This window comes from Lissotriton vulgaris, chromosome 2_1 (genome assembly GCF_964263255.1).
Source record: "Lissotriton vulgaris chromosome 2_1, aLisVul1.2, whole genome shotgun sequence".
NCBI lineage: Eukaryota > Metazoa > Chordata > Amphibia > Caudata > Salamandridae > Lissotriton > Lissotriton vulgaris.
In genome coordinates this window covers 219,928,334-220,072,512 of record NC_141687.1, presented here as the reverse complement: position 1 = coordinate 220,072,512, position 144,179 = coordinate 219,928,334, and the positions used below count along the sequence as shown (strand labels likewise).

General features: G+C 45.1%; 1 protein-coding gene across 1 annotated transcript; it reads right to left on the bottom strand.

Moving 5' to 3' along the window:
- Positions 1-50,810: 50,810 nt before the first annotated feature.
- LOC147729872 (uroplakin-3b-like) lies at positions 50,811-104,226 on the bottom strand. Its single transcript, XM_086958515.1, has 5 exons — positions 104,074-104,226; positions 93,187-93,418; positions 76,141-76,220; positions 60,982-61,111; positions 50,811-51,343 (listed from the first exon to the last, which is right to left on the bottom strand). Exons 1-5 carry the CDS (start codon positions 104,219-104,221, stop codon positions 51,181-51,183), a joined length of 753 nt encoding a protein of 250 aa, XP_086814641.1. The 5' UTR covers positions 104,222-104,226; the 3' UTR covers positions 50,811-51,180.
- Between the last annotated feature and the right edge of the window lie 39,953 nt (positions 104,227-144,179).

Below are 144,179 nucleotides of genomic sequence, written 5' to 3'. Positions count from 1 at the left end.
TCTATGGTTTGTTATAGGCATAATTGTTTTTACCTTCTGTAAGTCATATTTTGATTATTGTATGTTGGATTTTTGTCATTTTGGTCTTGTTTAGTTTAGATAAAGATTACTTATTTTTCTAAACTGGTGTGGTGTCCGGTGGTAGTGTTTTCACTGTATTACTGTATGTATGCACAAATGCTTTACATACTGCCTTAGGAGGCCGGTACTGTTGCATTTCTTGTCATACTGCCTGTCTAGTTTTGTTTTGCTGCCCTGTGTATTTTGATATTTGTCTCCCTCGTTTTTCCTCCGCTACCCCTGTACACCCTGTTTGCCTTCTGTAACCCCTGCCTCACCCGTTTTCCTGCCGCTGTGTCCTCTGCCGCCCGCCCCCTACTCACCCATTCGCCGCCACACTCCCGCCTCCCAGCTGCTCCTCCCGCCCACCTCCCTTTATATGGTGGCCCCTGAGGGGTGAAGAGAGCGACCCTTGACCCTGACTTCAGGCAGGTCGCTCCCAAACACCGCACAGCTCCACCAGCGGGACAGTATGTCCCTGCTGCTAATCAACGCTGCTGCTTCGAGGCCCCTCTGCCTCTGGAGGCCGGTGATCTTGTATTTCTTGTCATACTGACTGTGTAGTTTTGTTTTGCTGCCCTGTGTATTTTGATATTTGTCTCCCTCATTTTTCCTCCACTAACCCTGTGCCCCTGTTTGCCTTCTTTAACAGCTGCCTCACCCGTTTTCCCGCTGCTGAGTACCCTGTGGCCCTGCTCCTTACTCACCCATTTGCCACCTTGCCTCCCAGCTGCTCCTCCCTTCCACCCCCCTTTATATGGCGGCCGCTGCGCATCCGCGTGCCAAAGGTGCGCCTAAGGCAAGCCCTTCTGCGCCTGGACAGCACCAAGCGCCAGACCCCCTGGCCCCAGCGAACCCCATGACAACCGATGCAGCTACGACACCAACACCCTCGACGCACTCAACACCAGACGAGCGCACAACTGCTTCCTGGCCGCCCGAACCACACCAAAGGAGCCTTCTCCTGCCAGGGCTGCAGCTTCACTAGGCTCCGAGCCGCCAAACCACTCGCGTGAAAGGACGCAAAGACCTCAGATGCATACTACTGAACACCCACTCGCAAACACGCCGTCAAACTCTGGGACCTGCTCGACACATCCTACCCGGACGTCGCCTTCCTGACAGACACCTGGATGAATGCCTCCTCAGCACCAGACATTGCCAGAGCCATCCCGGACGGCTACAAGATCAACCACAGGGACCGCACTAATGGAGTAGGAGGTGGAAATCTCCATCATCCACAAGAACACCCTCAGGGTCATGACCTGCACCGACGACACCCTCAGCACCGCCAAACACCTACACTTCCATATCCACACTGATCCCAACACCACTCTCAGAAGGACCCTCATCTACAGACCCCCGGACCCCTGCCTCAGTTCAGCAACTCCATCGCTGACTTCGTCAGCACACACGCCCTTGCCTCCACAGACTACATCCTTCTCGGGGACCTGAACTTTAACCTTGAGAACAACAACAACACAAATTCCACCACCCTGATTGCCAACCTCGCCAACCTCAGACTCGTCACAGCACCCACCCACTCCGCCAGCCACACGCTTGACCCCATCTTCTCCTCTGGCTCCCACCTCACCTTCAACCACACCACCGAACTCCATTGGACTGACCATCGCTGCATCCGCTTCACCCTCCAGAAAACCCACCACGGACCACTGCACTCAACAGATCTCCCACCGCAGCTGGAGCAAAATCACTGAAGACCAGCTAAACACCATTTCCGCCCCAAACCCACCCGCCGACCCCACTGACACCAACACCACTGACACCAACACCACTGCCCACAACGTTGGATTGATGACTGCGCCAACACTCTCGCCCTGATCAAGAAACCCTCCAACGGACGCACCAACAAGAAAGCCAGCTTGTTCACCACGGGCCTCCAGGCCTCCAAGCAAACCTGTCGAAAGCTAGAGAAGAAATGGCACCACGAACAGACACCGGACAGCCATGCAGCCCACAAGTACGCCATCCACCGACACCATCACCTCATCAGATCCACCAAAAGGGCCTCCTTCAAGAACCACCTTGATAACAACGCACACAACAGCAAGAAGCTCTTCAACATCGTGAAGAAACTCTCCAACCCTAGCTCTAACACCAACGACATCCCACCATCACAAGACCTGTGCGACTCCTTTGCCACCTTCTTCCATCGCAAGATTGCAGACATCCACGACAGCTTCAACAACCAGACCGCCCTGACAGCCACCAACACCCCTGACCACAAGGACAACACCCACATCAACCCCCTGCTCACTTGGACCAACATAAAAAACGGCGACACCATCAAAATCATGAACACCATCCACTCCGGCTCCCCATCAGACCCATGCCCATACCACATCTTCAACAAAGCTAGCACCACCATTGCACCCCATCTCCGCAAGGTCATCAACATCTCCTTCGAGACAGCAAACTTCCCGGAGAGCTGGAAGCACACTGAGATCAACGCTTTACTCAAGAAACCCAAGGCGGATCTGATGGATCTCAAGTACTTCCGGCCCATCACCCTGCTCCCGTTTCCTGCAAAGGTCATCGAGAAAACCGTCAACAGACAGCTGACCCTCTACCTCGAGGAGAATAACATCCTGGACCCATCCAAGTCCGGGTTTCACAGCAACCACAGCACCAAAACAGCCCTCATCGCCGCCACCGATAACATCAGGGCCCTGCTGGACAACGGTAAAACTGTGGCCCTCATCCTCCTGCACCTATCAGCCGCATTCAACACTGTCTGCCACCGCACACTACGCACACGCCTCCACAACACAGGGATCCAAGACAAGGCTCTGGAATGGACCACCTCCTTCCTCTCCGGCAGAACCCAGAGCGTATGCCTCCCCCTTTCCGCTCCGAAGCCTCCGAGATCATCTGCGGCTGACAGTGTGAATGTAACTGATCATGCAGGGCCTAATCGGACCCTGCTTTCCCAGTCACTGTGGGATGCTGTTCTTCTCCATAACTTGACAGCCTTAGCTCTGTGCAAGTGAGCCACTTTTGAGTAGTTCAGCAGCGGATCAGGACGTAGTTACACAGGCTCAGAGGCTCCACTCATGACAGATGTTACCCTGGGGAACTGATACTGAAGGTTTTGGTATCCCTCCTGCCCCCTGAGTGGTCCCCAATCCACCACGATGACACCACCGCCATGTACCCCACAGCTTCCCTCTGCACACGTGAAGGGCCTTCCCCCCACTTACATCACACAAGCGCTGTTTCTTGTGCAAATGCAAATCACCAACACATCCACTTACCGCCATGCTCCCCCAACGCCTCCCTTCTATATATCTATTCATAATCCCTGTGTTGCCCCGCCCACGACCGGGATGGGATTCACGCAATGCATCCCTGCTCATTCACTCACACGACGCCACATAATACGTTGAGGCCCTCACACGGTGTGGCTCCGTAGCTAATGTTTAATTGTATTGCCGCCATCTCAAATGTCGATGTTATGTTGCATAATGGAACCTGAATTGTCTGACTTGGTCGGAATGTTAAATGAAAATAAAATTGATTTATAAAAAGAAATCTCTAGAGAAAATTCCTCCAAAGACATTTTGTGGTGAAAGACAGAGAGGGAAGGTTCAATGCTGTGGCTCCAGATATGAAACTGCAACACACTTTATCCAGAGATCCCAGAAAAGCTCCAAAGGACTTGTTGGTCAGTCACGTAAAAGTGAATATTTTGTTCATTGGCAGCTAGTTTACCATGGAGTTCTTTCTATTTGCAATGTTTTCAGAGAGGTGACAAATTCAAAATGAATGGACCATTGTGAATCTGTACCTCACAATGAACTTGTTTGAAAGAGTGGGGAACATTTTAACAAACAAGTTGACAGCCTTCTTCATTTCATGCAGCAGAAAAGAAACCCCTTTGAAATGACTGAGCCTGTGCGACTACATGTCTTTGTGACCAAACAATAGGTGCATATAGACACGTCTACTGGATTTCCTAGTACATGGATCTAAACTATACGCAGAACTGTAACAGAGGAGATTTATATTGAGAAAAAGTTGTTTGGCATAATTGCTAATGCTAATCTTTCACACTTTACTTGCCAGAGTAAGGGTTTCCTCCAACCAGCCACTGCAAAACAGGTTACAAAAAACAACTTTTGCAAGCACATAGAGAGATCGATGTAGCCAAAAAAGGGGTGAATTTTTCAAGGATATTATTTCGCATGATCTTCTTCCAGCAAACACATTATTTGATGGATATGCTGCAAGCAAACAAGTGAAGCACAAACTTATACAAGAGCTCGAAAATAAACTTTCACATGAAGAATTTCAATTTAAAAAGGTGTCTTCCTTACAACCTGCTGTTGTTGTAGACACATATTCTTAGGTGTGATGACACTCTTAGCACAACTGGAACAAAACTTGGAGCTTTAACTGTTGAACCGGTGAAGGATTTGCTGAGACAGTAGGAGGATGTAGGTAGGAAAATACCTTATGTTTTGGGTGAAAAATTAGTTCTTACTGTCACTCATTTGACAATCTTCGGTACGGTAAGTTCAAGAGATCAGTCCTGCCAAGTGACCTTCCAATGGCGTCCTATTCTGTGCTTGGACACATTAAAAGAGCGTTCTACTTGATCAGCAGATGTGTACATGTTTTGGATCATGTATATGTAGAGAAAGAGCCACGTGAACTTGGTTGGGAAAATATTGATGAGGTGCTAAAGTCTACGAAATTTCTAAAGCCTCTACCCACAGACCTTACACACATGTACTTGCAAAACATGTGCTACAAAGATATGTCCTTGTCGATCTGCTCTTCTCAAATGTCCAACATTCTGCAAATGTATCACAATCGATAAATAACACCTGTTATGAGTTTGTGTGAAATAACTTGCAGATTTTGGTGTTTAACGCACTAAAATCCGCATGGTACTTTAATTAACGTATGACTTTCCCACATTAAATTGTGGCAGGTTTGGCCTGTTCAAATTGAACCAAAGTTGAGGTATTTCATACACCTGAGAAATATCAGATACATTTTATATAGCCAAACTCGTAACTCCAATCGGCGCATAAACAGGGGTTTTCGCACGGATTGGAATTACCCAGCCCACTAGATATCATGCCTTTATAGGGAACACAGAACAACTGACTTGCCTCTTAGTTCACTGATAGCATTGTCGTCAAAGCAGGGTCAGGCATGCTTCCCAGTTCATGTTTGACTTTTAATACATACTATTCAACGCAGAGATAATTCTGGTATTCTAATGTGAAACGCTTCAGAGTGTTAAAGAAATACACTTTTTAAAAAACATTTTGTAGACACCTTATCATATTCTACCATAATATTTGTTCCATGATTTAAATGTGAAAAATTATCTTATTATCAAAGCTCTGCTTGTGCACAGGCTTTCAGAGCCAAAGCTGACTCTCGGCTTTGGTTCGTCTCTTGCTCAGCTCTCCCTGTTAATTTGTTGACTCGAACACCTCTAGTTTTGGTAAATAAACATTAGCTATTGCAGTCCACTTGCTAACTCTTGTGTGTATGCCACAAGTAACATCTTTTCACTTCACAACAGTTAAACCATTTGCAACAGAAATTCTTGTTGTTTTTTCACCTCTCCAAGGCCTGAATATTAGGTAGGGCCTGCGATCACTAAACATGTAGGCCCAAGGTCTGCCTATTTATGCAGATTCTAGAATCTGCTCTCCTGTGCTGTATCTGGATTTTAATTGTTTCCTTTCAATGTTTGCAAACATTGGGATGTGGGGTGTGTAAGGAATGCAATCACACTGGACATTCATCTTTAGCACATTACCTCCAAAAAGTTTGAACCGAGAAACAGCAAACCAAGACAAGGCACTGAATGGAGCCAAACACACCGTACTTCAAAATGTTATGTACTTTGGTTGAAGGTGTCTGTGCTTAGCTTATAAAATTCCATATTATTTGCAAACCTGGCAGGATTGGGGGCACCCTTACAACGTTTGACATCTTTGACTAACCTGTACTTATTTTGGCACATTAATGCGTTGATTTTTGAATGCGATTTTCAAATTGTGAAAGAGTGCCAAGGTTATAAAACATGTAAATAATGGCTTTCTTGTGGAGTGAAGCCTTAGACTAAACTACTGATGTAGCGCAAAAATCAATTTTTCATTGTAGGGGAGAATTATATAATCACATGTGTAGACTACATCCGCATATAATCTTTTGTTGTGTTAACCTAAGTGTTAGAATCCTGTAATGTGATAACATAACGTAATGTGTTTAGGCCAAAAAGCAGAACATGTGAAAAAAATAACATGGAATATGAATGTAACTAACAAATAATATTAACTGAACGCATGTGTTGTGCCATAGACAAATATGTCATTATTGAAAGTGCTTATTATTCGTGTCATTTTATATGTAGGTGAAATTATTAACTGTACATGATTCAATTTCTCAAAGCAAGAGTGTTCCCGTAAGAAGCCGATGACATCTGCCATGCGGGGCTGGTGCGGTGTCACGGATGCAGGTCAGTGTATAATTCCAAGCAAATACACCTCCCCAGAATCAAGGAAGCGTGAGACCGCACTCAATGTTTCATAGTCAAGTGAATTTATTGCAGCAACGCTTTCTGACCTGAAAATGTCTTTGTCACAACCCAATTTCTATATAACTTTGTAAAGTTCATGTTCCATTTCTCTTATGTTATTCTATAGGCCTGAAATGCATTTTCCCAGGAAGCTCTCTCATTAGAATTAATATTTGAATTTCATGTCCACGTTGGATTATGTTCTTTCTCATGGTACTGTTGTAGGTGGTAGAATCATCCTTGTTAGTTAGAATAAAGTCTTTATTTTAGGAGTTAGGCAAAGAGAGAAGGGGATACATTGAGCGTTGATACCGATAATGGAGAACTGTTGTACTATCTCACTGGAGAGAGAGCCTGGGAATCAAGGTCATCTCACCACCACTCAGGAGCATAGATGCCCAATGCAAAAGTACCTATGAGGATGTGGCTTGACCAGATGGTGTGACCCGTGAAGGATCCTGGGAAGTCTCCTGTAAGATTGATGTATCTTAACTAGGGAAAGAGCTCCCGGCACTTCTTCTCTGCCTCAAGAGAGAGAGCATCTTAGAACGAGCCCTATACCTTCATGCTACTTGACCCAACTGATGTAGGGAGACTTCTAAGGAAGGCCTCACACGCTGACACCTTAACTGATCCTGCCCAACAAAATGCTTATTTAGGGATGTCATGTTAGTGCTAGTGCATGGACAGATTAATGCTTTATTCCCACAAACCTTCAATGTGGGGGAACTTGAACGTTTGCTCCTTAATCTTTTGTATCCTAAACTGTTTTTATTTGCAACAAAATTGCATCGGTACATAGCATTATATGATCCTATTGATATATCCAAAACAAAACATTGGCATCATCCCATTCCATACATTGAACAGAGAATACATCAACTAGCTGCCCCTGGAAAATGCCCACTCCTCTACAGGATACCTAACTGAACCAGAGTAAGCAATATAATGACATGATAAAATGGCATGGCCAAACAGGCACATTTGTTCTAGCTTGCCAGTGGGGAGGAGCCGACAGCAGCTGTTAACTGGGCCATCAGTGTTTGTCGCTCATGCCGCAATTCCACGTAGGGGAAATACAGATGTCACCTCTGTATTTGTTCCACTTCCCCCATTTATGGTCCCATACTCGTCCCTTGAGTACCATTTTTTGGTCAATCATTGCGCTATCCATGTCCTTAGCCCAGTCACTCACCAATAGGATCGCGGCCATCCCCCATTCCTGTGCAATGTTGCGCTTTGCGATAATCCATCCCATCGAGGCACACGTCTGCTCTGCCCGTGAGAGGTCAGTGGCCTGCCAAATATTAAGGAGGAAAAGTCTGGGAGAGGATCTCAGGGGTTTGTCACATGTCCTGGCTATTTGTCGGGTCACCTTTTCCCAATAGTGCTGTATGTGTGGGCATTACCAGGGTATGTGTGTAAAGGTGCTGGTTTGGTTGCAGTGTCGGAGACAGAGTGGATCTGGTCTTCTACCCAATCGCAAACAATAATTTGGCATCAAAGTAAACCCTGTGGAGGATTTTAAGTTGTACAAGTCGGAGTCTCATGGGGATTGCTACTTCTTTGAGAGAGGCCAATGCGTCCCTCCAGTCCTCGTCATCTATATCTCCCAGATCAGCCTCCCATCACAAACGTAATTTCTGCATCGGATCAATCCGATTATTCACCAGTTTCTTATAGGTGAGGGAGATGGCCTTGCGGTCCATTCGATCTAGTGACAGCCAGTCCTCTAGGGGGGGAAGAGTTAGGGAGAGGGATACCCTTTGGCAGAGCAGTAGAAATAGCATGGCTGATCTGGAGATATCGAAAAGTCTCCAATGGTGCAAGTTGGTACTTAGTCTGGAGGTCAGCAAAAGTGGCCAATTTCCCCTTCACCCACATGTCCCCAACTGTGGAGATCCTGATAGTGTCCCATTTATCAAAACCTTGGTATTTGCTGAGTCGACCCAGTATGTCAGGTTCCCAAAGGGGAGTTGCTTTAGTTAGTCGGTTGTGCCACCCCAGTTTCTACTGACTCCATGCCACACCTCAATCGTGGCTGTGGGGCCAGTCAAGTTAAGTTTACAATGATTGGTGTATAGCGCCCTATTATAGCCACCCTGCCCCATGAGCCAGTGGTCGGTGCGAAAGTTGGGATCGTCATGTGGGCCGAACACCCATCTATTGATAGCAGTCAGTTATGAAGCCTGATAGTAGAGTCGTATGTCCGGCAATCCTATACCCCCATCATACCATCCCATAGTGAGTTTGTTTATCGCATTTCGTGATGGGCTGTCCTCCCATAGTAATCCCCTCACCACGCCTTCAATGTGGGAAAAATATGAATCTGGGACTGGGTTAGGAGCATTTTGCAATACATAGAGGAAACGTGGAAGGGCGAGCATCTTAAAAGGGACGCGCGTCCCAGGAGGGTGAGGGTCAGAGAATGCCAGTGTTGCGCATCCGATTTTAAGCGTTAAAGGGGCACCAGCAGATTTTGCTTGAAGAAAAGATTAACATCGGAAGTGACAAAAACACCCAGGTATCGAAAACCTTGGGTTGCAACTGGTATGTTATGTTATGTTATGTTAAATAAATTTATTGAGCGCAACTAACACCATTAGGTTTCTTGGCGCTTTACTGAGGGAGCAGGGAAGAGAAACGTGAGATAGCAGCTAATTGTAAGACTCAGTGAAGAGGAAGGTTTTAAGGGAGGATCTGAACCTGGAGTAAGGAGAAGACAACCTAAGAGGGAGGGGTAGGGAATTCCAAAAGGACAGGGCTAAAAAAGAAAACCTAAGGCCGCCATGTTTCTTCCTCTTGAATCTGGGAACTGATAACAAGGCCATCTGAGATGACCGAAGGGTACGAGGAGGAACATACGGGTGAAGAAGGGAAGAAATAAAAAGGGGGCTATGACCTGCAAGAGATTTGGAGATAATGCAGCCAAGCTTGAATTTGCAGCGGGCAGATACCGGAAGCCAATGGAGACTTTTTAAAAGGGGGCGAACATGTTGATCTCTGGGTTGGTGATAAATCAGGCGGGCGGCCTGATTTTGGATCAGCTGAAGTCTCCTGAGTTGATAAGCAGGAATGCCTACATATAGTGCATTTGCGTAGTCAAGCCTAGACATGACTAACGCAAGCAGGGCCAAAATGAGGGCCTCGGTAGTGAGTAGGCGAGAGATTTTACGTATTTTCCTGAGTTGGAAGTGGCTTGAGGATACTACAGCGCTTATCTGGGGCGTCATAGAGAGGTCACTGCTAATGACGACTCCCAGACTTTTGGCTGAATTAACAGGACAGGGAGGAATGCCTAGGCTTGCAGGCCAGAAAGAGAGGTGCCAGGGGTTGGAGGGTCCCCCGACAAGAACCAGCTCGGTCTTGTAGGGGTTGAGCTTCAGGTGGTTTGAGCTCATCCAATTACTGATGAAGCAGAGCGTGTTTTGGAAAGTGGTGATAGATTCATCAGAGGAGTCGATAGTAAAAACCAGTTGGATGTCATCCGCGTAATTGAACGCAGTGACATTAAACCTACGGAGGGAATGTATTAACGGGGCCAGATACAAATTAAAAAGGAGGGGGGATAAGGAAGAGCCCTGTGGGACACCGCAGGTCAGCTCGACCTGAGTAGCGGAGAACTGGGACAGCCTGACTGCTTGATGGCGTTGAGTCAAGAAAGACCGAACCCAGTCCAGGGCGGTGCCCTGGATGCCAGCCTCTCTGACACGGTCGACCAAGATATCATGGTCGACCGTGTCAAAGGCGGCCGACAGGTCCAGGAGGACCAGGGCCTGACAGGTGTTAGCGTCGGCCCCCCTGCGCAATTCCTCCATCACAGAAAGGATAACTGCTTCTGTGGAGTGCGCAGGTCTAAACCCAGCCTGCTGGGGGTCCAAGACACACGAGTCTTCCACAAAGGTGCTGAGAATTTGAGTGACATGCGACTCCAAAACTTTACTGAGGAAAGGGAGGAGGGAAATTGGGCGATAGTTGCTCATGACGGAGGGGTCTGCCGAAGGTTTTTTCAAAATCTCATAGCCCCGTGGATTAGATGGGGACTTGCCCAATAATACCTACATCTGGGATGTGGACTAGTTATTCCGATACCCCGAGTTTGCACCGAATATGTGGAATATATGAAGTACCCTCCGCAACGAGCATGCTGGAGAGGCCACATAAAGCAGTATGTCATCCGCATATAGCGAAATGTGGTCCTCATGGTCATCTGTCCATTTAAGTCCCGCAGACCTGGTTCTCCCCAGATCCTAATGGCAAGCAACTCCAACACCAGAGCGAAAAGGAGCGGGGACAACGGGCAACCTGCCCTGTGCCCCGCCGAAGGGGGAAAGAGGCAGATCGATGATTGTTCACGGTGACGTGCGCTGTGGGTTGTGTGTACAGTAGTCTGATCCATCTAACCAACTTGGGTCCGAACCCTATGCGAGCCAATATGGCAAAGAGAAACTCCCATTCGATGGTGTCAAATGCCATGGTGGCATCTAGGGACAGTAGGATTGCTTCCTCCTCAATGGTTCTAAGTCTACCCAAAGCTCTGTGCACCCGTTGCAGGTTCCTGGTCGTATTTCTACCCGGTATGAAGCCAGACTGATCCGGATGGGTCAGTGTGGTGACATAGGGAAGGAGTCAATTGGCCAGGAGCTTGGCAAGGATTTTAGCTTCTACTCTAAGTAGGGAGATAGGGCGATATGATTTGCAGTCTTCTGCCAGCTTGTCAGGCTTGTGAATGGCAACAATAGTGGTGGTGCGGATATCAGCGGGGAGGAGTCCCGACTCGTAGCATTCCCTATACAGGTTCAACAAATGGGGAGCTAGTTTAGTTGCCATGGGTTTGAAAAGTTCAATGGGAAGTCCGTTTGGACCCATCGCTTTGCCGGAGCGGACATCTTGTATGGCTTTTTTAATCTCTTCCTCAGTAATGTCCACTTCCACGGCATCCCGATCTCGTGGGAAAATGCACACCATGTTTATGGAGGCTAGGAGATCCGCCGACATTGAGGCCTGAGAGGTCTTTGGGACCTTATAAACCTCCTCAAAGTGAGATGCGAAGGTATCCTCAATTTTCTGGGGGTCTGTTATAAGTGCGCCGACAGGGCCTGCTATTGCACGTACCTATCGTGCTGACTGCTCCTTACGTTCCAGCCACGCCAGGAGTTTGCCAGTATGCACGCCCTGTTCATAGATTCTATGGCGGGTAGAGAGGGAGCGCATCATGGCCTCCTCCGCAAGGAGTTGTCTATAATCCTGTAGTTTAATTTTAAGGTTGTGTTGGAGATCGGGTCAGGGGCCTGGGACGTGGCCCCCTCCATTGCCAATATGTCTGCCTCCATTTCAACCACCCTTCTGGATCGCTCGGTCCTATGTCCCACCATTAACGACAGCACCCAACCCTTTATAACCACACCAAATGCTCCCCAGAGTGTCACAGCTAAGGCGACCAACCCCACATTTTTTCAGCAAAATAGTATTCAGTATCCTGCAAGAGATGTTCTTTGATGTGGAGTATCATTAGCGCCCATGGTTGTATCATTATTGAGCTGGGACATCTGTTGCATTGTATGCCGAAAGTCGTCAGACATTGAGAGTTAGTGAAAGCGTGTATATCTTGAGCGTGAGTAAACAGGTAGTCAATATGAGATTGACTGCCGTGTACTCCAGATTGAAATGTGAAGTGAGTGTGTAGGGGGTTTAGTCACCGCCATATATCAACCACCCCCAGGGCATTAGCAAATTCTTGGAGTCGCGACCCTTGTGTCAGGTCTCCTCGGGGTGGAAATCGGCCCCATAAGCCATCCATCTTTAAGTTAAAGTTGTCCCCAATATCAACACTCTCACAGGTAGGCCCAGTAACAATGCCCCCACGTTGCACAGTGTCAGTCGTTGTAACCCGGGGGGGGGGGGGGGCATACACGGAGACTATGTTGAGGACACGTCCTTCCCAGGTGCCCGTGACTGCCGAATATCTGCCCTGAGCGTCTGTCCAGGTGTTGTGTACCATATAAGGGCAGCCTTTTTGGAGGAGAACCCCCAACCCCCTTGAACCCGTGGTAAATCCAAAGTGCACTATCATTCAATATCCCTTTCTGTTGAGGTCCATGCATGAATTGCCTACTAAATGTGTCTCTTGAAGCATTACAATGTCGAGTTCTTGTTGTTTGACATAGTGTAAGACAATACCCCTCTTGATCTTGTCTCCCAGGCCATTGACATTCCAAGTGGACTCTTAAAGACCTTTACCAGGCGCCATCTGAGCCTTTTGACAGGAAAATTAACTCATCAGATGGGCCTTCCCTTGGGGTTTTTACGGAGTCTCCCCACATAGCAAAACATACATCGATAAATTGCCAGAGACAGCTAAGATAAACTTCATAAATACAGAAGACATTGGGATCAAACGTGTTACCTGTATTTCAAGCTTTACAATGCACGGATGCAAAAAAAAAAATAAGCCATACATAACCAACCCCACCCCCTCACTCTAACTGAATTCCCCCTCACCCTACTGCCCTGCACAACTGATCTAGAACCGCCGCCACCCCCAACATGCAGAGTGCCTGTAGCCCACCCTTAGTAACTACGGAAACGTGAGCAACCACACTCCTTGAAACAAACTTATAGAATTCTCATAATCCGCCCTGGCTACTGTGTCCCTCAGAGCGAAACTTAAATGGTTGAACATATAGGCTATACATAACAATTAGAGAGCCAGAACCTTCAATTTGCTCAATTATCAGCCAATCAAGCAAGGAGAACATTGAAGTCATTAGGCAGTACTCAAAAGAGGAGAAGTGCAGTCGGCCTATCACTATCATACCCAGTTAAGTACATAAGGCCAGAGGGTTACAAACCAGACCCCTTCCATAGAGCAGTGTTCATAGTCAACCTGTGGGGCTTTGAGAGTGTGAGTCTGAGTGTGGAGGGGAGTGTCTCTGTTGGCGCCAGTCGTCGGCTCCGTCAGCCGCAGATGCAGCCTTAAGCGATTTCTTATCAACTGTGCGCCATCCATCAAGCCACTCCCAATCATCTTCAGGCCTAGTGAAGAACCACAGCTTGCCGTTCAATTCCACCCCGAGTTTTGCTGGGAACAACGCAGCGTATTTGATCTCCTGGTTTCTGAGTGCCCGTTTTACTTCCAGGAAACTGCAACTTTGTTTCTGGACCCTCAGAGTGAAATCTAGTAAGAACGTGACCCTGCTATTTTTGAATGTCAGCAGGGGGTGGGGGGGCACTTGCGCCGTCTGTAGGATCACGTCACGGTCACGAAAATTGAACACCCGGGCCAGGAGCGGTCTGGGGGGGCACCCGGTTTCGGCCTACCCCCAGGCAGGCGCGGTTTCTCCTTGAGGGCGTTGGGGCTCCGCCCCCTTTACTTTAGCTGGCACAGTGGCACTGGTCAAAAAAAGCAAAGTGTTGAGTTTCACTGTTTTGTGTTACAGACACAGTGAACACAAACAGCCTAAACATGCAGCACTCGTTTTCGTTTCTTCCTTTTGTTTTCAGGGTCTGGGGTGCGCACACACTCCCTGCGATGATTCATTCTGCAGCGCCAGCAAGCTGACGCTGAGTGACAAAGTCTACAGCTTTTGCCGGGCTGACGATCTCACAGCCCTGGGGCTTGTGATGTCATCAGCTCGGCTCACACTGGCCTTTTCTGTAATGGCCCGGCTTTAGCACTCAGTAATTACATATTGCTGTGGGTGCCAGAGGGTGTCCTGGTTAGCACACCTATATCATGGGCCATGGAACACTCGTGTAAAATCACAGCAGCTCACTGATGGACTACTGACTGTTTGTGAACTCCCTGACATATTTTCTCAATCTTTGACAAGCAGTAGGTGTAACAGTTCAATCCCTTTGTCGTTTGGTTCTTTCTACATTCAATTGGATGCAATAATAATACTTCCCTAGTGATTTCCTTGGTTTTCTCGCCAATGATGAAATTAGCATTTGAATTTTCTAATTTCTACTCCCCTTATTTAATTTGGTTCATTAACATGGCTTCCACTGTGCACCACAGCGTGCAAACAGCACTTCACCCTCTGTGTTTATGTATGCATGTACTTTGCATTTCAATAGGAAAAAGCCAATACCCTGACTGTTTTTCATTATTATTAGAGCTTTCTTTCAATTTAACTGTGAACTTAAACGAATAACCAGTGATATGGCTGCTGTGGAATGCCTTCAGTGGTGTAGTTGTCGGCAAGGACTTTTTGGAAAACTCTTGGAAGCCCTTGTGTCACTTGTGATATTTTAAGGAGAGGGGATCAAGCTTTACTTGCTAGGTGAAGTTTCAGAGGAATTACGTAACCACTAGAGTACAATTTTGTCTGTGCCAAAAGTGGTCACTGGGACATTAGAATATTTTTTTTTAAGCTACTGTATCGAATACATTAAGCATGTCTACGAGGATCCTTACTCTGGTCTTTGTGGAAAGCAGTTGTTATTTGATGCTTAGTAATGTATTTTCCGTACCGCTACACAGTCTGAACCTTGACTGAAAGTCTCTGCAGAGGTTATTTGTTTCCAAATAATTTGATAATTGTGAGATAACAGCAGTTCTGAGGATTTTAGTGCTAGGTGGTAAAGGGACATCGGTCTGTAGTTGGGTAAAGTTTGATTCATGGGCAGTCAGTTTCTGAAGATGCTGAGTAAATATGACATCAAGCGTTTGAGGCACAATCCCCAGTAACGTGTGTAGATCAGTTTGATAACAGACTAGAACAGTTTGATGTTTTTTCGGCATAGGGATCTGTGGTTGAGGCAACAGTTTGAGATTATTCAAGGTCTTGTTGAGTGCATCTCCAGAAACAGCTGCAGACATATTCATGGTTGGTTACTGATTATCTAAGACCTTCCAGGGATTTGTGAGTTAGACCTAGATTAACCTGAGCATTGGTGTCTTGCTGCTGAAGATCGGCATCCGGCCAGCATAACTCTTTGGTGGGAGTTGCACATGTGTATAAGTGTGAGTCTTAAACTTTTTTTATAAATTTGAAATAGCTGTATAAAAAAAACATTAACTTTTCACTTCAAATTTGGGAGTAAGCCCTTTTAGCTGTATATAACTGATTTGTAGGCTTACTCATTGTTCTAACACGCAGTTTCACAGGCAGGGAGGTACAATATTTACCTGCAACTTCCTCTTTAATTCAAGACTCAAAAGACTTCTGGGAATCATTTGTTGTGCCGTGCTTGGGATGCTTTAGGGTTCTAAAACTGTGTGCACAAGCTGGCTGCAAGCACCGTGATAACGCTGCAAAGAGAGAGACTGAATAGTGTATCAAACAGCATTTCTTCACTAAGATATGCGATTTACGAATAATAAAAATATACTCACTGATTGTTAGGGGCCACTACTAGGTGTCATTGAGCCGAGCAAAGGAACAGAAAAGGATCACAGGAATACTGTTTCATTTCGAGATGTTTACTTATGTTCCTTTATTTTCCCAGTAACAGCTTTTTTCAGACACAAAGAAAGAGACAGGAGAGGGGGAGTCAAAGTAAGGGAGGGGCGGATAAAGATGGGGAAAGACTGAGAGAGGAAAAGATAAAGACTTTAACAGCCAGTGTGACACCAAGACAGACACTGAAAGAAAGAGGAAGACATAAGACAGGGACTCTGAGACAGCAAAACTGAGGCAGAAAATACAAAGGCACTCATAGCCTGGGTGAATCCCAGACAGGAACAGAGAGAGCAGTAGGACATGCAAAGAGAGGAAGAGAGAAAGTGGAATATCAGATAGGGAGAGAGGCAGAGAAAGGGAGAGACAGAATAAATACAATGATGCGGAGAGACATAATTCGGGATTAAATTGGGAAAGACACAGTTTGAAAGAGAGAAAGATTTAGTGACAGCAAGAAAAAAGAAAAAGCCGGAGACAAGAAGGCGAGAAAGCCAGAGAACAGGAGAAATGAATGGGGAGTGTGAAAGAGACAGAAGAAAAGATGGAGAGAAAGAAGAGAAATATAAAATGAGGAGAGAATAGGGAAATAGGGAAAGAGAGAGAGACAGCACAAGACAAACAGACAGCTGAAAAAAGGGAGAGAAAGAAACTTGAAGGAAAAAACAGAGGACGATGAAGCGACAGGGAGGGAGAGGCAGGGAGGCTTCAAACAATGAGGGAAAAAGTGAAATAAGGAGGGAAAAAGGAAACTAAACACATTTCAGATTTGTAGAATTTGTGCCTTTCCACATATGCCTTAAGATTTGTTGCAGATGACAGTGAAGTTTTTTGATCGTTGTCTCTGTAGTACTTGCTAGATTTGTTGGCCTTGGCAGAACTTTTTTCTTCCCTGAGTTGGTGTGCCTTAACCCTAGATTTTGAGGCACTCCTTTCCGAGCACTGCAGCACTGCCGCTCCAAGCCTTCCTCCAGGACTAATATTGCAGCCAAAACCCACCTGTCTACATATATGGTTCTGGTCTGGCGGCCCTCTTCTGATCGTATGGCGAACTGTGGACATCCACAAACAACTGCCCCTGCACACCCCAACTTACTGCACCCGCTGCCGCTGTTTCTTCTAGGCCTGCCTTTCCAGAACCAACACACAGTGCACTAATGGCTTATCTCTGGAGGCTCTATACAGCACTACTTGTAAGGCTGCGCCTCTTGTTTCACACCTTTACGTTGCACATTGTCCTTATTTTTACAGTATTGTTGTTGCTAACTGAGCACTGCTCAATCCCCCCACCTTTCCATTCCCCTTTGGGGAAGCCAGATGACAACAGAGGGCAGATGGGAGGGCATGGGAGAGCAAAACGAAAACAGGGGGAAAGCAATCATGAGATGGTGCCCAATAAGGAATGAAAAGATACATTTTGCCCCAAACGTTTGGTCCTTGTTTTTTCAGTGGAAAAGCCTTAATGTAAGATTCCAAGTGAAGGCAGGGTGAAGAAGCAGTCGTAAGCATGTAGAATGCCTTAGAAGAGCCCCAGTCACCAGCTAAGGGCGTCAGGCACCTCGGGCTCCCACTGGTTAATTACTGACAAGAAGAGCCAAGGCTAGGCAGCATAGATCACAGCCCATATCAAGTTCCTAAAGGTGTTGTTGCACCAAGGATATTGTTAATGTTTTTCCTAGAGAGAGATCAGAGTTTTGTCTAATGGAAGTTTTAACTCATGGAAAGGTAGCACAGAAGGTTAATGTGCCTGCTGCAAAGAACATGTACCTGATGCATATCACAAAATGCACATGATGTAAATAGGTCAGTGAGTCACTGCTTTTGTCAGAGAGATCCTTTTGTTACTTGCAGTTTGTAAGTTAAAATCCTAACATACAAATGCGAGCTAATAACGGTCATCTAAGAGCTGCATGCAAACTGCAAGGATAAAATTTGAGTGGTATGTATGAAGCTCTGTGGTTATACTGAATAAGCAGCTACCTATGTTATGACATCTATTAATGTAAGAACTGCACTTTCACAATTGCTTTATTAACCTTCCTGCTTTCTCAAATTTGCTTGAAAATGCCACATTTGTCCACGCTTTTTTCCAAATTTGCTCGGGGGGTTCGGGCTCGCTCGCTGCGCTCGCTCGCTACGGTGCAGTATGATTATCATTTTACGCCCCACCACTTACAAAAGTCACCAGCCGCCACTGCCCCCAGGTACCCGATGAGCTCGTTCAATGGAAAAACATTTTGAAAGGCCTTGTGGCTAAAAGTGTTTTAGATTTAGCTCTTCAACGAACAGTTAAGCGGCTTGCCCCTCAGCTCGCTCCGGAACGCCAAGAATGCACATGTTGTTTCTCTGCATCCTTCCTTCGTATTCATCCAGTTGTAGAGCTTTTGCTTCGTGAGAGGTGCGCAGTTCGGTTAACTGTTTTTTAAGGAGGGTGGTATCAGTGACAAGGTGTTCTCAACTGTGCTCACGTGATCAGCCATTTTCTTCATATCCTCCCGAATTAAGGCGACCTCCGTTGCGACCGTATAAATCCGGGTTTCAAGAGAGGTCCGTACTGTTGTGTGATAGCCTCAAGGATGTCTTTGTTCGTGGGCTCAGAGGTCTCGCCCTGGGCTGCAGCCACCCCCGGTCCTCTCCCTGGTGCTTTTGCCATGCAAAATTTTTCAAATTTGGCCTGCGTTGCGGTCCGTCCTCTGTGTCCTGTCGCAATGTTCCCTCCGTTCAAGGGGCCACGATGAAGGGTCGGGATGCAACCGTTACTCACCGCCACCTGCAGTGGGAACTCCCACCCGGCCTATCGGCTTTGGCGAGTGGCACCCCAAACCGCGAATCAATGTGCACCAGTAGGCGCCCCACAGAACCCCATGATGTCCACCACTGCGCAGCGTTTGAAGGACTTTGTCCGGAGCAGTGCGATCTGGGCCGGATAGTACCGCCAGTTTTTTCTGATTTGAGGAAGTTCCTAAGTAATCTGGCCCCTGGTTCAGGCTCCGACCAGGGCCCCACTCAGTAGCGTGAGGGTCAGGCGTTATCGTAGGCTATAGGTACCAGTGAGTATTGTCCCCTTCTGGACAGTCCTGCCAAGTCCCTGTTAAAGCAGCCCCTGGGCTGATCTTCATCCAGAGCACCCAGCAGGCCCCACCAAATGAGAAGCAGCAATGCCTGCCCGCCAACATTTTTTTTCTGCACGTAGAGAGGGCTCCTAGTGCCTCCTGGACTTGCTGGTTCTTCACTCAAAGAGGGGTGAAGCAGTGCTTGCCTCGTGGCCCCCACCAGCATCTGTATGCGTTGCTGTGGCTCCTGCTCTTCTGCGCTGAACTCTCTCCGCTGGGGCTCCCACACGGGTGGAGTGCTGGCAGTGCCGCTGAAATCAAGGCCCGCTCGCGAAATTAGAGGGGCAGGTGAGGTAAGGTGAGGTAAGGCTCACCATAGGGTCAGGGGCCTCAGTATAATGTATGCCCCACAGAGTCAAGTATCCAATTTCTGTTGGCTGGCAGGACTGTAGAGGAAAGCAAGACAACCAGAGACTCAAGAGGAGAATCTAAATGTAAGAATAGAGGGTCTTGTTCAGAAGGTCCATATTTTTTCTGTAACCTGGATGGCGCAGCATTTCCTGGTGCATGCATTATGGGAGCTGGTAAAGGAATGTTCAGATTAGTAGCTCCCTGAATAAGCACTTCTTCAAATGCGTTAATGCCACTGATTGGTGAAACTCTGGTTGGAGAGTGAGTCAAAAAAGAGAAAACCTCCTTGTGCCTGAGGACGTCTTTCTGGAGTAAGAACATGTCCTGGAACTGTACCTGTGTCAACACCTTGGTGACTACCTTGAAGAAGATGTTTGTCTAAAATGTCATGAGCAATGTATTAATCAGTGTGTTGATCTTAATCTGTGACAAGATCTGGTCTCGGTGGTGGAGACTTATAGCTACTTGATGCTATAGGTGGTCTTGTTGGAGAGTGAGACTTCAAAGGTACTTTTAGAATGAATAGGACGAGGTGGAGGCAAAGTTTGGCGGAAATGGTACTAGAGGAAGTGGATTTGGCAATGGTGAGTTGTGAAGAAGTATGGTCTACAGGAGAATCAAGAATGACTACCGATGAAGATGGTCTGGATGGCAAATATGGTCTTCTTGAGGAATATAAGTGTTTACATTACATGCGTTGACAACGCATGCGATTACAACGCGGTCGTTACATCGCAGAACCACTACAAAGCAAGTCGTTACAACAACTTGATGTAGGGGGCGCTCTGGACTTTGGACTAGTATAATTTACTATTCCAACTCCAGTGTGTGCAACAGTAGGGAAGGTGTTAGAATAGTAAATTATACTATTCCTTAGTTTAGAGCGCCCCTTACAGCAAGTCGTAGAAACCCCTTGCATTGTAATGGTACTGCGATGTAACAACGTGGTTGTTGTAACGACTGCGATGTAATCGCATACGTTGTAACACATGGAATGTGATCGCTGCTTCCCCTTCTTGAGTATTCCGAATTCGAAATTCTTAGAAGTCTTCTTGTCTACATTTTTCTGACCCAATCTGCAGTTGCTTTTTGATGGAGAATGAAGATCCTCTGTGTCTCGATGTCAAATGACCCTAGGATATTGAATGTTTTTTATGTCTCAACATCATAATTTCTCTTGGCATTGAAAGTCTGTGCCTCGACCTCGAATGACATCTCTTCTTTGACATCAACCCAGTCCTTGGCAATGAGCAGGTTGCCACTCTGTCTCACCTTGACATTGAAGTTATCCACAATAAATGGGAACATCGTCTTTTTCCTAAATGTTGCCTCTTTTTGGAAGTCTCTCTCGTGTATTCCTCACATAATGGAGGCAAAGGTCTAGTAGAAGACAGATTCTCTACTCGCGTATGCGATGTGCCACACTTGGATAGTGCCTGGTGCTGTCTGCATAGCTCCTCTTTTCCATGAATGGACATTTTCTCCCTTCCCCTCAGGGTACGTTGATTTTGATTGAATTTTTTAACATGGTTGGAAGCTGTATTGAATGGTGTAACACATATGTTCCTGTCCTCTCTCTCTCGTACATGTGTTTCCAGTAGAGTATCACTATGGTTGTTTTTATCCCTGTTCCAGGCTCGTTTCACTACATGTTGTGGGTATTGCCATTCTAGCAGTTTGTTACTGAGTCTTTCTGCTTCTTTTTTAAAAGCCCAACTCTGAGCCATTTCTCCGCAACCGTAGGAATCGCCCATAGATTCTCTCTCAGAGATTTAGGAGGAAAGCTCTGGAAGGAGAGTAAGTTGTTTCTGTCCATAGGCTTATGGTATAGTTCACTCACCAATTTTCTGTTCTTTGCTGTTGTGGTCAGGTTCAGGAAGGGGAGGGATTCAGTTGTCATCGTTGATGTAAAAAATAGATAGGGATTTCTATTATTCAGCCATGTCATAATTTCTTCCGCTGGGGTCCTATCTCAATCAATCAATCAATCATCGCATTTATATAGCGCACTACTTACCCAGAGGATCTCAAGGCGCTGGGGGAGGGGGATCTGCTACTGCTCGAACAACCAGGTCTTGAGTTGCTTCCTGAAGGCGAGGTGGTCCTGGGTCAGGCGGAGGTGGGTGGGGAGGGAGTTCCATGTCTTGGCGGCGAGGTAGGAGAAGGACCGTCCCCCTGTGGTGGCTCTACGGATGCTGGGGACGGTGGCGAGGGCGTGGCTGGTCGATCGAAGCTGGCGTTTGGGAGCGTAGAAGTTGAGGCGGCTGTGGAGGTATCCTGGGCCTTGGCTGTGTAGGGCTTTGTGTGCGTGGGTGAGGAGACGGAAGGTGATTCTTTTGTTGACCGGGAGCCAGTGCAGGTCTCTTAGGTGTCCGGAGATGTGGCTGCGTGCTGAGGCGTTCTGGATCCGCTGGAGTCTCTTCTGGAGTTTGGCGGTGGTTCCGGCGTAGAGGGTGTTGCCGTAGTCCAGACGGCTGGTGACGAGGGCCTGGGTGACCGTCTTCCTGGTCTCGGTGGGGATCCATCGGAAGATCTTTCGTAGCATGCGCAGGATGTTGAAGCACGACGAGGAAACGGCGTTGACTTGTCTGGTCATGGAGAAGGAGGAGTCCAGGATGAAGCCTAGGTTTCGTGCGTGGTCTGTTGGTTTGGGTGCGCTGCCTAGGGCGGGGGGCCACCAGGAGTTGTCCCAAGCGGCGGGTGAGGATCCCAGGATGAGGACTTCCGTCTTATCTGAGTTCAGTTTCAGGCGGCTGTTCTTCATCCATTCGGCTACCTCTTTCATCCCTTCGTGAAGGTTGGCTCTGGCGGTGGCGGGGTCGTTGGTAAGGGAGAGGATCAGCTGGGTATCGTCGGCGTAGGAGATGATGTTGAGGTTGTGCTGGCGTGCGATGTCTGCGAGGGGGCTCATGTAGATGTTGAAGAGGGTTGGACTGAGCGAGGAGCCTTGAGGGACGCTGCAGATGACTTCGGTGGCTTCAGATCTGAACGGAGGGAGGCAGACTCTCTGTGTCCTTCCGGCGAGGAAGGAGATGATCCACTCCAGTGCCTTCTCCTGGACTCCGACGTTGCTGAGGCGTTGTACTAGGGTACGATGGCAGACAGTGTCGAAGCCCGCGGAGAGGTCGAGGAGGATGAGGGCCGCTGTTTCTCCGTTGTCGAGCAGTGCTCGGATGTCATCGGTGACTGCGATCAGGGCGGTCTCGGTGCTGTGGTTGGCCCGGAAGCCAGACTGCGAGGGGTCGAGGGATCCGTTCGTCTCGAGGAAGGCGGCCAGCTGCTTGTTGACGGTCTTCTCGATGACTTTTGCAGGAAACGGGAGCAGCGAGATGGGGCGGTAGTTTTTGAGGTCGGTGGGGTCAGCCGATGGCTTCTTGAGTAGAGCGCTGAGTTCGGCGTGCTTCCAGCTCTCCGGGAAGGTAGCGGTGTCGAAGGAGGTGTTGATGATGTCCCGCAGGTGGGGTGCGTCGGCCTTGTTGAAGACGTGGTGAGGGCAGGGGTCGGTCGGAGATCCGGAGTGGATGGAGTTCATCGTGCGGACGGTGTCTTCGGTGCTGATCGGAGTCCAGGCGCGGAGGGTGGTGGTGGGGGGCGGTGGTTCGGTCGTGGTGTTCGTTGGTTGAGTGCTGAAGCTGTTGTGTATGTCCGCGATCTTGTTGTGGAAGTAGGAGGCGAGGGAGTTGCAGAGGTCTTGCGAAGGGGTGATGTCGTTGTTTCCGGCGTTGGGGTTGGAGAGCTCTTTGACGATGTTGAAGAGTTCTTTGCTGTTGTGTGCGTTGTTGTCCAGTCGTTCCTTGAATGCAGTTTTTTTGGTGGCGCGGATGAGTTGGTGGTGTTTTCGGGTGGCGAGCTTGAGGGCAGTCATGTTGTCCGGTGTTGGGTCTCTGCGCCAGGTTCTCTCGAGGGCTCGGCAGTTCTTCTTGGAGCTCTTGAGTTCGTCGGTGAACCATGGGGCTTTCTTGCTACCAGGTCTGCTGGGCGGGGTCCTCAGGGGGGCGAGCTCGTCTGCGCAGTCGCTGATCCACTTCGTGAGGTTGGTGGCCGCCTGGCTAGGGTTCGTTGTGCTGGTGGGAGGGTTCATGCTCAGGGAGGACGCGAGCTGGTCGGCTGTGATCTTGTTCCAGCTCCTGCGTGCAGCCTGTTGCTGGTGGTGGTGGATCGTGGTCCTTGTGAAGCTGAAGTGGACGCAGCTGTGGGCCGTCCAGTGGAGTCCGGTGGCGTGGCTGAAGGCGATGTCCTTGCTGGATGAGAAGACGGGGTCGAGTGTGTGTCCGGCGTAGTGGGTGGGGGTGGTCACCAGTTGCTTGAGTCCCAGGTTGGCAAGGTTGTCCAGCAGGGTGGTGGTGTTGCGGTCGTTGTTGTTCTCCATGTGGAAGTTGAGGTCCCCGAGGAGGATGTAGTCAGCGGAGCAGAGGACGTGCGGGCTGATGAAGTCGGCGATGTCTTCGCTGAATTGTGTGCGTTGTCCCGGGGGTCTGTAGATGAGGGTGCCTTTGAGGGTGGTCTTGGGGTTGATGTGGACCTGAAAGTGCAGGTGCTCGGCGGTTGCGAGGGTGTCGTCGGTGTTGGTCGTGATGCGGATGGTGTTCCTGTGGACGATGGCGATGCCTCCTCCGGTGTGGTTGATGCGGTCCCTCCGGATGATCTTGTAGCCGTCTGGGATGGCGATGGCGATGTCGGGCGCTGAAGAGGCGTTCATCCAGGTTTCTGTGAGGAAGGCAACGTCTGGGGCTGTGGTGTCGAGCAGGTTCCAGAGCTCGACGGCGTGTCTGTGGACGGAGCGGGTGTTGAGCAGGATTCACTTTAGGTGGTTGCTGCTGTTGCTCGTCGAGGTCTTGAGCACTGCTGGAGTGGTGCAGGTCCGGATGCAGGTGAACTTGCAGGCTTTGCAGCAGAAGGGTCCGTGGGTGCGTCTCGGGTTGGCTCGGTAACAGCCCGGGAGTCGGCCGGCGTTGAGTTCGGTGGCGTCGTAGGTCCGGCGGGTGGGCTGGTGACGGCGGGGGCCAGGGGTCCTGGCACTGGGCGCGGTCCAGGCGCGGACGGGCGCAGACGGGCTTACCTTTGGCGCACCTTCGGCGCGCTTGGGGCGCGCCGGCTGCGCGTCAACGCTGCACGTTTGCCACTCTGCCATATGTGGAGAGTGGGGGGGGCGGAGCGAGGGCGGGTCAGCTGGGAGGCGGGAGCGGGGTGGCGAATGGGGAGGGCGAGCGAGGGAAGGGGGTGGGGCCACAGGGGGGCAGCGGCGGGGAGGTGGCGGGAAATGCGGCAGGGGCTGGGCGTCCAATGAGGGGGACCAGCGGCCGAGGGAAACACAGGGGGCTAGAGAAAAAACGGCGAAAAAGCGCTGCACACAATAGGGGAGAGCAAGCAGGTACAAGGAGGCAAAGCAGGTAACAAGAGCCAAAAAAGCGGCGAAAGCAGGGGAGAGCAAGCTGGTAACAGGAGTCACAGGAGAACCGCAATCCAAGAGGTTCCGGCGGTCGGGGGCACAGCTGAGAGCAGAGGTGGCACTTGGGAACGGGCTCACTCACGGGGAGTGTGCACGGTGGGGTGACCTGCCCAGAGGGACAGAGGTCTCCCTTCCAGATGAGTAGGACGTCATCAATATATCATTTCCAGACCCGGTTGTAGTATCGAAATGGATTGGCCTGCAAATATATGTTCTCATTCTCATAGTGTGACACATAAAGGCATACTAGGCTGGGAGAGAAAGAGCTTCCCATGGAAGTACCATGAATTTTTAAATACAAGGTATCATTAAATACTCAACACTTACTTTCAACCCAGTCAAGTGGGACCACTAATGAATAAGTATATAGGTACCCACTTAGGCAGTTTTATTAACATTTCTTTGTGCATTAGGGATCTCCCATCTGGAGAACTTTCACCTTTCTCTTCTCTTCTTTCTAAAAACAATTGGTGCATCCTCAACTCCAATGGATTAAATTTGAAGAGCCCTCCTTTATCTTTTAAGAAGAGTGCAAGTATCAGAAACATGTTGCTACACACCAGACTAGTAACAACCAGACCCAGAGGAAGGATGAATCTTACACCCTGGGGTTTGCCACCAATCACCGGGCGTTTTGCATGTGGTTACTGCAAAGCTTGCCCACTGCCAACAAAAAGCAAAACGGTGGATGTAGGTTTACCATATCTGTGGTAATTGCATAACCACACCACATGCAACTCAAAATTTTTTATCTACCTCATAAAGTGCCCATGCGGGTACCTATATGTAAGTATGACAACTAGACGAGTGAAAATCAGGATCCTAGAGCACATGAGCAATATAAGATGTGGGAGAGTCACAACCAAACTGACCGCACATTTCAAAGAAATGCAACACTTGGAGAAAGATCTCAGATGGACAGTAATAGATAAACCATACCTTCCCCCAACAACAAGGGATCTTACCAATCTGCTTTGTCAAGGAGAACAGAGGTTTGTTCACAGGTTAAGAAGCAGTGACCATGGACTGAATGATTCGATCCCATGATACCATCTGAATGCCATGGGCTAGGAGGTACTAGAAGCTGATATACGGCCTGGAAATGTAATAGAATGAGTTGAGCAAATAAGTTGGTACATAGCCCCACTCACGAGGAAAGTGATGTTCATCCAATGAATTTATATGTAGGTTTAAGATAAAAGCCAGAGGAAGCACCGGGCACATTTTCTACGGTGCAATTAAGCATACACCACATGAAATAATGACCGAACTATGAGGGTAAAATAATCGTCTAATTCTCTGGTGAAGAAGCACGCAAGTGCTCCAATCTGACCGGAGTCATTCCACAAAGGTATAATTGAGACATGATCCAGCTCAACAACATCTGAAAAAAGAATGAGGGTCTTTCAGAATTATGACAGGATTGAGAGGCACCCCCGCGCCTAGGGGAGGGGAGCCTTTAGTGGGATTCTAGTGCCGAGGGAACGGTTTCGTTTCCCTGAAAGTGGGCAAGGAGAGGGACGCAGGAAATGTGATTAAAGAGGGAGGTGCATTGGCGGTCCCTCCCCTTAGGTGATAAAGTAGCTGGAATCAAGGGAGTAGCCCTCTTTGTCCTCTCGCCTCGTGGAGTAGCCGGAAAGGCGCAGCAGAAACAGTTGGCTTTAGGGGCTACCTGGGCCCTGCGGCGTTGGCGACTCGCAAAGGTGAGGGGGCCTCACGCGTAGTTTAGGAATCGTATGCTTACTAGGTTGGGAAACTGTTTGAACTCTTTGTCATTTCGATAACATTTTCAAACGGAGTCTCTGATGTAGCACATCACTGCAAGCGCGGCATGAACGGCGAAATGTATTGTGCTTAGTAGGCGAAAAGTATTGTGCTTAGCGGGAAGCCCGGCTGGGGCATTATGCTGTAATTGTACCTATAGTTACTTTTGGCTCATGCGACTTAACGTTTGCTTTGTACCCTCTTTAACTCGTTAATCATCACGGTGCCATTTGTGAGGCGCGCTGACACTTTCAGGTAAAAGCGGCGCTATCTGAATCGAATGCAGAGACACCTAGGTGCAACCCACTGCGCTTCCTACGTTATGGCTATTAGGACACGCTCTGACACCTTTAGGTAAAGTCCGCACTATATAAAAGAGTTAGCGCCACTTCCGTGCCCGGGCCACGCTTCCCTTGCCGCACCTATTCTAAAGCGTTCCGACACATTTGTGCAAATTCAGCGCCATTAGAAATCGAAGGCAGGCATCCACAGCTGTTCTATTGTAACGCGCTTGGACACCTTCGGTTAACGTCCGCGCTATAAAACACAAAAGACGGCGCCCATTCCCCCGTGCCCGGGCCCACAGCTGTGCATATTATGAAGCACTCTGACACCATATGGTGAAGCGCCTCGTCACCTTCGGGAAAATCCGCGCTATATTTAAAACGCAAAAATGAAAAACATATTCTGGGAAGCAATCAGCCTAAGAGGACATTTTGGACACACTCTAGGGTGGTAGTGGCGCGAAGCGCACGTTTTTTAGCAGTCGAATAGAAGCGGGGAGCAAAGGCAAATATCTAAGGCGTGACGTGCCTGTGAAAAAATAAAGGCAGGAATGTGAGGAGCGCGGGGGCGGCAGGCAGGGCTGTGAACGTTCCTGTGGTGGGGTCGGGGACCTTGGATGCCCGGTACAGTTCACGTTCATTTTATTCACATAAACAGAAATAAACCTGGATCAGTTGACAAATACTCCAGTCATGTATCACACAATTTTGAGAGCAGATGCCCCCGTTTAATATTGTTAATCCACTCGTACCCATTTTAGGGTTTTCCAGGGAACACGTCCTCGGTAATGAGTTTCTTCATGGCGTCTGTGCTGGGGCAGTGTTTTCCATGCATCGGAACGGAAAGGTTATAAAGACAGGGCAATTTTCTTACAGGGCAATTTTGCTTTAACACGTCCCACGCTTCAAACTATTTACGAGTATGCACAAATTACGTTGTTGAGGAGAACGTGCACAGATAGGTACTTTAAATTAAAGGATATTTCTTTATAAGAATTTTAGAGGTGACCTAAAGGCTGGCTGGAATGGTCGAATTCGATGCTGGGGAACCAGGCTAGTGTTTGGCAGGGATCCAAAACATCCAGTGATTCTGGGTAATTCACTTAATCTCCCAATGCCTAACAAAACAGAACGGGTCTGGTGCTCAGGTAAAGTGCTCTGATGCTTTCTGGGCGAGTTTGCGCTACATAATAATTAATAAATAAATAAACCGTTCCCAAATTCTGAAAGCCTGATTGATAACTGGTTTGCGGTCCTTTATTCAATTTTGACGGGCAAAGAAACTCTTTTGGGCTTTAGCATAGGTGATTTAGTACATATTCAGACAGTTGTTAGCAATGGACCACGTTACCAGTAAGGCGGAATTTTGGCAGTGGACTGGGAATGGCGTCACTGTTCGACAGGGACAGGATTAGGAAGGTAATAACATTAATAGAGCCTTAACTGGGTGTGTTGTCATATACATTTTAAGGGAGGCATGTTACGCATAAATCCGGTTTAAAAAAAAAAAAAAAAGTTTCTCCAAACCCCCATATTACACTGTGGTACAAGTTTGGACCGAACTTGTAGATGTGACAACAGGTGTCACAGGTGGTAAACTAGCTTAAAGGTGGCCGGCTTGGGGGCGGTCCAAAAAATTGGTGCCAGATGGTCTCACATTTAATGAACAGGGTGGGAATGAGTTACCGCAGTCACGTGGTTTAGGTCTCCGACTCTCACTCCAAAGATTTATGCTTTCAAATAAGGTCCTTTTAAGTTCACATCTGCGGTATGTCTTTAATACGGGGCTACAGGTGGCAATTTAGGAACACGTAAGTTTCCGAAAGAATGGGGTAGTGGGCTAAGGTTTTGGGGGTGCATAGTTTGATACAGATCGGTATGTGCTTGGCGGCAGATTCCAGATGCCTTATGAGATCTGCGGCACTTCCCGGTTGTCTCAATTGATTGGTCGGGAGATCATTTTGGGTTAGCAAGATCCTTTATAACTGCCACCAGTGGTAAGGGAGTTGAAAGGTTGACTGTTTGGGGGCAGTCGTAGTGGGGTGGCAGATGAGGAAAAAAAAAAAAAAAAAAAAAAAAATTAATGAACAGTGGTTAAAGGACTCAGTGGCCTAGGCCTCGAGGTTAAGGTACCGTATTCCTACTCCAAAAAATTATGTGTTCCAATCCTGTCATTTTGAGGTACCACTGTCAATATTACGTCAAAAAGGGGTTGCGGGTACAATGTTATGTACAAATAAAATTCTGTAAGGACGGTGCAGCAGACAGAGGTTCGGGGATGCGTAGTTATGCACACATAGGCATGGCAATAATTGTAAGACCTATCACATTACGAATGCCATTTAGAATCTGCTGCACGCATCAGTGGTTGCAATGGAATGGTTTGGCTGTTATTTTGGGATAGCATGACAGCTTATCGCGGCCTTTGGAAACGGAGTTGGGGGGTTCTGCTAATAACTGTCAAAAAATGAGTCTGCACGATTTACGGGTGTATCTTGCGGTACAATTGACACCCAGACTGGAGAATTTTAGGTTCTAGACTGGAGAGTTTTAGGTTCTATTATTCGAGGTGAAGAACAGGGCTGGCCACAAACAGCACACGGGTCAGTATTTGCATGTGGAGTACAGTGGTACTACGTGTTGCTCCATAGATAATTGGGTTCAGTGTATAAGACAACGTAGGACATTTGTGAAAGGGGCACTGTTCCAGTATCTGGGGCGTCAAGAAATAGTTGGGATTGCTTTGCTCTCGGGTTTTTGAGATGAACTGTCTGCACCACACATTTGAGCACCTTCAAAGAGGAAGACCATCTAAAATTAACTGCTTGTTTTCTTTTCCTTTACATGCTGGCGGGGGCGTACTATGCCAAGAAAGGCGGTAACATGGTCGCCGGACGGCAACTGGCAGGAACTTAAGGATGGCCGTCATCTCGGTGCCAGCACATATGGGAAGGAGTTCAGGTTCTCTATGGTAACAGTATGGTTTTGCCAAAGGATAGGCCATGGTGGTGGAATGGGAACCTGAACTGCACGGAGGGAAGCGAGTTCGCGTATCAGTGCATGTCTCTCATTATTGACAAGTCTTTCATCATCAATTACTTTGACCTTTCTGGGGTTAATTTCGGTTAATTTAATAACGCCTAATTTATTTCATGCACAATTTTAGCAGGTTTCTGACACACTGGAGTTGGTTTCACTTGACTTTATTAATGCTAGCAGGCCTAATTTATTCCTGCACAATTTCATCACGTATCTGACACCATTTAATCTGGTAACTGCAAGGAACTGTTGGATCGTGGCTAAGTGGGGACAGCAGTAGGGGGATTTGGGCCTGCAGAAAATTAGCAGATCAGCTCATGTGGTGCTTGTTAGGACCTAACATCGACTTTTCAAATCCCTTTGCAGTAGTGATTAAGGGCACGCGAGGTTACCTTGCGCCAGTTACCGGGGCAAGCGTTGGTGGGGCAACTCAATTTTGCTTTATGAATTATGCCCATGGCCAGGGTCTTCTCCAGGAATGTTGACAGGGCAATGTCAGGTTTAAGGAAAACCACTACCACACTTGGCTAACGGTGGGGGTATAGGATGATTTGGTCACGAGGCAACACCCAGCACAGGCGAATGGTGAGTTAGAGGGTTACACAGATGCGACAGGCAATGTGGGATTCGGTGCAGTGCTAGATCAAAGTGACTAGAGAAGAAGCGCATTGTGTTTTGGTCAGGCAGCATGTGAGTACTCCTGGCAATGAACAGTCAAAGGGCACGTGGGTACTTCGCTGGTTTCAAGAGATGGTGCGGGGTTGCCTCAGGGGTAATGTATATTTTACTGCCAAACATGTACCGGGTGTGGATAATGCAGTGGCTGAGGCTCTGTCTCTTTAAGTTGATAGAATTCAGAGCGCGGTGGGCGTTCAGATGTCGGTCTTCACGGAAATGCCTATGGAGGTTTGGAGCCCCATTGCTCCCGAACTTATAGTGGCGTCGATGGCGCGCAAGTCTAAGTGAATGTATGAGAAGGCATGACAGGTATACATAGAAGTGGTGGGGAAAGATGGGAGCACAGTGAAATTCACAACACAGGGGGTGCTACGGTTCATAATTCATCAGAAAGAGAAGGGGCAGTCGTTGACCATTGTTAGGAGGCAGTTGTCGGCAATTGCCTTCTCTTGCTGGATTAAAGGAGGTAGCGGATCATACCAAGTATGTTACAGTTAGGCGGGCTCTACCAAGCGGGACGGATCACAGGAGGCCCTGGTAAATATCCTGAGCAAGCTAGCTCAGGTGAGTTGGTCATCATACGCAGTACAGCTGCTGAGATTTGTGTATTCCTTTGCCTTTTTTAGGGCCTTAAGGATATCGGAGCACCCAGGTCGGAGTAAGGAGTTCAAAACGGACCGTTAAGGAAAGCTGCTTGGGTTCAGCTAGGATCAAGCTCTGTCAGACTACAGATGGTGTAGGTAGGAATCAGGGGTTTGAGCGGTTTGATAATTATGCCCTCTTCTGTCTTTGGTCTGGGGGTTTATATGCAGTGGTGTCAAGTAAGGAGTTGCAAGCATGCTGGTGCGGTGATTCGGTTATACACAGAGCCTGGAGAATTGGGAATGCAAAGGGCCATGGGAGGAAACCATAATTGGTTAGGTAGTGATGGGCATCATGTGGAGGACGTTGCAGGCCATTTGCAGAGGGCGCTGGACGATGGTATGCCCATTCCAGATGTGTTGGTTATTCACTCGGGGTGAAAATGTGGTTCCGTGTGGCAGGAGGGGATGAGGAAGGCCCTGTTCTGTACCTTCTCATGGGTAAAGAGAGTATTGCCAGACACCATTATCTTTGGTCAGGGGTGTTCGCTAGTAGAGGTGGTTAAACTATAGCGGGGGTTTCCAAATTCATCCCAGTAGGCATATTATGTTGCAGGCATTGAACTTGAATGTGTATTGGGCAGAGGGATTGCAGCTGTCCAGGGTAGGATTGGAGCTGTTTGTCCAAATTATACTGGGGGGCTATGGAGTTGCATTCAAAAGTATAGCCCAGAGCATCACAAATGGAAGGAGGAGCAGCTTGGGGGGGAGGGCAAGAGCGCCAGTTGGCTACTTGCCCTGTGGCGGGGTCCCGGACAAGAGGAAAAGGCCCGGGGACTTATTTATGCGGAAACTGCCTGGCCTTGCAACAGGGAGGCAGTCATTGGGGCTCTGGGCTGGCGGGAGAGGGGGCCGTCCTGCTGGTGGTCCTGGACTCTCCGGCTCTACCCTAGTAGCCGGTGCTTGGATGAAGCAACATGGTATCGCATATGGACGAAGTGGTAAGGGGTTGGGTTGTGTCCTGCTGGTACAACACGCCTCGAGTGAATCTAGAACTGATGAATTGTAAATGCATGGTAACCTGTGGCGCAGATGGATACTGCGCCTCCTTATGTTCAATAATGGTATTAAGTGGTAAGGGGTTGGGTTGTGTCCTGCTGGTACAACACGCCTCGAGTGGATCTAGAGCTGACGAATTGTAAATACATGGTAACCTGTGGCGCAGATGGATACTGCGCCTCCTTATGTTCAGTAATGGTATTTTGATAGTTAATAAATTGGTCAAAAGTTGGCGGTTTAATAACAAATAAAGATGGTGTTATTGTCAAGTAATAAAAGCTACGCAGTGAACACCAAGTTCGTGTAAAGTGTCTTTGTGGGGGGGTGTGTGTGGTGGACGAATGGCACGGATATCCCCACTATGAGAGGCACCCCCCGCGCCTAGGGGAGGGGAGCCTTTAGTGGGATTCTAGTGCCGAGGGAACGGTTTCGTTTCCCTGAAAGTGGGCAAGGAGAGGGACGCAGGAAATGTGATTAAAGAGCGAGGTGCATTGGCGGTCCCTCCCCTTAGGTGATAAAGTAGCTGGAATCAAGGGAGTAGCCCTCTTTGTCCTCTCGCCTCGTGGAGTAGCCGGAAAGGCGCAGCAGAAACAGTTGCCCACCCACCCATCCCTAAGTTTTAAGTAGAGTTGGCGGGGTCCCGGACAAGAGGAAAAGGCCCGGGGACTTATTTATGCGGAAACTGCCTGACCTTGCAACAGGGAGGCAGTCATTGGGGCTCTGGGCTGGCGGGAGAGGGGGCCGTCCTGCTGGTGGTCCTGGACTCTCCGGCTCTACCCTAGTAGCCGGTGCTTGGATGAAGCAACATGGTATCGCATATGGACGAAGTGGTAAGGGGTTGGGTTGTGTCCTGCTGGTACAACACGCCTCGAGTGAATCTAGAACTGATGAATTGTAAATGCATGGTAACCTGTGGCGCAGATGGATACTGCGCCTCCTTATGTTCAATAATGGTATTAAGTGGTAAGGGGTTGGGTTGTGTCCTGCTGGTACAACACGCCTCGAGTGGATCTAGAGCTGACGAATTGTAAATACATGGTAACCTGTGGCGCAGATGGATACTGCGCCTCCTTATGTTCAGTAATGGTATTTTGATAGTTAATAAATTGGTCAAAAGTTGGCGGTTTAATAACAAATAAAGATGGTGTTATTGTCAAGTAATAAAAGCTACGCAGTGAACACCAAGTTCGTGTAAAGTGTCTTTGTGGGGGGGTGTGTGTGGTGACGAATGGCACGGATATCCCCACTATGAGAAAGCCTTATAAGAACAGTGGCACATACCATACATTAGAATAAATCTACTATTTTAGTTGGGTAGACAATAAGAGAGTGAATGTCTTTGAATTACTACATGAACAAGCATGCCTTAGGAATTCAATGACAGACGCTATACATTGTAAATTATGTATTGTTTTGTCTAGAGAGTTTTAAATCCTAGGAGGCGCGCACGCAACCATTCTATGATGGCGGCAGCTAGTATAAACAGAAAGAATGATTCTTGAAATGACATACAACGCATGATTAATGAAAGGACTAGATGAAGGCAGGGTACTCAACCACTCCAATATGGCCGCAGTTAACATACATAGAAAGATTTAAGCCCCATTCTAGCTCGAAAAGGATCTTGAGGCCGGAAATTCTGCTCAACAGGACAATTGGTGGATCTATATTAAGATCCTGCGCCAACTAACCTTCGTCGTCGGAGGGCGCAAAGTGGTAAGGTTGGAGACACCGACCCTTGATGAAGTAAGTTACTGGAAGGATAGGGGCATGATCGCACAGATCACACAAAGATGAGCATTTAATTAAAAGGGTTGGACGAGGCAATCTAGCCTGTCCGTCCGACCGGATAAGAATGCGACACTCCAAATAGAGACATTTGGTCATACCTCCCATAAAGAAATGAACAGTGGGATGGAAAACCATAAGAATTTCTTTAGATTTATGTAACAATATCATACGGGTCGATCAACCCCTTTGAACGCATTAGCGGCATGTCATTCTCTGTGTTTTTCATACACTGCAGAAGACAGTTTAAAATATTATATACGTGGGGTAGAGTATTGAGGACATTTGAAATGAGACACAACATACGGTTTATGAAAGGTCTACATGAATATATGCAGTCCACTTTGTAAAAATATGTTCATTTACAGTGTTTGACTGCAGGGCGGTGTTCCCACTTTGGCCCTGAGTTGTGAGAAAAAACAATGCAACTCGGGTAAGAGTGAACATCGAAGATCTCATCTGCCTAATATGGGTGCTTGAGTTTTAACATGAGAGTTCCACTGTCCATATGGTGCTGGGTGTGTGTTTTTTAATGGTAAACTTTGGAATGCTGACAGTTTTTACCCCACACAGTTGTGCATAGAAGTGATAATGCAAGGGAACAGAAGTTTGTGTGAGGGAGAAATAACCTATGCTAATAACAAGAGGGAGTATTTTACTATGTTACCATGTCTCTTTATAGGCACCAAAGTAAGGCCTATAATTTTACTATTGGTAATAATTGTAACCAATAAGATTTTGAATATGCGCGAGGGATAAGTACCCTGAGGAAGGCCAGTGACTGAAAAGAGTTGTTGAGATTGTCTGAAACATGTCGGTAGAAGCAGATGGAGTAATGGAGATGTAATTCTCCTATGTACCCAACATTTACTTTTAACCCTGTCAAGTGGGACCACTAATAAATGAGTATAAAGATACCCACTTAGGCAATTTTAATAAAATGTCTTTCTGCATTAGGGATCCCTCATCTGGAGAACTTTCTCCTTTTCTCTTTTCTTCTTTCTAAAAAAGACAGCACTCCACTTTGAGTGTTGGACTGCACCAGGGTGTTGGTATCGGCCCTATGATGAAGCATGCCACTACATAGTGAGTGAGGGTAGTCTTAAGAAACACATAGGGCTTTCTCTTAAGGTTTTGGTATTTACAAGTATTTGCTTTCCTTTGTGTTACCTCTCTATGATGCACACCTTGTGTATGTATTTATTTGGACAGTATCCTTTCTCCAGCTGCTTTTCATATACAGCTGTTCTCTGTCCTTTTCTACAGTCTGAGTTAGGAGAGGTAGGAAAGGCTCACTTCTTGTCTCTTATCTTGTGTGAATACATTTGGCAAATAGAGCAGGAACTCTTTTTGCTTTAAATCAATTTTTTCTTTACCATGCAACAGAAATTCACTTTATATGTCAAAAGATGAGAAGAGAAGCTGGTTTTTTTATTTTATGTTTTTGGAAGATTTTATCCCAATTCAGTGGATATAGCAAACATGGCGTAATGCAAGGCTGACATTGGAATTTTCTGGTCGCATGCAATAAAAATGCATTGAGCAACGATATCAAAAGCATTGGTACATATAGGTCCACCAATATAGAAAGAAAAATACACACAAACAAAGAGAACAGCAGGTAGCATCGGCATGTACATAAAACATTCGCGTACTTGGTTCAGTTAGCAACATCGGTTAAAGGCAGGTGTTGCAGTAGCTTAGTAGTATTGCGGCTGTATTTGCAGAGCAATATTGATAGCCGACATGCATTTGGATAGAAGATAGCTTAATGAGGTGCGACAGGCATGTCATCATCTATGCTCCCAGCAGTCGCCTGGTTATGCTCATATTGCTCTGCTGGGGACTAGATATCCTTTTAGTCATGATTGATTAGGCATACGTTCCCAGAACAGAGTGAGCTGTTCCTGACAATAAGCGGCATCCACGTCCCCTCTTGATTGCCACTCTGCTCTTAGCTAATGAAAGGGGAAGTGCAGTCAGTGTACGTCTGTCCGGTGGTACCTCCTGTACAAACCCTAACAGTGCCACCTGGGGGGGGAGAGCTCAAGTTGGCATACCAGGATGTTATCAAGCGTGATGGAGATCTCCCAGTACGCAAAGATGCCCGGGCACGACCAGGAAAGGTGCAAGTCAGCGTCTGGCAGATGACACCTGCTACAACTGGAGCCCGTGCCCAGTCCCATTCTTACCATTCTCACTGGGGGTGATACATTCTATGTATGAATTTACAACGAATGAGGTGAAGGCGAAGGCTAGCGGACAGAGCATGCACCTGTGAGCAGCAGTATTGTCACTGAGCATCAGCCAGTGGTGATGTAATATCAGTGGCCCGTGCCGCCTTACTGCTCGGGGGCATATTGGCGCCGATGTTTGCATGCCGGCATATAGGTTTGTACCGAGTCTTTGAGGTGAGGGGGACGTGAGAAATGTTGCTAGTACTTGAAATATCGGTGGGGCATCGGGAAACTACATATAGCGGCACGCAATTGGTATATGTACATGTATCTGGGAGCGTGACAGTGTCGACCTGCAAGGACTTCTGTGGCGCTATCAATGTGTTATAGGATATATTGCTCCCATGGAGGTGAAGCCAAGCCTGCGAAATCTGGAGAAAGCACCTAGATCACTCCTGATGGACAGTAAAGTATGTCCGATGAGTGACACCGACGGGGCAAAAAAATGTTCAACATGGGCCCTGCATCGCAATTCATCCCACGCCCATACCGTGCAAGCCACAGTGTCATGTGGGCGTGTCAGAGCCTAGAACAATGCCATCCGCAAGTGACAAGGAGCCACAAAGTTACATTCAAGGGCCATGTGTGCCACGAATGCTATCGGAAACAGCTAGTAGTGTGTGAATTGAATGTGAGCGCAAAAATTAATAAAGGTGCGGATCTGGGGCGCAAACCGGCGGAAATAGAGAGGCAGGGGGAGTGGCAGTTTTATAAATACGTAGAGGAACTTAAGAAGGATTCTAATTTTGCTATGGCCAGGCTTCCCGTCAATGATAATGGAAAATGTTTCCATCTTTTGTCTTTCATCCAACCAGGTCAACAATCAACCGTAATTAATCCTCCACAAATCATCGTTCGTTCGATAACTTTATTCGGGTCACAACGGACCATAAAAGTACATAGTAAAAATACATACATTGCAGGGGTTAAGATAATAAATATAAACACAGCTTAAAATACAATAATAAAATACAGCGAAAGCTCAAAGCATAGCATAAAAACTAATTAAACATAGAATTCATTATCGAACTTTGACATTATATTTAAGATAGAATAGTTCCTACTGGTCGGTGGCTACATTGATCAATTTCCTGCGTCTATACCACATTCCATTCAGAAAACGGGAAACGGCAAAAATAATAGGGGGGTGCGTATCATACTTTTAACACTCTAAACGCTTGGGCGCACTGGCGAAAGCCTAGGTTTCTGCAGATTGGTAGGACCCATTGTTTTCGTGCAGCCTGGTACACTGGGCAAAAGAAGAGGACGTGAGTTTCGTTTTCCTGGTGGTATTCACAAGCTGGGCAATCCGTGCTCTTGTTACTATCCCATTTGCAGGTGAACACTCTAAGCGGAAGGGTACCCAATCTAAATTGCATGTATAATTTTCTAGCTAATGCAGGGTATATCAGGTCTAAAAATTCTTCCTTTTTATAGTCTACTTTAACCTGGAGGAACTCAGGGGCATATTATCAAGGGGGTTTATCTCCGCTTTTTTGGCTTTAAAAGCCAAGACAGCAGAGATAAAATTATCTCCCTATTACCTAGCTGTCGCTAACACCAGTTAGCGACAGCTAATAGGAGATAGCGACCATCTTGGGCCCCACTTTGCATGTCAGTGATATTTATCACTAATGGCATGCAAAAGTGGACGTGCCAAGATGTTAGCGACTGGAAACAGTCGCTAACATCGCTATCTCCTATTACCAACTTTTGGAGATATTCGCGCTAAGCGCGAATATCTCCAAAAGCTAACACCTGCCCTGAGCAGTTTTAAGCCATGTTATCCAATGGGAGGTGGATAACATGGCTAAGAGCATTAGCTCAGTAATGCATGAATATCGCTGACTTTTCAGCGATATTCATGCATTGCGGACGATTTTGATCGCATTTGCGATAAACCTTGGTAATACCAAGGTTTATCTGCGATAAAAATCGCCGCAGCTCAGCGGTAAATTTTTGTCTCTAACCAAGCAATAGCGATAATTATTGCTATTGCTTGGTAATATGCCCCTCAGTTGCCAGTCTTCCCACCTCAGAAATCGCATGGAGTGTTGCTAGGTTATGGTTCCAATAATAGCGAACCAAGTCAGCTTTAGTTAACTCTAAACAGGCTGCATCAGGAGTTTCCCAGAGCTCCGGTGGACCAGTCCTGATACAAGTTTCCTTTATATGGGTCAGCCACGGAATTTTCTTACCTTTCAATGAGGCCCAGGTTTCCCTAAATTCGTTTTTATAACAGACCAGTTCAGGGACGGACCTTAGTCTTTTCCAGTATTTAAGGGGCGTAATGTCATAACCTCCTCAATAAGGAGTAGCCCTAGGTCCATGCGAAGAGGTACAAGCGGAGTACTCACTGGAAGACCCAATGTGTTCCTCATAAATGCATGTTCTACCTTAACTAGGTTAAGAGATTTTTGGTGACCCCAAAGTTCGGCCCGATATAATGCTGCAGATCTAGCCTGTACATTAACGATTTCAATAACTGGACCCACAGGCTTAAACTCAGACTTTCTGTGCAGTTTCTGGATCCCCCCACCACTTTTGTTAGCTTAAGTGCTGCCTTTGCCAACTGCGAATCCCATTCTAGGTGTTCTCCCAAAGTGATGCCCAAGTACTCGAAGGTTTTGACTCGCTCCAGTGGGATTCCACCCAGAATGGGATTCGGGCGTGTCTGTCTTGGGGGGTTAAAGATCATAAACTTGGTTTTGTCGAGGTTTATCTCAAGACCCCTTGATGCACAGAAGTCAGCGAAGCTATCCAGGGTTCTTTGGATGCCCGTTGATGTCCTAGACAACAACAGAGTGTCGCCCGGAAACATCAATGCGGTCACCCGACCTGTGACTAACCTCGGAGCGTCTATGTCCTTGACTTCAAGGAGATGGTTGACTAGTCCATTACTGTACAGGCAAAACAGAGTGGGAGCCAGGACACATCCCTGGCGCACCCCTTGGTTCACCGGGAAGCGGGCTGACAATTTGCCATGCTTCCCACACCTAACTTGCGCATAATTACCAATGTGCAGCCTCATTAAAACATGCAAGAGATAGCGTGGTAGACCAAGTTCATTTAGCACACTCCACAGTTTATCCCTAGGCACCAGGTCAAACGCTGACCGCAGGTCGACGAAGATCATGTAGATGCTGCCACCCTCTATACTCACCGTTTTCAAGTATAAAACATGGAGTCTAAATAACTGGTCCAATGTAGATGTACCCAACCTAAAACCAGCCTGAAAGGGGGTTAAGATTTCATTATCTTCCATCCAACTCTGTATTCTGGCTAGGATAATCCGTCCCATCAGTTTTTGTGTGGCATCTATCAAGCTGATGGGCCGGTAATTAGACGGTTTAAGGGGGCAGCCTTTTTTATAAATGGGGACTATTTCGGCGTCACGCCAAGTGTCCGGAGGATCAATACCTTTTAGTATGGCGTTGTAAAGGACACATAAGTAAGGAGCCCATATTAGCGGTCAGACCGAAATAGGTCCCCCGGTAGTTTATCTAAACCGGGCGCCTTGTTAGGAACAAATTTTGAGATTGCAGCTTCCACCTCCAGGGGTGTAATCTCCCAGGCCACCTCCAGTCGATACTCGTGGGGGAGGCATGGGAGAAAGATTCCAGGGCCATCTACACTCGAAGAGGCATACAAGCCCCAAAGTGTGCTTCCCAAGCAGACGCAGCTATGTTTGGTTCAGTTGAGAAGTTGTCAGCCCTACTCCCACAACTAACAATTGTCCAGAAAGATTTCATATCTTTAGACTTCAATGCAGTTCTATGGTCTTCCCAGATGTCTGCCTCCCACTCTTTCGTTTCCTGCTGAATGACCCGCTTGTGCAAAAGCTGATATTGCTTTATCAAGATCTTATACTGTGTTTTACTCGCAAGGATCAAGTTCTTTTTGGCTTTCCTGCAGTTGGCATTGTACCATGGATGAGCCGAGACAGGCTTTACCTTTAATCTTTATTCAGGATAAAACACATCGGATAGTTCCAGGATAAGCTTTTTATGAATGTTTAAGAGCTTGTCCACTAGTCCTTGTTGCGGGGCATCAACCCCGATCTCGCCCATATCACTCAAGTGCGTTGAGGCCCTTTGATATAAGTCAGCAAGTTTGTTAGGGGATCTTAATATAAATGGCCACTTAACTCTCCGTCTATTGTTGGTTATTAAAAGCGGAGGATCCAATAAGTTGGGATCAAAATCTGAATTTGACAAGCCCAGGCTCCCTGGTTTCAGCGTCATGACCAAACAGTTATGGTCACTATCTTTCCTGGCGTGAATCTGGAAGTCCAGGACCAATCCCCATATTCTAGATTCCACCAGGATGTAGTCAAGAATGGAATTCTGACCTTCTCTATTGAAGGTCATTCGGCCAGGTCTATCTGAGTTTGTCCTCCCATTACAAGCTCTAAGAGAGGACGAAAGAGTAAGTGAGTTGATTTGGAGCACCAGCGGGGACCAAGCTCTGACTACCGGAATCTGAGGTTCCGGAATATACCAATGCTGGTCCTCGTCATCTAGACCATCCTGGGCTACATCAGAAAGAGGCTCGAACTGACAGTTAAAATCACCACCCACTATTAGGGTGACTGCTGGATCAAGGTTTAAAATAAACTGCCTAATTTGGTCAATCACACCAGACTCCTTCCCGCTCTGGGTAGGTCGTGAGTAAATGTTTATTAGGGCAGTTTGTCTATTTTCTGGGAGTGTTAGGAGGACACACTGCACATCAGAAGAGCCAGTAGGGATCTGTGCCGCCCTGGCTCCCAGGTGAGTACCCACCCAGATGCTAAGTCCCCCCAAGGGTCTACCCCTGCCCTTCGTAGTTGCCCTTGTGCTGAAGGTGGAAACCCCTCTCCTCTGAATGTCTTCCAGCGCCCAATTCTCCTAGAATAGACAAACATCACTTTTCTCCACAAATGTTCCCCAGTCTTGACAGGACAGTTTGTATTTTACCCCGGCCGCTTTCCAGGAAAGGATTTTAATAGATTCTTTTGGCTCCCGCACCTCAATTACAGATTGTACTTCAATGGAAGGATTGTCCCTATTAAGCAGGTCCACAGTAATAATCCCGCTGTCGTTTTTGGACCATCTCCTGTGTCTCCCTATCGTAATTCCTACCTACTTCCACCGGGAGTACCACACAACTAGCATCCCCCTGAGTTGGTATTTGAGGAATTCCAGGCACTGCATCAACCGTATTAAACCCACTGCCCCCTCTGCCCACACACCTTGAATCATCACTGGCCCCCCTGGGGACTTGCTACATTGGTGGGGCACACATATATCTTAGGGCCTGCTTGGTCTGCAGGTCTGCCCTGCGCAACAACAGGGGAAGGTTGGGGTAGGCAACTGGTTAGCCGTCAGTCTAATTGGTCTAGAACACTGAATCTGTTGCCCAAGGGAATCAAGTCACTCCTGGAAGTATTTATGTTGCCTCCCATCCGGGCAACTTGTGCAACCCGAACCCTGGAGCCCAAAGTGTCACAACCTCCCCAGGGTTGTCCCCCACTAGGACCAATAGTGGTCGGGTAGAAATAGGTTAGGGGGAGAGATTGAATTTGTGTTTCAGGATAGACCGGGGCCCAGTTACAAATATAGTCCACCACCCAACTATTCCTAAAATTACTTACAACGCAGTCTCCCCTTATACTTTTTGACCGTGGCCCCCCCCAGTTCACGAGTCGAGCGAAAATAATTTCACTAGAAGCGTGCGAGTGAAGTGGCCTGTTGAAGTTGAGCCAGTGGGTAAATTTTTTCTTAAGGTCACCATAATCCTCCCTTTTCCCCTTTGCCAAGGCCGGGACCCCAACAAGAACTATTACATATGGGACGGACTCGGGGAGGAGGAGTGGGGGGGAATCTTGACGTTTTTGTTCAATTACTGGAACATCACGAGTAGTACTCCTGTTGGATGGAACTTGCAGATTTAATGCCCCTCTACCCCCCTCACTCACATTTACTCTGACCCTTTCTGAATTATTATTTGCAGAACTCTCATTAGATTGGATTGTATGGTCCCCGAACGGCACACATTGGGGAGTCGTGCTGACTAAGTTATTCATTTCAGGCAGCACGGTTGAGTGGCAGGCTAGATTAGCACACCCTGTTGGTCTTTCTACAGTGACGTTGACAGTAATTGCTCTTGGACCACCCCCCTCCCCTTGATCAGCTGCATACAATTGTTCTAGGCGTGAAAGTCTGCTTTCGAAAGCATTAAGTCTGTCATGGAGGGGAAGACATGACTTGGTGAAGATGTTTTCCATTTTGACCCAGAAGTCTTCTCCGAGATCCGTAAAGCTTGCAACATCAGGGGATGATAGGATTGTAGACACTTGTTCATTCCGCTGGTTTGGAAGTGGGCCGTCAAAAATAGTTGTCAATTGACCTTCCCCCCTATTGTTACATTTCTGAATTTTTGCTTTCCTTCTATTTATAGGGGCACCTCCTCGCTTCCTTTTAGAGACTATTGCGGGGACTTCAACACCCGTTTTTGAGCTACTAGCAGATCGGGTTTGCAATCTCACGGTAGATGGTCCCAGAGAATCAAGTTTTTGGGCAGAGGCACATTGGACCGAGGAGATAACATCCACGCTGGTCGGCGAATCCGGAGGTCTAGATTCTATTTGTACCTGGTGGCAGCCCTTGCTGTTACCACCCAAGGAATCGTTATCAACAGATCCTTGCCGGGTAGGCGATGGTGCTTGTGCAAGACACCCAAAGGACGACCGTTTATCAAACATTGGATCCAGGGATAACCTCCTTTCAGTAATATCTATTTGGTGTGACAGCATAGAAGAAGCCTTGGAAAGGAATTGATCCAGGGTTCCTACAAACGACCCCCCTGGGATCGACTTTCTCCCCTTCCCCACTTTAAAAGACGCCATTAGAGTTGTTTACAGCAATAGCTCCTCTAAACAAGTGGAATAAAAGTTATAGTATACGAGTCGGTCAGCAGGGATAACCAACCATTGGTACTAACCTTAACTGAATTGATGAATTGCAGGAGAAAGGGGGTGGCACCGTACCGTCCTGGTACGATCTCGAACGGGCTTAAACGGGCCCGCCCTTGGCCCGGCACGCGCCTGCGCGCGTCCCGCGAAGCGGGCGCCGTGAGCCGAGAAGTAGCGCAGTGGGTGGGCTCAAAGTCAAGCTCAGGTGAGCGTCGTTACGGGGCTGCTGGACTCCGTAGTCCCCCACACCTCCTCTGAGCACAACAACCAACTGGCGGCAAGAAGCGGCTACGAGCGGTTCCCGCGTAGTAGGGGCCGCGAGCCGTGAAGTAGCGCAGTGGGCGTGCTCAAAGTCAAGCCCAGGTGAGCATCGTTGCGGGGCTGCTGGTCTCCGTAGTCCCCCACACCTCCTCTGAGCACAACAACCAACTGGCGGCAAGAAGCGGCTATGAGCGGCTCCCGCGAAGCTGGGGCGGCGAGCCGTGAAGTAGCGCGGTGGGCGTGCTCAAAGTCAAGCCCAGGTGAGCGTCGTTGCGGGGCTGCTGGTCTCCGTAGTCCCCCACACCTCTTCTGAGCACAACAACCAACTGGCGGCAAGAAGCGGCTATGAGCGGCTCCCGCGAAGCGGGGGCCGCGAGCCGTGAAGTAGCGTGGTGGGCGGGCTCAAAGTCAAGCCCAGGTGAGCGTCGTTGCGGGGCTGCTGGTCTCCGTAGTCCCCCACACCTCCTCTGAGCACAACAACCAACTGGCGGCAAGAAGCGGCTATGAGCGGCTCCCGCGAAGCTGGGGCCGCGAGCCGTGAAGTAGCGCGGTGGGCGTGCTCAAAGTCAAGCCCAGGTGAGCGTCGTTGCGGGGCTGCTGGACTCCGTAGTCCCCCACACCTCCTCTGAGCACAGCAACCAGCTGGCGGCAAGAAGCGGCTACGAGCGGCTGCCGCGTAGTTGGGGACACGAGCCGTGAAGTAGCGAAGTGGGCGTGCTCAAAGTCAAGCCCAGGTTAGCGTTGTTGCGGGGCTGCTGGTCTCCGTAGTCCCCCACATCTCCTCTGAGCACAACAACCAACTGGCGGCAAGAAGCGGCTACGAGCGGCACCCATTGATACTCCTTATAAGCCATACCCCCAGATATTTGACCACACCCTCCATCCACACAAGGGGGAATTCCGAGTCACTTTTTGGGGTGGCGTCTGATAATAGACTTGGTCCAGTTGATATCAATACCAGATACCCCCTTGAACCTGGTGAATTCTCTAAGTGAAGCTGTTTAGGATCAAATCTGAAGTGATTTTTGATGAAAATAATGCAAAAAAGGTTCAGTTCAATGGGCTAAGATCCATTCCCAGGAGCCGGAAAAACAACAGAGGTAGGTGCCATCTACTGAGCATGACGGGATAGTGGAGTGCCTTGAGCACTTAGAGGTGCAGGGTCAGTTTTCAAACTAGCATAGTTGCAACCTATATGTCTAGATTGCCATGATTCCTTCGACCTCATTCCCTTTGAAAATAGTTTGTGAATGAGATTGTTTAAGAAAGAGGACCTTGGGTCTAGTAATTTTCTTATTTTTTAATTATTATTTTGGCCTTTTTAAAAGTATATTAAAGGACTTGGCCAAAATAGCCAATTTTATAGATTGAAATTTGTATAAAGATATATGCTAAGACTTGGCCTTCCTGAATCAAGGCGAAGATGTACTCTTAAGATGCATTTTAAAGAAGTGCTTTGGAATCCTGCACGTGGGTGGGACTATTCAGCGCTTAGGATTATCAGTGAAGATCCACTGAAGGAGAAACATTGCTACAAATGTCCTTATGTTCATATGTAAATGGTAATGTTAGAAACGTCCATTGACCTTAGTGAAGCTGTAAATAAAATCTTCATGCCTTCATACACACTGCTAGTTATACTTCTATACATATGTGCCTTCTCCTCATTACAGTTTCATATTTTTAACCCCTATATTCTGCACCTTGATCACACAGTAACACATTGTGTAAAGACCTCATGAAGGCATTGGTTCTGCTAAGGTATTTGTCTTTGACTTCTTAGCAGTGGGTCTCTACGGCCTGCAGCCTGGCTTTGCCCAGAGAGTTCTTGGCACCTACATAAGGAAGCATCAGTTAGTATTGTGGTTTCATTTTAATGCAGCAGCAACATTCAGACAACTCAAAGCAAAATGGGATTAAGAAATAATTTATTTATAAATACATTTTTACAGAAGTTAGAGTGTTACATGCAGCAGGACAATAAGCAAAGATGCAGTTAACAGAGTTTTATGTCCCCAACCAGTTCACACAAGACTCTGGAGTTCCAGGATCTCTCCTGGGGTTTGTTGATGGAGTCCCTCCACTGTTGTTTATTTGCAGACAAATCTAATTACAGTGTCTGCAGGAGCAACCCATTTGGTGTAGTCTCCATCCTCTTCTGCAGTTTGAAGAAATGAAATGTAGTATACATTTAATATGGCCAAAGGCAGCCATACTGACTGCTGGGCTTTAAGGAGCAAAGGAACATAATTACCTCAGAATTTAAACTTTTTTTCTGGGCCCTTTTTTTGCTAGTATCAGAATTCTGTGCATAGCTGCATTGCTATTTAATGTCACAGTGTTTGTGCTCTGGCCCTAAAATTGTACTGCTAAAGCTGGTATCACCCAAATGGTCTTTTTAACTTCCATGTAAGGTCATGGTAGATTATGTTGAAATTACATCAGTGGTGTGGAATTTAAATATCACATGTGGCGGAACTGCAGTTTAAAGGTACTGTAGTTACACATCTCAAGGAAAAGACCTTTTGCCAATTTAAAGAAACATATTTTTATATGTTGATAACTCACCCCCAAAGTGTGGCTGACAAGCCCACAAAGCAGGGAGCTTCACATATATAAAGAGTAGCACACTACAGTTTTTAAAAGTGTGCCCTCACAGTGACTAAAGGCCTTAAAGCTATTCCCACTGTTTAGGATTATCTATGTTTTCCGTAAACCAGGCCTTAAGTGTGATTAAAGTATTTATGTTGCACCTTCGCTTAAGGAAATGCTAGAAAAGTCCTTTCACTTTATTTTCCCATAAATCTTAAAAATCTGATTTAACAGTGAAATCAGTCTTTTGTTTCATTGGAAACATTGATAACTTCATTGTCCAGCTTCATAAAAATGTACTTTGGGCTGTTTGAGGAAGAACTGGTTTAAAACCAGCTCTGCTATGCATCACACCTCGAGAAGTCAATACCCATCCCTAGCTGGAGTTGACGACTCTGCCTGCTAGAGGACATTGGCTTGGCTTCCAGACCCAGGAAGGCAAAAGAGTTGTCAACAACTGGACACTTAGCAAGGATTAGCTATAATGGGAGAGGTATCAGACAGCTCTCAGAGCACAGGATAGCCTTAACGCTTCTTCTTCTTTTGACTTGCTGAAGCTGACGAGAAATGGGGCTGACAGGATCTGCTCCTTTTCATTCACGTAGACCCTTTGGCCCCAGTCTTTGTAGGAGTCGCGGAAGGAGGGAGAACCAGATTTGTTCATGACAGAGCGGATGAGAGCTCATCTACTTAGAAAAGTGACTAGGGAGCAAAAAAGCGGACTGCCTGATGCACAAGGGTTCTGTTATCTTGAAATAGGCTTCTGGGTAATTTTACGGTATGAAAAAGAAGACCCGCTGTAAAAAGAATGGGGACTTTGAGAAACGTGTTAGGTGTGGGTGATAGTGTTTTCCAATTGCAGGCTAAAGTGTTGAATATGTTTGGTACCTCAACCATCACCTCCTAAGCACATTCCTGGACCTTTGAAGACCATACCTAATGAAGAAGGAGGTACTGGAAGAAAGAAGGGGCATATTATCAAGCCCATTGTCGCCGCTTTAGCGGCCGAAAAGCGGTGATAATGGCATTGTACTATTAGCAAGGACACTCTAGCGCATGTTTCCTTGCCTTAATGCCCGGTGCCCTATCGCCTCACCTCGCATCGCTAATGAGATGCAAGGTAGGCGTGCCCCTCACAACTACATCATAAAATATCAATATTGGTGCTTTGCTGTATTTACAACGAAGCCCCGTCCGGTTTAGTGCTGATTTTTTTCGCGCTGACTGGGCCTTAACGCTGGAATTTAAAGATTGCTAAATTCCAGACTAAGGCATACCTTACATCGGGGGTGGTTTGTGTGGCTAAGACCACAGGCCCTATCATCAAGGCTATCACTGTTTTCCATGGAACATCGCTGGAAAACCAGTGTTGTTCCATGGAAAGCGGCGATATCCCCTCTATCACTGGAATTGTTATAGCCTCGGTGATACGCTTTGTTAATAACGCGCTAACCGGGTAAAAAATTCCAACGATAGATGGCTGTAAATAAAAGAGCGCTAAGCGCGCTTTGCGATATTTATCGCTGTCTAATGCTAATATGCCCCATATAAATTAAAAGCAAGTGTGAGATCACTGATGTCTGTGCTACAACATACTTCCGCTAACTGCTTTTACACCCAAAAGTTGGAAGAGATGCTTCTGAATTATGGACAGTTAGAAAAGACATAGACGAGTTGAGAGCATTTCCTCCAAACCAAATGTTATGTGATCATTCGACCATCAATTGGACTTTGGTATTGAATGTGGTGGATAGGTAAAGATGGACCAAGTCCTCCATTTTACACAGATCAACTTTCAGTCTCTGTTTCTCAGTCTGGTTTAAAACTATCCTAAAGTTCACATCATATTTTTTACAAACTATTGCATACAATTCATAAGCACTCTTTCCAGCAGCCTGGCCAGAAATGGTAAAATTTGAAGCGGCCTATAATTTGCAATTTTTTTAAGCATCTAAAATGATTTGTTTATAGTAATGGACAAGCAATGTGTTAAAATAATGCACCACATAATGGCTGATTAAGAGGAGTTAGTCATGGAGGACATGGAGGACAAATTTTGGATGATTAGCAAGTTCATTGATGGTGAGAAACTGACCCTAAAAACCTAATTGCTTTAACTTGATTTGGTGAATCTCCATTGATTGGGGTGAAAATAAAACTGGTGTTGTAGATATTATCAGTCAGCTTTGGTACAATTCCTAGTATACCAGCAGGGTGTTTAAGCCAGGATTGCCTCTAAGGTGGAATCTATAGAAACTTTGCTCCAGGTCTTCTAAGAATGATGTGTGGAGTAGATTAACTCAATTCTCATGGGGAGATGGTTCCAGTGTAAATTGGCTTCAGTACCTGACTGGTGGGCTCTGCTAGACTATCACTGTTGGAGCTTTTCTTTCATCTTTCTCTAGTAACTAATTCAGAGTCTCCGTGATGCTGGCACACCTAGGGCATCCTTGAGAAACCCAGCCAAAGCTATACTGTGAGCAGTATTGAGATGCCGTTGGTGCACCATTTATCTCCTGCCCAATCTACCCTCACCCAAGATGATTTGGTAGCTGGTGTTTCTGACAGCTACAAAAGACAGGGTTCTGGACCTCTTTTCTCTTTGTATAAGTATTTACATTTGGGAGATGGAGCTTGCCCCCACTTGAATCAATTTGGAAGTTCCCTTCAAGAGACTCAAGTTCTTTGTGGCAGACAAACTTGTTGAACTGGCAGTGGGAGAATGGTAACCTATGAAGGGCAGCACCACTTTGATCAAAGAAGACAGAGTGAGAAGATTTCAATAAACCAACACACTGCTCTCCTTTTCCTCGAATATCCATGTGGGATGCAGTGCAGTCTGACACACTCTCACCTGTGTCATGCTCAGAGTACTTGGGCTGAGAAGAAAGAACACACAATAGCATCAGTCAATAGTCCACAAGCCACTACACAATTGGAATGAATTTAACTGTGACCTTTTAGCATTGTCGAATATGAAAGAATACTATCAATGTCCAACAAGGGCACCATGATTTTAAGTTTTCCTGACCCGAATAGAAGTGCTTCTCGTGAGATCCCACTGCTACTCATCACTTTATGATAGCAGAGACCTTAAATCACTTCTCTGTAGGCATTGTATCTGTAATACAGTGGTAGTCTCCAAAGTTTTGCAGATTCCACCTTGTAAAATTAAATTGAACCAGTCCCACAAAGACTTATTTTTACCTGTTTCGACCGTGTGCACTGGGGGGTCGGCCCATGATCAGATCAAAGTGAATCACCACAGTGACAGGTGATCTGTCTGTTCTTGGTTTAAACCCCTCCCTTGCCCTCATGTCAGACCTGTCATAGATTTTGCAGGCTCCTTAATTATACAGCACGTCCCATGAAACCACTCTCCGCTTTGACTCTGATAATTACAGGCAAGGAGAAAAGTCAAGTCCTGATTGACTAATATAAGAATTTCTCTAATGTGTGACTAACTCAGCGTTGATGAACAAAACCAGGAATTTGTAACCAACAGTGCAGTCACTCGTCAAAGTAAGAGTGTCATTGACTTCAAACAGAGATATTATGTCAAAGAAAAAAAGATAATTTGAGGGCAAAAAATGTTTTATCTCCCCCTGAGCCACAGGCAAAAGAACATACTATGTGGAGATGTCAGCATGCCACAGGCCAGGTGGCTTGTCACCTGGTGAAGGTGTCTCCCTGGGTAGGTCACAAAAACGTTGTCTATTTTGTTGTAGCATCTTTTGAGTAGAAAGGCTGTGACTTAAGCCTCTCTATAGCCACATCACAAGTTAACCCAGAGCCAAAGAATCCATGGTAAGCTAGCCAGGGCAAGAGCTGTTGTGATGAGCGTCATCACAATGACTCCACCTCGTTGGTCTGAAATTGAGCTACTTTTTATTGGCCCTAGGAGAAATAACTAGACCACTCTGATCAGGTATTTAAGATGAGGCATCTACGCCCAACAAACGAAAGTGAATATTGCACTTCTCTATGTACCAAATCTCCTTAAAGAGAGTGATGTGACACTGCAGTCACTCACATCTTGGGATCTACAGTGAAAGCAGTATGTCTTGTGTGGTTACTCGGCAAGGATCTTCTCCCTCCAAAAGCCAATTCACCAACTCGATATGCAGTAGATTGATTGGGAGTTTGTGTTTGAAGATCTCCTAACAGATTCAATGGGATGTAAAATCCATATGTTGCATGGCACAAAGTGGCATTGTCAAATATCCCTAACTTGTCGGACCAGATCTTGTTGCAAGATTCTATTCTGAGTCAAGGATGTCGAAAAGCAGAACAAGAACTAGGTGAAAGGTAGCAGCCATTTTGTTTTCCCATTTCCCGTTCTTGACAATCATGGCAGCTGTTCCTTGATGCAGGAAAAAGTCAGTCCCTCATACAGAGCGTTGCCGCCTAGTTCCATTACTGGGCTTTCGTTTGATATCCGAAGGCTCCTGGGAATTTTCACAATGAGTTGCTTCCACCGAACAAAATGGATTTATATGTCCGATAATATTGAGTTGTAAGAGACAAGCCCAAGTCTTGAATCATGGTGTTCTGAGGATACGCAGTTATGTGTCAAAGAAGCAATTATAGACCAATACAAGTCACTTGTGTATTCTTTCTGAGGCATATTTCACATGCACTACTTATCTCCTTGCCAAATTATGCAGTTGTTTGAAAATCCTGTTGTAGCGACATTCTGAGATCTTCCGTTTTTGATTTGCTGGCTTAATATAAGCATGCTCTAGGTACAGTAAGTAGTGCATTGGTAAAGGACAGCTCCCCTTGCTACAGAGTAGCGGGGGAGCATTGCAGGCAGGAATGATGGGGGGGCGGAATCAAAACAGAAGAAAGACTCGCCTTTTTGTTTGGTTGTGTGAACCAGCTCACAGTGGCTCCACTGAAGAAACTGTTCAGCAAGTTTGCAGCTCGGATCAATGAATTGGACGGTAGTAGTAGGACTCAAGACCAGGCTAGACCCGGGAGCAGTTGGTGGGGCCCGATCATTCCACCGCTCGGCCCTCAGCGGCCTTCATTTGTGGTATATGGTGGGTGTTGTAGGAGGAGATTCTCAGCGATCCAAAAGGTGATCCAAAAGGCGGTCCAAAGCGACTCACGTTGTAGAAACCAGTGCGCACCAACGTGGGACGCTGGCAAAGTTCTCTCCTGCAAGAGAAAGGTAGACATTCAGCTTATTACCGCGACAGCAGCTTGCATTCACGTTTCACATGGCACTGAATTACCTAAAAGCTCTTAATGCTCACATTTTTAAAAGAGGTATAGTTTAGGGAAGACAGAGGGATTATTTCAACTTCCTTGACTCGCATAGATAGTCATGCCTCATTTCTAGAATGGAAACATCTGAAAATACATATGGTTTGGTGTGATTAAACCAACATTTTAACTCTCCCACAACCATACACTGGCCCTAGTCTGTGGCGCCACTGCCTGCAGGGCGGCTCTAGGCTCATGGTGGCCCTGGGCAGGGAGCGTAGGTACGGGGCCCCGGAAGAGGGGGCCCCGAAAGAGGGGGTCCGGGTGGGGCGGAGCACGGAGGCCAGTGAAGAGGGGGGGTCAGGGTGTTTGGAAGTGGAACAGAGCCGGAGGCTGCCAAATCCCTGCCAGGGGCCACCACGCAAATATGTATCCATCCTCAGAGGATTATTATATTAAGGATATATATTGGCATGGTGGCCCCTGGGGTTTGGTGGCCCTGTGCAGGTGCACAGCTTGCACATGCCTAAGGCCGCCCCTGCTGCCTGTCACACTTAGATATCTGCCACCAGGAGATAAGGGGCAGCAACATCTTTTCTTCCGAGTAATCCATGCCAACCCAGCTTTACAGATGTGTTGCCGGGGAGTGTGTGTCTCAAAGATTATGTAAAAGGGATCAGCACTCTGAAGACATAGAGGTGATGTCTGAGTGGCAGCCCAGCCTGCCCTCACTGGGTAAACAGGATAAGCTGCAGGTACTCAGTCCTTCACTCTTACCCAAAGTGATTAACTTTCTCAAAAAGTATTAACAGTGCAGTTTGTTTAGACAGTAACAGTGAAAAGAACATATTCTAAACGCACCACCAGGGTACCTTGGCCTTCGTTTTAATTATATTGGTGCTGTGAATGTGATTAATGGTAAACAGGACAGAGGGAGGCACATCCATGCCACTTGCGTCTCTGACAGATACTATTTCCCAGGCAGAGTCAACCAAATGTTAGGTTCACCTCTAACCGGTAGTTCGGTCTGGACTGATCCCATGAGGCACAGGGTCAAGCCTGATTTGCATATGGCTGGATCCAAACTGGGATGGCATAGTGCGCAAAAGAACGATGGATTTAACCCAGATCTTTTGACTGGGGGAGAATGTTTGCATTGTCAGCATTCCATCCATCATTTGTTTGCTGTAACACTTAATGCACTGACAGTAGGCACAGACTCAAAACATATTACAGATGAACGCACATATGGGGAAGGGTAGATTTCCTATTGTCTATTCCAAATCAACTTCTCTTCATCATATGTTGGTAACTGATATTTTGGGGTCGATGTAAATTCGGCTTGATAGTAAAACTTCAATATTGTAGAACACCAAAAGAGTCAAAAATGGAACATTGCAACACATTTACAGGCTCCCATAAGAACTCACAGAACCACGGGCATGAGGGTACCCATGCACTAGGACTAACTGAAGCAGGCACCCCTGTATGAGGGTAACACACATGCAGCACTGCAGGAGCGCAGACCTTCCAGCTTCCCAGTGACTCCATTTCCTTTCCACAGCGAAACGCCATCTGCGCTGCAGAAATGGAGCGAGGCCAGAGGGTTCTTGGGAAATCTGCACATTGATAGCTCAGTCCAGGCATGTGCCAGTCTTACCAGCCCCTGGGTCCAACTCCATCACCCTCAGGCATGATGCTCAACTCTGACGTTGAGCTGTAAGTTTTTTTTTTTTACTTAAAAAAACATATGGGTGGTCTGCAGTGATTCTTCCTTGTAGCCGAAGATACCATGGAATATGTGAAATGCTCCCAGAACCGGAAATATTGCTGCATGACCCATAGCAAATTAATTAGAAAAACAATCAAGTAAATCTCATAAACAAAAATACCTCTATAATGTTTTATTCACATTATAGGAAAACGAGCATTATTGAGTATTCAGGAAATATATACAATTGTGATGGTACAGGTGCCCCATGGGGAAGGAGGGGAAGTGATGTAGTGAAGGTAAGGTGAGGAGGGTTCTTTTGTGACAATAAAAAACACGATCTTAATCCAGTAATATTGGGATACCAATGTAAAACAATATACAAAGCAAATGATTACTTAATGACAGAGTTTAAAGAAACATGCCCCCATGTCCATCATGAAAACGAATGGTGGGTTGAACGGGGCTGTCGGAGGGACGGGCGTCGACGTTTCGACCCTAATAAGCAGGATAATTAGGATTCCTTGCGAGTGGGTCTTCTTCAGGACGGGCAATAAGGAAGGGGCAGCCAACCTAATATTAAAAAGGGAGGGGTAAGTTAATTTTATAATGGACAAATCTCGATCTGGTTATAGTGGGTAGGGTAGACAAAAAGGACGTACCTGAGTACATCAGTATGGGGATGAAATTAATCCCAATGAAGGTCGGTGACACGAGTTCAATTACCTTAAGAAGGAATCATATGAATAACCATTAAAATAGTACAATGATGATCAAATCCAGCATATTGTAAGGATATAATCAGGGACCTACTAATGAAGTGAAATCCGGAATTCCCGTATCAGATCCATTTGCTGGACGGGGGCCGCTCGAACAATCTATCAGAGAGGGAACATCATTTAGATACAGGCCACTGGGAGCCAGAGCTCGATTGCAGAGTTAGGTGAAAGCGGGACTTACCGAGTGGGTTTGAAGTCCGCTCGAAATGGTGAAGACACGCTGAATATATCAGGTGAAGTGTCTATGGGGTAAATAGACAAAAAACTGCGTCATTACCGTAAATCGTTATGAGGCAGTGGATTTTACCTCACAGAGTTAGGGACATTTGGGTCAGCGCGCTTACCAGTCGGCAAAATGCTCGGCGTCTTAATCGGGAATCCTCGAGGCGGCCGAGGAACTTCCTGGTATCCTAGAAGTCATGGCAACCAAGGTCACGTGTGATGGACCTGGAAGACAGACTCACGGGGTTGATCCGTTACCTAGGTAACCGGAAAGCTGTCGTCAGGAAACACAAAATACTACGATGTGACCCGTTAAAGGCTACGAATTAGAAAACTGAGATTGTACGTTAAGGGGCAGCAACATTATCAAAGAAATTATTAATGTCTGGTCCCATATAGAGTAAGTTGAATAAAATCCGTAGTGATTAGAGGGGCACATAAAACAGTAGAGGTGACTACCCGGTACGTTTGAAAATGACCAATTGAGTCATACTTGGAAAATAACATTGGTAGTATAATCATATTGTCATTGCACAATAAATACGTGAAAAACATATAGCGAGCAACTAGTCGGGTGGTAAATCAACAGTCACGTATTATGATGTTTGCCATACTGCGTACCTATCACATGATGGTAAGGCAGTTAGTGTCAATATTTGATAATCAATATAAAAAGACATGTTGAGTAAACAGTTGTCAAAGACCTATAAGAGTGCACCCAACTATGTCATTAGCAGTCATTCTATTCTTCAACATCATACCGCGTACCTGTCACAAGACGGTATAGGCGGTTACCCACTGTGTGTGTATCAAACTAGATTCATATGTTGGAGAAAGAAAACATAATACAATGGATGCGTACATTACAGGGTCAGTAAATAATCTCACCATTGATGATTATGCTAACGGGTCACTGCATGATACAGAATTTTAGTAATGCTAATTACAGTAAGGTGGCAAGTTGTGAGAATGAACTATCATGTTCGTTCAACCCTGATTGGATGGAATCAAAGTAAAACATCCATTTCAGTTCCCTGACATTCAGTATGTTGGAAATATTGCCCCCCCTGGGACCAAGATTGATTTTCTCAATCACGGTCCAGTTTAGACTCTCAGGTGGGTGTTGAGCTGATCTAAAGTGTTCAACTAGTGGTGCACCCAACACTTCACATCTAATGCGGCTCATATGTTGTAGGACCCGCTGTTTGATTTTCTGTTGGGTTTGTCCAATATAGATCAAATTACAGGGGGAAACAATCGCATAGATCACAGTTGATGTGTTGCAATTGGTTAGAGTCTTCAATCGGATTTTCTTCGAGTTGTGCACGAATTCTTTTGTCTGTATGCAACAATCACAGGCTTTGCACTGACCGCATTTGAAGTGGCCAGTAGCTGGTTCCAGATTCCAAAGGGATCTGATGGTCGGCTCCTCCCTCGTTGTCAAGAGCGAACGTACCACATAATCCTTTACACTCTTCGATTTCTTGAAGGCATGTAGTGGGGTGCCAGGATGGTTGATGTCATCCGCGACCAATTGCCAGTGATGGTTGACGATCTTTTTGATAAGATTGCTTTTGGTTGAGAAGGTCGTCACACATACAATACGGTCTTCCTGTGTGTTATTGGGATCCTTTGTCTTTCGGAGCTCCTCACGTGGGTAGAACCATGCTCTTTTTCGTGCTTTGGTCACGAGTCTTTTGGGGTAGCCACGGGCTTTCAAACGGTCAGCAAGGTCTTCAGACTGTTGGAAGTAATGTTCTTTAGTGGAGCAATTTCTACGGACACGTAAAAACTGGCCAAATGGGAGATTGTCTCGAAGAGCCCGAGGATGGTGACTGTTGTATTGAAGAAGGGAGTTCCTCTCAGACGGTTTTCTGTACAATGTGGTCAGAAGTTGCCCCTGGTGTTGGTAGATAGTAATGTCCAAGAAATTAATACTCTGGTTATCAGATTGAATGGTGAACTGTAGATGCTGTGATTGTAGATTCAGCCAGTGATGAAATTCATTAAGTGTGGCAGAGTCTCCTTTCCAGATTATTAAAATATCGTCTATATAACGAACCCAGATGTGGAGATGGTTGTTAAAAGGATTGTTGGTGTTCAGTATGGTATTATCCTCGAAGGCTGCCATATAGAGAATGGCTACATCCGGGGCAAAGGGAGCCCCCGTTGCCACCCCCTCAGTTTGCAGAAAGAATTCATTCTTGAAGGTGAAAAAGTTCTTAGTCATTGCAATCCGAAGTAGGGATATAATGAATTCAGATGGTACTCGCATGGGTGCTGGTCTGGATTCCAAGTATCTCATAATTACTGTTAGGGCTTCCTCCTGTGGGATGCTAGTATATAAGGATACTACGTCACATGTAACCAGTAATTGTTCCACAGGGTCAAAGGGTAAGGTTTCAACTAAGTTTATCGTTTGTAGAGTATCCCTTAGATATGTTCTGGTCGCCTCTGCCAAGGGTTTGAGAAAAAAATCAATATATCTACCTAATGGTTCTAATATGGAACCACACCCCGAGACAATCGGGCGTCCAGGTGGATTGGACATATCCTTATGGATTTTAGGAAGAGTGTATATCGTTGCTAACCGTGGGTGAGGTTGATTGAGATAATCAAATTCAAGTTTTGATAGGAAACCGAGGTCCAGTCCAAGTTTCGTGATTTCCAAGATCTCATGGGCTATTGCTTGTGAGGGATCAGAGTGTAGCCTGTGATAACTAATCCCATCAGTTAGTTGACGTTGGATCTCCAATTTGTACTTCTTGATGTCTTGAATCACGATGGCACCGCCCTTGTCGGCTGGTTTGATCACAACCGATGAGTTCTTGGCCAATGATTGTAGAGCGTCCATTTCAGTTTTGCTGGTATTGTACCTGGTGTAAGTATGATTCATTAGAGTCGAATTCACATCCCTCCACACAACTGCCTCATAGGCCAGGATTTTATTGGTCATGGTGCGTGATGGTGGAACAAAGGTTGAAGGGACCCTTAGGTTCGTACAGGATGGGTTAGTGTACGGGCCCGCATTTCTGAAAAAATACTTGAGTCTGACCTTCCTGAAAAATTTGTACAGCTCAGTGCGAACTGTAAAGGGGTCAGGTCTGCTTGTGGGGACATATGATAGTCCTCTGTTCAATGCACGTGTTTCTTGTTCATTCAGGAGGTACAATACCAGCAAAACTGAAATGGACGCTCTACAATCATTGGCCAAGAACTCATCGGTTGTGATCAAACCAGCCGACAAGGGCGGTGCCATCGTGATTCAAGACATCAAGGATGTGTCCAATCCACCTGGACGCCCGATTGTCTCGGGGTGTGGTTCCATATTAGAACCATTAGGTAGATATATTGATTTTTTTCTCAAACCCTTGGCAGAGGCGACCAGAACATATCTAAGGGATACTCTACAAACGATAAACTTAGTTGAAACCTTACCCTTTGACCCTGTGGAACAATTACTGGTTACATGTGACGTAGTATCCTTATATACTAGCATCCCACAGGAGGAAGCCCTAACAGTAATTATGAGATACTTGGAATCCAGACCAGCACCCATGCGAGTACCATCTGAATTCATTATATCCCTACTTCGGATTGCAATGACTAAGAACTTTTTCACCTTCAAGAATGAATTCTTTCTGCAAACTCAGGGGGTGGCAATGGGGGCTACCTTTGCCCCGGATGTAGCCATTCTCTATATGGCAGCCTTCGAGGATAATACCATACTGAACACCAACAATCCTTTTAACAACCATCTCCACATCTGGGTTCGTTATATAGACGATATTTTAATAATCTGGAAAGGAGACTCTGCCACACTTAATGAATTTCATCACTGGCTGAATCTACAATCACAGCATCTACAGTTCACCATTCAATCTGATAACCAGAGTATTAATTTCTTGGACATTACTATCTACCAACACCAGGGGCAACTTCTGACCACATTGTACAGAAAACCGTCTGAGAGGAACTCCCTTCTTCAATACAACAGTCACCATCCTCGGGCTCTTCGAGACAATCTCCCATTTGGCCAGTTTTTACGTGTCCGTAGAAATTGCTCCACTAAAGAACATTACTTCCAACAGTCTGAAGACCTTGCTGACCGTTTGAAAGCCCGTGGCTACCCCAAAAGACTCGTGACCAAAGCACGAAAAAGAGCATGGTTCTACCCACGTGAGGAGCTCCTAAAGACAAAGGATCTCAATAACACACAGGAAGACCGTATTGTATGTGTGACGACCTTCTCAACCAAAAGCAATCTTATCAAAAAGATCGTCAACCATCACTGGCAATTGGTCGCGGATGACATCAACCATCCTGGCACCCCACTACATGCCTTCAAGAAATCGAAGAGTGTAAAGGATTATGTGGTACGTTCGCTCTTGACAACGAGGGAGGAGCCGACCATCAGATCCCTTTGGAATCTGGAACCAGCTACTGGCCACTTCAAATGCGGTCAGTGCAAAGCCTGTGATTGTTGCATACAGACAAAAGAATTCGTGCACAACTCGAAGAAAATCCGATTGAAGACTCTAACCAATTGCAACACATCAACTGTGATCTATGCGATTGTTTGCCCCTGTAATTTGATCTATATTGGACAAACCCAACAGAAAATCAAACAGCGGGTCCTACAACATATGAGCCGCATTAGATGTGAAGTGTTGGGTGCACCACTAGTTGAACACTTTAGATCAGCTCAACACCCACCTGAGAGTCTAAACTGGACCGTGATTGAGAAAATCAATCTTGGTCCCAGGGGGGGGCAATATTTCCAACATACTGAATGTCAGGGAACTGAAATGGATGTTTTACTTTGATTCCATCCAATCAGGGTTGAACGAACATGATAGTTCATTCTCACAACTTGCCACCTTACTGTAATTAGCATTACTAAAATTCTGTATCATGCAGTGACCCGTTAGCATAATCATCAATGGTGAGATTATTTACTGACCCTGTAATGTACGCATCCATTGTATTATGTTTTCTTTCTCCAACATATGACTCTAGTTTGATACACACACAGTGGGTAACCGCCTATACCGTCTTGTGACAGGTACGCGGTATGATGTTGAAGAATAGAATGACTGCTAATGACATAGTTGGGTGCACTCTTATAGGTCTTTGACAACTGTTTACTCAACATGTCTTTTTATATTGATTATCAAATATTGACACTAACTGCCTTACCATCATGTGATAGGTACGCAGTATGGCAAACATCATAATACGTGACTGTTGATTTACCACCCGACTAGTTGCTCGCTATATGTTTTTCACGTATTTATTGTGCAATGACAATATGATTATACTACCAATGTTATTTTCCAAGTATGACTCAATTGGTCATTTTCGAACGTACCGGGTAGTCACCTCTACTGTTTTATGTGCCCCTCTAATCACTACGGATTTTATTCAACTTACTCTATATGGGACCAGACATTAATAATTTCTTTGATAATGTTGCTGCCCCTTAACGTACAATCTCAGTTTTCTAATTCGTAGCCTTTAACGGGTCACATCGTAGTATTTTGTGTTTCCTGACGATAGCTTTCCGGTTACCTAGGTAACGGATCAACCCCGTGAGTCTGTCTTCCAGGTCCATCACACGTGACCTTGGTTGCCATGACTTCTAGGATACCAGGAAGTTCCTCGGCCGCCTCGAGGATTCCCGATTAAGACGCCGAGCATTTTGCCGACTGGTAAGCGCGCTGACCCAAATGTCCCTAACTCTGTGAGGTAAAATCCACTGCCTCATAACGATTTACGGTAATGACGCAGTTTTTTGTCTATTTACCCCATAGACACTTCACCTGATATATTCAGCGTGTCTTCACCATTTCGAGCGGACTTCAAACCCACTCGGTAAGTCCCGCTTTCACCTAACTCTGCAATCGAGCTCTGGCTCCCAGTGGCCTGTATCTAAATGATGTTCCCTCTCTGATAGATTGTTCGAGCGGCCCCCGTCCAGCAAATGGATCTGATATGGGTATTCCGGATTTCACTTCATTAGTAGGTCCCTGATTATATCCTTACAATATGCTGGATTTGATCATCATTGTACTATTTTAATGGTTATTCATATGATTCCTTCTTAAGGTAATTGAACTCGTGTCACCGACCTTCATTGGGATTAATTTCATCCCCATACTGATGTACTCAGGTACGTCCTTTTTGTCTACCCTACCCACTAAAACCAGATCGAGATTTGTCCATTATAAAATTAACTTACCCCTCCCTTTTTAATATTAGGTTGGCTGCCCCTTCCTTATTGCCCGTCCTGAAGAAGACCCACTCGCAAGGAATCCTAATTATCCTGCTTATTAGGGTCGAAACGTCGACGCCCGTCCCTCCGACAGCCCCGTTCAACCCACCATTCGTTTTCATGATGGACATGGGGGCATGTTTCTTTAAACTCTGTCATTAAGTAATCATTTGCTTTGTATATTGTTTTACATTGGTATCCCAATATTACTGGATTAAGATCGTGTTTTTTATTGTCACAAAAGAACCCTCCTCACCTTACCTTCACTACATCACTTCCCCTCCTTCCCCATGGGGCACCTGTACCATCACAATTGTATATATTTCCTGAATACTCAATAATGCTCGTTTTCCTATAATGTGAATAAAACATTATAGAGGTATTTTTGTTTATGAGATTTACTTGATTGTTTTTCTAATTAATTTGCTCTCCCTCACTGGGACCCCTCTATTCATATCGATAGCTACCCAGGTCCCAGCGACTTATTTTGGGTTAACCCTTGTCACATATAACGCATGACCCATAGCGCCATTATTAAAAACAAGGATGAGATACCTACACACGTTCTAGCCTGAGTTAAGGAATGTTGAGGCCTATTGCTTACCATCCAGACATTAAGACAGCAATCATCAGTGCCAGCAAGATGGCGAGAAGGATGGAGAGGATGGTGGTGATGACGATCATCCCCGCACTGCGTCCCACTATACTGGTGTCAATGGCTGATGGGTTCTTCCCTGGAAAAGAGAGCAATGGCGTTTTGAGGATAGAGACTGATGATTGTTTACAGATATTTTACCTGTGATACCGACTTCACAACCCTCACCTAACCACAAGTGAGCCAACCAGGCACAACAAAGTCCTGCTGTTGAACAAAGGCCTCCAACAAGTGAGACAAGTACATTAGGGCATGTATGTGTGGCACATGGCACTTTGAAAAAAGCAAAAGAATTCGCAAATTACCACCAACTTTCAGTTGGCGGTAATATGCAATTTCTTATGCCAAATTCGCACAACTTAGGTGCTTCATACATTTCATGTAAGGAATCGCAATTTGCGATTCCTGAAACATAATCGCAAAATAGAGAATCACAAATTTAGCGATTCTCTAATTTGCGATACACTTTTGGGATGATACATCCCAAACGGCCTTTTCCAGTTCGCAAACGGAGCGATTCTGAGAATCGGCCCGTTTGCAAACAGGAAAAGGGCTTGATACATATGCCCTTTAGACTCTAGGTCCCTCCTGTCAGCAATGGAATCGCTGGGTCTCCTTCCCAGAGTGCATGAGCATACTCATATTGCAGGACATACCCTGGACACCATTTTTACCAATGTCCCACTCCTCTCTGTAGAATCACCTCTGGAGCTAACTTCGACCAATCATTGGGCCCTAAGATTCTCTTTTAGTCAGCCAGAGGGCGTAAAGAAGCCCCTAGGCAGGGATGGTCTTTGCAAGGCCTGTAGGAAAGTCATGCCGGAAGTATTCGGCACGTTTTTTTTAGCCCGCTCGGAGGAGGTGGGCCTAGAAAGCAATAAGGCCCTGGAAAGATGGGAGGATGCGGTTGGGAACGTCCTAGATAGCATCACCCCTCTGAAAGTAGTGAGAGTAAAAGAGAAACAGGCGCCTGCACCTTGGTACTCGGAAGAGCTTAAAGCAGAGAGGGGTCTTTGCAGAGGATGGTTAAGAAAATGGAGGAGAACTAAATGTCCTGTGGACAAACTGGCATATAACCTGCCACATAGAGCTTATTTAGGTGGATGTAAAACAGCCAGGAGAGAACATTTGGGCCTGCGGATAAGGGAGGCTAAAAACTCCTCAGAGGAACTCTTTAAGATATTAAAAGAGTTTACTAATCTTATAGTGAGTGGCGCAGCGGCTCCCCACATGCAAGAGCTATGTGATAACTTGGCTACCCACTTCAGAGAGAACATAGACAATATCTATAACTCTCTGGGGGGAAGAGAGGCCCCAAAGGGACCTAACCTGGGGAGAGGAGAGGCCTCAAGGGGGCCTATGCTGGAGTGGTGGGACCCCTCATCACCTAAGCTTGACTCATTTTCCATCATCACTACAGAGCAAGTTGGGGCGGCACTTGCAGCAACAAAGTTGGGGTCAGAGTCAGACTGCGCCCCTCCTTTCATCATGGCAGAGCTGGCCACGTTCTTAGCTGTCTCGCTCTCGTCCGTCTGTAACGTCTCCTTGGACACTGCCACTTTTCCCAATAAGTGGAAGAGAGCATTGATCAAACCACTCTTGAAGAAAGTGTCAGCAGATCCGGCAGATATGAAAACTATAGGTATTCTCCCTTCTTCAATGCTGCTCGAAAGTCATGGAAAAGATGATTAATCAACAACTGACGGACTATTTGGAACAAAACCAACTGCTGGACCCATCTCAATCAGGTTTCCGAGCGGGCCACAGCACGGAGGCAGCCCTGATGGAAGTTACTGATAGCATCAGGATGTCCTAAGATAGAGGGACTCCTACTATACTGGTGCTCCTGGACATATCTGCGGCCTTCGACACCATCTCGCACAGTATTCTGCTTTGCAGACTGCGGGAGATTGGTGTCGGAGGCCTAGCGCTGGCTTGGCTGCAAAGCTTCCTGTGAAATAGATCACAATGTGTCAAATTAGACACATTTGTGTCAGCAACCACCCCATCCGACAAGGGGGTTCCCCAGGGGTCTATCCTAAGCCCCACCATGTTCAACATATATGTGGCTCCTCTGGCCGTCAATTTAAGAGCTTGCGGTTTTGAGACGATTTTGTATGCGGACGACGAACAGGTGATAATCCCATTCGAATCGGAAGCCGCTGTCACCTGAACCAAGTTTAAGACCTGAATGTTGAATATAGCTACCTGGATGGGGGATAATTTCCTCCAGCTAAATTCCAACAAAATGGGGATTCTCCTGTTCGGGAAGGTGGAGGAACTGTGGACGACAGACTGGTGGCCCTCTGAACTGGGGGAGTCTCCTTCCCCCACAAAGCAGGCTAGGAGCCTGGGAGTTCTGCTGGACAGTAAATTACTGTCTGAAGATCACGTGAAGGCACTCTTGAGCACTTGTTTTGGGACTCTGCAAATGCCAGGAAAAGTATTTCCTTGGATCCCTTTGGACGCAAGTAAGACCATTATCCAGGTGCTTATTGTGAGCAGGCTGGATTATGGCAACACACTACTGGTCGGAGCCAGGGAAGAGCTTTCTTTGAGGCTCCAGGTACCTCAAAACACTGGAGCAAGAATGGCTTTGAACAAGCCTAGACGTTCTCCATCTCAACCCTTGCTGCAATCCTTGCACTGGCTGCCCATCAGAAAGAGAGCGGTGTTTAAACTTCTTACACTTGTGTTCAAGGCAAGTCTAGGCCTGGGGCCAGTATACCTAAGGAAAAGGTAATGCCTTATGTCCCGGGTCGCCAGCTTAGGTCAAGAAATCAGAACCTATTAGTTCCTTGCAAAATTAATAAATCAAGAATGGGAGGGCGTGCATTCTCCTATCTTGCCCCCTTTCATTGGAATAGGTTACCGGAAGAGATCCGCCGCGGCACCTCTTTGGGACACTTCAAGAAATGTTTAAAAACCTGAATGTTTTAGGGGGTCTGAGTGGGCGAGGGTCCTGCTAGTGTGCTGCCAAGCGCCGAGAGATCCCCTTGGGGATGATTCGTTGCACCATATAAATGTTAAATAAATAAATACAATTTCAACCAAATCAGATATGCACATTGTCATCTTATGTTTTGATATCTCCAGTAGTCTTGTAAGTTATGAGTCAGCTAGCAGCACAACAATATTCATGTTATGCCTCCCTTTCAGTTAGGTCTCGTTTTCCTCGAGCTGGCATCGAGACCACCATCTCATTTTCTGTCCACCATATCCTCAGATGCTAAATTACCAGTGATTTCAAAATATTGAGTTACGATTAAATACAAAAGCAAATGGAAAGAACCATTTAAGTTTGATCTGGCTATTCCTCAGTTCCCTTATGACCACCAGTAGTGCTCTCCACCTACTCAATGTATTTTGTGAGAGGTCCTAGAACAATTGGATCACACCAACTTCATATTATACATTGTCCAATTGTTGCACTTCCAGGAGAACCTTATCCTTCACTAATGAAGAGGCTAGTTTCACCAGGCAATCTCTCCATTTCCACTTGTGTCAGTCTGCTGGGCCCCCAGAACTATGGGTTTGTAGTATTAAAATAGGGCCTATACCCTGATCATGAAGGATAAGGCGAAACAAGGCATGACAGTACTCCTCAATGTCCTCTCCTTCTGACACTTCCTTCTCTCCTCTAATCTGTACATTATGATGTCTGGAGTAATCTTCAAGGTCATCATATTAATCTCCCAGCTCCTTTATTTCTCCAGCACCAGCCTCAAATGCAGAACTCCCATTTATCCTCTTGGCAGTCTCTATCTTCAGTCACCTCTAGGTCTTTTGATATGTCATGTCCAGTTTGGCCACATTAAGTTGGTCAGTAAACGTTTTGTACAACTCGTCTTGCATGTCTTAGATACATTACAAGGAGGTCATCTTTTGTGAGCAGGTAGGATTTTCTTCTCTATGTCGCCATCAATTCAATTCAAAAGTGCTTTATTCGAGTAATTACTCATAAAAGCAAGACATACAAACACATCAAGAAGCAATTAAATGTACAAATACTCAGAAAATACAAAGCACTTACAAATCCATAAAACCGTTATATAAAACAAACCACAATGTTAATAAACAATTAAGAAGGTGTAAAAGTTCATTATTAAAATCTTGATTTTAAATGACCAAAGTTAAAAACCTTAATATACATTTCATGGAGACACTGTCAATACATAAGCAGGGAATAGTCAATTCACTAGCAATCTCTGCTTGTCATCGGCAGAGAATAGTTACATTACTAGCAGTCTCTGCCTGATGATCCAAGCCCACCCAAGGTATTTTGCAGTGGCAATTATGATCCATGTAAGGGAAGTTGTACATAAAATACGCAACGCAACTCTACTACATGTGGTACCAAGGTTTCTGCACATAGGTGCCAACCAGACTCGTCTAGGAACGCTATACACTTTGCAAGAAAACAAAAAGTGTCCGAGAGATTCACTACCTGAGCCACAAGCAGGGCAGATAGTGGACCCTCCAGAGCCCCATTTTGCTGTTAGTGATCTTAAGGGGAGTGAACCAGCTCTCATTTGGAACAAAAGTTTCCTGTCTAAGGGTTTAGATATAAAATCCCAGTACATTTCAAATACAGGAAACAATTTGACCTCCAGAAAACTAACAGCCATGGACCCATTATTAGAATTACTCAAACTGATGTTAGCAACATATTCCCAATACATGTTCTTTAAGATTGACTTAGACGGAAATAATGCTCCTGATGGGTCAAACCACAACTCACTTAACCCGAGCTCAAACAACATCAGTTTTAGCTTTTTAAACCAAGTAATCTTATGGAAACAGTCTGCTTGGATAACGTCAGTAAATCCTTCCGCATAGTGGGCGAGCTCAGGGGTAGTCCAGAGCCTACGCCAGTATAAGATTGGCCGTAGTCTGGCTAAGTCCACAATTTGCTTCCTGCCAAGATCGTATCTCAAGGGCAGTAATGGAGTGCTATTCGGGGTACCAGTAATTAACCTCAAAAATTTATTCTCAGAAATTTGGAGCGCACTCAAATTTTCATAACCCCACATCTCTGCCCCATAGAGCGCAGACCCGATTGCCTTGGCTTCATAAATCATCAAAGCTGGTTTAACTGGTTTAGTCAAAGACTTCTTATGTTCCAGATTGATAACACCAGCTAATTGTTTATGGCGTAGAGTTGCTATATCAATATGATGACACCACCTATTGTTATCCGCTATGTGGATCCCCAGGTAGGTGAATGAATTTACCACATCAAGAGGACGACCACTCATGACGATTTTGGACTTAAAACTACGATGTGGATTAAATATCATGAGCTTCGTTTTAGACACATTCACCTCCAAGCCGTGATCCACACAGAAGGTATCAAAGATGGCCAATGCATGTTGTAAACCACTTGGGGTTTTGGATAAAATTAATGTGTCGTCCGCAAACATTAAAATAGGAACTTTTACACCTGCAAGAGAGGGAGCAGCCACTGACTGGGATAACATACGTGGGACAATACCGTTGATAAATAGGGTGAACAGGGTTGGGGTCATTGAACACCCCTGCCGAACCCCGCGCTCAACGGGAAATTCAGCAGTGTCCTTTCCATAACCCCCACTGGATTTTTGCATAGGTTAACTCATGAAGTCTCATGATCATAGTCAGAAGAACCTCAGGAACCCCCAGAACCTATGTCGCCATCAATTTCTGCTGCTTGAGAAGTCCTCTACTTGTCTAATTGTTTCAGTATCTGTTTAAGGCCCACGCTTGTGCCAACATAGGCAGAGATCATGATGCAATTTTTCTTATTCTCCTTTCTTCATGGGACCTGCCTTTGCCTGTGTTCAATAGTTCTTCCACTGACTTTCTGAACTGCTTTCTGGTAAAATGGAGGCTTTGCCCCAAGTCACCCCAGGATCTTGTGAACAATATAAAAACACTCAGTGACTCAATCCTTTGAGATGTGGTAATACAGCCACAGATCCAGGTATCTGGTTAAGCAACACCACCTCTCGACTACACTAACAACCACCTTGTGTATGTCTGTGGATTGTCACCAGTTTAGAATCGTGTCATCGCTGTTCCTGCAGCCCAGGGAACCATTCCTCCCTTTGGCAAACAGGTTATCTCAAGTACATCCATATGGTACTCCTCATGGCTCTATGGGGCTCCACACCTACTTAAAATATCTGTCTTTATGGGCTCTCTTCTGCTAAATTTGTGGTGTCACTTAAATGTCCCTGTGCGGCCCCCTATCGTCTGACACAGACATTCCGCGCATAGCTCTATGTGAGGCCACCAGCTCCAATGTTCACCATGACCCGCCAGATGGTGTCTTCTTTCTCCGTGGTGAGCAGCTGTTCTGCAGGTGACTACACAACAGTCGGAGGCCTCTGTCGTTCACCGAACATCGCTCATGTTCTTTCCATTAGGCCTACAAACTCTGCATTGTGCATACATCTCTGGGATCATGCATGGCGTTCGCCTCCGGAGCGACTCCATTGCACTGCACTAGTGCTGACCACTTCCCGGGTGAGTTATGTTTTCTACTTTTGGAATGCGGCCGGGCCTTCTTTTCTAGTTTGTAGATGTCAGTTAGGGTCCCTGTCACCTCTAAGACAACTCTGGGGTGCTTACTAAACTCTTTCCTCCTCTTTAAAGTTGTACACTGTGCTCCTTTATCTTCCTTTAACATGCCATGTGGAGTCTTTGCTCAACTGAGGGGGTGCCAACTGAAAATGTTCTTCCTCTTTGGAGTGGAGGTTGGAATCATTTGCCTTATGGAGATGGTACTTAGCCTCATTTTTAGGTCTCGCCTACCCAGCGCGCATGCGCTTCATAGAAAAAAGACCTATTAAATCGCTTCGGCTTTTCAGCCAAAAACGTGCACGCATTGCATTGCTTTCAATGGCAATGCGTGCACTTTTGGCGATTCCCTTGCTGAAGTGAGCTTTGGCAACATATGTTTGCTCGCTCCCGCAAGGGAATGCATCCCGTTCCAAGTTTGCTTTCGCTAAGACCGCTCACCACAAAACCTCTAAGTTATTTCCTGTACCCTATCATTTCCCTGTTTGAGATCTACATGAGACTTACAAGGCTTAGAAAGCATCGTGCTCCAAGACTTGCTTTCAGCCAAGCCCGCCCTCCACAAAGCCTCCTATTATTTCCCTGTTTGAGACGTGCCCCTGATTATCCCCGGGGTACGCAGAAGATGCTGAATGAGTCTACTCCCAGGCCTTGATACTGCTGAGAGTCCAGGTCCTGAAAAAGGCATACAGGCTACACATGAGGTGAGTGAAGCCAGGCACATCTTGTTACTTACACCTGGGCATTTACAAGGGTCGCTGGTATGAAAATTGAGACTGGGTGGCCCTGCGTACCCACTACTATGTGCCACAGCCTCGTCTGGCAGCACACCAAGGACTGCATCTGTTGCCTCTTCCTTCCAGCCCTCATTGTCTTCGTAGCCCTCACACCTGCTGCTGACTCGACGTTTAATGGCTGCCATCCAGAAGATGCCTTGCAATAGCTGAAGATGGTTCTATATAACATTATTGTTCCTGCCACAAACTCACAGTGACATCTGATCCTAAGTACACTCTTTGCACATTCGCTTCATTCTTTTCCTCCGCTTGTGTTCTTTCATTTTACCCTTTCCTGCATTTTCTATTACTCCTTCTTGTTACCCATCCCCCCATCATTAGTTTGCCCCTTGCTATCTCTGCCACTGTCTTGATTAATGTTTGGCTTATTCCCTCACTCCACCCTTCTGTGACAGCTCTTGCCTCTTACTTTTCATCCTTTACCGATTCTTCATGAATCTTATCCTATTCTTTTATATTTCTATTATTATTCTGGGATGTTTATATATGTTTTAATAATGCCAAGAGGGCATCAGAATGCCTCACTTTTTACTTATACTTGTTTACTTATTACAAAGTATAAGGGATGCACATGAATTAGGTGAAATCTAACACATTTACCAATGCTTGTTTATAGTATCTCTTTGTTTTTCAGGCTCTAATTTAAATTGTTGTATTGGTTTGGGGTATATAAGTTGTTCTTGGTACAAACCACTGCATTTATTATTTTTTATTTTGTCCTAATCAGACAGTGATAAAATGATGCGCAGGTATGACACCAAAATTCTTGTAACAACATTGTAAAAACAAAAGAATGTAAGGCTGTATTTTACAGATCTGTGAGTATAACTCAAGGGGTATCTTGGAATGACAGTAGTTAGGTGGGATGAAAAAATAAAAAAGATGGTATTATTGGGTGACATGATTTTTAGAAACAAAAACCAGGACAGCTCTAGACATAGAAGTAGGACCAAATGTTGACACTTACCACAGGCGTTAAAGTCTAACAAAGGCAACATCTGAGACATAGCATTGTTTTGAGTGTAATCTTCTTGTGGATTAAAAAAGGCTACAAATAAAATAAGTGTTTGCGAGGTTGAGCCCCTCGTTCAGTTTCAAAAAGTTAAGATAAACTCACGTTCAATCAGATTTTCTTTGCATTATCGTACTTTAATAGGGCTGTGCGAAATTCACGTTGTTTACTTTCGTGTAATTATGTGAAATTTCGGGAGATAGGGATGTATTTTGCGGCAAACAATAGCGCGAAATACAAGTGGTGTGAGGCTGGTGTGAGCAACAGCCGAGCGTGTTCAGGCTGTTCACATTATTCCCACGTGCCTCGTGGTAGAATTATGTCGTAAACAGCACATAATCACATGATATAATTTCTGCAATTTTGCAGAACATGCGTAATGCGGAATTCTGTAAATTATGGAATTCACGCCAGTATAATTTTGATTTCACTGGGTCCTAGACTTTTAGACCTGGGTATATATAATGGTTAATCAAGACTACAAGTACCAGGAAGGAGAAAAAACAAGCATTGGCATAGCCAATAGGTCTCGCTTTTGGGACCTTATAAGTGTTTAGCCATGCAACAGTTGATGTTGTTTCACCAAGGATATTGTGCTGCATAACTAAATACTTATAACGTCACAAAAGGCTTTCCCAAAAGGTCTCGCTTTTGAGACCCTATCAGTATTTAGTTATGCAGCATAATACCCTTGGTGCAACAACATCCACTGTTGCATGGCTAAACACTTATAATGTCCCAAAGGCAAAACCTATTGGCTAAGCCAATGCTTGTTCCTTTTTGAGCTGGTAGTTATTTTTTTAAATCACTCTGCTGATGTTTTTTGTACTGTTCTGCTCTGTTATTTAAAGCTGTTTGCTGTGCTCCCTCCTCTGTATTGAGGGTGGTAGATGGAGCTTGTCCACCTCTTTAGGCTTAATAACTGGGCTGTCTTTGGGTATTTCCCATGTCTTTTTCTCCTTCGTTTGTGAATGATTGTTTGCCTCTTTGTGAAAAATATTTGAGCACTTAATTTGCTAGTCTAATTAAGAGACCCATGTTCGATAACATTGCTCTTGCTTTGAATTGAATATGATTTCCATTTCAGTAGTCGGGCAAATCCTGGAGGCACTTAACACTGAAGTTGCCCTCCAGTCCAGCAACATTCCTCACAGTCACCTGTTTTAGTGAAAAATGCACTTCAGTTTATGAATTTATCTGTTAATTAATAAACCATGCTGATCCTGTTTTCTCATCACATATTTATAATTTCAATTTCTCAGGGAAGTTATTCTAAAGATGACATATATATTTCGTCCTAATCGAGTTTTGAAAATGGTATGTTTTATTATTGCTTGTGAATTACCAATAAAATTAAACAGACATTTTATTGTTCATGAAAACTGAAGATGGAATTTTCATCCGACAAATAAATAATTAGACAGATTTAAAAAAAGCATTTATGATTTTAGGAAGCAGTTATAGAAAATAGCGCAAAGAGGTTATCGTTCTTTATTTGTTGTAAGTGTATATTTATAGCAACCTAATATTCCCATTTTATATGCTTGGAGTAGACTCAGGTTGCACGTAATAATACCTAAAAGGTTACTGCAGGAGTAGCCGCAATAGATGCAATTTACTTTCTGCCAGATTCATCAAAGACCCGTTTTGCGAGTCTGTAATAGCGATTCATAAGGAATCGCTATTACAGACTCGCAAAATGGGATTCATGTAGGAATCGTAAAATAAATAGCGATTCCTACACAATTCTTATTTGCGATTAGCAAATTGCTAATCGCAAATAAGGAATAACTCCCCATTCAATCCTATGGTCCTAAAGGCCCATAGGAATGAATGGGGAGTTATTCCTTATTTGCGATTAGCAATTTGCTAATCGCAAATAAGGATGCGATTACAAGGGTGCTAGGGGTGTCCAAAGGACACCCTGTAGCACCCCTGAAAGGTAAACTACATTGGTGTTGCGCACACAAATGTCCAAATGACATGTGTGTGTGCAACATGCAACTTAGAAAAATGCTTTTAAAAGCATTTTTCTGAGTTTTCGCTATTTACCACGAGGTTTGACCTCTGGTAAATAGCGGCCCGAAATTGCGAATTCGCAATTTAAGAATGGATGATGAATTGCATTTAAGGAATCTCAAATAGAGATTCCTTAAATGTAATTCCCCGCAAAGTAGCAAATTCGCTATTACCGGTTTTTGCATATGGGATGATGAATCCCAAATGCAAAAATTGCGCTCGCAAAGGGCCAGATTCTGAGAATCTGGCCCTTTGCGAGCGCAATTGAGCTTCATGAATCTGGCCGTTTGACTTTTAAAGAACCACCGTGATGGATGGCGTGCCTTGAAGCCATACCCAAAGTCTCTCAATCCCCAATATGAATACTAATTCAATGAACAGATTGATAAAGGTTGTAGGAACCCGACTTTAACGACTGAATTAAGGGTCTCTGCATTGTGTCTTGACAATGTTTTAGTTACGGGATACAATTTAGTGCATATGTTGTCCAGTGAAATTTAAATCATACACAAGATATTTTCTCTACTAACAAAAATATTATAAATCGAGGTGTGCACCCTCTATTATAATTAAGTCAACTCTTTCACACACAAGTATCTTATTAACAATTGAAAATAACAAAAGTGAAAACATAACACAGTAAAACTTAGTACAGCAGCAAGGTCCCGATAAACACCTTTGAATGTGTATATTAACTCAGTATTCAGAAGGAGATATCTTTTCTTAAATATAAACCATATGTACCACTCAAGCTCACAATCACGATCAGACACTCATAGTGAATAGATGAGAATGTTGGTGAAGAAAAAAAGGAAAGTGTTACTTAAGTTGGATCAGCTTCGGTAACCAAATGTATTTTTAATCTCTGGCTTCATAATTCTAGCACACATCTGCGCATCAAGCATTGATAGCTTCTTCAGGTGAATAAATGATCCAGATCTAGCAGCCAAGGTCCAATGTGTAGGGTCTACATCAGCCTTGACCGAAAGCCCACGGAGAGGCCCTCTCCTTTGCATTTTCACGGTGATCATCCGAGCGGCCTCAAGGGCAACTTGACTAATGGTCGGTTTTTATGCATCTGCCGTAATTGCCAGTACAAAGCTGATTTTTTTTTAAAGAAGCCGGGTCTCCCGAACAAACTCATTGAAATAGTTTATCTACGTAAGCAAACAGAGATGCTGTGAAGCCAGTGCTCGTCATTGCCCCAGTGAGGGAGAGACTGATTTTATATCACCAAATTTGGTGGTGTTAGCAAACAACTACCTAAGGCTATGAAACACAAGCAGGTGTTATCAGCTGGTGATGTCACAAAATATGGTCAATGGGATTCTTCTCTTGTTTAAGATTGGCATTGGACTCTCTTCTTTTTTGTGGTTGCCGTTTGGTCTCACTTCACCTCACTGGCTTGTAGTTCATGGCTTTGCTGAGGCGTTGAGGATTCCTAATGCCCTAATGGAATTGCAGACAGACAAGGATTAAACATTCTTTGGTCTGACTCAACCCCACAGGGGAAAGAGGAAAGGTAGTGTGGTCCATACAAGCCATGTTAATGCATGTATCGGCAGACATGTGGAAGGGTTTCAGCCTTTGTGCTCATAGGACTGGGTGTCGTAGTCGTAGGATCATGAAAGGGCGTTGGACAATCTGGCGGAAGACAAACACAAAGAACAGGCTGCAGACAAACGGAGTGAGCAAACTTCTGAGGATCTCTCTCAAACCTCTGCACCACAACTTCAAACGCAATCTTGGTACCCGTTTAAGTCTATCTCTAAGGCTGCCACATTTGCACATGCTTGACCAAGACCTTGTTGGTGACTCCACATGGCTCCGCAGGAAGTGCTAACAGCTCTATAGACAGAAGAGCACTGGTGAAAACAGTCTATCAATATGTAGTCCTGGAATGTAATTTGCAAAGCAGAGAAATATAATGAGTCTCAGTGCTCCTCTCACACTGATAACTTTAATTGAAGTTTTCAATATTATCTTCAAAATGCACTTTGCACTATCATGACAGCCACATAGTTTGTTGACTTTGCGAAATGGTTACAGTCTCTTTCCAAGGTACTTGCATTAAGCGGTACTCACAGAATGCACATGTACTTCTAGCATTAATACCAAGCTGGCCCCAACCTTTTCACATACAAATCATGGACAGCTACACATACGTAACTGGATGAATAGTAACCACCTAAAGCTTAATCCGGATAAAACTAAACTGATTTTGATATGGGGTGCTTGAAACGCTTGGAACCCTAAATTCTGGCCAGTCGAGCTGGGATCACCCCCAATACCATCTTCTTTCACCAAGAGTCTTAGGTTCACAATCAACTGTGACCTTTCCATGAAGTCCCAGATTGGGATGGTAGTTTCAAGCTGCTTCTTTCAGCTTTGGAAGATAAGGAAAATCAACTGACTCCTCACTAGGGAATCATTGGTTCAGGCTGTCCTATCTTTGGTCATCTCCCACCTTGATTATGCCAACTCACTTAAATTTGGCCTCCCGGCATATTTCATCAAAAGACTTCAGATGGTGCTGAATCAGACAGCCAGAATGATTTTCCAGCAGCCAAGATGACAACACACTTCACCTCTAATGAGGAAGTTACATTGGCTCCCGGTAACACAACGTTGCGCTTTCAAAATCGGGTGTTTAGTCTTCAAAACTCTTTATGGCCTGTCTGAAATTTGTTCCCAATCTTATTCAGAGATACAGACCTGCTTGTAATCTGCTCTCAATCCACCTGAAACTCCTGGTCTCTCCGACCTTCAAACTGAAGAGACTTGGTGGCTGTAGATTTTCGATTTTAGCCCCCCACTTTTGGAACGTCCTTCCCCCTGACATTTGTTCCTGTACAGACTTCCAGATCGTCAGGAGACTTCTTAAGACCTGGCTGTTTATCTAGGCACATGAATAACCTATCAGGCTCCAGGCTACTCATATATATATACATGAATAACCTGCCAGGCTCCTGGCTACTCCCATATTTAGAGCCAAGAAACCGACCTGTAATCGAGTGCTCTACAAATAATTTTAACATAGCATAACATAACATAAAAACCTCCTTTAAAGTGTGATGAGAAATGAAAAGACTCCAATTTCTAGATGAAACTCTAAATACAGACTACAACCCAGTGGCAGAATGTCCTCCTCAATGCTACCCCTATGAAAGAAGAAATTCAGCTGATCGATTGTACTTCTTATGTAGACTTTTCTCTAAAAGTTGCAGTCTTTTCAGTTCCCTCCAAACTCTAAATGTGGCCCTAAGAATGCGTTCCTTTTACGTGCCTGACATCAGTATATAGTAGGGTCTTGGGGGGCTTCAGGTGGGCACAAAACCATCCATGTGATGTCATCATTGGTAGTCAAAGGAGCAGGTACCAAGGTAGGGTCCAGTAGGCTCCAGCTACTCCTAGCCTTCAGTGAACAGACATAGATCTCTGTTAGATCTTTGAAGTGTACCACTTTTTGACCCCATAATAGCCACCTTCAGTGTTTGAAAGTGATGATGTAAGTTGACTGGGAAACGTCCCCAGATTTCAATTTGCTACTATTGAAAAAGCATGGAGCAGCTATTCCACTGAAAAAGTGGAAGTTCAGATAAATATTAATGTATTAGTGCACACATAGGCAACCATATGGGCATTATCGGTGACCGGACTGTAGTGATTTGAAATTCTGGCCATTATGACCTGCTACACAAATTTCACAGTGTAGGCACTAATAGTGTTTCCCAAACTGGGGTCCCCGGACCCCCAGGGGTCCATGACACATTCCCAGGGGGTCCGCAGGCAACAGTTTTAAAAGCACAGAAACGTTTCTTGTATAATTAGCAGCTTTCTAGCAACAATAAAAGTGTCAAGATTATAAATGAATAAATAAATGCCAGTGATTAATGTTCCTGCTGGAGCGTGAGGAGAGTTTTGTTCAGGGGCAGCTTTGACTAATGTAGCACAGAGGGTTAATGTGCCTACTGCAAAGAACGTGTAACATGCATTTAAAAAAAAGTATTTTATGTGCATAGGTTCATGGTTACTCCATTTGTCACAGAGATTCTTTTGTTACTGTGCACTTCATAAGTGACAATCGTAATGTAGCAGAGGAACCTATAAACTGCCATCAAAGAGCTACTTCAAAACTGCATGGTTAGTAACTTATGTTTTTTCCCAGTTAATCATTATCCTGATTCTGCTAAAAAGATTTATTTGGGTAGAAATACATTTTTAATGTTAAAGTCAGTGCTAGCCACTGTGTTATGTTCTAAATCCTGAGTTTGTGCTTTTCCAGACCAAGCACTTTTTAAACATTTTATATACACACTGATTTACATGTATGATTCAATGTCTATATGTGTGTGATGTAAAGTGCTCTGACATCCTACAATGGTATGAGAGGTGCTATAAAACAAATTAAATACATGTGACAGAGGGGCTATTACTTCAATATAAAATACTAAGGGCCAGATCCGTTTTTTAATTGCGCAAACGGGTTCGCGAACCCATTTGCACATGAATGTACATTGCCTATTTTGCGAGTCGAAATTTGTTTGCGACTCGCTAAATAGGTTTTGCAACTTGCTATTTGGAAGGGTCATACCCTATGGTTGGGAACATTTATTGAGATACATTGCACTCTACACTCTTCCCATCCAATTTCAAACTAGTATGTTTGGAAATGTGCAATATGGTTGAAAAAAGAGGAATTAATGTAACTGTACAAACCTGTTATTAATCTGATGTTATCCGACCACTGGGTTTCTGCCTTGACAACATTAGAAGGATCGATTACTAAAAACTTCACCCTGGAAGAGACAAACAGAATCAGAGTTTATTAATCTGCGTTTAACAAGATAAGATGCACAGGACGTAAGTACCGTGAGTTAAGTGCGTTTAAGTGCTTTAACTCGATTTTTAATTTTAGCAAAGATTTGACTGTTCCCCATTTAAAGCGACAAATGCAGCCCTTTTATTCTTTACCTGCAAAGACCTAGGTGCAGGTACACATATTGGGGCAAATATCTCTCCAATCTGAGCTAGTTTTAATTTGCGGTTTCTAACCCGCATCCAGATAAACAGCACAAGCAGCCAGTTAGTGCGATCGGTGCCACATCACCGGGCACCGACCTCCAGGGGTTCAGTATTTTTAAATATCTGACTGGATTAAAAGGACTTGCTGCAGAGTTCCCTGTGTGCCCAGCAATGTTCAGGTAGTAATAAAAATGTCAAGATAACTCTGGTGATTAATGTACCTGCTGGAGATCTGTGTCTTGGCTAGCAATGCTGGCACCCCATATAAAGAAGCTGGAAGTTGAATGTGCCTGCTGCAAAGCACGCTTAACTTGCAGATCACAGAACTGTATTTTAAATGGATAGCACAGTGTGTTACTGCCTTTGTCACCGAGATCCTATTGTTACTTACGGTTTGTAAGTTACTTTTCTTCTAATATAGCAAAGTGAGCTATGAACTGGCATCAAAGAGCTGCACAGAAACTGCAAGGAATAGGTTTAGAACCTTATGTTTTTCACCACTCTTTCGTTATTAAAAACGGTTTGTTCGGGCAGAAATAAATTCCTATTAATAACGTCAAGCCCAACCACTATGTTATGTTTAAATCCTAGGTTTGTGCTTCTTAAGACCAAGCACTCTTAAAATATACTGCTTACCATTATGGATGACACGTGACTCCTACACCTTGCAGCCCTCATTGTCTTATATAATGTTTCCTATACATTGATTTGCACACTTGTAGGATTTATTGTCTCTGTTTTATGGCTTAATGTGTGTGTAACAAAGTGCTCTGACACCATACTTTGCTAGAAGTAGCACAATAAAACAAATTAAATATGTGTGCGAGACGATCAACGGAGAGACGCGGGGCTCCCCTGAAGAGTGATAATAAGGGTATCTGTGGAGCAGGAGATGATTGGAGGGCGCCCACAAACAATATACACACTGAGTGCCACCTGGACGAAGAAAAGCTGCCTCAAGCTCAACTCGGAGTCCTCATCATGAGTCCCTCCGCCTGCAATGACTCTTGGTGGCCGCAGCACTTGGAACCCCCCCACACCCACAGACCACGTACTCAGCATCATCCTGGACTCCTCGTTCACCATGAACCGCCAGATTAAAGCCGTCTCATCATCCTGCTTCCACACGCAACGCTTGCTCTGAAAGATCTTCAAGTGGACGCCCCCCCCCTGAGTCCAGAAAGACTGTCACCCACACACTTGTCAGCAGAAGAATCACCTCCGGCAACGCACTCTATGCCAGCATCACCCAGAAACTCATCAAGATCCTACAAAATATCCAGAACACCTCCACCAAACTCATCCTCAACATCCCCCGCCCCAGTCACATCAAAAGCCACCTGAAAGATCTCCACTGGCTCCCAGTCAATAGAAGAATCCCCTGCAAGCTCCTCTCACACTCCTACAAAGCCCTACATGACGCAGGACCTGCATACCTCAACCACTGCCTCGCATTCCATGCACCCATCAGAGACCCCCGCTCCGCCCAACTTTCCCTGGCCACCATCCTACGTATCCACAAGACCACAGCCGGAGGAAGATCCTTCTCCTATCTCGCAGCAAAGACCTGGACAGCCTATCTCTCCACCTCAGGCAATCACCATCTCTGCCTCAGTTCATAAAGGACCTCAAGATCTGACTCTTCAACTGACCAGCAGCAGCCCCCACCCCCTCACTCCTCCAGCACCCCGAGAACCCTTTTGGGTGAGTAGTTATGCTTTAAAACCCACCTGTGATGGTCTCAAGGCGCTACGGGGGGGAGGGGGGTGAGCTGCTCCGGATCAGTTGAAGGTCTTGAGGTTCTTCCTGAACGTGTACAGTGTCGGGGAGCATCTGATGTTCACAGGGAGCTCGTTCCAGGTCATGGCTGCGATGTAGGAGAAGGGTCTCCCGTGTAGGGGACAGAAGTGAACAAAGTCGGTGGGTAGTCCTTTGCAGGGATATGTCCCTGGGTGAGGGACCCTGGAGAGTATTAGCATGTTTTGGAAAAAATGCTAAAAATCAATCTGACAAATATCATGCTCAGTGCAATCTTGTGGCCAGCCAATCAGGGCAAGAAAGGGCTAGTACCCAGCAATTGAAACCTTAAGATTTGTAGATGTTAAAAATATATTGGTGTGCTATGTTTTCATATAGCTGAGGGGTGATATCTGTGACAATAAGAAAGACACAGGACTGGCTGGCCTATAAAGTAATTTGGAAGTGCTGCAGGTCAGTGTGTGGGCTGTTTTTTTGGATGCTTGTGTGACATTTTATAGTCTGGTGGATCCTTTTTTACTGTTGAGTTCTCGAGTACAACAAACATTGCGTGCAGAAACCACAAATGCCTGCTGTCTACCAAACCTTGCAAAACACCAACATAGCTTGTCTTCAAACATTCGAAATTGCCATGATGTGCAAATATGATTTAAAAATATTTTGCACTGAGTTTGCATCAAAAACGTGACGCAAACTTGAGCAAAATGTGTTTTTTAATCTACTTTCCAGCGCATATCTTGTTTTGTGCTGGAAAGTTACCTAAAGTAAGACAAAGCTTCAAAGGGGAGTTTCTTTGGGGGTCGATGGATGTACCCATTCACCTAAATCAATGAATGAATGAATGAATGAATGAATGATGAAGACATTTGTAGAGCGCACGACACCAGCGGCTTCTTGGCGCTTCGGGACAGGCAAGGGCTAACTGCAAAACAGGGAGATCTTAATCAAATGCTTGAGAAAACAGCCACGTCTTAAGAGCTTTCCTAAATTACTGATAAGAAGAAATGAGACCGAGGTCAAGCGGGAGGGAATTCCAGAGGTTGGAGCTTGCGACGCAAATCTTAGGCCCCCAAGCCTCTTACGCTTGTAAGAACATGAGGACAGCAAATTAAGACCCGCTGAGAGGAGTGCTCGGGGAGGAGTGTAACGGTGGAGGAGAGAGGCTATGAACGATGGGCCTTGGTCGCTAAGGGCTTGATAGGTTAAGCAGCCGACCTTAAAAAGGCTGCACTGGACTACAGGGAGCCAGTGTAGGTTTCTCAACAGTGATTTCGCAGAATTTGTCCTGGGCTGCCGAAAAACCAGTCTTGCGGCTTGGTTTTGGACAAGTTGGAGTTGATGGGACTGGTAGAGAAGGATCCCAATATACAGTGAATTCGCATAATCAATGCGGGAAACCACTAGCCCCAGTGTGGCATGGACCAAAGCATCATGGGAAAGGAATCCGCTAATCTTACGGATACGGCGTAGGTGTAAGAAACATACCAATATCACAGATTTAATTTTATGTTTCAGACAGATCCTTACTGATGGTTACACCCAGACTCTTGACCGAGCTCACCGGGCAGGGAGCACAGCCCAGCGAGTGTGGCCAAAAGCCCGGATGCCATGGGTTGGTCAGGGGTCCTGTAAGTACCAGCTAAGTCTTGTCTGGGTTAAGCTTGAGCTGATTGGCGCTCATCCAGCTGCTGATATACCTCAAAGTATTCTGGAGGTTCTCAATTGAGGCATGGGATGAGTCAATATTAAAAATAAGCTGGAGGTCATCCGCATAATTGAAGATGACCACCAGCTTTTCCCTAAGGCTAGAGATCAGTGGAAGGATGTATAAATTAAATAACAGGGGAGACAGGGAGGAACCCTAAGGGACCCCACAGGTAAGATCCTTCGCCTCAGACATGAAAGAGCAAGCTGAACCGCTTGCTTACGATCTTGTAAAAATGATGCAAGCCTTCCAAGCCCGGTGCCCCTGATGCCAGCGTTCTCGACCCGCTGAAGAAGGATGGAGTGATTAACAGTGTCGAACGCCGCCGACAAATCAAGGAGCACCAAGGCCTGGGAGATGTTTTGGTCGGCCCCCTTTCTGGGTTCGTCATGAACTGCCACCATGACCGATTCGGTTGAGTGCTGGGGTCTAAAGCCCGCCTGGTGCTGGTCCAAGAAATGTGAACTCTCAATGAAGGAGCCAAGGCAACTGGCGACGTGGGCCTACAATAGCTTGCCCAAAAAAGGGAGCAGGGATATTGGTCGGAAGTTGCTAAGAGTGGCCGGATCTGCCCCTGGTTTTTTAAGTATAGGTGCCACAACAGCCGATTTAAAGGAGTTGGCGACCAGGCCCTGGCCAAGGGAATTATTGAGCAGAGAGAGGGGGACATCAGGAAGACGCGAGAAAATCTCACGGGCAATATGGGCAGGGCAGCAGTCAGAGGGGGAGCCTGATCGAACCCTACGTGAAGGGAACGTCTCTTTGGTGACTAAGGGAAGGGTCAAGAGAGAGGAGGGATTTGTTGGGGGACAGCCTATATCTATTCCTGATATAGGGTTAGGAATGCTTTCCTTGAATAAATCAATCTTCTCAACAAAATAATTGTTGAGTGAGTCGCAGAGAGGCTGAGAGAACAAAGGAGTCATCGTAACCCTATCAGGTTTAGCAAGTTCATCCACTATGGGGAAAATCTCCCTCGATTTATTAGAGGAGTTAAGAATCTTTTGCGAAAAGTACTCTGTTTTGGCTGCAAGGATTGCAGATTTGTATTCTTTCAATGCCGTCAAAAAGGCCGTCTTCTTGATGGGGTAGTAGTCGGCCCTCCACTTTCGCTCGGCTTGCCGAAGGGCAAGTTTCAAATCGGTTAACTCTTTGGAGAACCAACGCTGAGCATCGTGGGGGTGCTTTATTCTAAGTCTCTTAAGTGGGGCAACGGCGTCTCGGGCGTCCGCCAGCCAGGTATTAATGTTATCAGCCTGATCATGGACCAACAAGGGAGAGCCAGCCGTCCCCGTGAGAGACGGAGTCGTTGTGGCCAATGAAAGGCAGAGTGAAGGGAGGTCGACTCGGTCCCAGTTGCGGATCAAAGGGGGGTTGTTAGAACGTGCTTTTGTAGTGAAGGCCTTGGGAACAACAAAGGAAATAAAAAAATGATCCGACCAAACACATGGGAAAATCTGTAGGTTGAGAATGTCCTGATTTAATAACCAAAGCTGGTCAAGAGTGTGACCCTTACCGTGGGTAGGAACATGGATAACCTGCGAGAAATTAAGACCAGTTAAGAGGGCGTTGAACTCCCTGGAGGGGGCATTTTCATGCAAGGCGTTTGGCCAGTAATTAAAATCCCCAATTATTAGGATCCTGGCATGATTAATTGCCAATTCGGCTATCATGTTTCCAAAATGATGCAGGAAGCTGGGTAGTGAGCCAGGGGGGCGGTAAAGCAGAACAAAGGTGAGTTCATCCATGACTTTTGATTCAAAACTCTATCTACTAACAACAGTAGACAAGGTTTTGCACCAAAAAATAATGACACAGGCATTAACAAGGAGAAATAATTGTATTGCTCCTAACTATTCACACTTTGCATGTGTGCTGCTCTGTAAAGCAGACATTACAAGTGGGAAACATTTAAAAGTTTGTCTAGGTATAGTAATTCGTACTGGAAGGGTACCCTGCCAGAACAAAACCTATACTAGACTCACACAGACACCTTTACACTGTAGTACAAAGGTGTGTCCAGGGTGATCGGCAACCTGATTGTGCGCCCGCACTAAGGAGAGTGCAGGATATCGCCAAAGTTAGTAGATATGGTCTTTCCTGCTCTCTCCCTCTCATGCATCACAGTGCAGCTAGTTTGGGGGCTGTGCTGCATTGTGTGACAGTCTTGTAAATCTGAGCCATTCATTTTTTTACTTTCAATGCAGACTGAGTTTGATATCTGTCATCCAATGAACAGTGCACCATAAACAGTGTTTCTGCCACAATTTCGTGATCTAAACCAACATTACATAATTAATAGTGCAAAGTACATTCCCCAGGGGACCTATTAATATTTTACATAATGCAGACATTTAGGCCAGCATTTCATGTATTAATTTTCTGAGATTTATGTTTGCCCATTTGAGAAATGCAACAAAGTATTGAGCAAAATTGTTTAAAAAATATATATATTTCTAAACTTTTTATTATATGTTGAGGCTGCAATGTGATATTTGATGCAGGGTGTACACCAATACAGAGCACTGAATGGTTTTCTGTCACAAACCTGATGGAGTACACCTGGCTGCCAAACCATGGACCTGCCCCATTAAGAGTTGGGTGGACTTCCAGCTTTCTGTCCACAGAGCTCCCGTTGACGCCATTTACAGAAAACTGTCTCCAATGGCCCAACGGAGTAGGAGCAGTAGAAGGAGGGGCATATCAATACCCGCTGTATTTGAGGTGGACTTTGTGATATCCTTTTTTTTCTGTCTGTCACCACCAGTTAAACCTGTTGTTGAGGGATAGAAAGACTAAATACCAACTCCCACACCCGGGGCAACGCCTTCCTGGGTGTGGTCCTCATAAGTTATTTGTTTTTTAATAATTTGAAAAACAAAAACGTTGTTAACATTTGATGAATGGCCATAAAAGCCGAAGGCAGCCGTCCAACAAAATGTTACCTTGATAAGAACCGCCATGAAGTTACACAGATCACCGATAGACCAAAATCTCTAAATCTAGTGGACGGTAGTCCATCAGTGTAGCGTACATATTGTCCTTGCCATGCGGACGGAATGTTCAGTCTGACAAACTTTAAATCCGCACCATAGCTTGTATGGGTGCATAAAAAGGCCAAAGAGGCACATGCGCTTGAACAACCTAATGCCATTTTTCAAAAAAAGATCCAGCAAACATCTCGGCAGTGAAAGGGTTGGTTCTCCTCATTATTGTAAAAGCAGCTATCAAACTAACTGTTTCATATAAGTGAGGGTAAACTAGGTATTTATTGTCTATAGAAATGTGCATTTACATTCAAAATTACTACAGTCAGATTAAATAATTAATACTTGTTTCAAAATACCTAACTTTCTTGATTAAGCAGGTTTATATAATCCTACAGCACAACACTTTGATTAAACACTGCTGTCATTGAGTTTCAGAGCCCTATTCTGTCTCAATTTTTGTAATATTCTGCATCTATTAAAAGGTTTTTAACGTTCTTTCGAACACTATAAAATGTATTTTAGTGCACACTGTTGCCATGTTTTGTACTTGACAGTACAAAACTGATTTTATATCCAGATTCCTACACATAAGCAATTGATATTAAGTGCTCCCTGTTTGATTTGTTCAAATTGTTCAATTCTAAAGATTTGTTTCCTTTGAAAGTACCTGCTTCTATAGTTACACATTTTCACGTTTACACTTTGTTGCAAAGGGATAACTGCTTTAAAATACAATAAATTATCAATTTCTTAAGATCACAGACCCTTCTGGGGGAAGCCCGACAGGCCACGTGGGGCACAAGAGATTTGTGCTCTGGGGAAAGGTGGTGTGTAGTGCCCCGGGGCGTAGAGAAACAGCGGCACGGTGAGGGCTTGCAGGCGGCCCATCCCCCCCATTGTTGGTGTGCAGGGGGCGAGAAGTACTCAAAACGAATGTCTGACAAAATATCGAAATCAAAAATATCGAAATACAGAAATATCGGAACAAAAATATCGAAGTCAAAAATATAGGAATCCTATCCCTAACAAGGTAAGTACAAAAATATCGAAAAATTAATATCGTAGTACAAAAATATCGAAATTAAAAATATCGTTTTTTTAAATGTATTAATAATAATGTAAAAATAATTATAAAATACATATAATGTTACAAATATTAAATAAAAATATTAAAACATAATTAAAAAATTAAAACTAATACATATACATTTAAAAGAAATTAACAACTTATTAATTTAATGTAATTTTATATTTTTTAATTTCATTTAATTGATTTAATTTAAATTTATTTTATTTTTACCCTGTATGACTGTACCCCAAAAACCCAAAACTGACCCTGAACCCTAAAAATACCCCTTTACCCAAAAACTGAAAACTGACCCTGAACCCTAAAAATACCCCTTTACCCAAAAACTGAAAACTGACCCTGAACCCTAAAAATACCCCTTTACCCAAAAACTGAAAACTGACCCTGAACCCTAAAATTACCCCTTTACCCAAGAACTGAAAACTGACCCTGAACCCTAAAAATACCCCTTTACCCAAAAACTGAAAACTGACCCTGAACCCTAAAAATACCCCTTTACCCAAAAACTGAAAACTGACCCTGAACCCTAAAAATACCCCTTTACCCAAGAACTGAAAACTGACCCTGAACCCTAAAAATACCCCTTTACCCACGAACTGAAAACTGACCCTGAACCCTAAAAATACCCCTTTACCCAAAAACTGAAAACTGACCCTGAACCCTAAAAAAACTCCTTTACCCAAAATTAATTATTATTATTTAATTACCAATTAATTATTAATTAACAATAACAATAAAGTAAATATATTAGCACATTAGCTGTAATTAATTAAATTTAATAATTAATATTATTTTTTCCCAATTAATTAATTAAGAATAACAAAAATCTATATATATAAAAAATACTCTAACTAATGTAATTAACTAATTAATATTAATTAATTACCAACTAATTAATAATTAAAAATATGTACAAAATTATATTAATTAATTAACTAATTAATATTAATTAATTACCAATTAATTATTAATTAAAAATATTTACAAACATATATTAATTAATTAATTATTATTAAATTACTTCCCACCCTATTCCCCTATAAACCCATAACCCGCTACAGAACATATTTATCAATTAATCAATTAATTAAAATTAATTAAAAATTAATTCTCAATTAATTAATTAATAATTCCTACTAATTAATAATTAATTTAACATAATTAAATTACTTCCCACCCTATTCCCCTATAAACCCACAACCCGCTACAGTACTAAAAGACAATATTTAATTAAATTACATTAAAAATAAATAATAAAACATAATAAATACAATATAATATACACAAAATTTATTTAAAAATTGATATTAGTAACATCGAAATTATTTATTTCGATATTATTGACATCGATATTTAAAACTTCGATATTACTAATATCATACTAATATCGATATTAAGACTGTCGATATTACTTACCTTCTATATTATGTCCCATCGATATTTAAACTTCGATATAATTGTATATCGAAATTTAAAACTCGATATTTTGTCTGTGTACCACTCAAAACAAAATGGAAATGTATGCCTCCTCAAAGACCTCAGACACTGAAAGATCAGATAAGGCCAAGATGAAAAATGCACCCAGATGAGGTGTGGACGAACCCTCCCTGAAAGATATTATGGATGCCATTACTGGTGTACGTGCGTCACTCGGGGGTAGGATTGACTACATGACAGCCGAAGTAACGCTAATAAGGGCTGGCCTCCAGAAAATACGAGACTAGGCTAAAATGATGGAGAAATTTACAAACGACCTCTGAGACGATTCCAAGTTGATGCAGCAGCAAATCAAAGACCAGCAAACAGCAAGTAAAATGATAGAAGACAAGCTGGATAACTACGAACGGAGGTCACGCAGAATCAATTTTTGTATCCTTGGGGTGCCGGAACGAGCGGAGGAGCTGACACCTGGCCTCTTTGTGGAAGAACTGATCACCCAACGCCTACAGCCGAAGAATCTCTCTACTTTCTTTTTAGTGGAAAGGGAACATCGCATCCCCAGTCGCAGACCTAAACCGGGAGCATTTCCTAGGCCAATATTGGCTCAACTTTTCAACTTCAGAGACTGAGATGTGGTAATAAAAACTGCTCGCACAGCCACGCTGATCAAGATCGACAACAGTATCATCACTTTCTTCCCCGACTTCACTGGGCAGGTGCAAGAACACTCCTTTATATATTTTTTTAAATATATTTTTATTGATTTCAAATTTGAAAGTCGCATACATTAATAGATGAACAGAACAGCCATTCATAGAGTATCTTCATAATATCAAGGAATACACAGTTTTCAATCACTGAGTTCAAAAAATTGCGCCCTATTTTGTCGTATTTCCATTTCTACAGTTGGGGAAATACACAGATCCCCATTCCATGAGCCCCATTTCTTAGGGTTTGTCCTCGATTTAAAAACCTCCTTCTCGGCGATCATGCACTTATCTAGTTACATTGCCCATACCCTGTGTGATGGTCTCTCTGCCACTCCCCACTTTTGAGCTATTTCACGTTTTACTAGGGTGAACCCCAACATAGCCAGTTGTTGTTCCACCTCCGTGAGGTCAGTCGCCTCCCAAATGTTGAGGAGCCCGATTGGTGGTGTAAAGGTTAGTTCCTCCCCTAGTGCATCTTGTATATGTTTTGTTGCCACCATCCCATATGGGTCGTAAGATCCGACAGTTCCAGATAGTGTGGAAAAAGGTTGCGGTTTGGCGCCAGCCCCGCAAAACACTCCTATTTAGACAACAAACATGGCTTAAAGAAAAAGGACTTAAATACTGCATGTTGTTCCCTGCGAGGCTGCGGGTTGAAGTGGAGTGGAAGGCCTAGTTTTTTGACACCCCGGAGTCAGCACAGGAGTGGCTTGATGCATGGTCAATGGTCGGTGGAAAGGGCGCCAGGCAGAGAAAAGATCAATCACTGAAGAAGTCAGTAGTGCCAGAGGTACAATCAAAATGAGAACACGAAGGACAAGACTAGAATTAACTGGTACTGGACAATGATTTGCTGCCTGCAAAGCGGTTGGGGAGAAGGCTCCAATCACGGATCGCCGCAGAAGGAATGATCAACTACAACGTCCTCCTAACTCAAGAATAAGTGACTTCCAGACTTATAGTTATGGCGTATGCATGATGGGATCTCACTCTTCTTTTCCTTTCGTACCTAAGGTTATGGTGGGAGTGAAGGTATAAGGACAGCACCCCACACCCCCTACTTTCTTTGTTAAATGTTCATATGGGGCGACAGGCACTCTGCAGAGTTGAGGATAGGGGCAATTTTCTGCCCAAATTGCAGGAAAGCAGGGAGGGGGGTTCGGGGTTCCAGTTAGTTCTTAGCGATAGTTTAGATGACACTAATTTACAAAGGGAAAGAGTATCATGTAAATCCTCCAGAACAAGCTTGGGATTGAATCCAACAGCTTGTGTCCAGGCATTAGTCACACATGCGAAAAAGATCTTAATGCACGTATGGCCGTCTATCGCACACAATGAAACAAGCTAATAATAATCATGAGTCCGACAGTAACAGGTGGCATCAAACTTCTGTCTTGGAATGTGAATGGCCTGGGGGATAAACTCAAACGAGGAATAGTGCTCCAATACATAAAGAGACACCCACCAGGTGTAGTCCTCCTACAGGAGACGCACTTCATTGGAAACACATGCAGGGCAATGACCAAGTGGGGTTCCAAACCAGTGGCACATTAGTTATTCACTACTGGATCCAGAGAGGTAGGCATACTAATGAGAAAAAAACTTTCCATTGATAATTGAACACAAATGGACCGACAAACAAGGTAGAAACATTGCGATCTCTGGGACATTGGAGGGCACAACACTAATATTAGTATCTGTATACGTGCCACCGGGCCTCCAAGCGATGGCTTTTAAAGATTTGGGAGATCTATTGCTCACACTCCCAAAGGGAGACTGTTACTGGGAGGAGACTTTAACTCAATATTCTCAGAGCGGTTGGATCACCACCCCCCAAGGGAGGTTCCTCCCTCCCAAACACAAATCCCAGACGTCATATATGCTGTGGGTTTGGCTGATGTGTGGCAAATCTGACACCCCACGGACACTCAATTCACACATTACTCTGGGGCTCACAAGTGCCTTTCCAGACTAGATTACATAATTGTACCAGCGGACCAAGTGGGACAAATTAAGGAGGTGCGCCACTTTGCAAGGGTTATATCTGGCCACTTCCCCGTATGGGCCCAAATAGAGACGGGAGTGCAACAGTCATGGAGAGTAGCACCAATAAATCCTTAGTTCTTGAAGAACTGGTCAATCAAAAAAACAGTGATAAAAGAAATAGGTCTGTACTTCCAGGGAAATAAGGGATCGGTTGACTCAGCGCAGTCGCTCTGGGAGGCCTTAAACACAGTGATCAGGGGCCATGCAATCTACCAGATAGCTGGGGTCGGTAAAGAGAAGCCCGCTAAACTATCCAGGTTGGAAGAGGAAATCTTACTCCTGGAGGGGAGAGCAGACAAAGTGCCAGAAGTCAAACATCAGCTGGAGATAAAAATTAAAGAAAAACAGAGACCTTGTCACAAGCGCAACATAGGGCCACGCTGTGTCGAGTATATGAAGCGGGTGCTAAAGCAGAGAAATTATTGGGGTGATTTATATATTATAGCGACCAAATCAAGAACGCCAAAAATTCCAGTAGACAACTGTTTCAAATCACCAAAGTACTATCAGGTAACGCCCCTGATCTTACTCCCCCTTCATCGCAATCGTTATGTGATGCTCTTGTCTCCTTTTTCTACACTAAAGTAGATGATATTTACCAGGCTTTTGCTGCCAACCCACCCTCGCGCACAGGCAGTCTCCCCACCCCGCCCCCAGCTAACATATTTCCCAGTTTTAAACCAGTCACTCCAGATCACATAAAAGCCACATTGTCCTCCATCAAATCAGGATCACCTCTGGACCCCTGCCCACTCTCAGTACTCCGGCCGGTAATGGAGGATATCATTCCAGTGGTCACCCAGGTCTGCAACTCCATTCTTCTATCAGGCAACTATCCAGACCCCCTTAAAAATACATTACTAAAACCCCTGTTAAAAAAACCATCCCTTGATAAAAGTGAGTTAAAAAACTATCGTCCCATTGCAAGCCTCCCTTTCATGGCGAAAGTGATCGAAAAAACAATGAATTCCCAGATCTCCGACTTTATAGAAAAACATCAGCTCTTAGATAATACCCAGTTCGGATTAAGGAAATTCCATGGGACAGAGACAGCCCTGATCAAAGCTGCTGACGATATCAGGGTAATCAGGGACCAGGGGGTCACAGCCATTCTAGTTTTGCTAGACCTGTCCGCAGCCTTCGACACGGTCGACCACACCATCTTGGTCGACCGGGTCGAGGGCTTTGGCATTTGTCACACCGCCAAAAACCTAATTGCGTCCTTTCTTGCCAAAAGAACGCAGGCTGTCATCCTAGGACCCTTTCAATCGGCCCAACTCTCAGCCCCATGCGGCGTCCCTCAAGGCTCATCCCTGAGTCCGACACTGTTTAATATCTACGTGTCGGACCTTGCTAAAACCATCAAAGCACATGGGATGAGCCTAACCTCCTACGCCGATGATACCCAACTAGTGTTGGCAATCAAAGGGGATGGAGATCAAGTGGCCGAACAATTCAAGAAAGGACTCTTAGATATAGGAGACTGGATGTCAACCAATTGTTTAAAGTTGAATTCTGACAAAACAGAGGTACTCATTTTTGGAACACTCTTGCCAGCATGGCCTTCAAGCTGGTGGCCTGAGACCTTCGGTATGCCTCCTACGCCTGCTACCAAAGTCAGGAACCTCGGCATGATGATGTCCTAAATTTTATGGACCATGCCAATAAAACGGTGTCTTCGGCACACCTAAAGCTTAAGATGATCAGGAAAATACACCCTTTTCTTCCTGAATCAGCCATCAAGACACTGGTCACCTCTCTTGTTTTGTCCTCCCTGGACTACTGTAATGGTCTCTTTCTAAATGCTCAATCTAGAGTCATTACCAAACTGCAGACCATTCAAAACGCGGCAGCACGCTTGCTCGCTGGCAAAACCAAATTCGAATCCATTTCCAACAGCATAAAGGACTTTCACTGGCTCACTGTGCAGAAAAGAATCCAATTCAAATCTCTATGTATTGTATTCAAGGCACTTAACAATCAAGGCCCCCAGTTTTTAAGAGACCAATTACAAATGCACAAACCCTCCAGAGCCCTAAGGTCAGCCACTCTTAACCAATTAGTCACCCCCCGTACCAAAACTGTTACCTGGGGCGATCGCTGCTTTCTGGTAGCCGCCCCCAAGCTATGGAATACCCTGCCGCTCAACATCAAGCAAAGCCCCACCCTCCTTCAATTCCGTAAGCTCTTGAAAACCTGGTTGTTCACCCAATAATCATTCATGCTCAGAGTCATTCACAAATAACTGGCTTACAGCGCCAAGACGCCTACTGGTATAAGCAGCGCTTTAGAAATATTAAAAATAAATAAATAAATAAATAAATGTAATAGAAAAGAACACTCCAAGAGAGTGGTGGCTGAGTTAAGGACTGAGTAAGAGTTACAATTGATGGAGCCACAAGAAATAGCTGACGGATTTGCTGATTACTTTCAGAACATACATAAATCCCACACCGTCTCCACAGGCGAGGATGCAGACGCCCTATTGTTGGGCATGTCTCTTCTCACCCTCTCCGAGGAAGACTCTGTTGGGTTAGATGGCAAGCTCACACCCACTGAGGTGAAATGAGCTATCAGTGAACTAAAGTCGGGAAAGGTGATGGGCCCCAATGGTTTACCCATTGAACTATATAAGCTCGGCCCCAATAAGATAGCACAGCATTTAGCTAATATGTTTGTAGAAAGCCGGGAGCGGGGGACGCTTTCAGTTGATCAAAGACTAGCCACTATAGTGGTCATCCACAAAAGTGGTAAGTCCAAAAATAAATGCTCCTCATACAGACCGATATCTTTGCTCATCACTGAGGTTAAGATCTTGACCAAACTATTGGCCACCCAGCTCCTTGAGGTTATAACGAAACTGGTGCACCCTGATCGGTCTGGCTTTATGCCATCCAGAAATACCTCCCTTAACCTTCGACATTTGCATGACGTAATGGGCAGGACTGAGACAATAAGAGAGGATGCAGTGGTGGTATCATTAAACGCCTCCATGGCGTTTGACACGATAGAATGGCCTTATATGTACGCAGTCCTAAGAAGAATGGGTTTCGGCCCAAACTTTATCATTCTCTATAGTGTGCCACAGGCGCAGATGGTGGTTAACAACGGAAATCAAGAGTGTTTACCCTAGAAAGAGGGACTAGACAGGGCCGCCCTCTGACCCCACTACTCTTCAGGCTGATGCTGGAACCCCTGGCACAGTGGATAAGGAAAGACCCAGTTATGAGGGGATTATGATGGGCAGAAACATGGGAGGACTGTATCTCCCTGTATGCAGATGACATACTTCTCTACCTCGCGTCACTGAGAGCCTCCATAAATAGAGCACTCCATATTTTTACAAACTTTGGTAAATACTCGGGAGTATATCACAAACTGGTCAAAATCAGTTATTTTGAGGGGCAACTTTCCCTTGCTGCCCCGGGGGTACGTAATAATGGAGGCGAAAGAGGGTTTTAATTACCTTGGCATCTATGTCATCAAAGATGCAGTACAATACAATGAGCAGAACCTCTGGACTCTTTTGCTGAGACTTAAGAGCGATGTTTGTCACTGGAGGTCTCTCCCACTGTCACTACCAGGGTGAGCTGCATTATTCAATATGATGGCACTACCACGATTCTTATACACATTGCAAAACTCACCAGGACCAGTACACACAGACTATTTCAGGAGTATTGAAGATGCACAGAGGGAACTGTTGTGGGACGTAAAACCACCACGGATAGCGACTCAGAAACTAGTAAGGGGATGGTATCATGGCGGTATAGGACTCCCTGACAATAATATGCCTGAGGTCCTCTTAAAACTCCTTAAACTCTAGGAGAGAGATATCACATAGTCGGAAGACGACGACTGGCAGATACCCGTGCATCCCCTAAGGAAGTAGCAATTACATCAAGATTAATATTAGTACAACTAAAGGTGTTACATAGAAAATATTTATCAAGTACGGCTTTAGTGAAAATGGGTTATAGGGGCGACCCTTGGTGTGGTAAAGAGTGTGGCCAAGAAGGAACATTCATTCATATCCTCTGGGAGTGTGTTCACATTCAACCCTATTGGGCAGCAGAGACCCGGTGTATGGTGAGTGTACTGGGGAAACATGTAGAACCCAAGATAAAACTATGTCTCCAGAATGTGTGGGATCCCACTGATTTAAATGAGAAAGAGAGGACTGGGTGACGCTGGGGATGACTGTAGCCATGCGAAACATGGCCAGACTATGGAAAGCACACAAAGCACCTATGTTAGTAAACTGAAAGTAAGACATGGACTGGTGCATGGTAATGGAAAAACTGTATACGAATCATTAGGTTGTCCCAAGAAATGTTTGCATATATGGGGTAAATGGAACGAATACAGAGGGACCATATGTGAACCACTGAAGGTAGTGCAGCATCCTGAACCAGGCACGGACTGAGAGCAGTCCTGAGGATAGATGGTTTAGAAGGATCAGAAGCTTGGGATAGGAAGAAAGAACATAACTCATGCGTAAATATATTGTTATAAGTATGTCATCAATAAAAAGAATTGTTAAAAAAAGCCCCATGTGCCTAGTGCAAAAATGAGGAGTGACATCCGAACGCCTGTGTAACCACTAGTAGATGCAGTCCAACGCCTGTTAAACTTACACAAGAGGCAGACAATTAAAACATGTATCTGCTTAATGAACATTCACTAAGGGCCTGATTCACAAAGGTAAACGTACACATTTGTGAATGTTTACTATTTTTTGGTATTCACAAACTACAAGTTCAGTTATACTAATAGTAATTTTACGAGACTCTGCAGTTGCGACAGAGATCTCGGCACATGACAAGATGGAACAGGCCTATCTTTTTTATGTGTGGAGTCTCCAACTGAACTTGTACTTTGTGAATACCAAAAAAAAGTTTACTTACACAAAAAGTGTACGTTTATCTTTTTGAATCAGGCCTACAGTGTCTGGAAACAAGAGGAGTGGACAGAGTGATAACTAGTACTCAAGTCAAGCCTTACCTATAAGGTCCAGGCGGTGGTACAGGCCCATTGCAGTCTGGCTGTCTTCTGTCTCTGGCACAGCTGGTGTTACTACCGACACGAATCACCTTGATCAGCTCTGTGTTGGAGTCACACGGGTACCTACCTGCTTGCATATTCAATGTCAGGTAGTAATAAGATATGGTAGGAAAGTCTTGGTAGGCTGGCCGTGCCTGCACATCAAAGGCAGCACTTTGGAAATTTATAAAATCTGCAACAGAAAAGACAACATTAACTGATTAAAAAATAAAAGCTACTTGGTTACAGGAGGCCAGCTGTGTAGCAAAGCTGTATCATTTTGAGTCAGACCTGCAGTGAATGACCAATCTCCCACCTCTGATCTATGGTGAACCTTAAAGCACAGTTAGTTAGGCAAAGATACAATGGGTGACAGAGACCATGGGGCATAAACAGAAAATGTATATCTGTTATCTCTATGCCAAAAATATATAATTGAACAATATATTAATAATATAGATAAGATATACCATTTTAATATATAATCATATACAATAGTATTGACAGTGTTTATTAATAATTTGTAAACCTGAACACAATATTTCTATTGTTTTGTTTTCTATTCTTTCTAAGTATAATTGGTCACATTTACCTTGAGAATGGCTCCATGTGGAGCTAAAACTCTTCAAAAGCTGCATTTAATAAATGGGTGAATCTTGACATTTCTGGAGTGTTTGTATCTATATTTCTTGGAAATAATTGGTTGCATTATAGCGCGGCATTGCACCTACTTACGAGCACAAATGTGTGGTAGAAGGACCATTTAAAGTGAGTTATAATGCTCCGCCTCTCCCTCAACAATCGCAATAAATCGCATATTATACTCTGTACATCTGTATATATGGTTTATGCCATGCCATATTTTCATATTTATTTGTTTTAACAAAAGGTATTTAACTAAAACCAGGACACAAGAAGTTAAATTTGTACAGCAAGGTGAAGTCACACAGAAGAGATATCCTGACTATTAGAAGATTCGGTTCCCTCTCTAAGGTAATTGTTAAATGGAATCTGTGCAGTAATAAAACGTTTTTTTTACAAATCAGTTTTGCTGTACTCTGGTAATAAACTTTAATTTGACATTGTGTTGTACTAATAAATGCGTGAATGTCATTTATTAGTACAGCTGTACTAAAAAAATGCATTCGCTAAATCACTGCCACTTCATAATTATTGTGTGTGTGTGCGCGCACCCCTACAAGAAAGCTTCCCAGTCCTCCCTAACATTGCCTCTGCATTCAAGGGGTGAGGGGAGCACCCCAAAAACCATGTGGTCAAGGCTATGGTCGAAACGCATCAGATTTCGTGCTCAGTAAAGCTTGCTGTGCAAAGTAGCTATTAATCTATCTATCTATCTATCTATCTATCTATCTATCTATCTATCTATCTATCTATCTATCTATCTATCTATCTGTCTGTCTATCTATCTGTCTGTCTGTCTGTCTGTCTGTCTGTCTGTCTGTCTGTTTATCTATCTATAAAAATATTACCCAGTGGCGGTTGCTTTTTTGTGTTGATAACTTTGGCACTGTTTGATGAAATGTTCCAAACATTTACTACTTTTGACTAGTTTGTGCATGGAAAGTTGTGGGGTGATCCATCACATAGGGGCAGAAAAAAGGGGTACTCCCAAAATGTGTTTTCCCCATTCATTTTTCCATAGGAATTTTAGATATAGCTGCAGCCCAAACCACTGAACTGATTTACACCACATTTGGCAAAAAGCTAGATCTTGGTCCAGAAAGAGTACCTTTTGTGATATTGTATAAATCTGCTTAAAAGCTTTTTATATCTAGGGATGTGGAGCCTCCGTGTTCCAGAAGGCTCCTGCAAGAGGACAGTGCCAGAACATATATGAAAAGGTTAGCTTGAGGAGCATGACAACAAAGGAGGGAGGCTATGCAGCACCCTTCCCTGAGCCTTTATAGGATCAGTGACTCTGTCCCGGGGAGCCAACCCCCAAGAGACAGTAGTTTCACTCCCCACACTAGGTCAGGCAGGTAAACATATTTGCTCCCGTCTGGAAGGGGCATTTACAAATCTCCAGCCAAACGGAAGCAAACATCAAAGGGCCTTCTTACGATGTCGGGTGGACTTGCGTCTGCCCAACATCGTATCAGTATGGGAACAGCCTGACCATTGGTCGCCAGTTCCACATACCTAATAACAATGGGACCGCACATGGTGCGGTTGCAAACTCCCATTTCCCAATGGGAGCTTGTGCTGTGGCCGTAAACTGGGCGTAGCACAAGCTACCATAGAGAAATGGGAGTTTATGTGAAATTCTGCACTGTGTGGCAGGCACCTCCAAGGCCTCAGGGAGAAGGGGCCCTAAAGTTGCTTTCTGACAGGCTTTCATGTCAGAAAGCCAAGCATGGAAAGTCTGTCAGAAACCAACATCCTATTCCCTATGGCGAAACACCATCCATAGGGAATACGTGCCGGTCTCCGAGTGGCCGACGGGATCCTTGATGTCATCGAATTCCAGCTGGAATGACTGGCCGGTTTCACTTTCGACCGCCTGCATCGTAATGCGGCGATCAAAACTAAAACCGTGATGAGGATTGGAAAGCCTCCGACCTGAGGTCAGAGGCTTTTTGAGTCTCATCGTAATCAGGTCCTATGTCTGCTCCCAGTCGGCAGGAGCTTTAAGAATGCTCCCGCAGGCTGGGAGTAGACCTGTGTTTGGTTTCCCTGCCCGCACTGTTTCAAGACGGGAAACAGAACAACATATGCTCACACCAGGAGGCCGCAGCATAAATAGCAGTGCTGTATTCTGCACCATGAGGGGAGCCAGCAGGGGATGAGGTCCTCGGGCATGAGATGGCTTGGGGAAATTGACCAAATTGCCCCAACCCCTTTTTAATAATGTACAACCTCAAGGGATGAGGCCCCCAAGGGCCTTTGAAGACTCGGGGATGGAGGCTGCCTATCGTCCCTCCTCTTTTAAAATACGGCCCTTGTTGATGGGGTTCCCAAGGCCTAAAGAGGCCTGAGGAGAGGGGCTGCACCGCCCCTCTCCCATTATTATTAATAAGATGCAGCCACAGGCAGGGCCGGACTGGAAACCACAACCGGCCCTGGCAAAGTGCTCGGCACCCTCCCCTCTCCCCCCCTCCCCACTCGGGGGAGTTGGAGGTGCCTCCGAGCTCTTTGCCTGGGGCCGGGTTTCAGCCGATTTTGGTACACAGCCGATTTTACAGCTATGCTGCAAAAACTGCCCTGTAACAAAAACGGCCCCCTGGGGCCCAAAACCTCCCCCCACCCATGTGGCGCACCGGGGGATTGCCCGGTGCCTGCTATGGCCAGTCTGGCCCTGGCCACAGAGGATGGGGTCCGGGGGCCTTTGAAGGTTCAAGCAGGCTCCCCTCGCCTTTTTAATTAAATATGGCGCCAGGGAATGGGGTGCCTAGGCCCTAATGAGGCTTTTGGAGGGGGGCCCAACGGCTCCCTCCCTTTTTAAAATACATATGGACCTGGGTTATAGGGTCCATGGGGCCAATGAGGCTTGGGGAGGGGTGCCGTGACGTTCTATACTTGATTGATTATTCTCTTATTAAACTCTTCATAATGTTTTAACACATTGTGTAGCACCGATTTCATAAGGCCATTGCCCAGACTGTAATTTCAACACGTATAGCAACATAAGTGCACTATGGGTGAGTCACAGTGCCTGTTATATTTTCAGCATGTAAGTAAGAGGCATACACTTTCAACAGGCCACTATCTATGCTCCATTAACTGATAAAGACAGGATTCTTCCTTCTCTCCACCGGTGAAGTGATGCTAGTGGTATTGAGAGAATGTTTTTGTAAAAATATAAGAGCATTTGGAATGTTATCAGACTAATAGAGGCTAAGGGCCACATGCATCATTGTAGGAATTTGCGATTCCTAAATTGCGAAAATTAAGGAATCGCAATTTAGGAATCGCAAATTCCTATGCATCAAAAAATCGCAAATATTTATGCGAATTCTTAATTTTCCTTAATTGCGATTCACATTTTGCGAATCTCAATTAAGGACAACCTTCCCATTGATTACTATGGGCCAAAAGGCCTATAGGAATCAATGGGAACGCATTAACATTTTGCGATTTTCATTTTGCGAATCGCAATTTGTTAATGCATTTCAAGGGTGCTGAGGGGGGTCCAAAGGACCCCCCCTGCACCCTTGAAAGTCAAGTGCAAGTCTCACACACACATGTCCAAAGGACATATGTGTGTGTAACATGACACTTTCAAAAATGCTTTTTTGAGCATATTTGAAAGATTTCGCAAATTAACACGAGGTTCACCCTCGTGTTAATTTGCTCCCCCTATTTGCGAATTCGCATTTTTTTAAACATTCATGCATTGCATTTAAGGAATCGCAAAAATGTGATTCCTTAAATGCAATAGCATTTTTAGAAATCACAAAAAATTGCGATTTCTAAAAAAAAGTTTAGTGCATCCCAAAAAGTGATTTTGGAATCGCAAACGGCCGAATTTTGCGATTCGCACCGTTTGCGACTCCAAAATCACTTGATGCATGTGCCCCGCACATTCTGCTGTCCACAATCCTCTCCCTGTAACCAGCTCTAGCTGGTGGATGAGGAGAAGCTGCCACATAATTTCATTTAAATCAGGATACACCCTGCTCTAATGAAACCTTCTCCTCCTGTGTTGTTACAACTGGCCTCAAAGGCAATGGAAACAACAGATAGGTATGTCTGGCGGGCAGTCAACAAAACAACTTTGACCAGTTAATACGGATCTGATCTATGAGTCTTGGCTGCCCCCCTGTGGACAGTGTTGCAACTTCACAAACAGATCAAATGTACTTTTTCTGCCAAAATATTATACTGGCACATGCATCTACGTAGGCTTTTGCGATTCCTAAATAGCGAATTTTAAGGAATCGCTATTTAGGAATCGCAAAAGCCTATGCATGTAGGAATTGCTATCAAAATAGCAATTCCTAAACATTCCTTAATTGCTACTCGCAAATTTCTAGTCACGATTAAGGCATGCTGTCCCATTCATTCCTATTGGCCTACAGGCCCATAGGAATGAAGTGGAGATTGCATGAGCAATTTGCGAGTACCAATTTGTACTCGCAAATTGATCATGCAATTTCAAGGGTGTCAACATGACACCCTGTTGCACCAATGAAATTGGTCTCTGCACATATGTTGCACACACACATGCCCTAAGGACATGTCTGTGCTCAACATGAAACTTTGAAAAATGCACAAAAGTGCATTTTTCAAAGTTTTAGCAAATTACCATGAAGTTCAACTTCATGGTAATTTGCTACTCCTATTAGCGAAATCGCTAATTTTTTAACTTTCATGCATTGCATTTAAGGAATCTCAATTTGGGATTCCTTAAATGCAATCGCAATTTAAGGAATCGCGCTTTAGAGATTCCTTAAATTGCAATTTTTGCATTTGGGATGATGCATCCCAAAAGGCAAAAATACCGGTGGCAAAGGGGCGGATTCTGAGAATCAGCCCGTTTGCGACCGGTATTTGGTTTGATGCATGGGGCCCAAACTCTTTACTGACTATAGTCTAGCAACGTGTGCTGTACTAAAATATTATATAAAACCATTGTCAGAAGGGGTAACAGAGAACAGAAAGTTCAGATGAAAATGAGTAGCAGCTGGCTTTCTGTTAACCCCAATTATGTTTCCACATAATTTTTAGTCAAGGTAACTGGCCCATGTACATAATGCAATGGCTAACCAGGTCTGAGACACACACGCTTATCTAACACTTCTTTCTTCACCAGTTTTCCACGTGGGTATGTCTGCCAGACTACAGAACTATTGATTCCCCTATAAATGCATCAACATGCACCAAAAGACAGCTCTGGTTTTCATCACAGCTTGAAGGTCGAATGAAGATGGTGCTTCATTATGATCTGGAAATGATCACAGAAAACCCCACTCACTCCCAGGAATTTAATTCAGAGGTGGAACAAAGGATGCTGCGAAAGTAAAGATGGCTGAAGTTGGATCTGTCACCGTCACAATGTCAAAAGTTGATACTCAGGTAGACAGGCAGACAGAACCTTCCTGACATTAGGGAATATTATTGGGTGTTATTCGAATGGGCGATCCTGGAGAGTGAGCGTCAGTCAATTCATATGGATGTAGCGGTGCTGGGTCAGGCCACCAGGGCGAATCCTTGACTCTCTACACATATAAGACCATCGGTCTATTATCACTTGGACATACTCCAACTGACCATGGATAACTCTACTGTTGCACTCACTGGAGTGGGAATAGTATTTTTTACCCTTACACTATCCAACACTTACCCTACTGTTGCAGTCACTGAAGCGGGAATAGTAATTTTGACCCCTACACTATCCAACACTCACCCTGCTGTTGCCCTAAAAGTATTATGCGTTGTAATGGTATGCGTTGTAATTGAATGCGTTGTAAATGTAGTTTCTAAAAATGCGTTGTGATGGCATGCGTTGTAAAGTCATTTGTTGTAATGGATGTTGCAATGTAAAAACATGTTGTAAAAGCATGCGTTGTAAACGTTTGCATTGTAACGTGTCCTACTCAATTTGGAGATGAGCAGAACAACGGTTGTTTATGAATACAATATACATTAAAAAGTACTAATACCTGCCAGCCCAGCCATTCCTTAAGCTTTGGGGACCTGAACTAACCTAAACTGTTGCACTTGCAGGTGGGAGAGATGGTTAGTAGTTGTTTTGGCAGCGATGACAAGGGCGAGGGGTGGTCCAAGCTGCAGTGGACTCCTGGTCAGGTCCCTGACACTTATTACTTTACAAATTAAGCACTGATTTGGTGCGTCATAGGCTGTCTGATCAGAGCGAACCCAGTGGTGATCATCCTGAGCATTTGACCCCTGGATCTGAAATACATGTCCAGAGGGGACTGGAGACTATAACACACCTGATGCTGGCTGAGAAGTAACTGATTGCATTCAAATGGGCTCTGCTGGCGATTCAAGGATGGCCAGGGAAGCTGCTGGCATTGCTGGCTGTGGAAAAACTAACATGTGAAACCCAATGGCAATCGCTGTTAGACTTCTTGTGGCAAAGAGGGCGTATTTTAGGCTGCCCCAGATCCTTGCAATCGGTACCTTTGTAAACTTGAAGCACAAGAGACCAGTATTAGACTTTGTTGCTGATTTGGAGCTCCTACCAATAAGATATCCTACGGTTCTGCCTGTGTGCCCCTGTTCATTTCCTTTGTTATTGGGTTTTCATGTGGTGTGTATGGCTACCAGGGGCGAACGTATGGGCTATGTATTATTCATGTAGATGCCTAGGAATTTTGTCATGTGCGTTCGATGAAAGCAAATTAAATACTGATGGAGAAAATAAAAGTTGTACCTGTCTATGAACCTTTAATTTGCAAATCTAAGACTTCAAACAGAAACAAAAGACATATAAAAAATAAAGACATACAGAACTGCGACTATTGTCATGTCAGAGATATGTTGTTTTTCTGTGTGGAGGAAGGATATGTTATGTCCTGAGGACACTAGGACCCTGAAAGACAGAACCCTCCCAGGTCGACAGCCAGGGAGCCGACCACCACTTCCTGCCCTTGACAGACCTCCAGCAGTTGGAAATCAGTGGGACTCGGACATTTTCCCACTTCTAGAGGACCAGGAGAAGCGGCTGAGGCTCGCCTCGGGGGTACGCAACCAAGGCAGGCAAAAAAGCTGTGGTCGCCCTCTTAGGTTTATTCTGCTCTGAAATGGGTTCAGCAGGTACTTATGGAAAAGTATCCGGCTTCGTGGAGCCCTGGGCAGCTACAGATTCAAGCCTTGTCCTACTGGTGGATTTTGAGAACCTAAACTGTGACTAAGTCCAAAGGTAAAACCTTGGACTGGGCCGAGTCGGCAATCATATCCCAGCAGCAAAGTGAACTGGGTGGGTTCAAACTCCAGCTGCGTCCCACTCTGAGCTTTTGGCTCCAAAAGCAAACGCTTCAGCTGAGCTCAATGATGGGGTATACAGCACAGGGGTGCCCTTACTGGCTTCAGCCGTCTATCCTGCCCCACTAGAGGACTGGATTCAAAACAGTCCATGAAGTCAGCAGAGCCTCTACGGGCTCTGCTATCAGTGACCCTGATCCAGCAGCGCATCCACCTTAGACTTCGGTGTCTCGGGATGGTTATCTGCCCCATTGAGGATGGGACAATTGTCATTAATTTTTCATGTCCTTGCCCATAATGCAAGGTCTGGCAGAAAAAGGAAGGGGAAATGTTAAGTAGCCCCCACATACAGGGATTTAAAAACACTCCATGAATTTTTAGGTCAATTCCTGTTTTCTCAGAGAAAACAAAATTTCTACTTTAGGAGTTTGTTTTCTCTGAATGAATGAGTTTGCAGAGAGAGGGCTTTAAACATGGAGCAACTCAGCAACTTCACTGCTTTGAAGGGTGTCACTGCTCCTGCGCTGCTCCCAGTACAGCAGACCGATCCACCTCAGGAAGGCTGGCACGGCCGGACTGGCCGTAGCGGGCATCGGGCATTTGCCCGGTGGGCCAAAGGGATGCAGGCCAGTGTGTGCCCCTGGGGGTGCTTTTTTCTGGGGGCTGGTTTTGCAGTAGGGCTGCAATCTCGGCCATCTATAAGAAAAGCAGGAGCGGTGCTTCTCGCTATTAACCCCCCCCCCCCCCCTCCCACCTCCCACACCCCCGGCCCCGCTCCCAGGGCCTGTCAAGCAGCACCCTGCCAGGGCTCATTGCTGTTCCCATCCGGCCCTGAAGGCTGTCCTCCCTCCCATAAGCTGTCGCAAAGGAAGTCCAATAGCTAAGGGCTAAAGAAGGCTCTGAGTCCCAAGGTATACACTTTGACCTGGTCACCTGCTTGCTGCATCCAACTTTCTCTCCATTGCTGTCAGCTGGAAAACATGTCTATGTCAGGGGATGGGACTTTAAATTGTTGCTTTACTTTTCCTAAGCACTTTTATTGCGTTGTTTTCTAGACTTAAAAATGATTGGTGCTGCTTGTACCCAACATATTTTTCTCTGGGGGGTTGCCTCCTGCTTGCATCATAGCTACCAGGAGTTCAGCAGATTTCCACTGAGATTTTTGTTGACACCTAACCAGTATGCGTTTATTAAGTTAGTAAGGTTCCCCTGGTCTAAATTATTAGCTCACTTTATGACTATGATATCACTAGAACTGGTATCACGTAATTTTAAGGCCACTAAATGACATTTGACACAAATCAGAGGAAATAAGTGTGGCTTGAGACCAAGAAGGATCATGAGAAATAAAGGGCCTTACATAAATGAGTGACGTGACATAAATAAGAGACTTGCAAGCACTCCAGCTAGACTTAAAGGTGCTAATGGAGGTGCTTACCAATTAGTACCTCTAGTTGCTGCTGCAAGGCATGCATTTAAATGTACAATTTGGTTTTCAGAGGATGGTGTCAATTCTCTTGCTGCTCAATGAGCTGGCCTTGCATACAGGCTCGATCTACATCTTCCCCAAAAGCATCATGAGTTTTTGTTTTTTTAAACTATCTTTATTGAGTTTAGTAGTACATGCCTCTGTCAGGTTCTGCCCAGCCATCCATCTAGCTGACCACTGTAGCTGAGTTACAAGATAGTAGTGCGCAAAAACTGGAGTCCCCAATCCATAGCTGTCTATGAGTACCTGTAATTTAGAAAGGGCCACTCTGCCCCCTCCAGTATCCCAAATCAAATCACCCAGCATTTCATCCAACATGTGGAACACCTTGGGAGGGATGGCGATGGCTAGGCTTGCGAAGTGGTGGAGTAATCTCGGAAGCATCACCATCTTAGATAATGCGACCCGGCCCTGAACAGTGAGAGGGAGCGACTTCCAAAAAGCAATTTTGGGCCCGAGAGTTGACATGGCTCTCATTAAGGTGCCTTCGTAGAGTCCGTGAGCAGAGTGGTATATATTATTGCCCAAATATCACAAGGTGCGTGGTCGCTCCCATTTAATCTGCTGTTTATCTACCATGATATGGTCAGCAGGGCATTCCCGATCTATAGGAAGCAGCCAGGTTTCCGAATAGTGAACCCCCAGGACGCGGCGTTCTTGAAGTCGTTCAGTTCCTGTGCTATGTCATTCATTCCATCTCAAACCATCTCGTACATCCAGAAAATAGATGAGAATAACATCAGCATACAAGTATACCATGCGTGTTTCACCTTCCGAAGGAATACCCCAGGCCCGCCTTGAGTGGCGCAGTCGCTGTGCCAGACTCCAAAGCAGCATGATGACTTTTAAAGTCTGTAAACTCTTTTTGTGTCTGCAAAAAGCTGTAACCTAATGCCTAAATTTGTATGGTTGTTAAGGAGTTGACAAGTTCAGACATCGTTTTTTATCCTCCATGTGCTGGCCCTTTGTTCTTTGTGCAGCATCTTTTGGAAAGCAGTGTACTCCTCACTCTGTCAGTGACCTGAGATGTCCCTTACAAACATATTCTGTTATAGAATACATGCTTTCCCTTTGACTATTTTATTTTGGTTTGACCAGTAAAGTATGTGTGTTTACTTTGACTGCATTCCCCTATACACATCAAGCATTTATGGCAATAGGGTAAAGAGATTGCTCTTATTTCTAACACTCTTCCATTGGAGGCAGCTGAGGTCAGAGAGCTGCACAGGGGAATGGAAAGCCTGCCTAGTGTGCATGATAGCCATTACTCAGACTGACCACACATCAGCCCCCCACCCCCCGGGTGAGAATGATTTGTGCAACGGTAGCAGGCGTGTGTGCAAAGAATCATGAGTAGAGGAGGTGGGCCATGATCAACAGGAAGGGAAGCAAGCAAATAAAACATGGCACATGTGGCTGAACATAAAAACTTCACTTGCCGCATTTACCTTTGTTGGTCGCAACCACCAACCACACCATATCTTCTGGATCGACATCTGGTTCAATAAAGATGCAATCAGGTGTCCCAAGGGCAAACGTGGTCCCAGTGATCTTCCCTTCCATGGTCTTTGTGGTAATTTGAGGTTTAAAATCCATCTGTGTCACTGGTAAATAAAATTAAAGAAATTCAAATCAGTAAAGGTGGGTGCATCAACCAGCCTTCACTGCCCCCACTCTATACTCAGCTCCCTGATTAGTGAAGATGCTAATGAACTGCCCTCAAGCAACTCTCAGAACAGCCGCATGTGAAGGTCTTAGTATTACCAGTCATTCATAAGGAATTAAAGATGGGTGATTGTCATACTTTTCTCTTTCTAGCTTTAGGATCCTGTTCGCTGCACTAGACCAATGACCCTAAAGGGACAAAGTAGGTCACGTTACTCACTTGCATGCAGAATGTCTCGCCTTTGGACCTAGATGATAGCTGCTTTCAAGCCATCCCTTGCGTTACTTGTTGGCGAAATCTTACCAGACCTAGATAGCTTACATGTCAAATTCAGCCAGCAACCAACCCCTAGATAGACTCCGCCAAGCTGACTTCATGTCCACTCCACCCACACCCAACAAGAGCCATTTGAGAGCTTCATAGCTGCTTTCCAAGAAATCTGGGGGAACACTGCAGGTCTACTGAAGGATGAGTGTCTGTCTATTCTTTGCACAGTTCTACATGTTCTGCATCACCTACACATCTAAACACAGCACCAAGCCAGAAGCATTAAGAAAGGACCACCCTCTGGCCTCACACATGACACCAACACTTTCCCCGTAGGACAGACACACATAATAACCCTGCCTGGCACATCATGCAAGGAAATCAAAGTACTTGAAGTCCACACCCGTTGCTGTAATGAGACCTAGAAACACTTTTCACAATACAAAACAATTGTATTTCCCGTAGAAACAAGATCCACCTGTCAGCACTTGGGAACTCTTTCCAGATATCCAATTAGGGACCCTTCCCAAGTTAGCAATTCCAAAAATAACTTAAGAAAACAGTACCTACCTACCTTGCCTACTACCTACTGTACTACAAAGATATTACTATCTGAATGGCCTAAAATTTGATGACCTTTATTTGTATATTCATTGTTATCCTACGCACCTCGGTGGCAAGTGTATTGACACACAATAGAAAGAATATACATAAATATATTTCATATGTTTTCCACATTTCCTTCCAGAAACCCTACTGTCAACTGCCGGTGCTTGTGTACAATTCCAACAGCGACTCCATTAAATGCCTACATATGTTTGCATTTACTTTTAATAGAATGCACAACTTTGAAAGCTTCATGTAGGAATGCCGCATACTGGGGGATCAGTAATAGCACCCGCGCTCTTTTTGTTGGTTTCCATGTTATCCTGTGTTTTTTCTTTGTTCATGGGTGTACAAGCTTTTAGAGATGAGGGGCACCCAAAGTGAGACCACATTCCAAAGGGGAAGTACCCTCTTCACTGGGCTATGGAGTAATAGTTTCAAAGACAATTAGAGTCACATGAATTTTAACTGCAGCATGGGAGAAGAACAAATACTCCCTACTAATAGTCGACTAACAACCACTATAGGACATCTATAGTACAGAACTGATGTTGCTGAATGCCGAGCTCAGCTAAATAAGATATGTCTGGTTGGCCTATCAGAATCAGTAGAAGGACAAAGAGCTGAAACATTAATTGAAGGCAAATTGGTCAATAACATCTACGGAGGTGCTTAGTTAAAGTTCTTTGCTGTGGAAAGGGCACACAGGCTTCTGGGATGCCCACCTGCTCCTGGAACACCCCTAGACCCATGGTGGCATTTCTTCCTGACATCTGTAATAAATGCAGTTACTTGCAAACAGCCCAAGAACATGGTCACTAGGTAATAAAGTCAAATCATATCAATAACAGAGTGACCATTTGTAGAGGTTAAGCACATGTTGCTTTCAAATGAGATTCAGTATGCCCTTCTTTACCCAGCCAGGATGCGTTCAAAGTAGATGGTAAATCGCATTTTTTCACAATGCACAATGAAGCTTGGACATAACTGGAAACTGTTTGCATTGCAATGGGGGACTCCTGAAGAAGGGCGAAGGCTGGACAGAAACTGGAACAACATCAGAAGGTGCAAAAAAGTGGCATCAGGTAAAGAAACTGAAGAGCAGGTAGCAAAGGAAAAAGCACACCTGGTGATGGATGTCATCAGACTTAGGGCCCGATTACGAGTTGGCAGTCCTGGAGAAGGCCGCCACCCCCACCCTGCTCTAGGACCACCAAACAGGGCCGCCAGTCGCCTGCCATATTATAAGTTTTTTAGTAGTCGTGCAGGCGCTCCTTTGGCGTTCCCACGGAGGTGCCTTTCAAAAAGGCAGCTCAATGGGAACGTCAAAACCCGTTTCTGAATGGCAAGGACTGTCAAGTCCATGCCATACATGAAAGGGGGGGCATGCAGGGGGGGTTCACCATGTTCCCCCTGCATGCATCCTATGAGACTGATGCAACAGGAGGTTTCAGATATCAGATTCAATAGCCCTTTAACCCTCTAAATTCTGAATGCAAAATATTTGGAAGAGAGATTGCAAACAGATTGCTACTGCTGTTCCCTGAAATGATCCGTCAGGATCAGAGTACATTTATTCCAGCTCTTAATATGCATTTTCATTTTAGACGCCTTTTCTTTGTTCTTGATGGGGTCCATAACAACGTTGTGTCATTTGATATCCTGCTATGTCGGTACCTATTTGAGGTGCTTAGGGGGATGGCGATGGGTGAGGGCTCTTTAAATTGGATTTACTGCTCTATAACCAACCACTGACCAGTCTGCAGACAGCACTGATATTCTCAGAACAATGGTAGGTACAGACGAGAACAAAGCGAGAGTGTCCCCTTTCACTAATATCTTTTCCTTGGGCACTTGCACCACTAGTATGCAAATTAGGTGAAAGAACACATGCATGGGGTATATGGCTCCAAAGGGTGGCCATAACTCACATAATTTGCTGTCACATTATTACTTGAAATTACAGCAAAATGATGTGAGAAGCATCATCATTAGAATTGTGCTAAAGGCCGTAATTGCATTATTTTTGATAATTTTGCGTCGAAAAAGTCAAGCGAAATTAAAGAAATTACTCCGCGTAGTTAAAATTTTACCCATGCCTAATTCCAGTGGCATATGATATCAATGATATCACTCTATCAAGATAATACTATGGCACGCAATGTTGAAATAATGTTGCTCATCTATGCAATCCTATTTAATTAGATTCTGTAGTAATCTAGACTAGGAAAAAAATCAATAAAGAGCAATTGGGAAAAACAATAATGTACTTTCGGATCTCCCTTAGGTTTAGTCTGATTATTTAACTTTTCCTTTTGAATTCTCTGCATACTCAGACAAATCTTGGTTGTGGCCTAAGCCCCAGCTGCTCTACAGGAGACTCTTGTCTAAAATTATGAATGACAAACTATCACACATCCTTAGATGATCCCCTTTCTCTATTACTCCCTGTATCTCTTCCTCCACTGAGTCTTTCAATTCTTGGATTGCAGGTGCACTCGATACAATGGCGCTTTTCTTAAAAACATTGTTTCACACTGATTGACACCATGAGCTCTATGGCAATCTGAGGAGCTCAACATTGCCAAATGCCACTACAGATCTCTGAAATGTTAATGACGCTGCTCATGCAATTCCAATGAAAACATTTCTTATAGCATGCTGAATAAAAATATCACTGTAGGATTAGGGCAGCACGTCCATCTTATTACCCTAGAAAAATGTGAAGCCTTATGCTAATTTTTCTGTGACATATTCACTATTGTAAAAGGCTTCCTTTTGTCCCCTGGACTGCTGTATCTCTACCACTCCTTCACTGAAGTTTTATCAGGAGCTCTCCACTTTCTTTCCCCCCAAAAAAATCCACTTTACAAGCCAGCTTTCCTTCCCAACTTCCCAACAATTTTGTGCTTGCCACCCTTGATATGATCAATATTATTAATAATACCTTATTTAGTTAGTTTTCACACTTTTTCTAATTAACAGATTCTTTCTCTTCTTACATCAACCAAGTCAGGACCCCCTTTGGACCCTTGCTGCCCTAGTAAGGCAGCTCTAGCTTCCGAGGACATTGATCCTTCTCCTACAGATCTTTGTAATCTCTCCATAACCTCAGCTTTTTTTCTGGATGGCTGGAAGCAAGTTTAAGTGGCCCCTCTTCTAAGCAATATCTCTGCTGACCCTAAAACATTAAGTAACTATCACATTATGTCCTGTTTGTCTTTCCCAGCCAAGATCTTGAAAGAGTCATTAATAGGCAACTCATTTATTCTATAAAGGATAAATGTCTGCTTGACCATTCACAGTCAGACTTCGAGCCATCACGTAGTACAGAAACTCCCATCGTCTTGGTGATAGGCAATCTCAGAATTCTTCTTGATCAAGAACATCCACCCACCTTATATTATTAAAAATCTCCATTGATATTCATTCACATCGTTTCTCATTTAACCTTGATCAACTCTATTTTCATACTGAACTTCTGCAAATAAGCACTCAAATTGATAAGCTCCTTCCTTTCTCATAGATCTCAAGCCATCTTTCTCCAACTCTACAGATCCGCCGAGTCCCCTTTGAACTGTGGGGTACTCCAAGGGTCCTATCTAGCCCAATTTTATTCAATGAATACTTACTAAATGTATATAGTCCTTTGATATGGATACTATATCATAAGAAGAATGCACCCAGATCATAATTTCTATCACAAACGACCAAGCTCAGGTACAGTCTAAGTTCCACTCCTGTGTGAATTCACTTATTGCCTGGATGCAAAATAATTGCCTTAAACTCAACAGGCTCAAGATGAAAGTTCCCCTGTTTGGACACCAGCACCCAGTCTGCTTTTCTCATGTTAACCAACAGAATTAGGTAATACCTCCACCCTGGTTTCCACTGCCAAACACATTGGTATCTTTTTTGATCATCATCATTATGATACAGATCCACCATGTTGCCAAGACCTGCTTTACTCTGGAATGCTCAAGAAGATTCTTCTACTATTGACCCACAAAATGGGGGTTCACCTTGTTCCTTTATTACGAAACCTCTATCTGTGATTTTCATATTAAATGCTGAAAAATTACTGAATGGATTTACACCAACCCAACAAAGCCACAATCATTGAGCAGTTCTACCTGCTTGCCAAATTTAGTGTAATTCCATTCAGCTGATTTTTCTGTATTGATGAGCAAAGAAGTTGGAAGTTAAAATTATGAATTCCACTTATGGGACCTCTTTTCTTCTTTTGTGCAGATTTTGCTTATCTTGGTAGTTTAAATGGTTACAAGCTAGGTAAATACAGAATGTCATAAGAAAACCTAGAAATTCACCTTAAAAACTAAAGCTAAAGGTTTTGTTTGAGCAATCCCAAATCCCAAATATAGCCCTGAAATGTACTATGGTATCCAACTCACAGTGTATGCCATAACTCAAGCTCCCTACCATGCTCAATTCAACATTTTCTCTGTGAATTTCTACGATTTTTAAATTCTATTTCCTATCTATAATGTCCCCGTAACCTTTGTTGTTTTCTTTGTTTTCTTTTTTTTTTTTAAAAACCTTTATTTCGACAAAGCAATACAAATACAGACCTACAACCACAGGGGTCGGTCAGTAACAGCGAATAGCAAAATCAAAAATAGTACACAGCTCATCAGCCGACAACCCAGGGGTTCGGCAGCGATAAAATATGCCCATACGATGTCCTTGTGAGGAGAGGAGGATTAATGAAAGGTTTCACATTTTTATTTTTTTTAAAACAAACATAACATAATTCCGAGGTGACGTTTAAAGTGTATGTGACTGTCTCAGATAGCAGGGGGAGCGACCCAGTTAAAGGCAGATGTAAAAAGGATATGGAAACACAAGGAGGGAATGAAGGGGTCAGGAGCGGACAAACAGGTAAAGTACAACAGGATATAGACGCATGGACTGCTCGGTGATGGGGACAGAGGAATATCAGTGGTTTCTACAAAGGGGGGGGTACAAATCTCTCCACGGTATGAGTTCCATTGACCCCATATCCTCCCCCATTTCTTAGGTCGTCCACGGGCGAAGGTGAAGTAGTGTGGCTCACTGGTTAGAGGCGGCAGACCCGAGAGCAGAGGACGGCCCGGGACCAGGGTTCGATTCCCGGCGCGGCAGGTTTCTGGACCAGGGTCAGCGGACTCGATAATTCTCTCGCCTCGGTGCCCACTCTGATCAGCGATCACACTCGGCAACTCTGGGCATTAGCTTGCCTCATCTTCAATAACGGCCCCACCAGACCGCCGGGGATGCCTGGTCTCACCCTGGAGATACCCATTAAGGGACCATCTCTCAGGGAAGCCAGGAAGGGGTTCGCAGCGGTCGAAGCGCCTTGGGACCCTCCGGGTAAGTAGTGCGCTATATAAATGCCTATACATACATACATATACATACATACATACATACACACAGTTTTCTCCCTGAACATACACCAATCCATGTTATCCTCCCAAGTTGAAACCAGGGTTGCCCGCTGAGACCCCCACAGCTGGGCTATGTATCTTTTCGCAATCATGTTGCCAAGGGTGGCCCATTGAGTCTGCGCTAGGCTATAGTCATTCAGCTCCCACACGTTCAACAGACACCTCCTGGCCTCAGGCAATAACGAAACACCCGTGACTTCTTCCATAACCTCATGCACTCGTTTCCAATACGCCACCACATCAGGACATTCCCACAAGATATGAAGAAAAGTAGCAAGCATACCACAGCCACGCCTACACAACCCATCCGGAGAGTAACCCATGCGCATCAGGCGTGGACCCGTGACATACACACGGTGTAAAATCTTCAATTGCACCAGCCGGAGACGCGCCGGAATCGCGACTTCCTTAGGGGAGGATATCGCGGCCTGCCAATCTTCGTCATCTAGCTCCAACCCATCACCAGTCCAGGCCCCAGGAAGCTGCACAAGAAGATCCGAGCGGTCATTGATTAGCTTTTTATAAATGAGGGAGATGGTACTATCTGGGACATACCCGTCAAGCACCCTGTCCTCCAAGGGAGAGGATTCTGGGATAACGGTACCGGTCGGGAAGACGGATCCGAGTGCGTGACGAATCTGAAGATACCGGAAGTGCTCTCTATCGCCCAGTTTATATTCTTGTTGAAGTTCCACGAAGGATTTGATCCTATCCTTGACCCAGAGGTCTCCTACACTACTAATCCCAATAAGATCCCATTTGCCAAACCCCTTTGTCTGCCAAAGACAGCCTAGTCTCTCAGCCGCATAAAGCGGAGTGGCTCTGGTCAGCCTATCTGTCCATCCCGTGGCAGCAGTCGCAGCGCCCCACACTCGTATCGCAACCCTAGTGGGACCGGTGAGATTTTTCCCCCCCGCCGACCTAGAATACAGCGCCCTATTGTAGTCTCCTCCCGGCAGCTGCAATCTATCCATCTCGAATGCCGGGTTAGGGACCGGACCATACATTGCGTGGTTGATAGCACTCAGTTGTGACGCCCAATAGTACCGTTTTATATCGGGAAACGCTATACCACCATCATACCAGGGCAAGGTCAATTTCGCCAACGCAATGCGAGGTCAACCGCCACATACCAGCTTCCTCTGGAGGCCCTCGATCTCCCGGAAGTAACTAGCAGGCACCAGGTCAAGCGTGTTTTGGAGGGCATACAGAAAGTGAGGGAGGGACATCATTTTAAACAAGGCCGCTCTCCCAACCGGGGACAACGGCAATCCGCACCAGGCTGCAACGTCGGACCGAAGCCGGTGGAGTGGCGGGAGCAGATTCCTCTCATAACGTACGGCTGAGTCCAAGGAGATATAAATCCCTAAGTATTTAAATCCGTCACGCGATACCGGTATCGGACAGACACGGGGCAACAGTGGCATTTCCACAGTGAGCGGGTAAATGCAGGACTTAGACCAATTGATGGCCAAACCCGAGTTCCTTCCAAAGGAGCGCAGTACGTCAAACAACACTCCTAGGGACTTACGAGGGGAAGTAAGGTATAACAGAATATCATCGGCGTACAACGATATACGGTCCTCGAAGTCAGAGGACCATCTAATGCCCTTAAGCGACGGTTCCCACCTAAGCCACGCGGCCAGGGGCTCAAGAGCAAGCGCGAAAAGGAGCGGTGATAACGGACAGCCCTGTCGCGTGCCTCTGCCTAGGATGAAAGGCTCCGAAGCCCTACCATTTACAACCACTTGGGCCATTGGTTGTTCATAGAGGAGTCTGACCCATCCAATAAAATGAGGACCAAAACCGAATTTAGCGAGGTTCCACGAAGGATTTGATCATATCCTTGACCCAGAGGTCTCCTACACTACTAATCCCAATAAGATCCCATTTGTCAAACCCCTTTGTCTGCCAAAGACAGCCTAGTCTCTCAGCCGCATAAAGCGGAGTGGCTCTGGTCAGCCTATCTGTCCATCCCGTGGCAGCAGTCGCAGCGCCCCACACTCGTATCGCAACCCTAGTGGGACCGGTGAGATTTTTACCCCCCGCCGACCTAGAATACAGCGCCCTATTGTAGTCTCCTCCCGGCAGCTGCAATCTATCCATCTCGAATGCCGGGTTAGGGACCGGACCATACATTGCGTGGTTGATAGCACTCAGTTGTGACGCCCAATAGTACCGTTTTATATCGGGAAACGCTATACCACCATCATACCAGGGCAAGGTCAATTTCGCCAACGCAATGCGAGGTCGCCCGCCACATACCAGCTTCCTCTGGAGGCCCTCGATCTCCCGGAAGTAACTAGCAGGCACCAGGTCAAGCGTGTTTTGGAGGGCATACAGAAAGTGAGGGAGGGACATCATTTTAAACAAGGCCGCTCTCCCAACCGGGGACAGCGGCAATCCGCACCAGGCTGCAACGTCGGACCGAAGCCGGTGGAGTGGCGGGAGCAGATTCCTCTCATAACGTACGGCTGAGTCCAAGGAGATATAAATCCCTAAGTATTTAAATCCGTCACGCGATACCGGTATCGGACAGACACGGGGCAACAGTGGCATTTCTGCAGTGAGCGGGTAAATGCAGGACTTAGACCAATTGATGGCCAAACCCGAGTTCCTTCCAAAGGAGCGCAGTACGTCAAACAACACTCCTAGGGACTTACGAGGGGAAGTAAGGTATAACAGAATATCATCGGCGTACAACGATATACGGTCCTCGAAGTCAGAGGACCATCTAATGCCCTTAAGCGATGGTTCCCACCTAAGCCACGCGGCCAGGGGCTCAAGAGCAAGCGCGAAAAGGAGCGGTGATAACGGACAGCCCTGTCGCGTGCCTCTGGTTGTTCATAGAGGAGTCTGACCCATCCAATAAAATGAGGACCAAAACCGAATTTAGCGAGGGCCGCCCACAAATACGGCCATTCAATCGTGTCGAAGGCCATCGAGGCGTCCAACGAAACCAAAATGGCCGACTCACAAAGTGACCCCGCCCTAGCCAGCACACCATTAAGGCGGCGTAAATTGAGAGCCGTATTCCGGTGAGGAATGAACCCGGACTGATCGGGGTGTATCAAATCACCGATAACCGTAATCAAACGATTCGACAAAAGTTTCGCCAAAATTTTGGGCTCGACGTTCAGGAGCGAGATCGGCCTGTATGAAGAGCATTGATCACGAGGCTTCCCATCTTTGTGAATAGCTACAATGGAAGCCAATCTCTGATCCCGGGGAAGAATCCCAAGATCTTGCGATTCCAAAAACATTTGGCGAAGGTGTGGCGCCATTTTGTCTGGACACAATTTGTACAGCTCTATCGGGAGACCATTCGGGCCAGAGGCCTTCCCTGAACGAAGGGAGCGGATAGCAAGCGCTATTTCATCAGTAGAAAAATCCACCTCCATAAGCTCTCTATCAGACTCCGAAAGGCTAGGCAGCGCGATATCCCTAAGTAGCAAATGTGAATCCTCCTCCGGCCTGTCCGAGACCGGCGCGTAGACCTTCTGAAAGTGCTGAGCAAACACCGCAACTATCCCATCCGGGTCCACAACCCGCTCGCAGTCCTCACTTACCACAACAGGCACCACACGATTCAACCTTTCTCTCTTATCCAGCCACGCAATCAACTTCCCGGCCTTGTCACCAACATCGTACAAACGCCCCTGTTGCTCACGGCTCATCATCCTCGCCGCATCCGTCACCAGCGCCTTGTAATCGGCCTGTTTAAGGGCCAAAACATGCAAACCCTCGGGTGTGACCCCAGATTCCAACTCTTCTTCCAGAGACGTGATTTCAGTCTCCAGTCCCACCACTTCCTCATTCTTGCTTTTCCTTGCGCTAGCGATCAGGGAAAGGGCTCGACCCCGAACAACTGTCTTAAAGGCCTCCCACAGGGAAACCGAAGAGAACACAGACCCAGCATTCTCCACAAAATAATGGTCTACACACTTAACCACTTCAGCCCTGGTTTTCGGATTGCGTAGGTGCCCGGGGTTGATTGGTGCAACCCGGCCCCCGGCTTCCAATTGCACATCAATCGTAAGCCAGAGAGGAGAGTGATCCGAAATTCCCCGAGCAAGATGACGAATTTCCCTCACAGAGACCATTTGCACCGCTGGCACCAGGATATAATCGAGCCTAGAGAAACTCCCATGTGCTCCCGAATAGAAAGTATATTGTGCCTGCCCAGGGTGTAGGTGCCTCCAGCAATCCACTAAACCCAACGCATTCAGGAAGTTGCTCATCCATAACTGCGACCTCAAAAGAGTCCGGGGGGGGTGACGATCTTCGCTACCACAAACAACCGAGTTAAAATCCCCACCAACCACCAACATACCCAGAGGGAAATTCAGCACCACTCTACCCAGATCAGAAAATGGGAGGGACTGTAAACCCGGCGGGACATACACAGAAAGAATAGAGATCGTCTTCCCCTCCCAGCGACCCGTAATGGCCGTGTACCGGCCTCTTTCATCTAACACAGTGTCATCTATCTGCAAGGGGAGGGAACTCCTAACCAAGACACCCGCCCCCCTCGACCCAGTAGTGAATCCTGAATGTGCCACCAGACGGTATCCCCTTCTATTCAGTGCCTGGCAAGCATTTCCTATCAGATGCGTCTCCTGCAGTAATACTATATCAGGTGAAAGACGTTTCAGATACTGTAAATCAATCCCCCGCTTGATCCTATCACCCAGACCGTTAACATTCCAGCTCAGCACCCGCAGCCCCCTACCCCTCATTCCAAGAACATGAGCTGCGCTCCCCCCATAGAGAAGCAGACACAATAATCGAAGTGTGCAGCGAAACAGAACCTCGGGATAAACAAAGAAACGAAAAGCCCCCCCCTCCACCCCCAGGAAAACCCGTAGAACACACCCCCCCACCCTGCACCCCTGCGTTAGACCCGAAAGCCACCCCAACTTGCAGTGTGCCTGTCGCCCCATTGAACTAATCTACGAGAAGAGAGAAAAAGACTAGGCATGGGCGGAAAATCCGTTCCGCTCGCGGATTTTGCGGATTTTCGGGAAATCCGCAATCCGCGAGATTTGCGAATCTCCCGCAAAATCCGCAAATCCGCGAGCAGTGGATTTTGCTCGCACTGCTCGCACTGTTCGCGTGAGTTCGCGTGAGTTCGCGCCCCGCGAATAAGTGCAAAATTGCAGAAATACGATTTTAGCAAAACTGAAAGTAACTACTTACCAGGTTCAAAAGTTCAGGCTCATCATTAGTAGCCATTTCCTGTAGTGCTTCCTGAGGGGCCCCTCCAGAGTTCAGTTGCCAGTTGAAACTATTATGTGACCCTGCTCTGAACCTCAGAATAGTTACACATATGCCACAAAGGTCCTGAATTACAGCTAAGGGAGACAAGCAGGAGCCAGGCTGGAAGTTAAAATCCATTAATCAGCCCCTAATTCATTATTGTCAGTTGGGGCAGGGCAGGTGTTGTAACTAATTTTGCAACAATGAAAGCACTTAGCAAGTGCAAAAGATCACTAATCAGGGCGCACTAAGGAAGCAGGTGCCAGCTAAAAAAATATTCTGTGACACATTAATCAGCCCCAAATTAATTCAGGTCACTTGAGGCAGGGAAGGTGTGCTTTGCTTTGCCGAAAATAATGTACACTGGACAACCAGAGGGTGTGGTGATGAAACAGAGGGTGGCATGGGTGGGCCAGAGGGTGGCATGAGTAGTCAGAGAGTGGCAGTGGTGACAGAGAGTGGCAGTGATGAAGAAGAGTGTCCCAAACAGGCTGGACACGTAGAAACAACAAGTTCGCGAAACTTGCGACCCGACAGGTAAGTTCGCAATTTGCGAAAGTGTACAAAACCCTCGCGAACTGGCAGAAACACGGGCGAACACAAAAAAAAAAAATCCGCAAATTCGCGGGAATTCGCGGATTTTGCGGATTGCGAATCCGCAAATCCGCAAAATTCGCGAACGCGAGATCCGCAAAATTCGCTCATGCTTAAAAAAGACCCCTTAGAGGAGGAAGAATCCCGAGCCCTCCCACCCCCTAGCAATCAACAGGTCGTGCACATAGTAATAATCAAACCCCCGCTGCAAGTCTGTATAGGTGGCACGCCGGTGGGGACTCACTCCACCCGTTCCTCCAGGCCACCTTCAGCTCCCGTCGATCGGTCCTGTCTATCACGATGCGCCGGCAGGGTGTCGAGCCAGTCACTGGCAACCTCCGGGCGATCAAAGAAGAGCACACGCTCCTCGTATTCGATCCTCAAGCGAGCCGGGAACAGCATGGCGTACTTTAGTCCCATGTCTCTGAGGCGCCTTTTCACACCGGTGAAGCTCATACGCTGTTTTTGCACCACCTGCGTAAAGTCAAGATAAAAGCTGATCCATGCGTTATCAAATTTAGTAGGTCCATTGGTACGTGACGCTTGCAGGATATCTCGAAAATAGAAAATCCTGGCAATAATAGGCCTTGGTGCGGCGCCCAGTTTAGGCCTACCACCTGGGACTCTGTGGGCACGTTCCACAGTAAAAAAGTTGCTGAGTCCCTTAGGCGCGAGATGATTCAGCACAAGATCCTCCACCAAAAGATCCGTGGAGAGCTCCAAGGAACTTTCCGGAACACCAATAATACGGACGTTGTTGCGCCTAGCCGGCTTTCGAAGTCGTCCAGCCGACGGGCAAACAAGTCATTTGATGATCGGAGAGTACGAACCTCCGCCTGTAGATCAGATACATCTGTCGTGAGGCTTGCAGTCTTAATGTCCAGCGACTTGACCCGCTCGTTGGTCTTTGCGAGGTCCGTTCTGATGAGGTTGACTTCAATCGCAACCGTGTCTATTTTTGAAGCTAGGGTCTCATACTGCTGGCCCATCGAGGTCTTCACACCGGCAATGGCGCCCATGACATCCCGCAGTGTCAAGTCTTCCATCACAGGAGAGCCATCTCCAGTCTCATCCGGAACTTTATCCACTCCACCAGGGGATCCCTTCAGGCGGGCGAAGCGATCAATAGTATTGGATTGGGCTACACCCCCTCGGAATGCACCCCTGGTGGCTCTCTTCTCACTATCCGACCTGCTCGCCATGTAGGGTAGCGAGCCCAGTCGGGCCGTTCGAGATCTGGTAAGAATGGCTCCCCGCAACACCAACCAGCAAAGGCAGGGATAAGGGCAAGAGAAGAAGAAATGTAGGGCCAGCAGCCGGGTGAGGCCAACAGTCGCAGCAGACAGCGAGTCCCAGTAGATGATGACCAAAAACGAAACCGAAAGTACCTCAGGGGCGACAGATGGATCTCGGTGGCCGTTGTTGTTCAATTGCCACCTGGGTACTTCAGAGACTCGAGGCCGCGGAGGTTCGTCGGTGTAGGCCACAAAGTTCCAAGGTGCAGAGAGTCCGGTTCCCAGCGGCCAAATCAATTTCTGAAAAAAGATATTATGTCAGCAGGGCAGCAGCTAATAGAACCTGTCGTCCAAATCAGGATATGTGGCAGGATAGATGCAGGAGGTGGAAAGGGTCTCGGGAGCCCTGTGCTCACACGGCCATCTTGGATCCGCGCGTAGCTCCTCTTCCACCTTTGTTGTTTTCAGTGAATTTCTACAGTTTTTAATGTTATTTCCAAAATGTAACGTCCTTGTAACCTTTGTTTTTTCAGTACATTTCGAAGGTTTTTTACATTTTATTTCCTAACTGTAATGTGTAACCTTTGAGAGTGGGTGAGTGAGTTGCTGTGTAGGTCAGTGAGTGGGTGTGTGAGTGGCTGTATGGGTCTGTAAGTGTGTGTGTGAGTGGTTTTATGGGTCTGTGAGTGGGTGTGTGAGTGGTTTTGCGGGTGTGAGTGGGTGTTTGAGTAGCTGTATGGGTTGGTGAGGGGGTGTGTGAGTGACTATGGGTCTGTAGTGAGTGTTTGAGTGGCTGTATGTCAGTCAGTCAGTCAAATACTTTATTCGATAAATTAATATCATAAAAAGACATAGTACAATACAGCAATTAATTACACAGAAAAAACATCATAGACAAAAAAGTTCCTTATGTCAGTGTAAGATTATACAATATAAATATGTCTAAAAATATGATAAAAAGTTGCAGAGACTTTTATCCTATAATAAAATCATGGAGTAAAAAAAAAAAAACAGACAATCTAATTCATAGGATATCGACAGGGATAGGTGTAACCTTGTCAATCTTATTCCTTATCCGAGTAGCAGCAACTAGAAAGCTAGCAACATGAAATATTATTCGTGGGGTATTTAATTGTTGTAAATACAAAAGGGCTGGCCTGACCTGTATAAAACCCACCTCCCTCAGAATTGGGAACAAAAATGTATTTCTGATTTCTCGATAATGTTCACAGAACATAATAAAATGTAAGGTGTCCTGGTTCGAGAAATCATCACATTGACAAGAATCTGCCCGCTCTGGGGGGCACCAATTTTTAAAACAGCCAGGAGAGAAATGAATCAGATTAAAACGAAATCTTGTTAGAAGGTGCCGATGAAAGGGGTGATTAACTATGGTGAGGTAAGGTTCAGGGTCTGGGGAGCTAATTAGGGCATAATTAGTTCTGACGGTTGCTTTCATCAGCTCTACCTCCTCCCGCTCTAGAGAGAGTAAGTTCATCATAGCATTTTTGGTCCATCCGATGTCCTTCCTCACTATGGCATCTGGAGACGAAAAGAGTTCAGGACGTCCCAACTTGTGAAAGCCCGATTTTATATAGGTCAACCAAGGAATTTTATTAGACTTATCCAGCTTCAAACAGTCTAACAGTATAGTGTGGTTCAAAGTAATTTCTTGGTTCAACCATGTTTTCAACCAACATATTAGCGGGGCTATTTCGATTTGGTCTGTTACGTATCCAAGCCCCAGCTCAGTATGAATAGAGAATGTTGGAGAGGACTGAGGGACAGTCAGAACTGATCTGAGGAATTTATTCTCAATGATCTGGATTTTAACTTGGGGCGAATAGCCCCATATCTGACAACCATATGTGGCTACCGCTAGGCATTTGGCTTTATAAACCTTAATAAGGGCTTCTATCGGCCTAGCCCCTAGCTTTTTTGAGAAGCCCATAAGTGCAGATGCGGTTCTAGCGAAAGCCATACTACGGCTGTTTTTTTCAGGGCCCCAGTTACCACCAGCATCAAAAAGAACTCCCAGGTATGGGAATGTGGGTACCCTACGAACCACTTCCCCACAACAGTAGAAGGTTTTGACCTTTGAGTCCCTACGGGCCTTTCCTGTAATCATGACAGGAGACTTTTTTGTATTCATTTTCAAGTCTAATTCCTCCATAAAGCTTCCAAAAGCATCTAACAGTTTTTGCAGACCCACCCCTGTGCGAGCCAGGAGGACAGCATCAACCACATACTCCTTTTGGCTCTAAAACCGTATTGTGCATTGGACAGGACCCCTCTTTCAGACAACCAATCTATTAATTTATGTAGGACCACACTGCCCAATATTTTTGAGTGGCTGTATGGGTCTATGAATGCGAGCGGCTGTATGAATTTGTGAGTAGGTGTGTGAGCAGCTGTATGGGTCGGTGACTGAGTGTGTGAGTGGCTGTATAGGTCTTTGAGTGTGTGTGTGAGTGGTTTTATGGGTCTGTGAGTGGGTGTGTGAGTGGTTTTGCGGGTGTGAGTGGGTGTTTGAGTAGCTGTATGGTTTGGTGAGTGGGTCTGTAGTGAGTGTTTGAGTGGCTGTATGGGTCTATGAATGGGAGCGGCTGTATGAGTTTGTGAGTAGGTGTGTGAGCAGCTGTATGGGTCAGTGACTGAGTGTGCGAGTGGCTGTATGGGTCTTTGAGAGGGTATGTGAGTAGCTGTGCATGTGTGTGATTGGATTTGTGAGTGGCTGTGTATGTGTGTGAATGGGTTTGTGAGTAGCTGCATGGGTCTGTGAGTGGCTATATGAGAGGTTGTATAGGTGTGTGAGTGTCTGTATGGGTTTGTGAGTGGGTGTGTGAGTGGTTATGTGGGTGTGTCAGTGACTGTATGTGTCTGTGAGTGGATGTGTGAGTGGGTTTGTGGATCTGTGATTGTGTGTGTGGGTCTGTGATTAGATGTGAGAGTGGCAGAATGAGTGTGGGAGTGGGTGTCCGAGTGTCTGTGTGGGTGCGTCTGTAGCTGTGTGAGTGACTGGGCCAAAACGAGACCTCACCTGCCTCGAGCACCTGCTTTATTTTATCTATTAGTGCTTCCTGATGAAGCTAATTTAGTAACTATTTTAGGATGGCGCTGGCAGCTTGCCGGCGCCATCCTAAAATAGTGTCAGGACAAAAATGTGAGTTTTGTCGAGGTTGGGCAGGTGTGCGTTCTCCCCATATCTATCGTCAAAAATTAGCTATGATGCTTGATGGAGGCCTTTGCATTATTGACTTTCACAAGCTCAATCCCTGTGCAGTTCCTGTGACCACGAGCTTCTCTGATCCGTGCCTGTCCTTTTATGCACACAAGAGGCATGTGAGCTCGCATATAAGCCTCGCCCGTTTGGCCCTGCCCCTCACACTAGCGATGTGCACCGTTTTCCCGCCCATCCTTTACCCACACAATCCGTAAAATCCGTAAATCTGCAAATTCGCGGATTTTGCGGATCGTGAATTCGCAAATTCGCAAATTCACGAATTGCGAATTCGCAAAATTTGCCCATGCTTAATTAAAAGACGCCTTGGCCCAAGTGGTGCATATGCCAGCTACGTGTGAAGAACTGATAGACCTGACAGTGCAGTTGGATCATCGCTTACAAGAAAGGAAAGGAGATAAACAACACTTAGATGGTCGGTTCCTGTTTCCTAGATCTAAACCTATTCCTGAAGAAACTACACCTTCCAGTGATGGAACAGAACCCATGCAGATCAGTGGTGTGCGAGGCCCTTTAAGTACAGATGGGAGGAACAGAAGACGCTCATTAAAGCTGTGTATGTATTGTGGAAAGGCGGGTCATTTCATTAAGGACTGCAAGGCTAAAACAAACTTAAAGTACAATGACCTGAAAGAAACTCGTACTGTGCCTGTTGTGGAACGTCTACCAGAAATGTCGGGAAACGAGCAATCTCAAACAAGTCTAAGACCCCTTGTTTGAGATTCGATCAAGAAGAGGTCTTACCTGATTTAGCTAACACCACACAAACCACTGCACCCCATATGAATGTGTGTGACCTTGGAGTGGACAGGAGTAGAGCCTGTCATCGTTCATGCATTATTGGATTCGGGAGCCACCGGCAATTTTATTGATCAGAAATACGCTCAAGAAATAGGAGTACCTTGTGTTAAGAAGAAAAACCCTGAACCTGTTAAAGCTGTAGATGGAACGGATTTAACGTCAGGGCCTGTGAATTATAATACCTTTCTAATTCACACGCAGGTTGGATTGACTCATGAGTATATACAGTTCGATCTGATTGATGAACCACATTTTCAACTTATCCTAGGAATGCTGTGGCTCACTTTACATGATCCTTGTGTTAAATGGGCAGTCCGTACCATTACATTGAGCTCATCCTATTGTATTGAACATTGTACACAAGAGGGAATACAGGCTAATCAGCAAGAAGTAAACCCGGCGGTTCTACTTGCCAGTGCATGCCGCACTCAGAATATCTGTGTAACTTCTATGATTCCTGGGGAATAGAAAAAATATAAGAAGGTATTCAGCGAACAAGAAGCCAGCCAGTTACCACCACATCGGGACTACGATTGTGTGATCGATAGGGAACCCGGATCTAGTATCCCCTGCAGCCGTATATACGCTCTCACTGAGGCTGAAACGACATACTTGCAACAATACCTGGACAAGATGTTGTCAGCAAGGTTCCTTCGTCCTTCATCCTCTCCTGCTTCTTCGCCTCTGTTTTTCATCCCAAAATGTGCAGGGGGATTGAGAACTTGTATTGATTATAGGGCCATAAACAGGGTAACCAAGAAGAACCGATATCCCCTTCCTCTGATACCAGTATTATTGGACCACTTGAAGGGAGCCAAAATATTCACGAATCTAGATCTAAGAGGAGCTTATCATTTGGTGCGAGTGTGGCGCGGGGACAAATGGAAAACAGCGTTTCGTACCAAATTTGGGATATACGAGTACCTGGTGATGCCCTTTGGATTATGTAACGCCCCCGCCGCATTCCAGCTTTTCATGGATGAAGTTTTAAAAGGTCTATTGGATGTGTCGTGTATAGTGTATATCGACGACATCCTAATCTACTCAAAATCCAGGGAAGAACATATTAGCCATGTTTCTGAAGTATTGGAACGTCTGCAACAAAACACCTTGTATGCCAAATTGGAGAAATGTCTGTTTCACACTAAAGAAGTGGAGTTATTGGGATATGTCATAGGACCCAATGGCTTGTGTATGGACCAAAAGAAGGTACAAGCGATCATTCAATTGGAATCCCCCACATGTGTGAAAGCCTTGCAGAGTTTCATAGGCTTTGTGAACTTTTATAGGAGATTCATCAAGGGATTCTCTCAAATCATCCAACCATTGACTCATTTGTTAAGGAAAGGAGCTATCTTTTTATGGTCGGAAGAAGCAGAACATGCTTTTCAAACATTGAAATCCTGTTTCACAAGTGCCCCTATACTGAGACACCCTGATACTAGTCATCCTTTTGTGATGGAAACTGTCGCATCCTACTATGCTGTGGGTGGCATACTGTCTCAGAGACATTCTGAAACAGGACAGCTTCACCCGGTAGCCTTCTTTTCCAAGAAACTATCCCCATGTGAAGTTAATTACAGTATCACTGATAAAGAACTTTTAGCAATTAAAAGAGCCTGCGAAGAATGAAGACATCACCTAATGGGGGCTCGTCATACTGTGGAAATATATACAGACCACAGGAATTTGCTCTTTTTGAAAAGTGCTAAAGCCTTGACCCCTCGTCAACTCCACTGGTCATTGTTTTTCTCAGACTTCGACTTCGTGATAAAATATCGACCTAGACCACAGAACGGAAAGGCAGATGCTCTGTCACGTACCAGTCCCATTCCTGATGTTGATACTAACACCATTCAAGAACCTCCGGTCTTCTTCAAAAGGCCTCTTTCCAGACTGACATACTAGCGGTAACAACATCCTTAGAATTTCTGGAAGAAACAAGGAAGCATGTAGAAACAATGGACAAAGATGCTTGGATGTCTCAGAATCCTACTCACCACTTTAGTAAAGACAAATTGTTGTTCTATGATAAACAACTATATGTTCCAGAAAAAACCCTTCAACACCAGGTCCTCCAATGGACACACAATTCTACATTGGGTGGACATTTAGGAAAACAGAAGACTCTACAAAACATTTCACGATATTTTTGGTGGGAAAAGATGCGAAAGGATACAGGCCAATATGTATCAGAATTTGCTATTTGCACTCAATCAAAGGCCTCACATCAAAGACCTAGTGGGCTACTCAGACCGAGACCCATACCTCCATCCCCCTGGCATACGGTGTCGATGGATTTCATTGTAGAAATGCCTCTCAGCCTGGGTAATAATACTATTCTAGTAGTAGTAGACCATTTAACCAAAATGGGTCATTTTGTGGCCTTAACCAAGCTACCTACATCTGCAGAATTAGCTACTGTGTTTCTTCAACAGATAGTAAGATTGCATGGAATCCCATCAGTTATAATTACAGACAGAGGGTCCCAATTCACGTCTAAATTTTGGAAAGCTTTATGTGCTATACTGAAAATCGATGCAAGACTGTCTACTAGTTACCATCCTCAGACAGATGGGAAAACTGAGAGGTTAAATCAGACATTAGAACAATACTTGAGATGTTTTACCCTACAGCATGGCAAAGAATGGAGAACTTTGTTGTGGACTGCTGAGTTTGCATACAACAATGCTGAACATTCATTATTGGGGTGTTCACCCTTTTATTGTTTGAACGGCTATCACCCTAATATGTTACCTTTTGAGCTGCCAGGAGTATCTCCTAATCCAATAATACAAGAGCACCATGCACATCTTAAACAAGTATTAGTTGAAGCCGTGCAACATTTGGAGGTAGCTAGAGCCAGAGACATATTGAATGCAGACAAAAGAAGAGTCCCTGAACCATTATGCAAAGTAGGGGATAGGGTGTGGCTCCACACAAAACATCTCAGGATAAAGGGTAACACTAGACTACAGCCTAAGTTTGTGGGTCCTTATCCAATCACTAGAATCATTAACCCTGTGGCTATGAAGTTGCTGATACCCTCACAATGGCATATCCATCCAGTATTGAATTGAATTGAATTGAAATGGAATTTATATAGCCCATATTCCATGTGTCTCTACTAAAACCCTGTCTCCCTGGGACTAGAGTACCTCTCAGACCTGACCCCGTTGAGATTGATGGGGAGGAAGAGTACGAAGTTCATGCCATTCTGAATTCTAGAAGGGCGAGGGGTGGTCTGCAATACCTTATTGAGTGGAAGGGCTATGGTCCTGAGGAGCGTACTTGGGAACCTAGACAGAACTTGCATTGCCCTGGTCCCCTTAGACGTTTTCACAGGCACTTCCCTCATAAACCTGGAGGTCAGCTGAGACGTCGGACGCTGGGAGGGGGTTCTGTCACAGTTAGGCGATAGATTGAGCGCGAGAAATGACTGTGGGACTTCAAATCCCAGAATACCTGCAGCAATGGTCCTTCTTCACTTTCACTCTCTTTCTATACTCCCTCCACCATTTACCCCTTGCTTGTCACCTGAAGTTGACAGTGTTTGTACCTGGGGAGAAGTGAGTTTCTAAGCGTTGGTTTTTTGCCTACATCGGAGTCGGATTCTGGACTCGTTTTGTGTTTGCTCACGCGCTGGAGCAGAAGCGCATCTGTTACTAGGAATCCTTGCTTAAACCTGCAAGTCGGAAAAGATCAGTTTGCAAACGCGTTCGCGCTGGAGCGCTGAAGCGTTTTGGGATAATTTGCTTTCCACGCGGTTCTCGGGTCAGAGAGACGTGGTATATTTATTCAGCCACACGTGGAGGTTCTAAAGGCTAGCTGAGTCTTGTATTTCGTAAAGACCTCTTTTTTGCCTTATTTTGGTATCTCGAGGGAAACGCGCTGTTGCGCGTAAACGTTGATTTATTTTTTCTTTTCTCATAGAGCCGTTGAGAGGCTCGGATTAAGCAGCTGCACCTGGAGTTCATTGGTTATTGCTCTGGAAGTGAAAGTAGTATTGCGTTGAATGCTACACGAAGACTTGGCATGTAAAGACTGCAATCAAGCAGATAAGTACATTTCTTTTGTTTATTGCCTTATCCTTTCTGGATGGCTTTCTGTTGCAATAGAGAAATGCTCTATTTTCAGGACATTCAGTGCAACTAGGAATCCTTGTTGTTTTCTTTCCTTTATTTTTTCCTTTTTGCCTTTTTTGCTTGGAGTAAATGTGGCAGTATATCACCGTAATAGAAGTATAGATTACCCATTGATGAAGTAAGAATGTATACCTTATGGAGAGAGGGACGGGGGTCCACTCATTGTATGTTCTGTTATATATTCACTGCAGGAAACCTGGGGCATGTAGAGAAGTGAAGACTACAACTTCTGAAGCTCGTCACCAGAGGTTTTCTGCCAAAACGTTTTTGTTTCGTTTGTCCCTTTTTACCCTTTCCCCAATTACGGTAAAATCTGTGGAGTGTCAACCATTACTCGCAGGTGCTGCCATATAGGGGAGAAAGGTAACTTAGCATCGCTCCTGCTGTACCCGGCTTAAAGGTTAGTGAACCTTTGTTGTCCTTGACACTTATACAGCTGCGATCATTCCAATGCAAGTAGGGGTCCCTAAAGGGGCTATTTTGAGTCCCACACTCTTCAATATTTATATGGCCCCACTTGCATGCCTGGTTGAGTTCCATGGAGTGAAGGTTATCTCCTACGCCGAGGATACTCAACTCCTGTTCATGTGTGAGAAAGGTGTGAGTTTTCGTGGAATGGAGATAAATAAATGTTTAACGGAGGTCTTAGACCCGAGAGCAGAGGACGGCCCGGGACCAGGGTTCGATTCCCTGCGCGGCAGGTTTCTGGACTAGGGTCAGCGGACTCGATAATTCTCTCGCCTCGGTGCCCACTCTGATCAGCGATCACACTCGGCAACTCTGGGCATTAGCTTGCCTCATCTTCACTAACGGCCCCACCAGACCGCCGGGGATGCCTGGTCTCACCCTGGAGATACCCATTAAGGGACCATCTCTCAGGGAAGCCAGGAAGGGTTTCGCAGCGGTCGAAGCGCCTTGGGACCCTCCGGGTAAGTAGTGCGCTATATAAATGCCTATACATACATACATTCCTGGAGGCAACTCAACCAACTTAAGTGCAATCCAGAAAAATCGGAAATTTTTTTTTTCGGCTGTTTCCCATGTGCTGACTGGAATTCATGGTGGCTTCACAACATGTCCCCTCCTCTGGGCCCAGTCTGAACGGTTAAAATCCTAGGAGTTAAACTTGACACTGGTCTAGCGATGAAGTCCCAAGTCCAAAGTGTTGCTGGGACTTGCTTTGGATTGATAAGGATGGTAAATAACTTTCTTCCCCTTCTCCCAGTGGAATCCCGTAAGATCATAGTGCAAGCCTTATTTACATCAAGGCTGGACTACGTAAATATCTTGTATCTGGGGCTGCCAGAGTATATGCTCAATAGGCTGCAGGTTGTGCAGAATGCTGCAGCCAGAGCTATTCTTATGGTAAGCCCCAGAATGCGTATGTCGCCCCATCTGAAGGCGCTGCACTGGCTCCCGGTGAGAAGGAGGATCCAGTTTAAGGCCTTAGTGCTCTCTTATCGAGCATTCCATGACACAGGTGCGGTTTACCTGAGGAATAGGATCCTACGTTACCAGACCAAACGGGCCTTAAGATCCGCTGGACTTTCCCTCATGGTGATCCCCAAGATCAGGAGATCTCGGATAGGAGGACGGTCGTTCAGGTTTTAGCAGCTCGCCTGTGGAACGAATTGCCCCTTTGACTGATTCCGGACTTGCTACTTTTTAGGAAAAAATTTGGCTATTTCAACAATAACACTTGGGCGAACTGAATGAGGCTCTCTATGTTACGGTTTCAGGGAGTAGCGTCGGAACACTCTTTTTGAGTATCCGCGCGCTGTATAAATACCTAATTTAATTTCATTTCATTTCAAGTGTTGGTAGCCAATCAGATGTCAGCACGAGATCTGTTGGATTTTCCTCTAGATATCTATATTTCTTTTTCCTTTAACATCTCAAAAACTACTGAACGGATTTACACCAAATCATAAAAGTGTTCATTCGTCACCAAGAGTTACCTCTCTGCCAAATTTGGAGTAATTCCGTCCAGTGGTTCGGGCTGCAGTCTAAACCTCTTAGAGGTTAGCATGGGAAAAGCACTTTTGTTGACACCCCCTTTTTATTGCCCCCCGCTTAATGGATCGCCCTGAAACTTTCTATGAACAGCTAGAATCAGATGGTCACTTTTTTGGGAAAAGTTTGTAAAGATTTATGAAATGGTTCCAAAGTTATAAGCAAGCAAAAGACAAAGAATTGATGGATGGAATGCAGAACAAATCAAAACATTCACCCCCAGTCAAGAGATCTGCGTTAAATCCATCATTCTTTTGCTCACCATGCCACCCCAGTTTAGACCTGGGTGAATGTATGATTTATTCAGCATTCCGTCTATCATTTGTTTGCATAGCACTTTTCACCCTAAGTGGGATGGGTATACCCAGACGTGGGTCCCTTGCTCACTGTGCCACTGGAGTCAAGGTAACTTGGCTGATGAAGGGTAATACCCAGAAACCGGTCCCAGGATGCTTGTTTCCGGTCCAGGGAGGACCTGGCTAGGCAGTTCGGTCTGGACTGTTCCCATGAGGCACAGGGTCAAGTCTGATTTGCATATGGCAGGTTCTAAACTGGGGTGGCATGGTGAGCAAAAGAAAAATGGATTTAACCCAGATCTTTTGACTGGGGTGAATGTATGATTTATTCAGCATTTCGTCCATCATTTGTTTGCGTAGCACTTTCACCCTCAGAGGGATGGGTATGCCCAGACGTGGGTCCCTTGCTCACTGTGCCACTGGATTCAAGCTAGCCTGGCTGATGAAGGGTAATACCCAGAAAATGGCCCCGGGATGCTTGTTTCTGGTACAGGGAGGACCTGGCTGGGCAGTTCGGGTTGGACTGTTCCCATGAGGCACAGGGTCAAGACTGATTTGCATATGGCAGGTTCTAAACTGGGATGGCATGGTGAGCAAAGGAACAATGGATTTAACCCAGAACTTTTGACTGGGGTGAATGTATGATTTATTCAGCATTTCGTCCATCATTTGTTTGCGTAGCACTTTTCACACTCAGAGGGATGGGTATGCCCAGACATGGGTCCCTTGCTCACTGTGCCACTGGATTCAAGCTAGCCTGGCTGATGAAGGGTAATACCCAGAAATCGGTCCCAGGATGCTTGTTCCCGGTCAAATTGCCAAGCCAGGGAGGACCTGGCTTGGCAGTTTGGTCTGGACTGTTCCCATGAGGCACAGGGTCAAGACTCATTTGCATGTGGCTGGGTCTAAACTGGGGTGGCAAGGTGAACAAAAGAACGATGGATTTAACCCAAATCTTTTGACTGGGGTGAATGTATTATTTATTTAACATTCACCCTAAGTGGGATGGGTACCAGGGCCGGACTGGCCGTTGCGGGCACCGGGCAATCCCCCGGTGCACCGCAAGGGTGGGGGCTGGTTTTGGGTCCGTGCTGTCCATTTTTGTTACAGGGCCTTTTTTGGCCCTGTAACAAAATTGGCCGAAAACCGGCCCCGACAAAGAGCTTGGCCGCACCCCCAACCTCCGGAGGCGGGGGCGGGGTGGGGGGGGGGGCGGCGAGCACTTTGCCAGGGCCGGTTTTGGTTCCCAGTCCGGCCCTGATGGGTATGCCCAGACGTGGGTCCCTTGCTCACTATGCTACTGGATTCAAGCTAGCCTGGCTGGTGAAGGGGAATACCCAGAAACCGGTCCCAGGATGGTTGTTTCCGGTCCAGGAAGGACCTGGCTTGGCAGTTCAGTCTGGACTGTTCCCATGAGGCTCAGGGTCAAGACTGATTTGCATATGGCTGGGTCTAAACTGGGGTGGCATGGTGAGCAAAAGAACAATGGATTTAACCCAGATCTCTTGACTGGGGTGAATGTATGATTTATTCAGCATTTCGTCCATCATTTGTTTGCGTAGCAAAGTTTTAAGCAAGTCAAAAAATGTGTTACCTTTGGAAACTAGGTCCTAACTATAAATACCTACTGGCGACTACCAGTAGGTAATATATATATATATAAATAGATAACTACCCCACTTTTTATCTCCTGCCTAAGGTCCATAAGAACGCTCAAGAACGTCCAGGCAGACCAATAGTCTCCTCTAAAAATAGCCTTCTTGAAAAAAACGTTAACATTTGTTGACAATTTCTTATTCCCTTACGTAAAAAAAATGAATTTTAGATACGAGTTACTTCCTAGGAAAGATCAAGGACGTAGTCATGACCAATAACCATTGGTTAGTAAGTCTAGACGTAGAGTTGCTTCACACAAGCATAAAACACGACGACGGACTCAAGGCATGTAAGTTTTTCCTTAAGAAACATGATATCTATCCATTACAACACACACACATGCTTCTAAAGATGATCAATACATGTTTGAAAAAGAATGTTTTTATGTTTTTAAAGAATCATTAGAAACAGCTGAAAGGAACTTCTATGGGCACCTGCTTCGCCCAAGCTATGCCAACCTCATTGTAGGCTGGTGGGAGAAGCAGGTGCTCTGGAATGACCACACAGAGAAATGGTACTACAACGTCCAAAAATGGCTAAGATATATTGTTGACGAGTTTTTTGTGTGGGAGGGGAGTGAACAAGAAGTGAATCTGTTTATCGATCTTCTTAATTAAAATGATGTGAACTTGAAATTCACGAGACACTACAGTAGGGTGACAATAACCATCTTAGATCTGAAATTATCAGTTAAAGAGGGAATGATTTGTACTAATCTGTTGAGGAAGAAAACCACAGGGAATTCTATCCTGTATGCTGCTAGCAGCCACCCTTCCAGTTTCAGATGGGGAATACCCTACAGTGAGTTCCTCTGAGAAAAGAGAAATTGCAGCACGACCAGCCGCGTAGCTAGGGGGGGGCGAGGGGGGCGGTCCGCCCCAGGCGGCACCATTTTGGGGGCGGCCGCCGCCGCGAGGCACCGGCGGCCCGTTGCGGTGGCCTTTATAATTTATTTGTGGACACAACTACTTTACAGTAGTGTCCCCAAATAAATTATAAAGGCCACCGCAACCGGCCGCCAGAGCTGCGCGCGCGGGACGTTTAAAGTGCAAACTGCTTCCTGCCGTGTGCGTGCAGCGCACGTACGCACGTACGCACGCACGCCACGCCATGCAACCACCTAGAATAGGCCCCTCGCACGCAGAATTAACTTCTGCAAGGTTGATTGCGACGGGCGAGGCGGCTGCATGTACTGTGCATAAATGGCATGATGGGTGCGGGGACGTCTACCAGCAGTGATGCGGACCTCTGGTTATTGTATTAAAAAAAAGAAAACGAAGTAAGTAAAACAAAGATTATCGATGATGATTTTAATACTTATTGCTGATGATTGCCAGCAAGCAAGGTTTCAAATTTGCAGTACAGACTGTCATCACGGAGAGGCTGCTGCCTCGCTCACTGAAGAATTAATCGTTTTGAATTTAACATCCTGACAAACACCGGCCCTCTAGCTATGCTCACAGCTCTCCATGGTCCGGGTGGTGCCGCCCAGGGTAGGCTCCATTCAGGTGTCCCTGAATTGATTTATAACACTGACTAGATTTTGAACATAATTTCGGGTCCTAACTGAGGGCCTCCAGTCCATGTCCACGACTTGTCAGAGTTGTTCTGCTGCAAAGGAGGTTGCACTCACACGGGCAAAGGCAGGAGTGTTTTCAAGTCCTCCTGTGCCCCCCTGCTGTCTCACCAGCCCCGGCCCCAGGGGAGAGATTCCGTCTGGGCGGGCTTTTGATGTAAATCATTCTTCCCCTGCCGTTGCACCATGTGTGGGGCACTTGTGTCTGGCCAGACGAGCTCTGTGCTGCACTAGCTTTAAAGGGCACAGGCCAAAGCATGTAACTTGTCGATTACCTTAACTGGCAGCTGTGACTGAGAGTATTCTGCAAACTGTCAACTCTTTAATGCAGCACTTAATTCAGAGAGGCCCTGCGCCTGCTGCTATCCGCGCAACACCAGGGATTGCCAACTAAACTACCTTGTAGTCCAGAAAGTTGGTAAGTGGCCTGTCCAGAAGGGCAAGCAATGAGTGCTGATAGAGTGATGTATGCAGTTGGAGGGGTGAAATGTTATAGGCAGCACTTTAAATGGAAACAGAGAAGTGCTACAGTTCTCCCATTAAATGTATTACTGCATTGCTGAGACGTTCAGATACTCTACATTCTAAATTTAAGTAGTGCAGGTACTCCGTACTGGACATTATCTGCCTGGTTAAAGCAATAGTTTACAGGAAGAAGTTTGGATTTAAAGATCACTGGTAAGGTTTTGTAGCATGGAATTTCTATTTTACACTGCAGAGAAGCGGTGCAAGCAGGTGTAAGGTGAGAGGAGATTATGCAAGTGTATGAGACCGTTTTTGAAGAAGAGAGTTTGTGTTTTTAAGCAGTATGTGTATGGGAGAAAGCAGAAGAAGGATGTGGTATTGCTTTTGGCATCTGTTGAGGAACACTGCCCTTCCATTTCTGGTACTTTGTCGCTGTGTTAAGATAATCTTAAAGTTTGTCATTGCTCAAATGGGTGTAATTTATGATATAAATGTGATTCACTCGTCTCAGTTGCTTAATTTTGCTAATAAGACATTGTCACTCGTAGTCGTTGAATGTCACTCATAATTACATTGAAATTCTGAAAATGTCACACATACGTAATTTGAAACCTTGGCAGCTATGAGTCCGATCGCAGAGCAGTGGCATGATGAGGCACAGGGACCAATTGGACACAGACAGCGTTGCGAGCAGTGGCAGCAGCTCAAACTAAAGAAATAATTCATAACTGCCGGCTCCTCGCACAGCAGCCCCGCCCCCTCAGGAGTAACTTAACTTCCTGTCCCTGCGCTGTTAGCAAGACGTGACTTCACGTCACCCTGTGGCGCTACAGACAGTTTGAGACTGTCCTACTCAGCCCTGCGGTGCCGTGGAAATCACACTTTGGACACATTGCAGCAGCACTGACTGGTTACCACTGGGAGGCTGAGTGAGCTTGCTCGGGTGCTAAAAGTGACCCAAGCCTACGGAAGCAGCCTGTGCAGGCACTGGAGCGCGCTGCCACAGGCTGTTGTTTGCAGCATGCTTTCTGTGACAGCTGAGACTACTGCATCATGCGTGACAATGCACTTCAGTGCGGTGATGCGGAGCACCACACTGAAATGCGGTAGTGTCACGCCTGATGTGTGATACTTGGTAGGACTGATGATTGGGATCTCATAGAATACATGAGTAGGGACAGTTGACGTTTATGATTAGGTAAATTCTCAGGCGTTTGGAGACTGGTTTTTGAATAGGTCTTACATTTGAATTGGCTAAAACCTGTATATGTAATGGAAGCTATTTACTTTTTACCATTTAGCAGAGCCCACTATGACTGTTTTAGAAAAGTAATTATTTTGTAATACTCTGACCAACATTAGTTTCTGGTTCTTATTTTTTGATTCAATGTTTTTCATATCTGCAAAGGAAACCGACGTGTGGACGTGATTTACATTACAAGCCCATATTCTTGGTTCTGGACTATCATATTCAGACTCTTTTGTGCTTTGATTAATCTATTTTGGATGCAATATTTGATCCTTCTTTGCTTTTTCGAGAAGGTATTTATATATTTTGGTTTCTAATATTGCTCACTGGATTCATTGACTTGGGTGTTCTTCTGGGCACTCTCATCGTATTCTTTCTCTCTCCACTCTTTTTTCTTTATAAGTTTTTTTCACTTTCTTTTTTTACTAATTTTTTATTTGACACACTGTCCTTGATTATTTCACTTCTTGGACTGAGTGGAGTCACATACTAATTTGTAAAAAGATTTCTCGTCTTGATTACTTCTTTTGCATGAACACTCTAACACGAGGGAGAAGAACTTTTTGATTAAGCACATTAGGGGTACTCTAAATTTAAAATTTTTAAATTGAATTGTGTAATACAAATTCAGTATTCTCTCCATCTAACCTGATGAATTAAAACAAATTAATATTCTATATGATCTTGTTAACAGCCTTGAAAAAGTCGCAAATGACGACAAAACATGTGTCGGCTGTAGCAGAATTAATGTTGTAACCACAGGACAACTATCATGAAGATTGTTTGCTGAACAGAATTTACTCCATGAATTTTGTATTAAAATAATTTCGCTGGTTGGGATCAATCAGCTGTTTACTTAATTTTGTGTTGTGCTCTGTCTATGTTTCTAAGTTGATTAATATATACGGCGATCTCCGCTATGTATTAGGAGACTACTGTGGTTCATGGTCTCCGCTTTTAATATAAAAATAAAATCTGCTCTTAAGGTCCTCGTCAGCAGTCTTTGATTTTGCTGCAAGATTGGGAAACAAAATGGTCCAAGCAGTGACAAAGATAATGCCTGGCCAATTGTGCCGCTCTACATTAATATAACACTGGTGTCAAACAAAAAATTGAGTAGAGGACATTTATTTTAAACATCACACTACTACACTGGAAGCTAATTCATACTGTAGCCTTTATATAGTGTATTCAACTGTGTAGCCTTGGACCGTGTCATGTATGTGCATGTAACTTGCATGATCGAGGTAACTATCAGCAGCGATACTACGTGTCTCTCTGACCTGTTTCAAGTGCTCGCCGTCCTTTTTTCCCAGCACCCCCCACCCACCCCGGGGGTGGCAATTTGAGGGATAGCCCCGGGCGCCACAAGCTCTAGCTACGCCCCTGAGCACGATCAAAGCATTTGAAAAGACCACGCTAGCCATGAAAGTGAGGTTCAAGACGAGGGGTTACCCATCAAATTCACTGAAACAGGCAGAAGCGAGAGTAAGAGAACCCCAGAGAGAGGAACTCATGCCTGAAGTGAGCATTACTACCACCAGTAAATGGGCATCTCCCGAGCCAGTCTGTTTCATTACGAGATATAGCAGTCAAGCATCACCGCTATGTAAAATCCTGAAACACAGGTGGGGGATCTTGACACAGGACCCCATATTAAGGAACATAATAGGACCCAACCCCTCTATATCCTACAGAAGTAGTACCTCATTGAAGTACATGTTAGTGCATAGCCACCTGCAAGCAAAAGAATCCAATCGGCTCAAACAGGCCAAAGGTTTCCGAAAGTGTAGAAACTGCAAGGCATGCAGACACAGTAATAACATATCAGAGAACACTCTGGGAAAGGCTGAAGCCCCATGGAAAATCCCAAAGTTAATAACTTTTAACACCGAGTTTATAGTGTATGTCGTAGTCTGTCCCTGTAACCTGTGGTACATTGGTTCCGCGACATTCCTTGTGAAGAAGAGAATTCTCGAACACTGGAGAGCAATAATAAACAAAGACCACAGTTACAGCATGGCAAGGCACTTTCCAGCGAAACACAATGGGGATTAGACCAAAGTTAAATACTTTGGGCTTGACTCCGTGAACCAGAATCCCAGATGTGGTAACAGGGCATGGGCCCTCCGGAGACTTGAGTCACGCTTTATTTTACAAGCCGGTAGCAAGTTCCCAGGAGGGTTGAACTTAGATGAAGAAATGCATTCACATCATTGATAGAGTAGCGAGAATCAAGACCAGTCCCAACAAGCTTCACATACCCACTGCTACAAACTGGATGTATGAGATATTGAACTTCTTTTTTCCTCGATTGTTTGTCTAAAAATGCCAATCAAATGCCAGAAAAATGAGTTGTATTTATCAAGGATGGTTCTTGTGACCTTTGTAAACATGTCATTTTGTATTCTTCGTTACAAGGAGGCAGCGTTGGTGTTGCTCGAGGGACTCACTCACCTACGATAAACATATGCTCACCCAGAGTGGATGGACGACCCTGACATCCTCCTTACTCTTTGATATTTTGACCCCTAGTCACAATCATAGATCACCAACACCATACCAGTCCACCATCTTAACTGCAACAATGGTACTACACCAGCACTTTCCAGGGACTACTGCACAGGCTGTATTTGTCATGAGGCAAGGTGCACAGACAAAGGTACTATACCCCTATGTGTGGATGTGTCCTCCCCTTTCAAAGGGGACACAATTCAATACCACATCCCTGTCATACAGCACAGGAGACTGAAATATTAAGGACACCGTAATAGAAAGCACTGACCCTGGACAAGACCCACGGTACACTAGTTACGAACTTAACATCATTTATTTTCTCCTTTGGGCACTTGCAAAGGCACTAGACTTTTACTTTCGAACTTGTCCTCCCCTTTAAAGGGGCTATACCTCAATAACACACCCCTGTCACGCAGCATGGGAAACTGGCATTACCAGGAAACCATAATACCAAGCTCCGACTTTCCATTAGACTTATGGCACACCAGATGTGAATTTAACATCCTTTTTCATTTATTATTAAGGAATCTGTATTGTTTATTTGGTAAATAATCCTTAATGTTGCAACTCTTCACTCACTTCAATTGTTTGATACAAATGTCTTCTATGCTTATTGTCACATGGTATGTTTGACCACGAGTAAAACTTTTAAAAGGTGTATGAGCCGAGATGGGGTCAGGTGATCAAGACCACGAATGTGGTCGAAACGTGCTCTTTTGTCACAATAGAATAAACTCCTAAAAACCTGATTGAGTGAGCTTGTGGATCTGCTTCCTTTGTGGTATCCTGTTGCGTGTGGAAATTATATATATATATATATATATAGACTGTGCACTGTGATGCACAGGAGACCAACCGTAGGGAATTCAATTTTACATGCTAAGAGTTGCCACCCAAAAACTACTGTGGGGAGTATACCATATGGTGAACTCTTATGTATTAAGAGAAACTGCTCCAGGGAATGTGACTTTCAGACTGCAGCGAATGATTGCATTAAAAGGTTTGAGTACAGAGGTTACAGTAAGGAAATTCTTGATTCAGCTAAAACCAAAGTGGATAAGATCAAAAGGGAAGATCTGATAGTGTCAAGTGAACCGCATAACAACACTGTATACCAGAAGCAGATCCCAGACATAAAACGTAAGGGAGACACTTTGAGAATGATAACAAATTACTCAAGTGAGGCCATGCACATTAGGTGGATCCTAACCACTAATTGGCATATATTGAAGTCGGACCCTGTGATAGGTAAGGATTTACTGAGGGAGCCACTCATTACCTTTAGAAGAGCTAGATCCCTACGCAATAGTCTGGTACAAAGCCATTGTGAGAAGGAGAGTAGAACTGCTTCATTTAGCAAGCTAGCTGGGTTCTATCCATGACTCAAATGCAGGGCTTGTAAATCCAGTCATAAGGTGTTACATTATCAGATTCCAGGCATCAAAGAACCTATTAAGATCAGGAGCCGGATGAATTGCAACACAAGCCACACGTTATACTGTTTGGTATGTCCGTGTGGCCTGCGTTACATTGCAAGTACTATCCACCCCACAAAAATCAGAATTCTTGAATATCTCAGGGCCATACAGAACAAAGATCCCACGTACCCTGTGGCAAGGCATTTTGAGAGGTTCCACAAAACAACAGAGACCTTCTACGCTTTTTCTGGATGGACCAAGTGCCCCCAGATGTTAGAGGTGGTAACAGACTCTTGAGATTATGCAGACTAGAGTCAAGGCACATCATTGAGAATCAGACCAAAAGACCAGGTGGTTTGAATAGTGGTGAAGAAATGGCCGTACACTTGTAATGTGCCCCTATAACCCCTGTTCTGTAACCTCCCCCTTCCTGGATAGAAATTATGATGAAGGATACAATGTTTGTATTTGCTCTTGGAGTCTAATGTGTATGGTCTGTTGTTCCTGGAAATAGATAAAACCACACAGGTAGAGCTATTGCTCTTTTTGCCCATCCAGGGCTTAATTAGTACTTGAAACTTATAATGTTAGCCCATCCAGTGCATTATGTTTCTTTTGTTGTACATTGTATTTACCATGTCAACTGTTAATTTAGCAGATATATGCTATGAATTATTTTACTTTAATGCATATTACTTGCATGTTCAGTAATGGCCGACACCTTAGTGAACCTTGTTTGGTGTCCTTTGTTTATGTTTGTGGCCAAAAGGTGTGTGGTGTTTGTTTTAAATACTGGCCACAATCCGGTGCCGATCCATATTGAAAAAGGCAGCAAGCCGAAACGCGTCTTTGAGATGCATATGTAACCTGCATTAAATCCATGGTTACAGCGTTCCTGCGAGTGCTTTGCATTTATTGAGCGATTGAGCTTTGGATTGAAATCCACGCGGAGTCTGTCCCCGCGTTTTACAGCACCCAGTCGAGAGTGAAGGGAGGAATGGCGGACAAGTGAGCTGTGAATATATATATATATATATATATATATATATATATATATATATATATATATATATATATATATATATATATGTATATATATATATATATCCTGATTTTCGCCTCTAGCACACAGGAATCGATTCTCCCAAGAGACGAAGCGTACCCAAAATCGTGCTGAATATTTTTATTTTCTGTTACTGGCCCAACACCACCGCCATGACGCGTTTCGGTCCCTCTCGGACCTTGATCACATGACACATCACATGGGCAGATCAACACCTTTTAAAGTGACAGTGCAATTGCAAACATCATAAATATGGATGAAAAACTCAGTTCCAGCTTGAATGCATTTGTAACTGTGAAATACAGTGCATATTGGGTTAAAACACTTTGAAAACCTCCTGTGCAAATCTGGCTGTTAAATATAGTACATTGAAAGTGCAAACGTGCCAAGTTTATGTGCAAATTGCGATCATAGTAAACATTCAAAATAAATATTTACAGTACCGGATAAAAGACATCAATAAATAATTATGTTCATTATCCATGATAAAAACCTCCCATTATTAAAATCAACTGAATAGAAGGAACTTTCTAAAATATATACATGATTTGAAAAATCTATGCTAAGAAATTCCTCTACGGCTGCATCAATAATGAGTATACTCAACCCGGGGTCTTAAGTCGCATCCGTGACCAGCACATAAAAAAAGTGTTTTATTTGGCACTAACCCATGCAGGAACATTAAAATTAATACTCATATATATTCACTGAAAAAAACATGTTTTCAGGGGCGTTATAGTTAGTTGGTCATTTCACTTGTACAAAACCATTGAAATTACCACGTTATAGTTAGTTCAGCTAACTATAACTTGCACGCCTGCAATGCACTGCTGATGACATCACATATTACATCACTCATGACATCGTCAGTGACATCACTGATGACATCACTGATGACATCTCCAATGACATCACTGATGACATCATCCAGTGAATGCGTGGTTTTCTGAAAATTAATTATGTTTTATATATGTATATCTCAAGGTCGATGAAAGAATAAATGGGTATATAAGTGTCTAAATGGATGATTTTTTGTTGAAAAATTGATTGTATAACTGACTGATTAAGTGTATCTTAGTGAATACATGGGTTAGTGAGTAATGTTTAAATATGTAAATATTTGTATCAGTCTCTCACTTTGTGTATAAGTGGCTGCATGGGTTGGCGAGTAGCTACATGAGTGTCTATATAGGTTATTAGTTGGTTTTTTGAGTATCAGTATGAGTGTCTGAGTGTCTGAGTGTCTGTATGGTTCGGTGGGGGGTATTACGTAGTGCATAGATGCATGAAGGAGTGACTCAATGTTTGTATGTGTTGAAGACAGCATGTGTGCAGGACTGTATGGGTGAATGAGTGTGTGTATGGGTGTGTTAGTGAGTGAATGACTGTCTCAATAGTGTCTTTATGAGTAACTACATTTGTTTTAAACTAGTATATGTGAGTATTGGTGTATATAAGTGAGTATATGTGAGAGTGAGAGATTGGAACAGTTCCTGTATAAAGTAGTATGCGTTTCTATAAGTGATTGCTTAAGAGAGTAAGTATGTGTAAGTTTCTGTAGCAGTAATTGTATGGTGTGTGTATAACTGTATATGCAATTTAATGGATGTTTGATACTTTGTTTGCATGTGTGACTATGTGTGTGAATAACTCTATGGATGAGTGTCGCTGTGTAACAGGATGTATAGGTGTATGAGTACATATGATGAGTGAGTACATGTATGAGTGACTGTATAGGACTGTTGGTAAATGAGTGGATGTGTGTGTAGATCTTGGAATTACTTAATAGGTGTGTTGTAAGTGGTATTTTTGAGTGTGTGTATCAAAGGTTATATAAGGGTGAGAGGAGGTCTGCCACTCTATCACAAGGATGATGTCATCAGTGATGTCATTTGAGATGTCATCAGTGATGTCACTGACCATGTCATGAGTGATGTATTATATGACGTCATATTGCATTACAGGCGCGCAAGTTATAGTTAGCTGAACTAACTGTAACGTGGGAATTTCAACGGTTTTGTACGAGTGAGATGTCCAACTAACTATAACGCCCCTGAAATTTATGTTTTTTTCAGTGAATTTCTAAGGTTTTTTAAATGCTAATTTTTACCTATAACGTGCCTGAAACCTATGGTTTTTTCAGTGAATTTCTAAGGTTTTTGAAATGCTAATTTGTAACTATAACGTGCCTGAAACCTATGGTTTTTTCAGTGAATTTCTAAGGTTTTTTAAATGCTAGTTTCTACCAATGCCTACAGAGGTACGACATGTGAAGAAAGAAGAAAAAACACACAGAAAGAAGCAAAAGAAATGCAGAAAGAAGCAACAGAAGTCCTCAAAGACGAAGAAAAGTGCAGGGTGATGGAAAATGTGCAAAAAGAACAAACAGAGGAGCAGAAAGAGTCTTGTTGCAAATCATCCTGAACCCTCAACTTTTTCAGATGGCTACTGATGGTAACTGACTCTGACTTACCAGTCCTAGAGCCAGTGCTATGCTAAAAGACACTTAGAATACAGTTAAAACACCTACATGCACTAGGCAACACTATACGGTGCAGTACCCCTGTGATTAGCATGACCTCCTCTGTAAGCCCCTAGTATATAATAGGGCAGATGGATTAAAACTACCTCTTAAAAAACGCCACAGGCGCGTTTGCACACTGGTGAAAGGAGGGGGCCTGAGGAGGCATGTGTGCAAACACGCCCTGTGGCATGTTTTAAGTTGGGGGATTAAGTCCCCTTGAATCCTGAGGGTCCCTGGGGTCCAACTAGCCCACTAGGTACCTCCAGTAAGTGCCACAGAGCTGCGTTGCACAGAGGTGTAAAAAGGGGCACGGCCTGGTCCACCTCTCAGCAACGCAGCGCAGTGGCGCTTACTGGAAGCACCTGGTGGGCTTGTTGGCCCTCAGGGTCCCTCAGGATTAAAGGGGAATTATTTCCCTAATTTAAAAAGTGCCACTGGGCGTGTTTGCACACGTCACCTCAGGCCCGTCCCCTCCCTTCACCACTGTGTAAACGCGCCCTGTGGCCATTCTAAGTTGAGAGATTAAGTCCCCTTGAATCCTGAGTGTCCCTAGGGTCAAACTAGCCCACCAGGTACCTCCAGTAAGTGCCACAGAGCTGCGTTGCTGAAACCTCCAGTAAGCGCCACAGAGCTGCGTTGCAGAAAGGTGTTTAGTAAGGGTCCTTGCTTCTGAGCACCCGTCTGCAACGCAGCTCCCTGGCGTATACTGGAGATATCTGTTGGTCTAGTTGGTGGTCAGGACCCTCAGTATTGAAAGAGAATTAATTCCCCAACTTACAACTCGCCACGGGGCGCGTTTGCACAATGGTGAAGGAAGGTGGCATGGCCTGAGATGACATGTCTGCAAACACGGTGGCGGATGCATTTCGGCATGGAACCTTCCTCAGCGGCCTGCATTGCGGAGTATTCTTCATCTCAATGCCCGAGTCCTGCATCTCTTTCTGTTATAATCTGCAAGCTCCTCCCCCGTGCTGGAACAGCTCACCTGTTGGCTGCCGCGGTAAATGCATGAACTCCAACTCCCAGGATGCAATGTTTTGATGCATCTGGGTCGGCGTGTGTGTCGAATTACAACAAGCTTGTCAGGAACATGCCGGTAGGAGGTGAAGTAATACCAAAGGTACTGCCAAAGTCCACAGGGCCTTCCTTGGGCCCCCTCAAACTGCTGCTGCCCATCACTCCAGGTAAGCAATTCGGCAGGGACAGCCATACGGCAGCACAGTGTCCAGTTGGAGGTACAATACCTCACACCGACTGAGCTGTCCTGGAATAAGTGGCGGACACCGGGCCTCTCCGTACCCTGAGCCTCACAGTCGCTGTAGAGCAGCAATGCTTTGCCAGTGATTGTCCGGGTCGCTTGACGCAGCAGGGCCATCTGGACTGCACCCCTGGCTGGTGCAGAAAATATGGCGTGACATCCCTCCACGAAAGAAGAATCAGAGGCCAGAGGGGGAGCCCAAGTAAAACCAAGGTTTATTGGGCAGAACAGACAATGGTGGCAGATGCATTTCGGCATGGAGCCTTCCTCAGCGCCCTGCATTGCGGAGTATTCTTCATCCCAATGTCCCAGTCCTGCATCTCTTTCTGTTGTAACCTGCAAGCTCCTCCCACGTGCTGTAACAGCACACCTGTTGGCTGCCGCTGTAAATGCATGAACTCCACCTCCGAGGATGCAATGTGTTGATGCATCTGGGTCGGCGGTGTGGGGGATGCGTGTCGAATTACAACAAGCTTGTCAGGAATATGCCGGTAGGAGGTGAAGTAATACCGAAGGTACTGCCAAAGTCCACAGGGCCTTCCTTGGGCCCCTTCAAACTGCTGCTGCCCCTCACTCCAGGTAAGCAATTCGGCAGTGAAAGCCATACGGCAGCACAGCGTCCTGCAAGCTCCTCCCCCGTGCTGGAACAGCTCACCTGTTGGCTGCCGTGATAAAAAAATATATATATATATAAGATAAAAGTTATCCTGTGGCACGCCACTTCGAAACCCACCACAACAGCAATAGGGATCTATTGACCTTCTTCCTTATAGACCAGTTAGACAGGAAGGAACGAGGTGGAGACAAAATAAGAGCGTTGAGGGTACTAGATTCAAAATACATCATTGATCTCCAGAGCATGCAACCAAGAGGGTTAAATAACGATGAGGAACTGTGGGTACATTTGGAGTAGTCAAGTATAGAAGTACATTTAAAGTCACATCAGAATGAAGAACGTCCAACTCACATGCAATCTGTCCTGCGTCATACCAATAGGATACAAAATGGCAGAAAGGAAGATGCTATTTTAATATATCTTACTTCTCTCTCTCTCCTAATTTTAGTTATAAGCGAATAGACCAGCTGCACTAACACATAGGCCCACACAGGGCGAAACAAGAGGAAGAGGGAACATGTAATAGTTGAGTATGCCCATACAGGGCAAGACCAAAAAACGCATACAGATACATAAGAAAATGAAAGGGGAGAATAATTGATATGATGATGATAAACATAACATTAGTACAGATTATGATAAACAATGTAATGACATGATGTACCCTATAATGATAAGTAATCATATGCCCTCTAAAATGTAATATGTGCATGATATGGACTTGGAGAGATACATATGTCGACATTGAGATTGAAAGACATTGGTAATCCTGTTCCTTTCTTTCCCCAGAAACGAACTATACATTGTATGCGTAACAATGAAATTTATATGTGATGTATTATGGGTAAAACCATGTTGTTTTTAATTGCACGAGCACTTTATTGACACCATTCTCCGTGTATACACAGTATTTTAATATTCTCTTTGTGTAAAATGAAGTACACTGTAAGATGGCCGCCGAAAGAATGTGGCGTGGTTAGTCCTCTTTCTATGCCAAGAGAGGGGTGGGGATAAAATGGTGTCTGACACAATACACTGGTTGACACTGACAAAGCCTTAACGGTGAAACGCGTATGTCGAGGAGGCAGGGGGGTCTGCCAATAAACCACTTCTTGGAAAATTGACTCTGAGTGCCGTCTACTTTCGTTCAAGTAAACGAGGGTGTGGTAAAAAAAAAAAAAAAATATATATATATATATATATATATATATATATATATATATATATATATATATATATATATATATATATATATATATATATATATATTCAGTCTTGCCAAACTTAAACCATTCGAAGAAGGCGCTGACACCATGAATCTGAATCCAAACTCGATTTATTAGATCAGTATCTGCTTAGACGCGTTTCGGCGTTGCCGCCTTGTTCACTACATCTGCTCCTACATGAAGCGCATGTATATATACACATATAGCCATAGGCGTGTCTCTCAATTGACATACAGGTTAAATCTAGATGTTGCCATGGTTACATTGTGGCAAACCCCTGTAGTTGAAAGTCTTTTCACTGTTTTCACACTTATGGCGATATATATATATATAATAAAAGGGATTTAGCAAATCAAAAAGTCACACAGTAGGCTGTTTTGAGTGGTCACTGTCAAAATATTTAGACTAATAAAGTA

What these genes read in the sequence shown, in the direction of transcription:
- LOC147729872 (XM_086958515.1), bottom strand. Translation starts at nt 104,221, where the DNA reads ATGGATTTTAAACCTCAAATTACCACAAAGACCATGGAAGGGAAGATC. An exon ending in CCACCGCCTGGACCTTATAG is followed by an intron (nt 76,221 to 93,186) that starts GTAAGGCTTGAC and finishes TGTCTCTTCCAG; the next exon opens with GGTGAAGTTTTTAGTAATCG. An exon ending in TAACATCAGATTAATAACAG is followed by an intron (nt 61,112 to 76,140) that starts GTTTGTACAGTT and finishes TCTCTTTTCCAG; the next exon opens with GGAAGAACCCATCAGCCATT.